Here is a 118,041-nt window from a genome sequence, read left to right as displayed (position 1 = left end):
TAAGCATCCGATGAATTGTATGTCTACACTGTAATGGAGATTACTGGCTCCCTTAAGTAGCCTGCAGGGGACTTTTGTACTTTCTTGAGTAATCAGGATAAATAATTTAGGGTGGCACATGAATAATACACCAAGCAAATATTCTCACCGTTCTGCTTCCCCTTCCATCCTCCTCAGCTTCGCCTATTGGGCTGCTTGAAAGAAGAATAAAAAGGAGCCCATCTCTGGGGGAAGCGCTGTGCGTTTCTAACAAAGACCGCTGTTCCGCCCATCGCTGAATGAAATCGAAAACACATGGTGGCTCTGGGAGGGAGACATTTCTTTTTATAGGCCCTCCTGAAAATGTCACGACGCAGCTTGTTTGTGACGTGTTTACAAAGCCATAGGAATTTTGATCTACGCTGGGCAGGACCAGAGCCAACAAAGACATTTCTGCGCCCATTCACAAGGCCGTGTGGGTTAGAGGTTCCTTTACTCCCCGCTGGTTTTAAAAATAATCTTCGCTAGCATGGCTCAACCAGCTCACACTTTGTATGACTTTGACGCTTCCAAGAAGTCTCTTCCCCGCCAGTGTCAAAGCCTGGCAACCACCTTTTTTCATTAGAACTAAGCTGGTTTCGGGGTTGTTGTTGTTTTATCATCACTCAATATGCTTTTCTCCTCTTAAGCTAGAAGCAAAATTGCAGTTGACATTCCACACTATTAGAGAAAACGTTATTTCTTCTGAGTGTAGCTTGGCCATTTCCATCCACACAAGTGGGCATCACATAGCTCCGTGGAGGGGGAGATCCAGTGCAACTGAGCAGTCATTTTTTTTAAAAAATCAATCATAAAAGTTAAATTTTATGAAACATCAATATGTGGTGCGTGAAGAGCAAACTGATCCAGGACGTTTTGCTGCTGGGGGAAAACCAGAAAATTGTTACAAAATATTTTTTTTGAGTGGGGAGCAAGCACTGAGTGTGGGCGTCTTAAATCCTGGATGTCTTTGATAAAGGGCCCTATCTTGTTTTCTGAGCATCAGATAGCTCCTGAATAAGTTTCACCACACCCAAACCAACTACTCTTTGACTGGTGGTGGGGAACCCTGAGTTTTATCAAGATTAGCAAGGGAAAAGCTTTACTGTGGTACCTGTGGGAACTTGCCAGAATGATTATAAAAAGGAGAGTTAGAGCGAGAGAAGAATAAATAAGGAGATACAGTCACGCTCTGAAATCCCTTCACATCTTAGGAGATAAGCAGCGTAATATGGCACATCATTTACCACACGCACAGCAGAGTGTTAAGCTCGTAAGAGCACCCACACGACCCTCTCATACGATAGCAACTGGCTTAGGGTGCCAGGCATGGCCAGCCATTTTGCAGAAACAAATTGAGCAAGAGATATGAGTGCACTTGTCTCATTTCTCTGCTGTAATAACACGGTGTTGTTCAAAGGTTGTGATTCTAGATAGGTTCTCACAATTTTGCTAGCACATTGCAAATTCTGCACACACACACACACACACACACAACCATGCACACAAACTTTGTTCAGTCTGACTTCACTTGTTAGCAATTAATGGCTGCTTCAAGATGACCTGTTTATTGAGCATTCACCCAGATTGGTTTGATAGGAGATTAGATCATCATAATCATCATCAGACTATTGAATAATTGACTATTTAATGAACGTTCATCTGTTTCTCTATGGGGAGATTAGATGACGTTGCCTCAAGCAAGTGTTGTCCCACACTTTCCAGGGTAATGAATGAATGATTCGTTATGGCCACAGACCAATAATACATTTCCCAGTGCATTTCCCCATCACTTTCCTTACTGCAAAAAGTCATATTTTGGAGAAGCGGGTTTGTCATGCAAGAGCTCCCAGTCAATGATAATCTTGCAACCTGAACTCACCAGGATGTGACTGAATCGCACCGGGAAATAGCAACGGTCTCGAAGCGCCCTTGGTCTCCTTTGCTACTCTGCATCCTCGCAAGTGGTTCCAGGAAAACTTGCACGAAGCCACCTCCCTTGCTTCTTCCAAATCCCTCCTCAAAACCTACCTTTTCCTTGAAGACACAACTCCCTCATTCACACAGCCCATAGCCTTTGGCTTAGCCAAAACACCTGCATTCAAAACAGCCACGTCATGCTTCCCCGTTGACCCCTGCCTCTAGTTCCTCTCTCTCTCTGTGTGTGTGTTGAATTTTAGCTTGCAAGCTCCTCAGGACAGGGACCTATCCATTCTGCAACCATTGCGGCGTAAAACACCATGCGCACCGATGATGTAATAGATATTATTGGCAAAAGCAGTGCAATTTGTATAGTAGTAGGTTCGGCCTATCCAGGCTCTTTCTTCACTTTAGTGAAGGGCCTTCACTTACTACTGTCTTGAATGCAGTAGATGTGAGGTTCATTCCACAGCATCTTCAGGCAGGGCTGGGAAAGACTCTTAGTCTGAAACCCTGGAGAGCCAGTGCCAATCAATCAGTGTCAGAGGCGCCAAGTTGTGCCCAATACTGAGGGGATCCGGCGTGTGTCACACATGTGTGATGTCACATGAGCGTGACGTCACACATGTGACCACATGATTCACAGGAGGCCGCAGTCATGCCCAGCCTGAGGAGAAGGCGCCCCTGCCACCACACATGCACCTCTGTCTTCCTTGCTGCTCCTTTGCTGACTTTGCCAGTGTCTCTTCACTTCCTTCCTTCCTTCCTTCCTTCCTTTGGAGCTGCCCCTTCCTGCAGCCATGTGTGGAGAATGTGGGCTGCCTCAGATCCATTCAACCTCCCCACCTCCCAGGGGGGCAATTCAGGCAGCGGAGGCCCCACAGCCCTGGCTGACGATCCTCGGCAGCGGCGTCTCCCCGTCCCTCCGGCAACCTGAGAGGCTCCCTCTGCAAACCCTCAACCTGCCTCCTGCTGCTCTTTGTTCACCGAGAGCCACCTCCACCTCTTCCTCCCCGTGCTCAGCTCCCTCCGTCCCCTCAATATTGAGGTGGCCCAGCCCCCTGCTAACAAATACTGAGGGGGTCGGAGCCACCTCAGCCCTATAAAGTTGGCATGCCTGATCAATGCTGGGGTGGAGGAAAGCGGGTGCGGTGGGGTTGGTCCGCCCCGGGTGTCACCACTGAGGAGGGGTGACAAAATCCCAGGCGGCACTCACCACAGGGCCTGCAGCGTGCCAGAGCCACGCATCTCTCCTAGGAGTGACGCGGTGGCTTGGGCGCCCGCAGACTCCACGCTGCCCCAGACGGTCCGCCCGCTGCCTCCCCCTCAGCTGTAGGGCGGCTGAGTGGGAGGAGGCAAGCAGACTCTTCAGAGGCCCCACGGAGTGCCCTGCCCTGGCTGGCCCCACCCCTGCAGGCGGCTGGCCCCGCCCCTGGACGCAGGGCATGCACGGTGCCCCTGGCGCCCGATCAGCTTGCTCCGCCGCTGGATCAATGTAAACACAGAACTAAATGGACCAATGGGTCTGATTCAGGATAAGGCAGCTTCCTACGTTTCCTATCAATTTTCTTTGGACATGAAGAAGCGAATGCGCAGGAGAGGCCAATTTAAGAAAAAGGTGGAGCCCACTAAGCTGGAAGAGGTGCGAATTTACCAAACCCTCTGGGCTTTCTTGCAAAAGCTAGATTCCGAAAAGTAGATAAATCTTGGATAGACTTGAAAGCCACCTCTGCAAAGCCTCTAAACCACCGTGGAGTGCGATTGCAGTCATTATGTGTTGGAAAGGAAATGGTTATAATCTTCAGTATGTCATCCTATGTTCCTTTCCCGTTGAATTTTGCTGCAAACGGCTGTTCACTTCAAAAGGTGCCGAACGAGGCCCATTATGTCGTTCAGCTATACGCAACCAAAGAAAAGAAGCTTTGAATTAGATAAAATTGTTTTAATTTCCCCTTAATTGTTCACACACACACACACCTCTGCCAGCTGGAAAACACTGAGGTGTGGGGTTATTGCAAATCGCTGAAAACAATCCCCATTTGGCGTATACTGTGGGTGCTCCCAGGTGGGTATTTTTGGTGGGATTCCAATGCATGCATTTTTTAAATTTATTTTTTTGCAATGCCCGAATTATGCTGCTGGCCTCAGAATGCTAGCCTGTATTCCCCACCCTATTTGATCTGGCTTTATCCTCTCTGGGAAATATCTTATCTATCATCTATCTATCTATCTATCTATCTATCTATCTATCTATCTATCTATCTTGAAAACGCACTCCAAGGAGGGGTGTATGTTGGAACAGGCTCCCCTGAGATGGTCTACAACAAGCACGCCATCTCCTAGGATCCAAGGCAGTTTCAGCACACCCAAAGTATTTTTTGAGGGGGCTGAGCCCCTTCAACATTCAGGGGGATTTCTGCTCTGCTCCCTGGCTCCTTACAGCATCGCATGTGTGGCATCAGGGAGTTGTGCAATGCCACATGCTTGATGTCATGAAGTTGCGCGGTGTCACACACGAACCCCCTCAATCCTCTTAACAAGATGGTGCCTCTGGTCTACGTCCTGCCCTTCTCCTCTTGGTATTTACAAAGCTATTGGCAATTTTGCTTGATGCAGACTATCTGATGCGTTCACATGAATGTCTTGGACACTGTGTAGGAGAGAGATTATTTGGTACACATTCAAGCAAAGAGTTGTTCTGGTTGTGTGTGTGTGTGTGTGTGTGTTCTGAAGACAAACACATGAAATCTGATCCATTTGTGTTCCAAAACGACTGTGACATCCTTTTGGACTTCCTATTACCTCAGCTTGAATTAAAAACAGCCTGCTCAAAGGTACAAGGGTGGCAGAAATCACAGAAAGAAGAGAAGTAGCTAAAACATGTGGATTTAACTGTGATGGTGATTTCAGTCTGACATAAACTTTTTTGTGTGTATATATATTTATATATTTTCACATATTCTTTGAGTACGCACTCTTTTTTGGACAAAATGGTACCGAACAAGAGTGGAGTATGACCAGGCTTGGGGATACCCCAAGGTTTGCAGAAGACTCCCCCCGACAAAGGATTCTGTGCCAGGCAGCACTTCCAGTAGAAATTCAGTTCAGTTTGTATTCAAACACGTATCCATCTAATTCACACTTTCTGAAACAGTCTGCAAACGGAAACACTCTGTGTCGGTTCTTGCATTGTTTTGGAAAATGAAAATTAGATAAATTTGCTTTTAAATGAAAATTTATAATCCAGAATACAGGCTCACACTTAATATAAGATAGAGCTTATATTCAGAAACCAGCACACACTTAACCGGTGCTATTCTATGTAAACAAACAAGCACCACTATAAGAGAAAAAAAATTACATTTTTGCATTTTTGTCTTGGGCTGAGGCCTAATTTCCTTGTTCTGCTGGCATGGTCAGGTCTTGTCTGGATGTTTGTGAATGTACTGCATTGTGTGCTCTGTCTGTGTATGGGGAAACTTGTTTAGACTACAAATACAGGTATTTCTTAGAAAGCAAGTCAAACATATTCTTCGTTGGATTTTAGGGCACCATTTTGAAGGTCAGAGGAAGCCATGAGACTTTTAGCAGGTCTGGGAAGACTACCTTACACAGGGAGGCATTCACCACCCCATAGAGCCCATTGCCCAGCTTTTATGAGCCAGGATGGGCAAGGATCAAGGAGACAGGTGGTCGGTTTCACTCTTCCAGGCACCCTGTCCACATCCTCGGAGGCAACAGGTTGGAACTGATCCCATACAACTTGACTAGACAGGACTCTAGCACTCTCCTGCCCCAGCCCTGCTACCACAGCTCTTTCCAAATCTGAGCAGAGCACTCTTCCCAGAAGAGACTGAGAGGAGATATGATAGCCATCTTCAAATATCTCAAGGGCTGTCACATGGAAGATGGAGCAAGCTTGTTTTTTTCCTGCTCTGGAGGGTAGGACCCGAACCAATGGCTTCAAGTTACCAGAAAGGAGGTTCTAACTAAACATCAGGAAGAACTTTCTGACAGTAAGAGCTGTTCGACGGTGGAACGGACTCCCTCAGAAAGTGGCGGTCACTCCTTCCTTGGTGGTTTTTAAGCAGAGGTTGGATGGCCATCTGTAATGGATGCTTTGGTTGAGCTTATTGCATTGCAAGGGGTTCGACTAGATGACAATCGGGGTACCTTCAAACTCCATGATTCTATGATCCCCCATTCACAGGGAGCTATAAGAATTGTAGCTCTTTGAGGGGAGTTGGGGCTATTTTATAGTCTATTATTGCAGCCCATTATTTTATAGTATTCTCTCAGCCTAACCTACCTCAAAAGGTTGCTGTGAGGATGGAGGCAGGGGAAGCATGTGACCATATTGAGAACCTTGGGAGGAAAGTATATATAAATGGAACGATACAATTTCGTTGCCCGACAAGAAATCATAGCTCAAGAGGGAAGCCATCCCTCTCAAAGCATAAATTATTGAGAACTTCACAAGAGCTACAGTGCTGCAATCATGAGCAGAAAATGTAACTGGCCAGGAAAACAAGCATATTCGATACACTACTCATTTCAAGGGACTACTGTACATGATTAATGCCCTCCAGCAAGGATGCAACTGTTTCTTCAACTTATACACCAGAGAAGCATTCTTTAAAAAAAAAACAGTTAATAATTGCTTATTATTGCAACCTCCAACCTTTTCTTTCTTTCCATATACGTCTCTGGGAGTTTTCTTTCTTGTTGATTGGTGCCTTTGTTCAGCTTATTTTCTTTTCCACGACTTCCTCCTTTATGGATCTGATGTGCGTTCTTCACAGCATCACGCTGAGAAACTCAGGATGTTGTTGTGCTCCAGTACATCGAGCAACACCCGGCTGGCAGATTCCTTTTGCTGGTTGTTGTGTAACTTTTGAACCAACATGCAATGATCAGGTGTCAGGTCACAAAGAGTTGGATTCATGTGACTTTTCAACTGGCAGCCAAGGATGGGCAAATATGGATTCTCTCTGTTTCTCATTTCTCCAGTCTTTAGCTTCCGTTCTCCACACGTGCATTTATATATGCATGCTTTACCCTAGTATATGGGACGCGGGTGGTGCTGTGGGTTAAACCACAGAGCCTAGGGCTTGTTGATCAGAAGGTCGGCGGTTTGAATCCCCGCAACAGGCTGAGCTCCCGTTGCTTGGTCCCAGCTCCTGCCCACCTAGCAGTTTGAAAGCACGTCAAAGTACAAGTAGATAAATAGGTACTGCTCTGGTGGGAAGGTAAACGGTGTTTCTGTGCGCTGCTCTGGTTCTCCAGTGGGAAGGTAAACGGTGTTTCTGTGCGCTGCTCTGGTGCTCCAGAAGCGACTTTGTCATGCTGGCCACATGACCCGGAAGCTGTACGCCGGCTCCCTCAGCCATTAACGCGAGATGAGCGCCGCAACCCCAGAGTCAGACACGACTGGACCTAATGGTCAGGGGCCCCTTTACCTTTTTACCCTAGTATATGCATTCATGTACATATTCCTTGGACAATGAATTGCATTGCAAAATTAATTCAGTTTCATGTTTCCACATCAGTTTACAAAAAAAAAAAAAAAAACAGTCCTCCTGAAAGCTCATCAGCATTTCAGTGCCAATTTCTCCTAATAAACACATTTCTGTATGCAATTTTGCATAATATGCCCATTTTTGCACACAATTTCTTCTAATACAATGCATTTTTGTAAGTTGTTCTTGCTAATATACACAAATGATTACTCAGGTAAATGCACTTCTGTACACTTTTTGGTGGAGAAGTACACTGCGAAATTCAGAAAAGTATTTGGGATTCCATATTGTTTTTGAAAGTGTGAATTAGGTACGTTCGTCTTTAAATGCAAGCTAAATCTAATTTATCCCCCACCCCTAGTGCTGAGAGTTGTCTTATCAGCTGTCTACACCGGTGAACATGCCACATCTGGATTGCTGGGGCAAAAGCTGGAAAAAAGCATATCCAATTCCCTTTTTAAAAAACATCACTCTGAACATGCTATTACTAAATGGGTTCAACTTGTACAATGAGTTGTACCAATATTTCATAATTTTGCCAGATCACGAATCTGCAAAGTGAAACAACTGCTTTCAGAAAATCAAAAGAAGTAACTCTCTTTGGAGCTCTTTCTAACAGTGCACAATTTCAAAGAAGGAAAATCATATAGGGAAACCAGTATTTAGGTGATGGGAATGCCAGGAAGGACAGTGTCTCACAGTAATAGATGAGGCCGTAAAACTGAATTACTGTTCAGACTAGTAGGGGAGTTATACAAGGAGACAAGCTGGTTGTAAAGTTTAACAGCATCATCTAGCAAAGCAAGAAAAGGGCCACAGACTCCACTTGAAAAAAATTATTTTTAAGAGGCCTTGCTGACACCAGATGAGTAATAGAGTTAAATAGCACCTTGTGCAACATGGGACTTAACATGGGCAGCCAGACCCAATATGGGCATTTATTGGGGGGGGGATGGGTGGTTTCAAAAGAATATTTGTGCAGTTCAAAAATTCAAGTCATGCAAAGGTTGTATTATGTAGGTGATGTAAAAAGTGACTGGCATCAATGTGAAAAGTAATTAAGAAGAGCTTCCTGGATCAGGCCAATGGCCCATCTAGTCCAGCATCCTGTTCTCACAGTGGCCACCCAGATGCTTGTAGGAAACCTACAAGTAAGACCTGAGCACAACAGCACATTTCCCTTCTGTGGTTTCCAGCAATTAGTATTGAGAATCATTATTGCCTCCGACCATGGAGGCAGAACATAGCCATCATAGCAAGTGCTAATTGGTTGTGAGTTTCTCTTTTTAAAGCCGTCTAAGTTGGTGGCTGATTTGAGTAGTCCAGGTTCTGCTAAAAACCCAGACCCTGATCAGGCATGGCCTACTGTTCCTCCCCCTGCCGAAGACGCTCCTCACAGACTTCACTGCCAATGTCCATGATGCTTCTTGGGTGAAAGTGGACTGTAATGTTTCTCCTACTCTACGTAGACTTAGACATGACTCTAAGTAGGAAATTCTGCATGCACACATGAGGAAAAACGCACAAGCATTTGGTGCAGTAATTACAATTGCATACCACTGGGCAGTTCTGTATTTTCCTTCGAAAAAGCACTTTTAAAACAGTCTGCACAAACATCATCTGTATAGCGAATAAGAGTGTAACAGAACCTCCAAGTGTCCCTATTTTCCACGGACAGTCCCAGATTTATAGAAGCTGTTGCAGTTTCTGATTTGATCCCAACATGCCCCGCTTTTCCTTAGGAAGTCCCTATTTGCATTGGATACGTGTTGCAGGATATGGTGTAATACTGTTCCTCATTGTCTGGCACCAGTCATCTTCTCTTACTTGTTTCCTAAGAAAGAGATTTTGTCAACCTCTGCCCAACATGTTTTAAGTATGTCTCAACATACTCTTCACTTCTCTTTCCAGTCTATTTCTGAAATTTCTTTGTATTAAGACAGCTACTTTGAGATCTTTTATAGTTGAGTTTTGGGCGCTGGGAATCTCCTTTGAACTGTAAACATACTTGTTGCTGTTGGGATAACCAGTTGCTGGAGAAGCCTGCTCCAACTGGTCATGAGGGTCTTGAAGGTCGTGAGGATTTGGAGGAATTGAAGAGGGCTGAAGAAGCGATAGGCAGCAAGAAAAGCAAAAGGGCGGCCGAAGAAGCAGAAGGAGGCCGAAACATGCAGTCAGAGCTTGTAGTGCACTCACTGATAGCGAGTGAGCTCTCCGTCACCTCAAACTGAGGCAGGGGCTATTTATTAGCATTTTGTACATCGTCATCAGCATTGTTGTTGTTGTTCAGTCGTTCAGTCGTGTCCGACTCTTCGTGACCCCATGGACCAGAGTACGCCAGGCACGCCTATCCTTCACTGCCTCTCGCAGTTTGGCCAAACTCATGTTAGTAGCTTCAAGAACACTGTCCAACCATCTCATCCTCTGTCGTCCCCTTCTCCTTGTGCCCTCCATCTTTCCCAACATCAGGGTCTTTTCTAGGGATTCTTCTCTTCTCATGAGGTGGCGAAAGTACTGGAGCCTCAACTTCAGGATCTGTCCTTCTAGTGAGTACTCAGGGCTGATTTCTTTGAGAATGGATAGGTTTGATCTTCTTGCAGTCCACGGGACTCTCAAGAGTCTCCTCCAGCACCATAATTCAAAAGCATCAATTCTACGGCGATCAGCCTTCTTTATGGTCCAGCTCTCACTTCCGTACATTACTACTGGGAAAACCATAGCTTTAACTATACGGACTTTTGTCGGCAAGGTGATGTCTTTGCTTTTTAAGATGCTGTCTAGGTTTGTCATTGCTTTTCTCCCAAGAAGCAGGCGTGTTCTGATTTCGTGACTGCTGTCACCATCTGCAGTGATCATGGAACCCAAGAAAGTGAAATCTCTCACTGCCTCCATTTCTTCCCCTTCTATTTGCCAGGAGGTGATGGGACCAGTGGCCATGATCTTAGTTTTTTTGATGTTGAGCTTCAGACCATATTTTGCGCTCTCTTCTTTCACCCTCATTAAAAGGTTCTTCAATTCTTCCTCACTTTCTGCCATCAAGGTAGTATCATCAGCATATCTGAGGTTGTTGATATTTTTTCCGGCAATCTTAATTCCGGTTGGGGATTCATCCAGTCCAGCCTTTCGCATGATGTATTCTGCATATAAGTTAAATAAGCAGGGAGACAATATACAGCCTTGTCGTACTCCTTTCCCAATTTTGAACCAATCAGTTGTTCCATATCCAGTTCTAACTGTAGCTTCTTGTCCCACATAGAGATTTCTCAGAAGGCAAATGAGGTGATCCGGCACTCCCATTTCTTTAAGAACTTGCCATAGTTTGCTGTGGTCGACACAGTCAAATGCTTTTGCATAATCAATGAAGCAGAAGTAGATGTTTTTCTGGAACTCTCTGGCTTTCTCCATAATCCAGCGCATGTTTGCAATTTGGTCTCTGGTTCCTCTGCCCCTTCGAAATCCAGCTTGAACTTCTGGGAGTTCTCGGTCCACATACTGCTTAAGCCTGCCTTGTAGAATTTTAAGCATAACCTTGCTAGCGTGTGAAATGAGTGCAATTGTGCGGTAGTTGGAGCATTCTTTGGCACTGCCCTTCTTTGGGATTGGGATGTAGACTGATCTTCTCCAATCCTCTGGCCACTGCTGAGTTTTCCAAACTTGCTGGCATATTGAGTGCAGCACCTTAACAGCATCCTCTTTTAAAATTTTAAATAGTTCAGCTGGAATATCATCACTTCCACTGGCCTTGTTGTTAGCAAGGCTTTCTAAGGCCCATTTGACTTCACTCTCCAGGATGTCTGGCTCAAGGTCAGCAACCACATTTCCTGGGGTGTATGAGACCTCCATATCTTTCTGGTATAATTCCTCTGTGTATTCTTGCCACCTCTTCTTGATGTCTTCTGCTTCTGTTAGGTCCTTTCCACTTTTGTCCTTAATTGTGGTAATCTTTGTACGAAATGTTCCTTTCATATCTCCAATTTTCTTGAATAAATCTCTGGTTTTTCCCATTCTGTTATTTTCCTCTATTTCTTTGCATTGCTCGTTTAGAAAGGCCCTCTTGTCTCTCCTTGCTATTCTTTGGAAATCTGCATTCAATTTCCTGTATCTTTCACGATCTCCTTCGCATTTTGCTTGTCTTCTCTCCCCCGCTATTTGTAAGGCCTCATTGGTCAGCCACTTTGCTTTCTTGCATTTCTTTTTCATTGGGATGGTTTTCGTTGCTGTCTCCTGTATAATGTTACGAGCCTCCATCCACAGTTCTTCAGGTACTCTATCCACCAAATCTAAATCCTTGAACCTGTTCTTCACTTCAACTGTGTATTCATAAGGAATTTGATTTAGATTGAATCTTACTGGCCCAGTAGTTTTTCCTACTTTCTTCAGTTTAAGCTGGAATTTTGCTATAAGAAGCTGATGATCTGAGCCACAGTCAGCTCCAGGTCTTGTTTTTGCTGAGTATATAGAGCTTCTCCATCTTTGGCTGCAGAGAATATAATCAATCTGATTTCGATGTTGCCCATCTGGTGATGTCCATGTGTAGAGTCGTCTCTTGTGTTGTTGGAAAAGAGTGTTTGTGATGACCAGCTTGTTCTCTTGACAGAACTCTATTAGCCTTTGCCCTGCTTCATTTTGATCTCCAAGGCCAAACTTGCCAGTTGTTCCTTTTATCTCTTGACTTCCTACTTTAGCATTCCAATCCCCTATAATGAGAAGAACATCCTTCTTTGGTGTCATTTCTATAAGGTGTTGTAAGTCTTCATAGAATTGATCAATTTCGGTTTCTTCAGCACTGGTAGTTGGTGCATAAACTTGGATTACTGTGATGTTAAAAGGACTGCCTTGGATTCGTATCGAGATCATTCTATCATTTTTGAAGTTGCATCCCAGTACAGCTTTCGCCACTCTTTTGTTGACTATGAGGGCCACTCCATTTCTTTTACGGGATTCCTGCCCACAGTAGTAGATATGATAGTCATCCGAACTGAATTTGCCCATTCCTGTCCATTTTAGTTCACTGATGCCTAGGATGTCAATGTTTATTCTTGCCATCTCATTTTTTACCACATCCAGCTTACCAAGGTTCATGGTTCTTACATTCCAGGTTCCTATGCAATACTTTTCTTTACAGCATTGGACTTTCCTTTCGCTTCCAGGCATATCCGCAACTGAGCGTCCTTTCGGCTTTGGCCCAGCCGCTTCATCAGCTCTGGATCTACTTGTACTTGTCCTCCGCTCTTCCCCAGTAGCAAGTTGGACGCCTTCCGACCTGAGGGGCTCATCTTCCAGCGTCATATCTTTTATATGCCTGTTGTCTTTGTCCATGGAGTTTTCTTGGCAGGGATACTGGAGCGGCTTGCCAGTTCCTTCTCCAGGTGGATCACGTTTGGTCCAAACTCTCCGCTATGACCTGTCCATCTTGACCTGTCCATAGCTTGCCTGAGTAATTCAAGCCCCTTCGCCACGACAAGGCAGTGATCCATGAAGGGGGTCATCAGCATAACACCAACCAATTGCAACTCAGCATTAACAAGCCCTTCTGGGCAGGAAACACCCTTAACAGCTGTTAACTAGAGGCTTCCTGGCGCGCTTTTGGAGGAGCGGAGGGATCCTGACTCCAATTCTGGCCGGATCTTCTTTTTCCTTCTGCGCGGTAGCGCGGAAGGATCAGTGCAGCGGCTGTCACGCGTGGGAGACGCTAAAGTGTATTCTCACATGCTGCTGACTGAGGACCAAAGGAAGCTGCCTTTTATCTTGTTAGACTGATAGTCCATCTAGCTATGATTTGTCCACTCTGACTGGCAGTGGCTCTCTTGGCTGTCTTTCCCATCAGATGGTACCCAGAGCCGTCTCATCCATTGGGGCTGGTGGCGCGGCGCACCAGGGCGCAATGGCCTGGAGGGCGCCTCCGCCCTCCAGCCCCGCTGGCAGCGCCTGCCGGCAGCGCCCTCTGACTCCCGGCAAGGGAGCTGGCCGGCCACGCCACGCCCTCTGGCCGCCCAGCAGAGCACAGGAGCTCTGCGCGCCCTTCCAGCGCTTCCGGGACGGGAGGCGAGGGCGGTCGGCTCGCGCTCCCGCGCGCAGCCGGATGGCGCGGCGCAGCCGGGCAGCTTGCGCTCTGCGCGCAGCCGGCCGCCCGCCCGATGCAGCGCGAGCTGCCCAGCCGCGCTGCGCCGTCCGGCTGCGCGTGGAGCGCGAGCTGCCCGGCTGCGCGCGGGAGCGCGAGCCGGCCGCCCTCGCCTCCCATCCCGGAAGCGCTGGAAGGGCGCACAGAGCCCCGTGCCGCTCCAGCGCCACGCCCCTCATCCCCCGCTCGCCCACCCCCCTCCCAAGGGGCGGCAAGCGCGGGAGGGAGGCGGCGGAGAGGCGGCATGGCGGGGGCGCCGGAGGGATAGCCGCGCCAGGGCGGCAGATCCCCTTAAGACGGCTCTGATGGTACCTGATCTTTTTTTAAAAAAAAAAAATCTAGAAATGCCAGCAATCAAACCTGAGACATTTTAAATGCAAAACATGTGGTGTGGGCTGGCCCTCCCATTTTGACCAAGGGATGCAACTACCGCAGCTGATGTGGGGTCTTGTGAACTCTCAGTGAATTGTCAAGGACAGGAAGATGTGCTTGTGGTGCGATTTTTCTGCCTCAGGTGCCAAAATAACTTGATCGGGCTTGGATACTATGTACTTGGGTATTTGACTCGGTTGGTGGTGGGGTGGTTCTGGCACAGTTTGCTACCTAAACTCAGGCAGCAAAATGCCTCAAGCCATCCTTGCACAGCAAACAAACAAACAAACAAACAAACAGGCCAGACAGGTTTCTCTGTCCCTCGCCCTCCTCTTTTTCCTTCTGTGCATGCAATTAATTAACCACAAGTCTCCACCACATTTACTGTGAGGTTCACTAGTATAAACCTCTTTACATTCCTCAATTCTGATCTGCTAATCCCCAATAAATCACCCTTGATTTTCTCAACCAACTCGAGCTAGAGTGAAGATTTATGCCTAAAGGATTTATCATTTCCCACAAGCCTTAATCCTGAAGTGTGTGTGTTTGTGTGTATGTGTGTGCGTTGAAGGAACTGAGAGGGGAGGGAGAGGCCCTGTTCTCTACACATCTTTAAAGACAATCTGGACTCCCAAATAAAAACAACAACTCTGAACCACAACTTAAGTCTTCTGTGTCTTCAGCGTTGAGTTATAGAGAAGCATCTGATAGGCTATTGAGGGAACAATTTCTGGTTTTGGCAGAGGGCAGAAACAATAAGATTTGGGTGGGTGGGTGGGGTGAAAATTTGAAGACCCACTCTTGGATATATGTATTCAACAACAGTAGCCACAAACTCAGTGGGTTCTTAAGTATAACATGCTATGGGGTTTTTTAAAACTGAAAAGCAAGAAGCTCATAATAACTACATCAGCATCGTTTATCAAAATGTTTGTATCCCAGCCTTTCAGCCTCACAAAGGCCCCCCAAGACAGCTAACAAATATCAATTATAAGAAAAGACACAATTGTATTATAGACTCCTGCAGTGGTGCTGGTACCTATTATGACTGGTAGGGCAGAATCCAAGATCACCGGTAGGTGGAGCCACAGCCAATCATAGGCAGACCTTTCTCCTGATTGGTGGTACATAAGAAGGCAGACTGAGATTGGTGGGGCCGTGCCCCTTTGCTTTAATGAACCCGCCTCCACTGGAATCCTGTGAACTGTAGTCAGACCCTCCAAATGTCTCTGTTTTCCAGAAACATCCCTGATTTAGAGAAGCCATACCGTTTTTTTTTTAATTTGATCCTGGAATGTCCTGCTTTTCCTTAGGATTGTGGGATGTAAAAAGGACAGGAGCAGTCAAACACAACTTTTGCTAGAAGGTTGTCTCAGTCCTCCAGCCGGAACTTCCTGCCTTCCTGGACTGAGACAAAACTCCCTTGTATGTAACTTGAGATGGGTGCGGCCTCTCCTTGAAGAACCACAGGCCGGGCCGCCATTTTGTCTCTTCAGTCTTCTCTCTCTCATTGCCATCTTAACAGCAGCATTACTAAGATGCACCCTTGGCTCTAGGCCAAGAGAAGAAAAGGGGGACTTTCTCCCATAAGGAGATAGTCACCACATGTATACTGTTTAGTAACTTTTAAGTCTGCCTCTGGGATCCTTTGTGTGAACAGATGGTTTCTTGTGAGTAAACGTTTTATACTTTACTGAAGACTGTGTAGTGTCTTATTAAAAGAGGGATTAAAAGGGGAAGACACCAGGATAATATTTCTAATGACTCTAGCGAGTCTGTGCAAGCTATCCGCTGTGTGTGTGTGCTAAAAAGGGAATGTTAACTCTGCAGATATTATAGAACTTGTAAACACAAGTTGGGACAGGATATCTTAAACAATATATCCTCCCCCACATCCCTTAACATTCCCACAAGGATGTCCCTATTTTCATTGGAGAAAAGTTGGAGGGTATGGAGTTATCTGACCCCCCGAGCCATCTGAAGGCAATCCTGTGTAGGGAAGTTTTTTAATGTTTAATGTATTATTGTGTTTTTATATATGTTGGAAGTTACCCAGAGCGGCTAGGGCAACCCAGTAAGATGTGTGGGGTATAAATAGTAAAATTTCCATTATGGAATGGGACGTTCCTATTTTCATCGGATAAATGTTGGAGGGGTTGCTGTAGTATGAAACAACAAAGACCTGTCTTATGTTGTTACTAGCTGGCCCGGCCACGCGTTGCTGTGGGGTTTTTTTTTTTTTTTTTTGGTTTTTAAAATTCTCCTGACCCCGAGAGTATTCTGGAAGCTCCTGTTTTCATTCTTCCCTGTCCCTTTAGAGCAGGGGTCAGCAACCTTTTTCAGCTGTGTGACGGTCCACTTTCCCTCAGACCATGTCGTAGGCCGGACTATATTTTTTTGGGGGGGGATGAACTAATTCCTATGCCCCACAAATAAAACCAGAGATGCATTTTACATGCGAAGCTGTGGCAGCCATTTTAGGTGAGGGCACTGGGGACCTTAAAGAGCATTCTCCCCCACCCCAGTCCCAAAATTACCCAGTCCCAAAATCACGCACCCCAGCGACACAATCCCCTCAGAGCTGGTCTTACTCAGTGCGACCTCTCAGGCATGCCTCCTGCTCTGTGTTTTTTTTTTCCCCTCGGCACATGCGAAGCTGCAGTGGCCATTTTAGGTGAGGGCACAGGCATTGTTGCTCTGGCTAGGTCTGATGATGTTGATGGGCGATCCGCCCGTCTTGGAGTCTTAATTCCTTTTGCTGGTGAGGTATAATAGGCGCACCACTTTTTTTGCCTTTATTCTATTTGATGCTGTTTGGTGCAGCGATTACAGAGAACATAGGTTTCCGGCGTACACACAATGGGAACATTTTTATATATATAGATAACTGAGAGAAGAAGATAGGTTGCAGAAGGAAGGCGAAGGAACCCACAAAATGAGCTGAAAGGGGGGTTGGGGCCTGTCCACTGATGTGTTGAGCTGCCTGCTGAGAGAGAGAGAACATAGTTTTTAATAGGGAACTACCCAACCGAGAACAACATAGACACGCCAAATGATTCCAACTCAATGCAACTCAGTCCATTGCCATCTAGTGACTAAACTACATAATGACACTATCCACGCAAATCCCATCAGGGCCACGAGGGTGTGTGGATCATAGCTGTCAACCTTTCCCTTTTTTGTGGGAAATTCCCTTATTATAGCATTGTGAAACAGCAGGGAGGGTTGACAGCTATGTATATAGCAGTGGGGAACAGCAGGGAGCGTTGACCGCTATGTATATAGCAGTGGGGAACAGCAGGGAGGGTTGACAGCTATGGTGGATGCTCAGTACAGGAGAGCATGGATTTTGATTGGGCCCACAGGGAGAGAGGGAGAAGCAAAGGATGAGCAACAATTTCACTGGCACGGTCAAACTGAAAATGGCCTCCGATTTCAGCATCAGTACCAGCTATAACTGAGAGCCAGGACTAAATGCTCTATGTTTCATAATCCTAATGACTCATAGCCCAAGGGGGAAGAACGAGCCTAGACAGTCAAACCTATTGTTCTACAAGCATCAAAATAAACAAGGTCATTTTTCAACATGACCATAAAAATGTCAACAAATTAGAATCTGTTTTGCATGTTAAGAAAAGGCAGAGATGTGCAAATCATTGGGAACTGGGAGTCCCTTGGATAGAAGAAAAATATTGAGTCATGTTTTATCACCTAAGCTCAGCAAAAAAAATGCAGGCCTGTTTCTTTGGCTATTACCCCACCACACGTATCATGCATTTTAACACGCAAATGGTTGGACAGTCTTAATTTTCATCTTCACAATGACATTTTGAGACTCTGCTGGTTCCAGGATTTTTGGGTGATGGCTTTCAGTTTTTTTTCAGCACCTCCTAGCCATCGTTACTACAACCCTCCCACCCACTTCCTCTAGGCCCAATCTGCAACGCCTACCAGAAGGTAGCGGCAAGGTGGCAGAAGTTACGGCTCCTGCTCCTCTCCCTGGTTGCTCACTCGGAGAGGGCGGATGAACAGGCAGCAACAGCGAGGAGCAAAGCTAAGCAGTGGGCCCTTTCCAGGGGGGTGGGCCTTGGCAAGTGCCTGATTCTGGAGCCAGGTCTGATTTGAGGTCAGTCAACAGTATGACGTCAGATATTGGCATCCACATGGTGCCCTTCAGAAAGGTATTGGACTCCAGCTCCCATCAGCCCAACAGTCCAGAAAAACTCTATGAGGAAAGCTTGCAGAACTTTTTGTGCCCTCCAACATTCCTCAGATGAAAATAGGGATGCTGGCCTTGGCTTTGAGGCGCAGCTTCTTCTCCCGATGCAGGTGCCCAGATCCACCTCCAGCAAAACCACTTCCTCCTGCAAGGTCACCACCTCAGCGCCAGGGAATTCAGGACTCTGCGTGACAAAGTGAGATGGCTTAAGGGTTTCTATGGCAATACCATCATTTTCAGGGCAGTTGGAGACTATGGTGTTTTTCTTCAGAGTTTGCCCAGCAAAACGAATCAAAAATGCAGGGGTCTTTAGAGGACAGCAACAATTAAACCTCTTTTGTCACTCTTAAAACACTTCACCAGTTTTACCCAGTGTGATACAACCAACCCTCTAGGAAACCCTGTTTGTATCCAAGGCATGGTGCAGAAATACTAGGGAATCAGAGGAAAAAGAGGTAGATCCAATCCGCCCATCCCACTCCTTGTATTTTGTGTTGTTCTTGCCACAGCCTGCTTGGCTAGTTATTTCCTTCTCGTGCACTTTTTAATTAAAGCCAATTGCTGAACTTTCACAAAATACACAATCACTGTTCTGATGAATGCAGAGAGATGTACGGCCCTGTTGGGGTTTTTTTTTCTGCACGATGAAAGAAGTTCCACCAAATACTGCAGCGTCTGGTCTCGTTTTTGTTCTTTGCATTTTGATACAGGCCTTTGTAAGGTCAATGACTCTTTTAAAAGTAAGGAAAACATGGATACATGCCCAGCTTATATCCTGCTGACAATGCAGTTCTCTGAAGCATGTACAGGACATTGCTGAAAAAAAGAAACCAAGTCCTGCAATCTATTATGCTGTATTTAATGGTACATTTGAACCTATAAGCCTGATCCAAACTATATTTTTTTTTAAAAAATGCTGGAAGCTGCTATACAGCAATCATCTTCTTCAACAACATCATAAACTACATAAGCATGGGTCTGGTGCCTATGCTAATGAAGGTCTCCCATTTCCTCAAGCTGGCCACAATCTTCAAACCACTTTCTCCTATGTAACCCCATTCATGTTATTCGGAGAGAGGCAAATCTACTATCCCATTGCACAGCTCCAAGTTTATCAAAGTGGTCCCTAACTAGCTGAGTAATGTGGATTCCCTGTTTTTCAAAAGCCAAGCCATGGGCTCCCTACTTTTGAAAATTGTGAAATATCTATGGTAGTTTTTTGTTATGTGAATGGTGCCATGGACCCCCTGGGTGGCTGGGAACCACTGTTCTAGGGCAAAGCATGGGGCCCACGTCAAACCGTTGCAATGTTCCGTTCTCACTTGTTCTAAAACAGAACGTGTTTCTAGTCCTCGTGGAAATTAAGGTTACTAGTTATCAAAATGCACCACACTTTTCATATTGTGCTAATGGTTAGTCAGTGTGATGCTCGTGAATTATTATTTCTCACCATTCTAATTTGTTCCATTCTAAGATCCAGCCTCCTTCTCCTCTTCGCTATTCATTAACAATAAGTCTGCCCCCAGAGCCACGTGGATCTGACTACCCAGTCCAGAAGCTAAATTAGTACACCATGTGTGTGTGCACATCAGTACATCTCATAGCTGCACATCAGTTACATCACATACCAAAAAACCACACCTTTGTTTTTTGTTTAATTCATCCATTGGGCTTAATTAATCCATATAGTCACTTCCACTTGGTTCCCTACTTCCCATAATACAGTGGTACCTCTGGTTGTGAACAGGATCCATTCTGGAGCCACGTTCACAGCCTGAAAGGTCCGCAACCTGAAGCACCGCGTCTGTGCATGTGCGCAACGTGATTCGGCGCTTCTGCGCATGTGCATGACGTCATGTGCATGCGCGAATTGCAGAACCCGAAAGTAACCTGTTCTTGTACTTCCTGGTTCGGCGCGTTCGTATCCCATGACGAACGCAACCTGAAGCAATGGTAACCAGAGGTACGACTGTAATACATTGCAACAGTAAACCTGTAAACAGTAAACATCAAACAGCAAACCTGCTTCCTTGGAGGTTTTTAAGCAAAGGTTGGGTGGCCACCTGTCATGGATGTTTTAGCTGAGATTCCTGCATTGCAGAGGGTTGGACTAAATGATCCTTGGGTTTCTTCCAACTATAGGACTCACTGTTTCAAGTACAGTACTCTTTAACCAGTAAGTACAGCAAGGGGCAAATTTATCAGCTTGAAGGTTGCAATCTTATACTCACCTAGGAACAAGCCTCATTGAACTCAATGAGACATCTGAGTGAACATATAAGAAACTGGCAACAGCAAATTTCAGGCACTCGTGTCCTTTTTATGGCCTTGTTGCCCATTGTGCGTGAGAATAGGGTGCGGGATTGATGGGCATTTGGTCTGATCCTGCAGGACTCTTCTTCTGCTCTTATATAAGGTTTGTGATGGTAATTTATGCAGAAGTGACATTTAATATCGAAAGCATTTTTGTACACAATGCATAGGGTTTCATCCTTATAATACCCCCCCAGCCAAAACTCAAGCAAAAAATAAGTGTTATGGCAAAGTGCTTTCGTGGGTGCGAAGTGCATACTGACAAATAACAGACGATCTCTGAAAACAAGGAATCAGAGTGATGAAATCTTGCATATGGTCTCAACTATTAGATGCCTGTGTTGCGGGGAACGAGAGCCAGGTTTGAGACAGCTGAGAGGCGGGGATCTTGCACAGGCATATGCCCAAAATGGCTTGGATGACAATAATACGTATTTTTTAAAGACACAAATCCCAGCAAAGGGAGTGCTAGGGAAAGTACCTGTAAGCACCAAAGGGTTGTCTGCCCCCGTGTCTAGTTTTTGCCTCTGAACTGTGCAGAATGGAGAAAATTCTCATGTCATGGAATGTTCCTGCCTGCCCCACAACAACCCCCCCAAGGAAAGATTCCCACACGGGGGGGGGGGGGAGACAGCATCTCCAAGAGAAAGATAGGCTGAATCAGGGTTGAAAACCACAGCAAATACAACAGGAAATGGGAACAGAAGATACGGTACTGGGTGCAAATCAATGAATACATAGGTAATAAGAACTGTGGAATATTATTTTGATATATGATGACAGAGGAAAGACTCTTGTGTGGACAAAGATGGAAAGACTTATTATTGTTTAAGGTGCAGGAATGTTTTTGAAGTTATTGGAGACAAAGCTGATACATGAAATAAAGCTGACTCACACAGGGATTCTTCCCCATTCTAGTTCCATTTACAGATGTGCATAATGTCAGCTTCTCATACTGGACTCAAGTAAGACATGTCATCATACTGAGGTCAATATTATATCTTGTTACTGGTGCCAAAATCTCTTAACAAACCTGTGTATGGCCGTATGTTTTTATATCTATGCAGTTTGTTTCATCTCGGACTCTCACACAAGTGCCTATGTTGGTAATATGCAAATGTATCCCCATGTAATCAGGTAATCAATTAGTTGTTTGAATGCCAGATAATGAATCCAGTGGCGGACCTACATTTTGGGGGCCCTGGAGCCCAAATTGTTACAGGGGGCCCTTCACAACCAGCAACGAGGACTGGGTAACCACGGTTATCTTCTTCAGTTATGTTGTTCCATGACAGATCACCACATTTTATTTCATTTTTTAATTAACTACTACAACTCAGGTTTTGATTGAAATTGCTAATACTGGATTATCTCACCATTCAAAGTCACTGCTGTGAATAAATAGTTCCTATGCCTTATTATAGTTTTCAAGTTATGGAGGGGATGAAAATTAGGGAAATGTAATAATAATAATAATAATAATAATAATAATAATAATAATAATAATAATAATAATAAATTATTTATACCCCGCCCATCCGGCTGGGGTTCCCCAGCCACTCTGGGCGGCTTCCAACAAAATATTAAAATACAATAGTCTGTCAAACATTAAAAGCTTCCCTAAACAGGGCTGCCTTCAGATGTCTTCTAAAAGTCTGGTAGTTGCTTTTCTCTTTGACATCTGGTGGAAGGGCATTCCACAGGGCAGGTACCACTACCGAGAAGGCCCTCTGCCTGGTTCCCTGTAACTTGGCTTCTCACAGCGAGGGAACCGTCAGAAGGCCCTCGGCACTGGACCTCAGTGTCCTGGCTGAACTATGGGGGTGGAGATGCTCCTTCACGTATAGGCTACTGGACCTAGGCCGTTTAGGGCTTTAAAGGTCAGCACCAACACTTTGAATTGTGCTCGGAAACGTACTAAAGTCGCTTCTGGTGCCCCTCAGGGATTAGGGCCCCCGAAATTTAAGCTTCTTTAGTTTCACAGTAGATGTGCTCCTGGATGAATCAACTTAAAGCTCTTTAGTTGGTTGGCAGCCATGGCGATAACTTGTTTAAGAGGTATGCCACACAGAAAAAGAAGTAACAATATCTCTTTTGGAAGCCTTATTGATATTCTCCTAGGTCAGCCTGCAAGTTCTATCCTGAAAGTGATTTGCAGTCTGTTAAAAGTCAAGGGCAGTTTTACTGCTGACATTCCCCATCTGCCCAAATTCATGGAGGATTGCTCAAGCTAATGAGGTCTGATTTATTTATTCACTGTTGCACTGGCAGATTTGCCACGGAGATCTCTCTCTCCCCACCCCCCTTCCTCCATTTATATTTTTAGCTCTTTGTGCCACTCACTGCTGCCTGGTTATCAGAAGCCTGATCTGTAAAACAAGCCCCTGTTTTGCTAACTGTGAAAAACGAATTTCCAGTAACCCAGCAAAAGGGTTACATTTCCAGCATTGGTGCCGTCAATATATAAGCTTCCAATCTCAAGCAGTTCTCTCAAGGGCTAATCATGCTTTTCTACAGTCAATATGGTTTTTATAAAACCACAATTCTTCCTTCAGCTTTGTGGAGAGGAGGCCTGTGGGGATAGCCAGCAGATGGGACGACCAGTAATCCCCGGAGTTCGTGCTCCCACTGGCCGTGAAAGGGTCCGCTGGCTATGATATGAAGGTAGTTGTCGTGAGTTCTGGAGGTTACTGAAGGTTTCCGAAAGTTAGTTGTCGTGAGTTCTGAAGGCACCGGAGATTCCGGATAGGAAAGATAGGCTAAGCTAAGTAGTGGCCAAAACTTAGAAGGCCAAATAAACGTTTTTGAAATAAAATGAAATAAATACTAAGAGACTGCAGTCAATGGTGAAGAAGCTCTCAACTGCTCTGTGCGGCTTGGTTTCTCTTTCGGTTTTTCTCTGGCTTGTCTCTCACTGATGTTCTCTCTAGCTTGTCTCGCGCGTTCTCCACGCACGCTACAGAGAGCGGAGGCTATTTATTAGGAAGTTAAACATCGTCACAACATTAACAACAACCAATCACAACGTTGTTTCTATGCTAGTTTCTGGGCGGGAAACTTTTAAATGACCATTACATTGGCTAAATTGGCACGCTTTGCCCCCAGCGCAGAGGGATCCATGCAGCAAACCTCTGCTGGAACCTTTGCCTTCCTTGCGATGCGCGGAAGGTTAACTTAAAGTAAACATAAAGCAAACAGGTGCAGGAGCAGAGCCGTCTCATCCATTGGGGCTGGTGGCGCGCCGCGCCAGGGCGCAATGGCCTGGAGGGCGCCTCCGTCCTCCAACCCGGTTGCAGCGCCTGCCGGCAGCGCCCTCTGACTCCCGGCAAGGGAGCTGGCCGGCCACGCCCTCTGGCTGCCCAGCAGAGCACAAGAGCACAGCTCTGCGTGCCCTTCCAGCGCTTCCGGGACGGGAGGCGAGGGCGGCCGGCTCGCGCTCCCGCGCACAGCCGGGTGGCGCGGCGCAGCCGGGCAGCTCGCGCTCCGCGCGCAGCCGGCCACCCACCCGATGGAGCACAAGCTGCCCAGCCGCGCCGCCCGGCTGCGCCGCGCCATCCGGATGCGCGCGGGAGCGCGAGCCGGCCGCCCTCGCTTCCCGTCCCGGAAGCGCTGGAAGGGCACGCAGAGCCCCGCGCCGCTCCAGCGCCACGCCCCTCATCCCCCGCTCGCCCACCCCCCTCCCAAGGGGCGGCAAGCGCGGGAGGGAAGCGGCGGAGAGGCGGCATGGCGGGGGCGCTGGAGGGATAGCCGCGCCAGGGCGGCAGATCCCCTTAAGACGGCTCTGTGCAGGAGCACCTTAAAACATATTCCCACAGAGGCCTAATTGGGAGTGGGGGGAGGAATCGTTGCAGGACAGTCAGTACATAAATGCAGATAGCCCAATACAGGTACATTTAAAGTTTGTTAAAGTCCTAAAGCTACTTTGTAAGACAGGGGTTTTCAACCTTTTTGGGTCCACGGCTCCCTTGACCAACCACATTCTTTGTGTGGCACCCCTGTGGGGCTCAGGAGCCCAGTTATGTCACCCCTTGCCTGCAGAGCTGGCAGCCCCTCACCGTTTTTCGAACACCCTCCCTTGTGGAGTGTTCCCTCAGCCTCCGGACCCCTCTCCCTTGGGAGTCCTCTGCTGCCTTGGTCTCTGAGCTGCTCCCCGCCCCAAAGAGAGGTGCCTCCTCACACTGCCCTACAGGGACCTGGGAAGCACACCCTGGCCAGCCCCAGAGGCACCATTCGCATGCAGAGCTTGTAGCCAGGGTTGCTGCAACAAACAGCTGTGCAAGCCTTTGGGACGCAGAGACGTGAGAGGGCATCAGAGGAGGGAGGGAAGGAAAGACGGACAGAGACCAGTGTTGCCCACGGCACCCCTGACCATCATTCAAGGCACCCCAGGGTGCCACGGCATACTGGTTGAAAACCACTGTTGTAAAGCATTGGCCCCACTGAGCTCAAAGGAAAGATTTACAGGATTGCACTATTTTGTGTTTTGCTCCTTGATGACTAGTTGAACAGCAGTTCCGGCCCCAACCTTCCAAAACAAGTTCCCAAGCCTGGCATGTAGGAGAGAAACCCCTCTTCTGTTTTCTGCCCTGGCATCAGATTACCATGTGACCGAGAGATTTGCACAGCTCCCTGGTGCTTGTTGGTTGTCGCTTTAGCTTTGATTCTTCCCATCGAAGTCCAGCCTCCCACCTTGCACAACAGAGAAAACCGTTGGGACCTCTTTGTGTAGCAGGAAAACCCCAAGGTCATTTCAGTATCTTTGCTCTTAGACCAGACAGCAAACACAAGGCCCCAGAGCGTCAGTGTTGCAATCTGTTGCAAATGGACTAAATTATGCCTCATTTGCATACCGTTGCCATTGGTGTTGTCTCTTTTTCTTTTTCCCCTAGAAGAGAATTCGCATTGAGTGTGCACAGAGCATAACAGGCCCGGCTGCAGCTTCGGAGAGCCGACTCTCTTCCTAGGGAATTAATTAATGTTTGACTTGTGCTTCAAACAAAGCGAAGCACTCGTTCCTAACACTTTTGATAACCTGTTGAGATTGCTGAATACTGTTATTAAATTCCTGCTAAACCGGAGTATAATTCATACCAATGCTTGAGGAGTATAGCCAAACAGGCTGGACTCAATGTAAGGTTTTTGCTTTCGCTTTCTCTCTCTCTCTTTTTTAAAGCAGATATCTGATGTCTCAGTTCTGCTTTGAGCATCATATCCTTTGGGACTTTTGAAAAGAAAACAAAACAGAAAAAGGCAGGAGAAATGGTCACAGCAAGAAATTCTTCTGCTTCTCTTAAAATCCCCTGAGCAAAGAACTAGGCAGAAAACGTTATTTCCTACACTAGTACACGAGAGAAATTATTGTACAACAAGCAGTATTCGCCAAGTTATTTTCTGCTTTTTTATATATATTCCCCCTCCATAAAAGATGCATTGAAATGAATTAGATAATTCATTATGTCACTTTTTGCAATAGCGGATAGTGAGACAAATAACATAGGTTTTTACAGAGGCAAAACTGCAGCAGAACGGAAACAACGCTGGTTGCAGTGAGCATGAGATGGAAATTGCTACCTCCTTGCATCCTTACCCACTGGTGTTTGTGGGGGACCAGACTACCAGAGGAAACCTAGAGCACCCTTGAGCTAATCCTGGAAATGGGGTGGGGGCAGGGAAGAAGGTTACCACCCTGTTAGCATCTGTGTCTGACAAAGGGGGAAACACACAGGCAAGTAAATGATAGTTGGATGGAATAATATGTACCATTCATGCACACCAAAGGGTTTTTCAATTACACAGGAGGAAGATTTAGGTGTTGTGGTGGACAGTTTTACAGAGCAGTATTGCTGGTACTCTGTGACAATCGTACGAAGCAAGAAAGGAGCAGCTAGGGTGATGGGTGGCAGACGGTTATATTGTTTGACCTTGCCTTGGAATCTGTATTCACAGGCCTTTGGAGAGGACATAGAAAAGAGGTCTCATCATTTGATGGTGTGAACTGGTCTGCACTGAAATATATAGTTTACATGTGAAATATGAAGTACATGTGAAAAGGATCTAGGAGTCTTAGTACACCACAAGCTGAACATGAGTCAACAGTATGATGCAGTATTAATTCAATTCTAGGCTGCATCAACAGAAGTCTAGCATCCAGATCAAGGGAATAAATCGTCGCTGTTCAGTCGTGTCCGACTCTTCGTGACCCCATGGACCAGAGCACGCCAGGCACGCCTATCTTTCACTGCCTCCCTCAGTTTGGCCAAACTCATGCTAGTAGGGAATAAATAGGGCTGCCCTATTCTGCCGTGGTCAGACCACACCTGGAATACTGTGTCCAGTTCTGGGTGCCACAATTTAAGAAGGATATTGACAAGCTGGAACATGTGCACAGGAGGGCAACCAAGGTGATGAAGGGAACTGTTGAAGGAGCTGGGTATGTTCAGCCTGGAAAAGAATAGGAGATATGAGAGCCACCTTCAAATATCTAAAGGGTTGTCACATGGAAGATGGTGCAAGCTTGTTTTCTCCTTCTCCAAAGGGTAGGACCTGAACCAATGCCCTGTCTTTGACTATTTACGCTTGGACTGCTGCTTCAAGCTTGGATAGCCTTGCCCTTCCTGTCACCTAGCCTCAGCATAGTGACTCACTACCTGTTTTTGAGCCTTGTACCTATTCTCTCCTCAATAAAGATATCTTCCTTGGTCTTAGGTAAATGCCCCTGTTGTTGTGGTCTGAGTGGGAGCCAGGACAAATAAACAGGTTGTCTGGAAGTGACCCATGTGTGCTTTGGCCCCGAGTGGAAGAAACTGTCAGCATTATTGCAGGAAAAGCAGATGATAAACAGCAGCCTTGAAAACATAGCTGTCAACTTTTCCCTTTTTTAAGGGAAATCCCCTTATTCTGAATAAGATTCCTCGCAAGAAAAGGGAAAAGTTGACAGCTATGCTTGAAAAATGTTTTTAACGGTCCTCCACCTACTAGGAATGTCAAGAGAATTCTGGCAGAAATTGAAATTGTTTGTTTATTCATCCCCTCTCTGGAACAAAAATACCGGTAATTCCAGCAAATACTTTTCGGTATTCACTCTTGTCGCCGCTGCAAACGACACAGAACTGATTATGTTTCCTCCCCAATTGCACCGTATTTCCTTTTTTGCTGAAATGGACAGGGTGGAACAATGTGATCACAATGTAACTTGCACAGTTCATTGCATACGTTACATAATTTCGCCACAGTGTACAGCAAGATGAATAATGTAGCTTTTGGTGGAAGATGAACTGCAGCAGAATGGAAACACTGCTGCATGCAACAGGTACAGGGCAGAATGGAAAATGGTAGCTTCTTAGACTCCTACCTGAACTTCTTATAGTCATTATCAACGTCCTCACTTGTATTCTGGCTATTTTCTAGTCACACCACCATCTTGGCTCGCAAGATATTTACTCTTGGAGCCTTATTTGCCCCTACGGGTTCCCATGGTTGCGCCTGGTGAGAAAACATGGAAGCAGAAAAGACATCTGAGGCTGCTGGCTTCAGAGAGAGAAAGATTTATTTTCTGCATGCAGAGGTACCTGCGGTGTTCAGATAGCCAAGCAAGTACAAAACTAGTCAATTTTCAGACAGTTCTTATAGACAGTTCTCTGGCTCTCCCCACCCCAGAATCTGCCTCTTGTACATCCTTGTCCATTTAAGGAACATTTCCTGTTGTACATTTCCTGTTGTACATATAAGGCAAAAGGACATTTAGCCCTGAGTTGGTTCATGCGCACTCCAGGAAGGCCATCCTATCTGTGACCTAGACAATTCCTCTCTGTGCATGGACAGTTACTCTCTGTGCAAGGTCTACTACTGTTATCTCCAGACTCTTAGTCATAGCTTGCCAGAAAGAAGTACAATGCAGATCAAAGTTCACAGCTTTACAGAGAGGTTTCATAAAGAAAAGCTTAACAGAGGCACTTTTATACTTCTGGACTAACAATACATTCAGGTAAATATATACAGGTTAGCTAATTAACCCTTTCATTCTTGGTGATAAAGCTGCAATAGCCACCCTTGATAACTTTATGAGATTTGTCCTTCCTCTCCAGAGCATGCAAAGCATGTTTGTATTTATTTCCTTCATTCCCTTTCCTTTTTGCATATACTCTGGAACACAGGAAGCTGCCTTATACCAAGTTGGACCATTTATCATAAGAACATAAGAAGAACGTGCTGGAGCAGGCCAGTGGCCCATCTAGTCCAATACCCTATTCTCACAGTGGCCAACCAGATGCAGAACTTCTGCACTAGAGCACTCTGACCCTCCCTTGGTTTCTGGCAACTGGTATTCAGAAGCAAAGTGCCTTCAACCATGGAGAAACAGCATAGCTGTCACCAGTGGCAGATTAATGGGCATGCACAGGAGGCACAGAATTAAGCCTTCCACCCCTGCTGTAGCTGAGAAGCCCTCAAGCAATTAGTATACATTGCTAACTGATAAGATGCCTTTGAAACATAGCAACAAAGAATTGCCATTGATGAATTCTAGTACAGTGCTACCTCTGGTTACAAACTTAATTCATTCCGGAGGTCCGTTCTTAACCTGAGGTACCACTTTAGCTAATGGGGCCTCCCGCTGCCGCTGCGCCGCCAGCACGCGATTTCTGTTCTCATCCTGAGGTAAAGTTCTTAACCCGAGGTACTATTTCTGGGTTAGCAGAGTCTGTAACCCAAAGTGTTTGTAACCCGAGGTACCACTGTATTCTAGTTGTGTTGTTTCCACTCCTCAGTTCTCCTACCTACACCTCAGTTAAAGTCAGTGGAGCCTGGGCAATTGTTGTGGGACAAAGCTGGAGAGCTCTGCAAGTACTTAATTCGTTCCGGAGGTCCGTTCTTAACCTGAAACTGTTCTTAACCTGAAGCACCACTTTAGCTAATGGGGCCTCCCGCTGCCGCTGCTCCACCAGAGCACGATTTCTGTTCTTATCCTGAAGCAAAGTTCTTAACCTGAAGCGTTATTTCTGGGTTAGCAGAGTCTGTAACCTGAAGCATATGTAACCTGAAGCGTATGTAACCCAAGGTACCACTGTACATTGTGAGCCTAGTCACTGGATTATTTTTCCACGTCTTCTGAAGCCATTCAGTATTGGAAAGATTCCAGATCTGATTAGCCAGAGAAACCTTGGGCCCATCAACTGCAGTTTGTCTTTCTACATCTGTTTTTGGTAGTGCCGTCCGCTTGTTGTGGTGAATAGCATTTTGCTATTCCCCAGCCAGTCAATTTGCCAGTCCCTAGCAGCTTGAAAAAAGTTTGCTTTGTTTTGTTTTTTTGAAAAAGACAACCCCAGTTGGAAGGGTGGATCCCCCTTCCCCAATTTAAAAAACAAACAAACAATTTTTAACACACATGCACGCACTTTCTTCATCATCTCCATTTCTATGATCACGTTGTTGGTTGTTGCATGTTGCTGCTGATCCTTCAGGTTCTGGCAGATTGGGGCTGGGGGTTTATTTTATGAAAACACCATGCTTTCAAAACACACACACACACACACACACACAGAGAGAGAGAGAGAGAGAGAGAGAGAGAGAGAGAGAGAGAGAGAGAGAGGCTGAAGGATAGGAGGGAGGAAGTGAGATGTTAAGGTTGCAGGGATCAAAGGGACAACCAAAGTTGTTAACCTTTTTTTAGGATTGAAGTTGTTGAGCGTTTCAAGTTTGAAATTGTTGAGGATTTTACCTCAGGAAATAAACTGCCACAGGGGCCGGATTAAACCGACCGGTGGAAACGGACTTTGGACATGCCTGCCGTAGGCAGTTCAGGCTTTCCGACTGCTCTTCCTTGGAAAAAAAATGAAGACGGGTCTGCAGTTCTGCTTCAAGCAGCTGCTTCCTTCTCATGCATGTGTATTGCTCTGAGGGGTCCTGCAGTTTTGCAGCCTTTGGAGGTAATCAGACAGAGAGAAAGAGAAAGAGAGATGCATGCACACACATACATGGAGCCTGGAGACACTGGCTAAGCAGGTCCATGGAAAGGCCCTGCCGGAAAAATTAAGGGGACTAAGCAAGTCCCACTACTCCATGGACCGCATGCCACTGATCTAAAGGGGCCCCTGACCATTAGGTCCAGTCGCAGACGACTCTGGGGTTGCGGTGATCATCTCACTTTACTGGCCGAGGAAGCTGGCGTACAGCTTCCGGGTCATGTGGCCAGCATGACTAAGCCGCTTCTGGCGAAACCAGACTAGCACATGGCAATGCCGTTTACCTTCCCGCTGGAGTGGTACCTATTTATCTACTTGTACTTAATCTGCTTTCAAACTGCTAGGTGGGCAGGAGCAGGGACCGAGTAACGGGAGTTCACCCCGTAACAGGGATTCGAACTGCCGAACTTCTGATTGGCAAGTCCTGGGTTCTGTGGTTTAACCCACAGCGCCACCCGCGTCCTGATCTACAGATGTTCAGTTAATTTCTCCTGACTTCTTCCTCTCATTTCTTTCTGCTTCTCTCTGAGCATCTTCCACACACAGCCCATCTCTTGCCAGGTCCTTAGGTATATAGCTGTGTTTTGACAGCGGTCATAAAGCTCTTGGTGCACCACCACTCGTTTCCTTTATATGGCCAAGCAAGCTCGTAGCGCTGAAACAGTTGCAGCAGGAATAAGTACCATGGTCTCTGTAGGATTGCCAGCTCGTTGGTTTTAACCCAGCTCGAGTCCTCCTGACCTAGATCGGTTGGCTCCCAAGGGGTTTTATTTTTAGTTCAGGATCTGTGCAAGTCGATGAGGGATTTAAAATAGTGAGCGCCCCTGTGCGTACGTATCACAGAGTAACATTCAAAAAACTTCTGATTAATTAACGGCGCAATCCTAGGCGGGTTTATTCGGAAGTAGGAGAAAATTGATGCCGTTCTCATTGAAAGGCAAACCTATCTAAACTGTGCTTTCTGAACCACAATGTGACCCAAAATGCAGCCATCCTTGGAAATTTGCACTTTGCCGAATTCCAAATTTCACAGTGCAGCTCTTCTAAGTGGTGTGTGTGTGTGTGTGTGTGTGTGTGTGTGTGTGTGTTTTAAGGCCTATTGTTACAAAGGTTGGGTGCCTCCCCCACCCCTGTGTGTGTGTGTGTGTGTGTGTGTTAAGGGTCTGTGACACTTGGGAGAATAGGAGACAGGGTGGAGACTGTCATTCTTTAAGAAATATGGTTTATTCACTTATTTACACCTTCAGTCTGCATGGTCAGTGTAGTAGCGTCAGTTCAAGAGGCAGTAGCAGAGGAATCCTTGTGCCTCCCTCACCAAGATGGATCTCTCCCCCTCTTCTTCCTCCTCCTTCCTCCCAGAAAACCCCTTGCCCTCCCCCTGGGAACCTCCCAAATCCCCAGTCTCTGATCATAACTGGGGCAAAAGGGAAGTTCCCTTGTATTGTTAATGGCCTCTGTTGTTCTCTTGGTAGCCATAGCTTGTAGCTTGGTCAGGTTAGTTTTGCATAAGCCAGCCCAGGAATTCCCTGTCTGGCGCAGTTCTGCAGTTTATGTTTTTAATCCCTATCCCAATTAATAAAAATCATAGCATTTATTAATTGCTAGGGTTTGGGGGGATCCCCCTCTCAGTCTATAACAATATACTGTGTAAAATGTGCCTAAAATGCATATGTTAGTGGAAACTAACATACAAAATTGCATTGCATATGGGGAAATTGCTTTCAAAAAATGTGTACGCTATAGCATACTGGGAGAAACTCTTGCTGAAATATTGATGGGTTTTCTGGAGGGCTTTTAATAAGGAAATAAATGCAAAGTGATTGTGGAAATATGGAGAACTTAACTCAAGACTGGGGGGGGAGTGAAAGAAGTCAAAATTGACATATTTACTCTGTGTTCAATTATGCATAGGAGCATAGGGTTGCAGCCTTCAAATGTGAAGCTTATACATACATATCCCTGGTTCTATTTCCTTATCATTAGTGGCATTTGATAATGATAATGACACCAGTGGCATTTGATAATGACAAAGGTCTCAATGCTACCAGTCAGATATCTTTGACCTGCGAGTCAACCAAATATTTAAAGTGAACTCTGAATCAGATGAGGTGCTGGATATATTTGCATGACGGATTTTTCAGTGATATGTCTGTCACTTCACATTTTTTTTAAATGCATCTGAAAGTGCTCACGAATTTGTCATTTGCTATTTAGCATGTATTTATTCGGGGTTATGCAACTTGTTTTGGTGTCTTGCGGTTGGTTCGCTGAATGGTTCCATGTGACTGTCAGTCATGGTGGAACCAAAGGGATCTGCTGCAGGTCGATGTGGAACCTTAACTGATCAGAAAGACTGGAGTTCAGTGGAGCTTATCAACATTTAGCATGGCAGCCATAATAGAGTCAGCTCCAGAAGGTCTCAGATTCAACACCCAGTGCCCCCAATTGCACATTGCAGGGGGTGGAAAGTCTTCTGCTGGAGACTCTGGACAGCTGCTGTCACTCAGAGTATTCAGTACTGGGCTAGCTGGCCAAATATTTCAAGACAGGGGTAAGGAACTGGCTCCAGCCAGCAGGCCGGATCCTTATGTCTCCACCCTCTGTGGCCAAACTTTGACAGGTGGGCAGGACCACTTACCTGTCCATCAGTGGATATCTAAGTTATAGTTTTATAGGGGCAAGGAGAACCAATCAGGATAAGGACAGTCATCTTCCACCTTCAGAGTGGGGCTTCATGCCCAACCCACCCTTGCCATCTGTTCTGGGGGTTTCCCAGTCCTCCAGAGCAGAGTTAAGGGGGAACATGGGGCGAGGAGAAGCCTTGCTGCTCAGGTGGAAGGTCCTTGTGCTAATGGGCCAACTTCATTAGACGCAGCCCTGCGTGTGTTAGAGATGTGTGGATCTGTCAGTTCCTTATTTTTCATCAGAAAAGAGGAGGAGGAGGAGGAGGAGGAGGAGGAGGAGGAGGAGGAGGAGGAGGAGGAGTTTGGATTTGATATCCTGCATTATCACTATCCTAAGGAGTCTCAAAGCAGCTAACAATCTCCTTTCCCTTCCTCCCCCACAACAAACACTCTGTGAGGTGAGTGAGGCTGAGAGACTTCAAAGAAGTGTGACTAGCCCAAGGTCACCCAGCAGCTGCATGTGGAGGAGCGGGGGCGCGAACCCGGTTCACCAGGTTACGAGTCTACCGCTCTTAACCACTACACCACACTGTCAGAAGAGCCTACCAGATCTGGCCAATGGCTCATCTAGTCCAGCTTCCTGTTCTCACAGGGGCCAACTAGATTCCTGTGGGAAGCCCAAAAGCAAGACCTGAGCAGAAGACCACTCTCCCCTCCTGCATACCCTCCAACATTTTTCCACTGAAAATCGGGACATCCCATTCCATAATGGCAATTTTGCTATTTATACCCGACACATCTTATTGGGGTGCCCCAGCCACTCTGGGCAGCTTCCAACATATATTAAAACATAATAAAACATGAAACATTAAAAAACAAAAAACGTGCCTATACAGGATTGCCTTCAGACAGCTTGGGGGTTGGATAGTTCCATGCCCTCCAACATTTTTGCAATGAAAATAGGGACATCCTAAGGAAAAAAGGGACATTCTAGGATCAAATCAGAAACCGGGATGGCTTCTCTAAATCTGGGACTGTCCCTGGAAAATAAGGACATTTGGAGGGCTTGCTCCAGTGGTTTCTAGGAATTGGTGGTCTGAAGCATTACCGCCTCCAACTTTGAAGGTGGAGCAGAGCCATCAGGGATAGTCATCATTTTTAAATTCCGTTCACCACATTTCCACACCAGTTTGTCATTTGTTTGTTGGTTTGTTAATGAATATGAATATTCACCAGCAAATATATCCTAAAATGTTCCCCAGTATATGCGTTTTCGTAAAGCGTATGTCCCCCTAATGTTTACAGTTTCCCTAATATAATGCATTTTGTATGTCATTTTCATCAATACCTGCATTTTAGTGTGTGCAAATTTTTGCAAACATTATGGGACTGGAGAGCAAAATGTAGAGAAGTGTTAATTTCTAGAGGTGGTTGTGCTACAATTCACATATTGTTTCGCGAACTGCAAATTAGGCAAGTCTGCCTTTCGAAGCGAACGAGATCAAATTCCTCCCCCGTCGCTGGTGTGCGAGTGTTTGCGTTTCAGAGAGGGTGAGTTTTAATGCACCTCCTAATGTGAAAGGATTTGTATCCTGAAAGACAGGCTATAAATAACTGCAATCAACAAACAAAGGAACCCGGGAGAGAAATAAGGTGTGTTTGGACTGAACATAACAGGAACAGCTGTTCTAAAAATGTTATGTGCGCCTCAACTAGCTTAGTGACGCTTTCTCCACGGCGGCTGTGACAAGGCACGGGACAGGTGTTGCTGATGGGCAAAGGTGGACTTAAGAGGATATGCAGGCTGCCTGGGCCTACAGGATCGGTGTCGGTCGCTGGCTGTTAAGAGGAGAGATTGGTACAAAGACCCTTCGCTTGCAAGCCCATTGCGATAAACACACTATGAGCATTGGCTGCAGCTCAGTGGTAGAACATCTGCTTTGCATGCATGTGGGAATACGTTTTCAGGTGCTCCTGCACCTTGACACAGTTTAGTAACCTTCCGTGCTATGCACGGAAGGCAAAGAGATCCGGCAGAGGTTTGCTGCCTGGATCCCTCCACGCTAGCAGCACAGCGCGCCAAAACAACGGTCAGAAAGAAGTTTCCCACCCGGAAACTCACCCAGATACAGTGTTGTGATTGGTTAATGATATGTTATGACGTTGTTCAGTTTACTAATAAATGGCCCCTGCCCTCTGTAGCGGTGTGTAGAGTGCGCGAGACAAGCCAAGAGAGAACAACTGTGGGAGACAAGCCTAGAGAGAAAGAAAGCGAAAGAGAAACCAAGCCACACAGAGTGGTAGTTGGGAGAGCGCAACTCCACCATTGACTGCAATCTCTTATTTTATTTCATTTCTAAGTTTTATTTGGTCGCTTAGTTTTGGCCAGCTCTTTTATCCTTTTCTTTTTGGAACCTCAAGCCTTCGTAACTCCAGAGGAGCCTTCGTGACTCTAAAGAAACCTTCAGAAACCTTCAGAACTCCAAACAACAATCTCACGACCTTCAGCATCATAACCAACATAAATTACCCGTTCACGGCCAGTGGGAGCAGGCACTCCGGGAATTACTGGCTGTCCCAGACGTTGGTTATCCCCACACATGCAAGAGGTCCAGATTCAACCCCCATTATGTCCAGGTGTTAGAGACTGGACTGAGGAGGAATGGTGGGGACCGCCCTGCCCCCTGTCCTGCACCTTCCCAAGAAGAGGACAGTATAGATTTAGAACAGTGGTTTGCAGAAGGTCAGAATTCAGAGGCTGCAGAGGGGAGAAGCTGGGAAATAGTGGGAGAGCAGCAGGAAGAAGAAGGACCAGGGGAGAGACAGCTAACAGACTCAGTGTCTTTAGAAAGCATTCTTGACCCACCCCGCTGTCCCAGGATCAGGCATGCCTTGAGTATGGTAGAACAGAAAACTCAAAGGGAGAAAGCACAGGTCAGTCGGCACAGGGGTGGTGTAGAATAGGAGAGACTGACGGGTGGGACTTTACTCGGAGCCAGTGCCGGATTTATGTATAAGCTAAACAAGCTATAGCTTGGGGGCCCCCAAAAAAGTTAAAGGGGAAAAAACTGGATGTACATTTCCAAAATATAAGATAAAAAATAAATAAAATAAAAACTACATATAGCAACAGCGTTTTGTGTAATAAAATACATACAGTGGTACCTCTTGTTACGAACAGGATCTGTTCCGGAGCCCCGTTCACAACCTGAAAGGTCCGTATCCTAAAGCGCTGTTTCTGCGTGTGACGTCATTTTGCATGTCTGCGCATGCGTAAATTACCGAACCCATAAGTAACCTGTTCCAGTACTTCCGGGTTCGGCGTGTTCATATCCCGTGACAGACACAACACGCAGCGTTCGTAACACAAGGTACGACTGTATTTTGTTATATACAAATGGCTTTAGATACCTATTAGGTCCATAAATTACCATATAGTATATATTCAACACAAAAAATAGCGACAATTTGTTGTTGACAAAGGACAGCTGGACATATAAAGGGCCCCATTACCTTCAGTAGCTTAGGGCAGGGGTCAGCAAACTTTTTCAGGAGGGGGCTGGTCCACTGTCCCTCAGACCTCATCAAACATAAATCCGGACCTGCTCAGAGCAACACCATTATCTAAGAGAGACCGCATTCCTTCATCTCTCTCTGTGAATATTGAATAAACTACTTGGTAAGAACTCTTCTTGTTTATCTGCTTCTTGGCATCCCACCGTGGGAGGGATAGGATTCCCTGAAGCCACCGAGTTGTATGATAACCTTGGAAATTAGCAGTAGATTTGTTGGGTATCCAATGAAGCTGAATGTTGTAGGATTCAGACACATAAAAGAGAGTACTTATTTACAAATATGTGCTCCCCCAAGCCCACATTCCTAGCACGTTCACGCTCCTGTCTCAGCAACGTCTACGCTGGCTTGGTCCTGTGCACAGAATGGAAGGTGGCAGGTTCCCCAAAGACGTGCTCCACGGGGAGCTGTCTTCAGGCACCAGGCCAACTCTGTGTTACAAAGATGTCTGCAGACGAGTCACGAAGGCTGGCAACGTCAACGCAGCCGTGTGGGAATACCTTGCAGACGACCGCAGTGCCTGGAGACAGTCACGTTGTAGCAGCGACCAGAGGAGGAATGGCTGTTGGGAGGAGCACAGAGAGAAGAAAGCTTATGGTGCTTCTGCAGCAGCTCAAACCAGACACCTTCATCTTCCCCAGCTGCAACAAAACATGTCTCTTCTGTATCGGTCTCTACAGCCACAGCTGGCACTGTAACTCTCCATTGGTTTGACTTCACCCCCAAAGCCACGCTCCTCCATTGTCTCCTGAGAGAGATACGTTGCCAGCAACGTAATTAAACTGTGCAACGTGTCCCCACGGGGGGCAGTGATGGTCACCAACTTAGATGGCTTTAAAAGTAGATGGGTCATTGGCCTGGTCCAGCAGAGGTTTTTTTTTTTTAATGCTCTTAACAGCAAAAATAACCATGACTGAAGGGAAGCAGCTTCGTCAATATTTTTCAAGAGCCTGGGAATAAGATTAATTTGCCAGGAGTTACATCATATGGTTGCTGAGGGTTTGTTTACAGAACAAAAGCATTTAGAAGAAGCAACTGTTCAGAGCCGATGTTCATAAGTTTCTATATCACTGTGGTCTTTGGAAGCTTGGTATTTCCAGGAAAGCTTTCAATATTTATCTGAGGAGCACAAACTCATGTGCACATATGTGTATACACACACACACACACACAGAGAGAGAGAGAGAGAGAGAGAGAGAGAGAGAGAGAGAGAGACTTGTTTCTTTGACTTCATGCAAATGCTATCAAACAGTGGCTGGAGACATCCTGTCTGTGCAGCAAGTGCAGAGGAAGTGCAGAGATCTCCCCCCCCCCCCCCGCTTTGCACTTTGCAAGCAGCTCCGACTTTGCTAGGAAACAGCCTGGGTGAAATCTCAGCAGTTATCTGATTCATTCTCCCTGCTGATTGGTCACTTTCCTTTACCACTGACATCATCTTGTTACCAGGCTAAAAACATCTGAGGCACAGCCCTTGATGTTGTCTTCGGTGAGCGGGTTCGGAAAATGACTCTGTTGAGCTGATTGTTTTTGCAGTGGGGGGAAAGAAATAGAAAAATTAGACGGTCGCCTAGCAAACAGCTTAGGAAGTTAATTGGCAACCTGCACTTTCTAAAACAGTGGGTTGTGTATGTGTTTTTTTTTAATGAATACATTAGCCAAATTCTTGTTTCAATTGTTAGCAACACCTTAGACCACCATCTGTGGTTATAGCATTGCAACACTTAAACTTAACTCAGGTTGCGTACATTTTAAAGCACTAAAAAAAGAATCATGAGAACTGTAGTTTGTTTAGGGTACTGGGAATTGTAGCTTTGTGAGAGGTAAACTGCCGCTCCAAGGATTCTTTGAGTGGGGTGCTTTATATATATGGTGTGCGTGAAGAATGGGATAGCACAGTTGGAAAAGCATGAGACTCTTCATCTCGGTGGGTTTGAGCCCTACATTGGGCAAAACATTCTTGCACTGCAGGGAGTTGGACTAGATGATCCTCATGGTCCCTTCCAACTTTGCAATTCTATAATGCTATGATTCAAACCCCAGACTCTGATTTATTTTCATGGTGAACGGAGTGAGTGAATTCTGAAAAGTACAATCAGTGCTATAGCTGCATGGTAGAGATTCGCTTTGAGCTAATTTGCATGATCCAAAAACAGTCCAAGGCCTATGCTTGGATTACAGAGATCTTGCCTAACCTCTTAATTTTTTTCCTGATAGCCCCCTTTCGGTACTGTTTTACAGGAGGGAATTCTTTAAAAAAATCTCCCCTACCTCTTTTCAGTGACCCCTAGTATCCCCCACCCCAGCCCAAGCCTGAACCTCTTCACCATTTATTTCTGTGGCTGGATAAGTCTGATCTCTCCAGCTCTGCATTGCTTTGTTTACTTGGGCTGCTGATCCAGAACCAACCATGGTCTTTTTCCAGGCCAGGATTTCTCTTTTGTTAGTTGGCTTTCTTTCTGAGAGTTGTTAGGAGGCCCCTATTGAACTACAACTCCCAGAGTGGTTTAAGAGTCATTCCCTCTTCACAAGGGAACTCTGGGAATTGTAGCTGTGCAAAAGGGACAAGGGTCTCCTAACAACTCGCAGCTCAGTTCCATGGGGGAAGCTGTGACGGTTTAAAGTGGTATCACAGCGCTTTAACTGAATAGTGTGAATGTGGTTTGTTTCCTGCAGCAGTCCAGGAGCCCAGCCATCACAGAGCCTACGTCAGAGAAGGAGGAGCTTCTTTTTCCACCTTGAGGGTCACATCCGTTCTGGGCTGGCAGTGATGGGCAAAAGCAGGCAAAGCAACGAATGCAAACGTTACCTTTGTACAGTGTGCTAGTTCCTTCATGCATTCGTACACCTCTCTCTGTGTTCTCCCTCCCCGGCAACCACCGCCAGAGTCCAAGGACACATTCCAGGAAGGCATATATATATAATTTTTTAAAAAAATCCACTCGAGGGCATGAAATAGGATTGGCAAGGGGTGTACCCTGAGGAGAGGGTGTGTGGCTGATGAGAATATGTTGGCCGGGGAGAGTCCCAGGAATGGAACCAGACAGGAAGATTGCATTTGCCATCTCCCTGGGCCTGAGTTTCCTCTATGGCTGAATGAACTTTCAACCCTAGTGGAATTAACTTTAAAAACGTACCTTATTCATCTAAGGCAATATCAAGATTCAAAGATTCCAGGCTCGAAGCAAGACAGGGAGCAGCTGGGGACTGGGGAAGTCAGTCCCAAATGGCAACAAGGAACTGCACAGAGGAGGGCTGGATTTTGTGACTTGCTGAGGTGGGGTTATTGCATACTAAGTGTCCCTATTTCCCAGGGACAGTCCCAGAAATGAAAGCCAATCCAGCTTCTGATTTGATCCTTTTTGTTGTTGTTCAGTCGTTTAGTCGTGTCTGACTCTTTGTGACCCCATGGACTAGAGCAAGCCAGGCACTCCTGTAGCTTCAAGAACACTGCCCAACCATCTCGTCTTCTGTTGTCCCCTTCTCCTTGTGCCCTCCATCTTTCCCAACATCAGGGTCTTTTCCAGGGCGACTTATCAGTTCCACTGCTGCTGAGTTTTCAAAGGGATTTGGGTTTAATGGTTTGGTTTATAACGAGTGTTTTTCCTGTACTCCAAAGGAGGACAAAGGTGCATTATGTGATAGTAGCAGGATTTGTGCTTCCCTCCAGCAGTGCTTAGTACTAGATTCACATGTGGGATGTTTCAAAGTGGGGTAGATCAGTGGTTCCCAATTAGGTAAGTACTGCTAGTTTTTCTTATGTGAATGGTGCCGCCGTAGCCTCCCAACAACATGTCCCAGCACAAAACTGGGATGCACAGTTTTGGCCGCTGCGATCTCATGCGTTTTTGGGTGCTGTGCTCTCATGCAAAAACATGGCCCCTCAAAACAGGATGTCCCGGACAGCTGATGGGTATGTGCCACAGACCCTCTGGGTGGGTTATGTGGATCCCCTGGGGTCTGCGGCCCACCAACTTGGAACCACTGGTATAGATCTCTAGTCTTAATGGGTACTGGTAAGTCTCCTCAGTCCTCTTGCACTCAGGCCCTTCTTGTGAGCTTCCTGGAGGTATCTGGTGAGAACAGGATGCTGGGTTCGGTGGGTGTTTGGCCCGATCCAGCAGGCTCTTCTAATGTTCTCATAATGCATGGATGGTATTGTTCCAACAGCTGGCTTTGCGGGGCTTCTTGTATGGTGCACGATTCCTCTATGTCCAGGATAGGGAACTTGTAGTCCTTTAATTGTTCTTCAGACTATAACTCTCATCATCCCCGACTACTCACCATGCTAGCTGGTGCTGATGGGAATGGGCCCCCCATAACTCTTGCTTGGCAGGCTCTAAAAAAGCCAATTAAAACTGTGACCTGGGTGAGGCTTCGATTGGACGGGAACCAGGTAGTGAGCAGGATGTGTACACATTCCAGAGGCCCCATGTCTGATGCGAAAAGGGTGGGGACAATTCTGCTGTGGCTTTCATTGAGGAGCCTTGCTCTGCATTTGGATTTTGTCCCGTGCGGCTAAATCCTCCCTAGCCTTCCTTTACAAGCAAAATAAAACGCAAACAGAAGGTGCTGGGGGAACACTCCAAATAGCGGAGGAATCTGCTAACCTGGCGACATTCCTTTCCGTAATCCTTAACCGACTTCCCCTGCACTCAGGCTCCATGGATACCATGTATTTAAAGCTCATTTGAAGCATATGACATTCCCCACAAAGAATTGTGGGAAATGAAGTCTACCCCCTAATAGAGCTATAATTCCCAGCACCCTTAACAAATTACAGTCTCCATGATTCTTTGGGGGAAGTCATGTGTTTTAATGGTATAGTGCGTGTGCGGTCTCAGAGTCGAGGGCCATCCGCAGTGGGCCCTTTGAACGACCTCAATCTGGACCTGTTCATCTGGGTGCTGGTGGTGCCACAGTCCCAGTAGATGAAAAAGCTGGGAGTTACAGGAGGCCTGGATTTGGTTCTTTGCGGTGCCACTGCTCAACCTTCTGGCCTTTGGCAAATCGCTTTCACCTCTAATTACCCTACCTGTAAAATGGGGATGGTGTCCTGCATGCTCACTAATGTCAACATTGCACGTGACACTGTCTCTTGGCGTGAGAACTGGTGCTTGTCATGACAGGTGTTGAAATACAAATGCAGACAGACAGTCCCTCCTTTAAATTGCTTCCTACCACAATTATCACCCACATCAGGAGTGCAAAAAATCCACGTGACCTAGTCAAGTTCCTTCTTTTAAAAAGCTTTTTATAATCTTCTTTTCTAATCTTCTTTTCATTTCATTTTGTGTTTTGTGTTTTTCCCCATCTCCCTCTACTTCCCTATGCTTTTCTCTGCCCTTCTGCCCTTCCTGTTGTGTCATACAGTTTTAGACTGAGACAAAAGCTCTACTTTCTTTGCTTTTCTGCAGGTTCACTGGTTTAGGTTTCATTTCGTTTTTGCAGTTTTGAACATTACGATTTCGTACAGCCTGGTAATTCCACACTGCCATTTAAATGCACTGCACATTTAAATGCACTGCACATCTGAAGCAGTATGATACAACTTTAAACAGCTTCACCCCCCAAAGGATCTTGGGAACTGTAGTCTGTTAAGGTGCTAAGAACTGTAAGGTTCCCATCACAGAGCCACGATTTGCAGAGTTGTTTAACAATCAGTCTCTCTTCTCATGGAACTCTAAAAGAAGTAGCTCGGTGTGGGAAATAGAGGTCTCGTAGCAACTCTCAGCACCCTTAACAAACTACATTTCCCAGGATTCTTTGGGGGAAGCCATCACTCTTAAAGTGGTATAAGAGGTTTTTAAATGGATAGTCTCAGCCTCTATGATAATAATTTTATTATTCATACCCTGCCCATCTGGTTCTAGATCATTCCATACAAATAAACAGATTTGTTCATAAGTTTATTATTTCCACTAAAGGCCATGACAAACTTGTAGCAATAGTATTAATAAAATAAGACAGAACATCCATCCATAATATAAGACAACATCCATGATGTAAGAGAGGGAAGATTCCAGAGACACCAACAAGATTAAATCTACCTTGACTTCGGATTAAAGCTCTGAATCACAATAACACAATTTATAGTGATTTCACCAAACTCCCTTTTCCTGATTGTTGTTGTTGTTGCAGCGGCGAGTGCATAGAGGGCTACTTTGTGTGTTATGAAGCTGTTATTAACACCCAAAAGAAACTAAACCTGAGGTTGATCACAAATACAAAGTCTGTATGCGTGCAGGACCTTGTTGTAGCATCCATCCAAGACTGCAGTGGGCATCACTTGGAAACACAGCTCAAAAAAGGCATTTCTTAAGGAAACTGATGAGAAACATGATATACAAAGGTGAAGTCAGAATCAAAAGTTAGCAAGGCATTTGTCTAGAATTGTGATGAATAGCAAATACTCTTGTGGGGTTAGCTCTGGAATATGACTTTTCAGGCCCTAATATTAACCTGCAACAGCATGGTTTTACAGATAACCGACAATATTATTATTATTATTATTATTATTATTATTATTATTATTTCAATTTATTAGTCGCTTGACACATATGTACGGTAGTCTCCAAACAACTTACAAAATTTAAAAGTATAAAGGATGGCATAACATCAGAAAAAAACAATGCATTAAAACCATACAATTATTTGTGAAACAAACACAAAACAGCAGCTTAAACACACAATCAACAGACAGTATAGTAATCACTGCCACCTGTGAAATGCCTGGAAGAAGAGATCATTTTCTACTTGGATGTTAATGGTGGTGCCAAGCGGGCCTCATTGGGGAGAGCATTCCACAAGCAAAGAGCCACAATTGAAAAGGCCCTTTCCCAGATAATGGGCCGCTGGCATCTGTACAGAGGAGATAATTCAAAATGCTACGTCCCTCCTGCAGTTTGAATTTGTACAGTCCAGGTAGGACACAGCCACACATGAATCACCTCTCAGCAAAGTTCTTGGGCTAGACTTGGGCCTTAAAAATCCTACTGCTGATAACGGAGAGTGGGGGGAGAGGGAGAAAGAGGGAGGGAGAGGGAAGGGAGGCGGCCTGGAAGGGGAAAGGTGAGCCGTGGGTAAAATTTATTTTGCAGGACACTATTTACAGTATATGTTGCAGGCTATGTGCAACATTTAAAAGGGGGAAAGGTTGAAATGGGCTTCAGTAATAGGAATCCTTAGAATAGTAAGAAGTTGCTTCTCATTTTATTCTGAGTTGGAATATCTGATAATGCTCCCCGGATTAGTCTGTATGCTTTTTTTAAAAAAAGAAATATTTCCTGTGCAACAGTAAAGGAACTGCTCAGCTTCGCAAAAGAGAATGAAACAGAAGTACGGGGCTAGCTGGCTTTGCATATCTGTGCAGAAAAGCCAGCTAAACACATTCCACTTCTGGCTAACTCAGCCAATTCTGCATTGGCCCGCTGGAATCCCTCAGTTTCGAGGACTCCTCTGTTTGAAGGGCTATCCACAACCATGTCCAGTTGAAAGATTTATATTAACCCTAAGAAAGGAGAGCAGAGCTTCCAACATACAGTGGACCCTTGGGTTATGTTACCTTTGGGTAATGTAACTTTCGGGTTGCGAACACGGCAAACCTGGAAGTGTATACTTCTGGGTTTCGCCACACGCTCATGCGCAGAAGCATTCTGCGTGATGTGCGAGTGCACAGAAGCACTCAATCGCGCCACGTGCGTACACAGAAGGGTGCCTCTGGTTACGAAGATTTTGGGATACGGCTGGGCCTCCAGAACGGATCCCGTTCGTAACCAGAGGTACCACTGTATATTAAAACATAATAAAACACCACACATTGGGGGGGGGAACAACCCTTCCCTATACAGGGCTGCTTTCACATGTCCTCTAAAGGTTGGATAGTTACTTATCACCTTGGTTCAAGGGTCACATAACTCCATACCCTCCAACGTTTTTCCTTAAGAAAATAGGGACATCCTAAGGAAAAGTGGGACGTTCTGGGATCGAATCAGAAACTGGGATAGCTTTCGTTAATCCGAGACTGTCCCATGAAAAGAGGGACACTCATTTGTAGGTTCTGACATAATGATAGCTTCTATATAGTCTAGTCCACTGATGGGGGGCGGGACGCGGGGGGCGCTGTGGTCTAACTACTGAGCCTAGGGCTTGCCGATCAGCAGGTCGGTGGTTTGAATCGGTCCTAGCTCCTGCCAACTTAGCAGTTCGAAAGCACATCAAAGTGCAAGTAGATAAATAGGTACCGCTCCGGCAGGAAGGTAAACGGCGTTTCCGTGTGCTGCTCTGGTTTCACCAGAAGCAGCTTAGTCATGCTGGCCACATGACCCGGAACAACTGTCTGCAGAGAAACGTTGGCTCCCTTGGCCAGTAAAGCGAGATGAGCTCCGCAACCCCAGAGTCGTCTGTGACTGGACTTAACTGTCAGGGGTCCTTTACCTTTACCTTACTGATGAGGGGCACTGAAGTGGCTCTGTGGATAGCCAACATACTTGCCAGCAAATGTCAACAAATTACACCTCCCATTGTTCCTCCCATTGCTAGTTGGAGCTGGTGGGAGCTGAAGCCCAACAACATTGGGAGGGCACCATGTTGGCCATCCTTGCACTGTAAAACATAAAAATTTGCCTCCGCCTGGCTCTGTGGACTTGAGCTCTGCCTTCGTCCTAATTATATGCTCTGTCTAGCTGTGCATTAGCACAGAGACAAGTAGCCCTGACTCATCATTTTTTCACCATCCTCGCGACCCGAGGCAAACAGACTTCGCTGCGCACTCTCCAAACAGTCCCAACTTCCCCTTGAGCAAATATCTAATCTTGTCCTGCCTTGCAGCACAGCTGTCTTGTTTCTACATGTGCAAGCAAACTATCCCATCGCTGGGGCTATTAATTAATTGTTATTTTTTTTGCTGGGGCAATGACTGTCCTCCTGGAGGAGCACCCCAGCTACAGTCAGCACCGTGTTTTGCAGACGTGTGTACGACTTATTTTCCTTCCACCTTGCAAGGTAATTGGCCTTTTGCAGCTGGATGTGGCGTTGATGACAGAGCCTTGAGTAGGAAGATGAAACATAAGATTGCCTGATCCTATGAGCTACTATAGAGCCTGCTAGGTAGACTACTTAAGCCCTAGAAAGGTTGTGCTACAGCTGTGAGCAGACGACAAAATCTCTCAACCAATGGAAGCAAGGCATGCATGACCCCCTCACCTCGCAAATACCAGAATTTTTGTTTGTTACTAGTAATAAGTGACTAATTATTAATAAATATTATTCATTATTACATTATTATGAAATCTCAAGGAGACTTGGGGTGTCATGGAGAGGTGAAGGGGTAAATCCTCACCACACCCACACCCAAATTGCCTCCAGTTCTGGCCCACCACTAATAATAATACCAGTGACTGCATTACTAATTATCCATTGCACATGCCATTGGTGATGCTGTCATGTGCTATGGGGAGGTGAGAGGGACCAACAGCATCCTGGTAGCCTGGGTTGTATCCAGTTTTAGTTATACTCAGAGTAAACCCATTGAAAGTCAGGGAGGTTATTGGAACTGCAGGAGGCAGTGAAGGATAGGTGTGCCTGGCGTGCTCTGGTCCATGGGGTCACGAAGAGTCGGACACGACTGAACGACTGAACAACAACAACAATTTAGATGAAGGGCAGTATACAGATTTAATAAAGAACAGTAATGTCAATCGATTTATAAAAAATATTTCTGTACCTCCATATCGTAATGTTTCACGGCGCTGTACAAAAACAAAACACCATTCAAACAAGTGATAGTCAAAGTGTCTGGCTGACCAGTTTAAAGAACTGCAAAGGCCTGTCATGGTAAAAAAAAAAAAGGTTTTCAGGAGCCTTCTAGTGGAGGCCAGCCTCATCCCATCTGATTCCAGTGCCAAAGGTGGGTCCTTGTGTTGAGGTTTTAATCATCGCTTGCTAACCTGCATCGCAGATGGCAGATATGGTGGCAGCACTGGCTCTCCAGTCCCACATTGTTCCTGACATTTTTACATGTGACATGAAACAAAAGTACTTCTGAGCTATCTGCAGGCCATGTGTGCAAATGTGTGAATGCAGTTTTAAATTAAGATAGAATGTAGAAGAAGAGCATTTCGAAACCATACACGTATCACACACTTCCTAGACTTGATGCTTTCCTTACAGCTGTGTGTGTGTGAGGGGAGTGACTAAACCCTGTAGCATCATCTGTGAAAATGCCCTTTTGCTTAAGCTCCCACATTTGAACTAGATCTGAAATTTTGAAAACACCCTATTTTATTTGGTTATTTAAACCATTTTCCAGCCCACCCTCCAGCATTTCCGCAGGCATCTGGGTGGCTACTGTGAGAACAGAATGCTGGGCTGGATGGACCATTGAACCCTGATCCAGCACAGCTGTTTTTATGTTCATTGCTGTTCTAGGGGTAGATAATGAAAAGCAGATCATTAAAAATAACAGGCCAACTGATTAAAATCCACAATAAAGGAGTAACAATGGAATCCTATGTGTGCTGTCACTCTCAAGTTTCCCTGTGTTTCAGTGGGGCTGCAGTCCTTCATTCACTTACCTGGGAGTAAGTCCCACGGCACTCAGTCAGACACATCCAAACAGTATGATGATGATGATGATGATGATGATGTGTTAATTGCTTTCTCTTGAGCAGGGCAGGGCAACCCAAAATAAACAAACAAACAACACCCCACATAGCTACATTATAACCAAGGGGGGGAAATAATGAATTTTAAAAATCCCACCCACTTCTAAAAGGCCACATATAGCTAAAGGCAGACCTGGTTATAGAGAAAAGTATTTGTGTCAGGCAAGCCTCCCTGGGGAGAGCATCCCACAAACAAGAGCCACCTCAGAAAAGGCCCATTCTTGTGTTGCCACCCTCTGGACCTCTTGTGGTGTGGGCACACAGAGAAGGGCCACAGACGATGAGCGCAGGGTCTGGTTTGGTAGGCATATAAGGTTGGGCATTGTTGTCTCTGTTCAGGGCCAGAGTCTTATACAGCATATAGCAAACCTAGAGGAAGTAACTTGTTTTTAAATACTGGCTTTCCCTTTTCTGCTGGTTTGTGGAGGGTGTTTGCAGAAGAAGAAATGTAAATGCAAAAGCAGTTAATAGATTAGGGTTGTTTTTTTTTTTGTATGGTTTAGACCAGCATAACTCAGTAGAGCATGAGGCTTTTAATCTCAGGGTCCTGGGTCCAGGCCCCACATTGGGCAAAAATATTCCAGCACTGCAAGGGGGTTGGACTAGATGACCCTCAGTGTCCCTTCCAGCTCTACCATTCTATCATTCTGCCTCCCTTTCCTGAGCCTTCCAAAGCAGCAGCAGTAAGCACTGAGACGGGGGCGTGACCACCTCGTGGGTGCGTTTTCCCCACCTCCAGACCATGGACATGGCCCGTGTCCCATTGGCGGAGGGAAGCCCCGCCTCGCGCCACCTGGCCCCACCTCCTCCGCCCCCTATAGGTTGCTGAGAAGCTCCCCTCTTCTCTCCGCCCCGTTTGCGCGACGGCCCCTCCTCCCACTCGGAGACTGCCCGGAGATGGGGAGCGGGAGAACGCTCGGCCGATTGGCTGGCTCTCGCCGGCGCCTGCGATTGGCCAGCCGGGGGTTGCGGGTAGGCGTGTCCGAGGCGCGGCGATTGGCCGCGGCCGAGGGGTGTGCGCGCGAGGGAGAGCCGCGGTTGGTGGGCGGGGCGGGGATGGAAGCGGCTGTTCCTGAGCGGCTGAAGCCGAAGAGCTTCCAGGGGGGCGGGAGGGGGAAAAAGGAGGAGGGGAGCGGCGGATGGGGGCGGCGGCCGGAGGCGCTGAGCGCAGGCAGCCGCTGCAGCCAGTCGCCTCCCTCTGCCCCCGCTGGCTCCGGCAACCATGAACAGGGGCGCCGCTTCTTGCCCTTCGTCCGTCCCCGGCGGCAGCGGCCACGGAGAGTGCCGGCGGGTCTGTAGCAACTGCCGGAAAGTGCTGAGGCAGGTGGGTGTACGTCGACCCCCATCACGCTCCACACACACACACACACCCCCCTCCGCGCGTGCGCTCGGTGCTGTGGAACGTTGGGGAGCAGCGCGCGCGGAGCCCGATCGGAGGAGGCGACTTCGCTCGGAGCGCTGCCCGAAGGCGCTCGGAGATGCTGCTCGTCGCTCCCGATTGCAGACCGTTGGGCTTCTGCGCTCGGGCCACGCCCCCTCGGCCAACTCTTATAAAGGGGGGGGGGGGGAGGCGCTCGCCCCGCTGAGGGGGGGGGGCTCTTTCACCTTCGCGTAGGGCTGCTTGTGTATGTGTGTCAGTCAGTCAGGGTTATCCCAAAGCAAAGGATGGCATATATAATGAGGCGTTACGTGTGTGTAAGTGTGAAATCTGGTGCGCCTGTGAGGTGCATTGGTAGCTCATGTTCTCCTCAAGAGTAGACCCACTGAAGTCCCATGGGCATGGCTGACTTAGGTCTGCCGGTTTCGGTGGGTCTGCTCTGGGGAGGAGTTAATTGGGATACAAAACTGTAGCCCTCCTCAGAGTAGACCCTCTGAAGTCCCATGGGCATGGCTGACTTGGGTCCCCTTGGTTTCAGTGGCTCTACTTGTGAGTAAGTAGAACTTAGACAGCTGGTGTTGCCTGCAACTAACTTCTAGGACCCTCAGAAAGGAATGTATGCAGGTTAGCCATGCCCATTAATTTCGGCAGGTCTGCTCTGAACAGGACTTAATTTGGATACAACCCTATCTCTAAATACATATGTACTGTATATATCTACTGTATATCTATATCAAGAGAGCAGTTTGTGTGTTTTTCTATCCAGCAGTAAAGTTGTATAAAAATAGGTATGATTTGCATAGTACAGCTGTGTAATAATAACCATATCCAGCTGGATGTAGACTTAACTGCAATCCTAACCGGTTTTTGCTCACAAGTAAGCTGTGCTGGTCCCAGTGGGGCTTGCTCACAGGTAAGTGGGATCGAGACTGCAGCCTTAAGTTAGCCATGCATTAGCCCCATTGCAGTCTATGAGACAACTGACAGTCCTGTCACCACATTTACTTGGGACTAAGCCCTGTTGAGTTCAATAGCACTTACTTCTAAGTAGATGTGATGTGGTTAGGCTTGTGCTGTTAATTACGAATAACCAAAGTCCCATCATTTTTAATGAGGTTAAAGCATGGCTAAATTAGGCTGGAGCCAGCCCATTATTTTTATATTACAAAGTGTATTGGGCTGACTGCTTTTAAGTGCTAGCTATATTAAGGTTATTTGGTTGTTTTAAAAAGTTTTAAAACTGTGTTCTTTTGTTTATATAATTATGTAAGGTTGTTTATAATTGCATAGTAAATTGGGTTAATACTGTACATATTATATGTATATATTGTATATTAAAATTGTATAAAATATGCATATTATCATTTTAATACAATGTATGCATAATTTATTATTTGTTCATGTGTTTTTAGCGTTACTTGTCCATGAAAGGTGCTCATTGTGGTTGCAGTTGGTACTAAACCACTTAAACAAAAGCATAATAATAACAATAATAACAATAATAATAATAATAATAGCAATTGATAAAATTGTATACAGCCTGGCAGCATCAAAAAATAGCAGATCCTGTCAGCAAAAGAAAAGGGTGGTGTGGTGGTGGATTGGTTTCACATACCATCTAAATGAAGATAGTGCAATAAGGTGTGTGTGTTTGTGTATAGAATATGGGTGACATCTGATTTATACAATTGCCCATTGAGTTTTTAATGGGTCTCCTCTAAGTATAACAAATACAAATTTGCATCTTTACTTAAAAATAAAGCTTCACTGAGATCAGTAGGGCTTACTTCCAGATAAGAAAGTATAGAATTCCAGCCCTGGGGAATGTTGTCTTCTGTTTGTAATCATTGTACTGAAGAAGAAGAAAAAGGTTCAGTGGGATATGTCAGAAAATATTTACCAGTAAATCTCAGAGCTAACCTAATTGCCTTAATGCCAAAGTGCCTATATATTTCCATTGTTTAGAAGTAAATGATGTGCTAATGCTAAAAACGCAGGTTAATGACTTGCACATTTCTGACATTTACTGTAATGTGTATACTTTTCTCTCTGTGTGTGAGCCTGTTAAAACAAGTACCTTTAAACAGTATGGTAAAGATAATCACCTTTAAACAGTGTGATACTGGGTGGGCAGGTGGGCAGGGCTGAAAGGAAGGGAACTGAAAGCAGTTCATCTACCTCCTGGGTTCTCCAGTGCCCTGAGAACAGAGGACGGCTCTTGCTCACCTTTGTCCTTTTCTGTTTTTTTCCACATCCCCAAAAACCATTCACCTCCCATGGGAAATAAAGGGAATGAAATTCGCTGTTGTATGTGTGCTCCTGGTTTGGAGGTGTGCCAGGGGACTGAGAAGGCACTGGATCTTTTAAATCCAAGCACACCCTTGGCATGCCCCCCCTTTTTTTGCTCTGCTGAGATTGGTTCTGACAACAATAGGGGAAGGGCTGTGGAAGGTTCCATAGCAATGGGGAGGTGGGATCCAACACTGGCTCTCTCTCTCCAAGGTTGAGGAGTTTTCTTTCTGTCCTTATAAAGGGTGCTCCAATGATTCCTATGGCCCCTGGGATATCCTTCCAGGGGCCATAGGATTGTAGGACCTGTCCTGTTGGTTTCAGTGGGAGAGACTTGGATTGTCTAGTGAAATCAATTAAAGGGGCTTAACTTTGGCAGGGTTGTGCTACTGTACTTGATGTGGTATGTGTATGAAATTTTGTTTTGCTGTACCTTTGCCTTCTGTATCACTACTTCACTTATCCACTGGAATTTTTAAAATATGTTATGTCCCTGAAGTCTCAAGACCTTCAAAAGAATAAGAACAAATACTGTCTAAATTCTATATTTGCTTTGTGCACCCTTTTTCCAAAGGTGATAGGAAGCTAGAATGTGGCTGAAGCTCAGTGGTAGAGCATCTACTTGTCCCAGGTTCAATCCCAGGTGTCTCCAGGTACGGTTAGGAGAGACTCCTGTCTGGAATTCTAGGGAGCCGCTACTGGTCAGTGTTGACAAAACTGAGCTAGATGGATCTGACGGTCTGACTCAGCAAAAGGCAGCTTCCTACGCCCCCTCCCTTTTCTTAGCTTCAGGTTGAGCTTCCTCCTGCCAGCCAGAAGATGCTAAAAAATAAATAAATCCCACTTTAATATCAAGTGCAAGCATGCATGTACTTTAAAGACAAATATTTACGGTATATGTAGGTGTTTTCATGTGTTTCTAGTTTCTCTCCTGCTTTTTGCTTAATCTTAATTGAGAGGTCTTGATTTACTTCTAGAAGAAATTTGGGTTTTGGATGTGGTATAAGTTTGTGGAAGGCTGCAAAACGGATGTGTGACTATTGAGATGATTACTCCTTGCATTACTGCCCGTCAAAATATTTAATGCCTAAGCTTATGATGTTGACTGAGGACTGGAGTAAATTGAAGAAGAGAATAATGGTGGTATAGTTGATGGGTCAGATTGACTGAGTGGTTTATCCTCCTAGGTATTGTTAACTGCGCAAAGCCTATGGGATAGTTTGCAGTATAAATATAAATTATATTTGTGCAATAGACTGACAGTCTAACTGAAATTGCTCCCCTCTCTTTTTATGACAGCTCTGTCCCTTCTAGTTAAAAAAGGGGGGGGGGGAATCTTGCAATTAAATGACCTAACTTAGTCATACTCGTTTTTTCGGTGGGTCTGCTGGGTGTAAAACTTAGCTATCATAGTCTCCCCCCACACACACACCATTGCCATGGAAATAGGATCTTTGCCCCAAGTAATCATTGAGCCAGACTAGAAGCCTTTTTGGGGGGTTGGGGGATAGATTGTAACTAGACACATATATCAGATAGACACTGAATATGCTTCATTCTGTAAGATTGCAGCCAATTCCAATGACGTCACTAAGCAAACCAGGGTTTTCATTGGTTTCAATGTTGTCAGACTAGAATGCAGAGATTACCCTTGCAAGCCTCCAGCCTTAATGTATGATTGAAGGGGAAACCTCCTACCTTCTAACCATTTCTCCCTTTTGTATTGATATTGATTCCTGTTGGTTTTGCCTCTGCAACACTAAGCCTCAGTGCTGCGTATAATATCTTACTGAAGACATCCTGCAGGAGAGAGAGAAAGAGAGATGGACTACATCTCATCTTCCTTATCTCCACCCACATCTGACACACATTTTTGCAAGGAGCACTGCCCTCTTCATAACCTTGACTTCAGTGTGTGGGTCTGCTATGAGGGTGAAGAAAGAGAAGGGGAAGGAAACTTTTACCTTTTGAACTGTATCCTCTCTGTATATGTAGAGTATGTCAAAATAAATGCCCCCCAACTCAATATAATCTCCCTGCTCTTTTTTATGCTTACACTTTCTGTAGCAGCTATATCTGTTTTGTGTGTCTGGTTTTAGATTTTGTCTCCATGACAAATCTCTTATTATTAGATTCCCCTCCCCTTTCCGTATATGAACGTCATGTCTGGGTGTGTTCTCGGGAAATCTGGCTTTCTTGGAAGCTTATTGGGGGTTCCTCAGTAAAATTACTAACAGGGATGCCATTACTACAGTAATGCCAAGCAAAATTCTCTAGAAGATATCTTGCCCACATCTTCTGATGAGTGCTGGGTATGTTTCACTGGCAGGGTTTTTCGGACATGGGATTCCCCTTCTAACTGCTCTGTTCTACCGTAAGTAGGCATCTCTGGTAAATGAATGAATGGGGGCTCCTTGCACACAGCTGCATGCATGCAGTAGACCGGAGCAGTACTCCAACACTGGCATTAGAAGAGGGCATTTCAAGGTTCCTTGTGAATCCAGCCAGCCAGGGTACAAAGCAGGAGTGGGAAGAACACATTTGACTAGAAGCTTCCATGTGCTGCCTGCCTCTCTGCAGCTGCCATACTTAGCAATTTGAGGGCTGCAAGCTAATCCTCTGTTGCTGGGTGTGAAGCATCTTTGGCCCTACTTGCTGCAAGGTTAGCTCCCTGCCTAGAACTTTGCAGTCCTTCCACCTCAGTGTCTATGTCTCTTCCCTTTTGGGAGGGAGGACTGTACTATAGCACAGTGTGCTTCATACTGGCCAAGTGGGACCCAGCAAGGGATAGTGGAGAAATTCTGTTTGCATTTTAATGCAAAACTACTTTATTTGTACTTCTCGCACCCCTCAAAATGTGAATCCAAATGAAGCTATCCTTCAAAATGTGCACTTTTCTGAATTTTTTAATTCAGTTCTCCAACCAGATGATGTGCACAAAAGCATGTGCATAAAATGTATATATTGGTGAAAATAACATAAATATGTTGGGGTGTATTAGGGAACAAAATTGCATGCAGAAATGTATATATTAGGAGAAAAGTACACTAAAATGCTGACAAATTATTGTGATGACTAATTAAGGTGGCTTGGTCAGGATTCCATACATTTCATGTAAGGTCCCAGAATACCAAGTGATGTGTGGAGATTTTGAGATGGATATTATTCAGCAGGTTAATTGATGCAGTAAGGGTTACTAGATAATGGAAAAAGCGGTATGTGAAAGATACAATACCCCAATTCTTTGCAGTTTTAAAATTATGTAATAATGTGCTCAAAAGAGGACCAAATCCTGCTGGTCACATAATCTATTGCTAGAATCATAAATCATTGTCTGTATGTAGGAAGGCTTCCTTGTTAGTGAGAATCTTGATTCCTAGTATGAATTCCTTAAAATGTAGGTTTTTAAAAAATGGTGTATGGATGCTGTTCAGATGTTATAAGTAATATAAACATGGCTGTTTTGCCTCTATAAGGATGTTGCAGAAAGTAATATTTCTAGTGTGAACTCCTACTTCACCTGGGAAGTTGTGTGTTTGGGGTGATGAATGAGTATATTTTCATCCTTGGATCTCTTTTTTTAAAGGAATAGTTTAACTGTTTTGTACTGTTGAGGTGGTTTCTGAATTATTGAGATGTGGGTAAGTAAAGTAACACCTCTCTGTTATTTGATCTCTGTGTCATGTACATTCTGTTTAAAAAGATCAATATTTATAGACTGCCTTTCAGGTGTTAAATCCCCCCCCCAGCTACCGACAACATATTAAAAACATAAAATTCATAATGTGATTATAAACTGTGAAACCACACAATCCGTAAAACACTAAAACAACTAAAAATATTATAGCAACAGCAATAAACAGTATCAATATAAAAAAAACAAGTGGCACAGCATAAAGAGTTTTAAAATAACAACAGCTGCGAAATGCAAAACAGCTAAAATAGCGAGTGAAAGCATTTTGCAACAAAAAAGTCTTCAGGCTGTTTTACAAGCCATCAACACAGGGGCCATATGAATATGCCTAGGGAAGAGGTTCTATAAACATGGGACCACCTCTGAATCAGTGGTGCACCGGAGAATATCATTCCTTTCTTTCTTGAGGTGTGGTTCCTAGCCCTCATGGCTGTGAATAAGAGGTTGAAAATAAACTGGCTGTGTTTGGAAAATAAGCCAAGAATTGAATAGAGCTTCCAGGGTCATGAGGCCAGTTGGCTACCTGTTATTCCCCCTCCCGCTTTTCTGTCTGTCTGTATCCAAACTGAATGATGCCTCCTCCCTTTTCCTACGTGCCTTGCTTCTGCAGTATTCCTTACCACTGTATGAGTAGTCAACAACATGTTCCTTTGCCTAAAAGGGGGGGGGGGGGAGTATTTGAAAACCTTCAAAGCCAATGCAATTGGGCAAATTAAGTTAGTTTCCTTATTTTGATTTGGGGGGGGGGGGGGGCAGAAATGGAGGCTGACTAATGATTTGGGCGCAGGTCACGCACAGCTACTTCTCCTTACCCTTTTGTGGCAAAGTTATCCATGCATCTCCTGTTACAGCTTATTTTATTACATTTTCATCATGCTTTCTACCCCAAGGGAGATTTGAATTGAGCCTAAATGCATATAAAATTCATAAAAAGATGAAAAAAGAGTTTAATGTAAATGCAAGAATCTTAGCAGGAGCATTAATAATGCTAATCTTTTTTGGCATTAAATAATAAAATAATTTAAATGGTTTTCAGAAGGCAGATGAAGACCTTTCCTCATAGGAAAGCTCTTCTGAGAAGAAATGTGCCATACCTTAGAAAGCCCTGCTCCCAGTGGATACTGGCCTTACTTCAGATGGAAGTGTTTCCTGGAACAAGACCCGAGTGACTGAAGAATGGGAAGGGGTCAATATGGGAAAAAGCGTTGCCTGAACTAGTTTTAAGCTTAGGCCATTTAGTTTTCAGTGAAAGAGCCAGCAACATCTATAAAACATGTTTTTCTTAAATTTTCTTTAGACTGTACCTCAAAGTAGAACTACATGTTGCAGTGAAGATGAGGCTGCTGCTGAAGACAGCAGTTGCATGTTGAATTTCCTACCACCTTCCGTAATAAAAGCTAATTCAGTTCTCCATGTGTGCTGACATCCTTATGAAGCAGTGTGTTGCATTGCCCCTGTCAGTAATGGCAAGTGATATGGAGGGGGGGTTAAAACACTTCATAAAAATTGGGACAAATGGTTGAAGGGATCTGGTCCTGGCTTGTTAAATGACACTAAACAAGATTTCCCTGGTTCAGTCAGAATGAGGAATAATGCAAACCATAAAATGATGTACAAGGAGAGGGGAGGCCTTTTAGATACGCATTTGACTGCAACGCTTGTTCACCACGTCAAAACCTTGGTTTATGGAGCCCCAAGCCGAACCAGACACATCTGCCACTATTTCTAACAACACTAGCTATACAGCAAGCCACCCTTCAGGAATATTCTGATTGGTTTGCCTCCACTCTGTACATCTGATTAACTGAGTTGCCTCTTGTTTGTCCAGCGCAAATGAATTAAAACTGCTGAGCTGGGCAAATCTATCAGCTTGGAGCAACTAAAGCAAATGCGCTGTGTATGTGTATGTTTGGCAGCCTCTTTCTAATTATATCTTTGTACCAGGATTTTTCTTGTAAATATGAAGAAAGCATGTAAGTCATTGCGCTCAAATATTTGCACTCTTTGTCCCAAAGCTGTTTTTTTTCTTTTTCTTTTTTTCTTGCTCTGTGGGTCAGACCAAGTGCCAATCAAAGTTGTTTTTCAAGCCATGCAGTGAAATTGTAGAACAGCTCCGCCCCCCCCCCCTCCCGCCCTGCTGTCTTCCAAAGAAGGGTTTGGCTTTTGGAGAACTGGTGTGGGGGAGGGCTGGGCGGGTAGGATAATACACACTTTAAAAAAAAAAAAGTTGCCTGTCTGCTTATAAAAATGTGTTTTGTGCTAACAAATGTGTATGTTTGGTACGTGCATTTATTTATCCCTCTCCTCCCCCTCTTCTAAGCTCTTGGATCATATTAAACATCGTACTTTATGTTTCTTCCTGCTTTCTAATGTGTGAGAAGTTTCATGGATTTGAGAAGCACAGAGCAGTACTGTACCATTGAATTTAACTGTTGCATTTCTGGGCCAGGTGTTCCTGATGGGTGAGTTCTCCCCATCACTAGAGAAGCCTTTCTCAACCTTGTGTCCCCAGGTGTCGTTGGACTACAACTCCCAGCATCCCTAGCTAGCATGACCACTGGTCAAGGATGATGGGAGTTGAGAAAGGCCACTCCAGAGTATTGTGGTTCATATTAGTTCTGCTCCATCCCCAAACATGAGTTTTTGTGAGAGGATGGAAATAAGATGTGAGCCAGGGAAAGCCTTGCATACTAGCTAGATGGTCTTATGAAGGCCCACCCTTATTACAGCTCTGTCCCAAGCTGTAGTTTGGGAAATACAATGCTGCGTTATTTTGCAGGGTGGTTCTACAGATCACAGAGTTAATGGGAACAAAGTGATCTCAAAACTCCCAAGGCAATATATGATTTCTAAACAGTGGTGTTACTTTATGTGATCAAAGGTTAAAAAAAAGGTAAAATTATTTATGTGATCAAACCCGTCCTGGTATGTTGTCATCTATTTTTGTGGGCATTTCTAAGTCATGTCCACACCATGTATTTAAAGCACATGGCTGTCCCCAAATAATCATGGGAACTGTGGTTTGTTAAGGGTGCTGGGAATTGTAGGCCTGTGAGGATTAACTGCAGTTCCCAGGATTCTTTGGGGGAAAGCTCTGACTGTTAAAGGGGTATGAATGCACTTTCATACTGGTTTATAAATGCCACGGTTCCAGATTGAAGACTCCTTGGATGTGGAGTGCTGTGAAGTGTTGAGGCTATTCTTAGCACAGAATTCCCAGAACCTTCACAAAAGCCATAATTCCTCAGGGATCTTTCTGGGAAGTCTTTTTTGTGAAATTGGTTCTAAACTGCTTTAAGATGTGAAGTATAGATGTGGTGGTCCTGTTTGTCAGACTTGGCTGGAAGCCCTGAGTATGTTTGCTTAAGAGTAAACCTCATTAAACTCAGTAGGATTTGCTTCTGTGTAAACATGCATAAGGTAGGTTTGCACATATCGGCCAGCTTTATAGTTGCATAGTGAGAGCTTGCCTTTCATGTTTCATTTCTCAGCTTCTCACTAAGTAACCTGCAGGCTACATTGGGCTTTCTGAAGTCTCTACATCTTTGTCACTCCCTAAGCCATCAGCCCAGTCCGGGCCGTCATGTTTTCTTGGGATGCATTGAAGATCTAGAAAAATCATACATGTATGAATGGGGCAGTAATAGCTAGTGTGAGCATCAGTTGCAGGGAGCGACCGTTTTAGGCACGTCCCATATGTGTGTGACTGTGCTGAATCTGAAAGTGACCCAAAAAGTCACAGAAAGGGGCAGAATGGGGTGTTTGCAGGCATTTTCAATTGTGTTTCAAATATACGTGGAACTTTGGAATGTAACCCCTGTTTAAATTGGGAGTTGCCTCTACATACAAGTTCCATGCCCCATCCCTGCACGTAGAAGGGTTAAAGTCATCTTCCATTGGGTGATGCATTGTGAGTTCAAGTTCCCTTGGGGAACTTGATCCCACAGCTGATCCCTCCAGAAAGCAGCTATGTCAGCCGTATGCTTGGGAGCTGAGAAGTGCTGACCACAGGGCTTGCAAACACTTTGCACAGTGCTTCCCAATTCCCAACAACCAGCTGGTTGCCAGGCGTTTGGGAGGTGCTGAGCAAGGCCAGTGCTCAGAGCTTCTGAAGTGCTGGGCGTAGGACTGTCGAACCCCCTTGCTCTGTGGTTCACAATGTTGTCGGGAGCTTGGGAAGCACTGCTCAAGGGACTTTGACAGGTAGGTGAGGCATCATGTGATTGATGCGTGGGTTGACCCACCCACCTGTCGGAGTTGACCCACAGGAGTAGCCAGAAAGGTTCCCCTACCCTGATCTGAGGAAATCACACATGCATGAACAGGGCACTAGCAACTAGTGTGAATATGGCTTGATTCACAACTCAACATGCCATTGTAAGCCAAATTACGGTTTATTGGGATTGTGTTGGCAAGTGGCTTCCAGAGAGGTTGCTTTGCTCCTCTGTTTTCACTCAGCATATCATGGTAGTAAAGTGGACTGGGGAGGAGGTGGCTAAGGGCTTCTCAGCAGGAGCCGGCGTGTTCACATGGTTCCAGGAAGCCATAATTAGGCCTGGTTCACATGCAACTGTAAACTAATCAGTTGCAGGGGAAAGTGGCAATCTCCAGAACAGCGAGTCAGGAGTCAAGCTGTAGTTAATCTGTGGGGGTTGAGCATTAAGGGCAATTCCCAGCATTGCTGTTGGGAGGGGTGGTAGTGCAAAAGAGGAAGTACCTCAGAGAAGAGGTACCGGTACTTCATAATACTGGGGTATAGAGTTACTGTTGCGGTCTTTAACAAGTACAGTCGTACCTCCGCTTACGTATCCCTACAGTTTCATAAATTTTGGGATACGTAAGTGGCAAACCCGAAAGTATATTTCCGGGTTTTTGCCGCATGTGTGTGCGCAGAAGCGGTCCCTCCGATTGTGAAAACCTCGGGATCCGGCCGGACCTCCGGAACGGATCCTGTCCGCAACTGGAGGTACCAGTGTAGAAGCTTTACCACTCACCTAGCTTGTCCACATGGGCTAGGATGGGGATTAGTGTTGAATATATACAGGTAGATTGTATGTGACTAGGGTTCCTAACTCAAGAGTGCAATACCAAACCAGAGAATACCTGCAGATAACTTTTCGTGACATTAAAGACCAACCCAAAAATTTTTTTGCTCGGAAGCAAATCTCACTGAAATCTTTAGAAATTCTGAGTAAATATGCTTCAGATTGCTCGGTGCTGTATGTCCTGGTGATGTGACCCTGAGCAAGTTGCTGTTGCTTTTGTTGCTCAACTGCAAAATATCAGTAATTGTGACCTGCCTCACAGGGTTATTGTGAGCATAAAGGAGGTGATGACATATTTGTACCCACCCAGTGCCTTGGGGATAAGGCATGCTATAAATCTAATTAGTGAAATATGTTTATTTGCTCCAGAAAAGTAGGTTATAGAGAGTGGGGCAAACATGGGGTGACATGCAAGTTCTAATAAACTGGTGTTTACTCCTGTCCAAAATTAAATTAAATTAATTTTATTTAGATACATTATTGCCTTAATATAATTTGTACAGCACCTAGCACACCATCTGTACTATACTTTAGTAATAGTAACAATAGGAGTGTCTCCACATATAATTTTAGCAGTAGTTTGCTTCTAATTCAGACGATGCTTTGACTTTCCCAGGGACTATTTATGGATTGCTACGCAAATTACTGCTGTTCATGCAAACCATTGGAGGGTTATGATTGCAGGTTGGATTGCAGTGTGCAATGTCTTTTTAGTTACCACATTCCAGGTGACACCATTTGTATAATATGGAAATCCTGTACTGATTATGCAAAGATGTGCTGAATTGGCATCCTGATTTCCATGGTTTCAATATGCAATTCTTCTATAGTTCTGCCAACTTCCAGAAGTAGGGACGACTGTTTTATACATTACCTGGGTTTGCCTCTGACCATACTCTATACCAGAAGCCATAGCCAATCCTGGCTCTCTATAATCATGTGTGTTGGATGCATGTTTTCAGCTGCTGGTTTGTCACATTCACACTTTATGATTGCAGCTGCTGGCATGAGACTTAAGTTTACCCAATTGTGTACCTTAAGCATGTGTGAACAGGCTGAGAGAGAGAGATAAGAGATTGTGGAAGGATTTCTTGTCTAATCTTTGCTGCTGTTGGGAAGAGGGGATTCTTGAGGCCTTGCTGCTCTACTTTAATGGCACAGCAATGTTTGCTGAAGGTGTTGGTTGGTTCAGCTTTTGCCCCTATTTTTTCTTTACTTTCCAACAGTCCAGAGTCCCCCACCCCACCCCAGTCTCTTCTTGGGCATTGAATCTAGCTAAGTATCTCCTCAACAAGCTTTGTTGAAGCAGTAGGGTGGGCTAACAGACTGTTCAGTGTCTGGTGAAAACTGATAGGCTTTTGCAATATTCATAGTGGTGGGAGATCGACACTTGATCTCAATCCCATATAATCTTCTTACACACACACACACACACACACACACACCTGCCTTGAGCGCAATCTAGGAAAGCTTATTTTCAGTTACCAAGGACCTGGCAATTACAAATACTGCTTAAGTAGCATGGTGGGCAGAAACACCGGCATCTCTGTTTTTTCATCTTTGTTTTTCATGAGGCCTTTTGAATGGTTGATAAAAAAAGATAAGAAATTCCGTAAGGATTAACTGATTGAATTTGCCTGTTCAGAGTAGGCTGTGTTTAGGATGGAGAATTAAGAATGCTGCCAAATATTTTACTGTTTGGCCACCACCTCTGTCGTTAAGGGATTACTGTACATGATATACTTTGTTTTAAATGTGCCAGGAATTCAAAGTGCTGCTGAAATCTAATGAAAGCTTAAATAATTAAGTGTTCACCACTAACTTTATTGGTCGTCTTCATGCCGCACACCTGATAAAACACCTATGGCTTCATTGACTGGAAAGTTAGTTGTGAAAGCTTCTAAGATGCTTTTTAAAAAGATATTAAAATAGAACCATGTGCATAGATATATCCTTGAATTGATATGTACATAACTTTAACTGATAGGGTTTCAGTGAAACTGAGGAACTTCCTGGTTCAAGCAAAAGAATGTGTTCTTACTGATAACCCATGGAGTGCTCGTCAGAAAATATAGTTGTGATCAATGGTGCAAATGCAAGATTTCAGGTCTTCCCAATGTATTGAGTATTGGAAAATGGGCAGCATTTGCATCCTACCCCTATTAATGCACCTGGGACTGCCCACTTTTTTGAGACAGGGTCCTAGCAAGATGAACAGCTGATTGGACTCAAGTTGGACATTGCTGAGAGCATCAATCTCGTAGAACAACAGCACAGAGAATTACATAGTTGTTAGAGTACTGTCTCCAAATAGTGTATTATCCTCATGCCCATAGTGAGCCACTTTGAGACTCAGATGTGATGAAAAGTGCAATACAGTCTACCTTTTTAAAATAAATAAAAAAATTAATGACACCAGGCAGCTGCTATTATAAACTGCTTAGAGGTTTTATTTACAAGTAACCAGTACACAAAAGCCCTTGTATCATTGCTTTCAAGAGGACCATGGGATGCAGTAAAAAAGAAAAGAGAAGAAAAGTAATCTGCCGCTTATACAAAGGCATTCTTGACTTCATGGAATATTTGACAGCAGTCAAGTAATAAGCGGTCAGTTGACCAGCATCTCAACTCTATGTTATAAATAGATTTGCAGTTTATTTCAGGCCTTTGGTCAGAATCTATATCTAGCATGGCAGAATTAAAAAAAACTGTTTTCAAGTTTCTTGTTTGAAAAATTTTGAGAAAGTGTACAAGAGTTTCTTACCACTAGGGTCTTAGCTCAGTAGTAGAGTATTCACTTTGGGTGCAGAAGGTCTCAGGGTTCCATTCCAAGCATTTCCAGGTGGGGCTAGGAAATACCCTTTTCTGGAATCTTGAAGAACAGCTGCCTGTTAGCATAAACCGTGTTGAGCTAGATAGACCAATGGCCTGTCTTACAAATTATTTATTCTGAGCATGTCTGTTTGGCACAATATGGCCAAGCTACCATTGTACCATAAAACCCCTTAACATACATATAAAGCACTTTTTTATTTTCTCACTTTCCACTTGATTAAATAAATGAAAATATAATTTAAATATAGTTGATTTAAATCATCCTACCCTTGTAGATTCTCTGCTGCAAACAGTGGCTGGATCCGCCTCATTATATAGATGGGCCATTTCCTGGTTCTCAGGAGTGAAAGAGAGAACTTTGCATAGTTCTCAATGGGGAATTTATAAACAATTTTAGTTTCTTACTACATTTGTGCCCCACATTTCCTCCAGGGAGTCCAAGGCTGTGTTCATGGTTTTCTCTTCCCCCTTCCTTTTTATCCTCTCAACAACCCTGGGATTGGGTGCAAGTATGCCCAATGCCCACCCCCTCAAAGAAGTAAAGAAGAAGAAACAAACTCCAAAGCAGCCGTGAGGATAGAGCATGCACATTGAGCACAGAATGACTGGCGAGGAAGGGAAATGAGGGGGTGGATGAAATCCAGTGGCTAGAAACCTGAGCAAGAAGCACTGCATGCTGCAACATTTTGTTGTCGAGTGATGCTGGTGTCTCTACATGCTGGATACTGGGGACATATAACAGAGGAAGGCTTACCGACTTCATGCCCTGGTTTTAAGCTTCCCAGCAGCATATGGCTGGTCACTGTTCCAAACAGCATGCTGGATTTGAAGAGCCTGTAGTCTGATCCATCTGGGCTCTTGTTATTTCTTAAACCTCCAAACAGCCCTAAAAGACAGAAACAGCTGGAAAGGGCTTGGATTGGGTTGGGCAGTGTATCTCCACTCCACCCGCCACCAGCTACTAATGGTCTCACCCAGGGCTCATGCTGCCATAATTCATCTTTCTCTCTCTGACCACAGACTGAGGTTCCGAAGCCAAGCAACTTGAGCTGAGCACTGGGAGAGCCAAGTTGAAGGCAGAAGAGGGGTAGACACTGCCGTAACCAATCAGCTCCTCCTTTCCCAGCAAAATATCTCTCCCCCCCCCCCCAAAGTTCCTGAGCAAAACAAGCACAAGCCCTGTTGTGGTCTGGAGAAGGTGGGTGTGGGAGTGCTGCCTAACTGATCTGCACCATTCACCAGCCGTTCCCAGATTTTGAATGTCTGGATCAAGACCTGCTCAAAACATAGAGATCTTCCATGCCTACACACCGCCTGGCTAAAGCTAGACAGGTGGGAACACTTTATGGCACCAAGCCTCCTGTCTTCTCAGGCTACAATAGCAGAATAACCTCCCAGTTAGCTGTAGCATTACTGCTTCGCTGTGCTTAAACAACAAAAATTATGATTAGCACACCCAGTTAGCGTTAAATGAATATTAAAAGATTAACTATATCATTCTGTCCCTGCCTTTTGCCGCTCCTTTGTCACACCCTGCCCTCTCCATATAGGTGTTACCCATCGGCATCCATGCTAAGTTAAACCCTAATTTCCCAAGGCAGGCCGAGGTATGGGCAGCAGGCCAGGCCTCTGTGCATCCTCCATTTTCTGCTTTTTTGTTGCCTCCTTTGCCAATTCAGCTACTTAGTTAGACTGAAAAGGAGGAGGAATAATCACACTGTCATTGCTAGGCAACTCAGTGTGTGAGCCCACAACCAGGTTTGGTTTAGATGAGGGATGTTGCAGGGTTCTGGAATCGATGCCAAGAATCTGGCAGAAGCATCAACCCACCCAGAGCAGAAACTCAGTGTGCTAGAATCTGGCAAGGCTCTTCAGTACCTTCAGTGTCTTCTCAAATCTCTGATGCCTTTGGTTCATTGTGGGGCAGATTATTTAGTTGACCCACCCAATGCCACAATGAAAGCTGCTTACATGGACACCAAGGCCTAGCAGGTTTTTGGGTGCACTAGAATTGATATATTTTGGGATCCAACCACATTTACCAAAATGGGATTCCGAATTTCTACCTGGCCATAGAGGTGACTGTTGTGTTACATATTGTGCTTTCTTTTACTGCCAATTTAGGATTAGCCATTTCTCTATTTGGTCCCCGGGGGCCTCATTTGCTTTACCAATCTTAAATCCACTTTACAGAATGTTTGTACAGCCCCTGGGATACTTGGTTGGTCGTAGTCAAACAGTGTTTACTCAGAGTAGACCCATTGACCTAAGTTAGTCATGGCCATTAATTTCAGCGGCTCGGCTCTGAGTAGCAGTTAGTTGAATGCAACCCATTGTCGTTTCTGAATGAAGAAAGGTGATCATTATGTGAGAACAAGAACAAATATTGCTTTGTACCTTTTGTGTTGCGAGGGGTCAGGAGCAATAAAACCCCTGCGTTCAGAAGCCACAAATCACCAAAATGGGTCCGGCAGGCTTCCCGATCGCGCAGTTCCAAAAACACTTTCACCTTCATAGCAGAGTTCAAATGCACAGCGTTCTTGAAGCGAAACCCCCTGCAATATCGTCTTTGTTAATCAGCAGTCTTTAACAAACGTACACTGACTCCTCCACTGTCAGCAAAGCAGATTTATTGCAGCGTAGCATAACTCAAAAGCCCGGAGATGAGGCGTTCATGGCTCCTCTCCGGTACAGGCAAAAACGAAAGCAACCTTCTCACACAGACTTCAGACTCGGTCTGAGAATTACAGCAGTCTCATATTACAAAGCATAACATCACATGTCAGTTCCTGTGTGACGGCGTAGCTAGATCTGTGTGTAACCCTTTCAGATCCTCACACCCCCTCTCGCCGGACACACAGGGCATGGTGCAGGTTGTGGCCTACACCAGATACAAACCATTACAGAATTCCCAATGCAGTTGGAACCCCAAAGGTTTGGTGAACCCATCCGCTAGGTTCTCTTGGCTTGGACAATACTTCAGCTTCACCAAGCCTGTCTGAATACTCTGACAAACATTCCTAAACCGGATGTCCAAGTGTTTGGTTCTGGACTTGAACTGTCCAGTCTCTGCCAGCTTCATACAGGGCTGGTTGTCCTCCCAAACTGTGATGGGTAAACAACACTCCCCGTTGACTTCCTGGACCAAGCACTTGTAGAACTCCATCTCCCTACAGGCTTCAGATAACGCACTGAATTCAGCCTCTGTAGAGGAGAGAGCTAGAAGACTCTGCTTTCTGGATCTCCACCCGACCAGAGCCTCCCCGTACTTGACAACGAGTCCAGACACTGATTTCCTGTCGTCCAGATTGGCCCAGCTGCTGTCAGACCAGCAAGAGAGCTGTGCTCCACCTTCTGCTGACAGCTTGAGGCGCCAATCTCTGGAACCTTGTAGGTATCTCAGTACCCTCTTGATGCCATTCCAGGCATGCACACTGGGTTGTGTTGCTTCCCGGCTGAGCAGATTTACAGCAAAGGCTATATCCGGTCTGCTCCACTGGGAGAGATACAACAGACTTCCAAGTGCTGACTGGAACACCTCGGGGCTCTGGAACGCAGAGTGTTCCCCGGACTGACTGTCCTTTACGTAACAAGTCTCCATTGGTGTTCTGACACTGGCACAGTCAGACATCCTGAACTTCTCCAATAGCTGTTCGATCTTGCTCTCCTGACTTAGCAAGAAACTGCCATCCTCAGTCCTTTCAATTTTGACTCCTAGGTAAACACTCACTGGACCTAGTTCTTTGAGCTTGAAGTGCTTACTAAGCTCTTGTGCAAACTCCTGCACCTGACTCTCTGACTTGGCAAGGCAAATGATGTCATCGACATAACAGAGCACCAGAGTTTGCTCCTGGCCGGAACCTGCCAGGTAAAGACAACTGTCAGCAAGACTCCGCTGGAAACCCATGCTTTCCAGCGCTTGATGGAGACACAAATTCCAGTTCCTGGCGGACTGCCGTAAGCCATAAATGGATTTGTGTAGCTTCCACACGACATTTGGATTATTGCCCTCGAACCCTGGTGGAGGTAGCATGTACAGAACCTCCTCCAAAGACGAGTTCAGATAAGCGACGTCCACATCAAAGTGGTGCACTACAAAGCCTCTCTGAGCAGCTACAGCTAACAAAAAGCGAAGAGTTTCACTCCTAGAAGTCGGCGCATACACCTCCGTGTAATGCAAGCCCTTCTTCTGCGTGAAGCCTCTGGCTACTAGCCTAGCTTTATACTGAGGTTCTCCAGTTGCTGTGGGTTTAAGCCTAAACACCCAGCGACTGCTCACAGCACGCTCGCCCTTGGGCAGCGTCACTGTGGAGAACACCTTCAGTGCCTTCATGGAGTCCATCTCCTTTTGCATTGCCTGGTGCCACTTCTTGGCTTCCGGCTCAGGCAATTTCTGCACTTCCTCAAAGCTCTCTGGCTCACACAGAGCCATACAAGCCCACACGCTAGTGGCTGTGTATCTGTCAGGAGGGATTCCTTTCGTGGTCCTCTGGGACCTCCTCAGTGTGTCATCGGAGTCCCCCTCTGACCCAGACGAGCTGGACTCTGCCTGTGAGTCCCTGGCGTCTGGTGACTGTCCTACTGACCTGCTCCTCTTGAATGGTTCCCCTGGACCAGCCTCTGGAGACGTTCTACTGCGCTTGAACTGTCTTCCAGATCTAGCCTTTGGAGAAACTGGTGCACTCCGCGGCTCTTGCTTCGGAGTAGCTACTGGACGTGGTGCAACCTGGCCTTGGTTGGGTGCTCGGCCCGAACCACCAGAAGTGCCAGGAGTGGCAGCACCACCACCTCTCGGAGCTGGACCAACGGCCGGGGCTGGTCCGCCAGCTGGACCTGGTCCACCAGCCGGACCACCACCCGGACCACCACCACCAGCCGGTGGTGCACCTGCTTGTCCCACATCTTCAGGACCTTCCAGAATGTCAGTGAGAACTTCTGGATTGCCGTGAACACGTTTCCACCCCTCCTGCTCGCAGAACTCAGCACTGCAGCTGAGCACTACCCGAGACTGATCCTTCCCCTCAGGGTAGACGAACCTCCAGGCCTTGGAGGCTGGCTCATACCCGATGAAGATCATCTTTTGGGATCTAGGTCCACCTTTGCGGCGCTTGGCTTTAGGCAGCAGCACATAAGCCTGGCAGCCGAACACTCTCATGAAGTGAACCTTTGGCTTCTTGCCATACAACAGAGCATAGGGCGTGTCACCTACCACCGAATTGTAGGTGCGGTTCAAACAGAAAGAAGCACACTTCCATGCTTCAGCCCAGAACTTCTGAGGCAACTTAGCATCGAAAAGCATGGCTGACACCGCCTCTTGCAGCGTCCTGTTCCTCCTCTCGGCAACTCCGTTCTGGGGAGGAGCATATGGAGCTGACAACCTGTGCTTGATACCTTTCTGGCGGAAAAACCCTTGCAGTGTGGACCCTAAGAATTCCATTCCTCGGTCCGACTGAAAGCTGCGAACTTTGCAGGAAAACTCAAGTTCAACCGCAACGACCCACTCCTTGATCATGCTGGCCGCCTCCCCCTTGTGTTTGAGCGGAATCGACCATCCTGCTCTCGAGTGGTCGTCCGTGAGAGTTAGAATGAATTTGGCTCCGCCCATGCTGGGCGTCGGGAACGGACCACAGAGATCTGCATGAACTAGGGCAAAACACTCCGTGGTGACTCTATCTGATCTAGGAAAATGGCACGTTTTTACCTTGGCCTGTTTGCATGCAGCACAGTCAAGAAACCGTGAGCATGGTGAAAACTCGCACCCTTGCGTGTTACCTGGGGCCTTCTTTACGTACTGCCAATTCCTATGAGAAAAGCGTCGATGCCATAAGTGTAAACAATCACGATGCATCGGCGTATTCGCGCACAGCGCCTGTGCTGTGTCAGAGGTACTGTTACCTGTTTCCAAAACAAAAACTCCATCATCATTACAAGGAACACTGACCAACAGTTTACCCCCTTTAGAGATGGTACAGACATCATTCTCCAAATGAACCACATACCCATCCCTTAAAAGAGAAGACACAGACAATAAACAGCGCTTCATGCCTGGAAGAACAAAGCATTGAAGATCAGCCTGTAAAAAATCAACAAAGACAGTAGCTTCAGTCTGTAGCTTTTTCTTTGAACCATCAGCAAGGGAAACTTGTTTGCCTCCAACAATGTCCTTGCAGTCCCGAGCATGGTCACCAGATGGCACAAAATGGTGAGATGCTGCTGTGTCAATCATGAACTGTAACTTAGCAACAGGAACGTCCTTGACGGTAGCCATAGCAGCAGCAAGATGACGTGGGTTTCCTCCAGACGATGAGCCCCCACCTGTGCCTCTCCTACGTGCGTTTTCAGGCTTGCCGAAACCTCTTATCTGTGTGTTTACATTAGCAGCGCCTCTGGCCTTGCAGTCTCGTTGCAGGTGGCTACTCGAATTACAGAGATAACAGCGACGTGTAGCAGCAAAGGCCTGCACAGTAGATTTATCATGGCTTTTGTTTCTAGCTGCCCCCCCTCTCCTGCTGGGAACAGGGCAGCCTCCAGCATATCCATTGCCGGAGTCACTGTGCCTCCTACTCTCCTCCTCCTGTAAGCGTCCCGCAATCAACCGTAGATTAAGATCTGCAGCAGGCATGGCTTCCAGAGTGAGACAAAGGCTCTCATACTCATCAAAAACAGAAGTGAGCAAGATATACGACTTCTGCTCCTCCGTATACGTGATGCCCAAAAGCCTCAGCTTTTCCAACGTGGCTATCACTTTTTGCACATGTTCTTGGACGCTCTGTCCATGAGCCAGTTTTAAGCCATACAGCTGCATGGTCAAATGGATTTTTGCACCAGCTGTAGGTCTCATATAAATTCCTTCCAGCCCGGCCCAGATAGCGTGGGCACTCTCAAGTCCAGCTATCAGGGGCAATTGGGAACCTTCCAGGGCCATTATGAGCATTCCCCTGGCTCTCTCATCCCTGCGTTGCTCAGCTTGTGCAGCTGCGACCGCTGCAGCTCCAGCGCCAGCAGCAGCTTGGACAGGGGGGTTTCTCAGGCATTCACTAAGCCCTCTGGCAAGAATCCAAGCTTGGGCTTTCACTCTCCATTCCAAATAATTTTCTCCATTCAGTGGAGGAAAGGGGCAGGAAAAGGATTCATTTCCTTCAGCAGCGGCAGCCATTCTCTCCCCCCGGGGCTTTTCTACTTACTGCTGTAGAACTCAAACTCCCGGCTCCGGATTAATGGCGTCGTCCCACCAGCGAATGCTTGCCAGCCCTGGCTGCACTCCAGCTGGGTTTCACTGCCGTGGCACGCAGTCCATTCCTCCCTTTGAAGACGATAGCAGGCAGGCAATTAGCAAAGCCATAACCTTTTGCCCATAACCTTTTGTGTTGCGAGGGGTCAGGAGCAATAAAACCCCTGCGTTCAGAAGCCACAAATCACCAAAATGGGTCCGGCAGGCTTCCCGATCGCGCAGTTCCAAAAACACTTTCACCTTCATAGCAGAGTTCAAATGCACAGCGTTCTTGAAGCGAAACCCCCTGCAATATCGTCTTTGTTAATCAGCAGTCTTTAACAAACGTACACTGACTCCTCCACTGTCAGCAAAGCAGATTTATTGCAGCGTAGCATAACTCAAAAGCCCGGAGATGAGGCGTTCATGGCTCCTCTCCGGTACAGGCAAAAACGAAAGCAACCTTCTCACACAGACTTCAGACTCGGTCTGAGAATTACAGCAGTCTCATATTACAAAGCATAACATCACATGTCAGTTCCTGTGTGACGGCGTAGCTAGATCTGTGTGTAACCCTTTCAGATCCTCACAGTACCCAACATGTTGCTTGGATGAAGGAAGAAGGGATAATTTCATATATTACACAGAAGCAACACTGAGTTTCTCACAGTGTGCGCACTCAATAGGGAGCTGGATTCAGTGGGCAAGTGTATATATGCATGGTATGTACTTGAGAAATTACATAGGGCATTTATATAAGAGGGCCTTTTCAGTAGTGGCTCCCCGTCTGTGGAATGCCCTGTCCAATTAGGCCTGCCTGGCATTGGCATTATTGCCTTTTCAGCACCAGACTGAAAATTTCCACCCAGGCACCTGCCTGTTAATATTTTTTTCTTTCTTCCTATTTGACAGTCTGCTGTTCATGGTGATTGTACAGAAAGCTAGGATTGGGATGTTTGAATTGGTGCATGATCTCTTTTTTTAAGTGTTCTATGTAGTATTTTGTGGTTTTGGTTGCCTTGAGACACTTATAGTACAGTGGTGCCTCGCAAGACGAAATTAATTCGTTCTGCGAGTCGTTTCGTATTGCGAAAAATTCGTCTTGCGAAGCACGACCATAGGAATGCATAGGAATGCATAGGAATTTAATTCCCATAGGAATGCATTGAAATTTTCGTCTTGCGAGGCAAGCCCATAGGGAAATTCGTCTTGCGAGTCACCCTTTCGTTAGTGAATGCCTTTCGTCTAGCGAGTTTTTCGTTGTGCGAGGCATTCGTCTTGCGAGGTACCACTGTATAAGGCGATGCATAAGTAAAGTGGCAAAGATGGTAATATTTCTTGTACTCATCCTTTGGTTCAGAGTTGGGGAACTTTAGGCATGGGGCCAAGTGTGGCTCTCCAAGCCGATCTGGCTGTTAGGATTCTCCCTGCCCCCTACCCCTGCCCTCTAGGCATGCCCCTCACTGCCTCTGCTTTGCACCCTCCTTGAATGCTTTTGCCTGGCTGGAATCAGAGAATTGTAGAGTTGGAAGGAACCATGAGGGTCATCTAGTCCAGCCCTTGCAATGCAGGAAACCTTTGCCCCAATGTGGGGCTTGAACCCACAACCCTAAGTTTAAGAGTCTCATGCTCTACCAACTGTGTCCTTAATTTCTGACAATGTTACTTGCTTGTCAGGATAGAGGAAGAGTGTATGAGTGTATTAGAAACTAACCTACAGAACAAAGGTGACATTTATATTCCTTGTTCCGCCTGCTTTTGCCTCTAAATCCTCCCACCACAAGGGATGCACTCCTTGGACTGAAAAAGGTTCCCTACAAAAAATATGGCGGCCTGGTGATTGGATGCACCGTGGTCTAAGGCACACTGTTTCGTTTTGATGCATACCATGTCTTTTTCAGTTGCAAACCAGTAAGGAAAGGGTGCATACACAGCCTTTGGGTTTTCTTTATCCAAACAAGCTTTGGAGGGGGGTTGGGCTCTGACTTCTGCTTCTAATTTCCACAGAGGATAGGAGTAAACAACTGCAAAGGGATGCTGTTGTCTGACTTGCTGGGCTGAAAATCTGGCTTTGAGTGGGTGGGTCAACATGTCTTGCCTGGAAGCCTGCCAAGCTGAGCACAGCAGCTCACAACCACCGAGTTCCCTTTTCTTCCATCGCGTGCCTGTAGAATTGAGAAGTCAAAGGCAAGCGCCTATAATGCGTCCAAACTTCCCCGTTCTGAAATACCCATGTGTGTATTTTTTATCTCCCCTCTTCTTCTCAATGCAGCAGAACCTCATAGCACACCCCTTGCCCTAGGTTGTGTCATGCTTAAATTTATGACTTACCATTGAATCTATGCTCAACCCTTGAGGCAGTTAAAAGTCCAGCATTGATGGCATGAGAGCGAATAGAAATGCAATCTGAAGGGCCGCACAGAAATAATAGTAAAGAGTTACAGGAAGGATAAGTCAGCATTCTGTCATTCAACCTAAATTATGCCTTGAGAAATGAAAATTTGTTAAATTCAACTTCTCTGGGGAGAGAGTTGTATTGAGAGCCTGCCACAGAAGACAGAGCTTCATTGGGGACCCGAGCAAGCAAAGGTGGTTCATATGAGAATTTTATTGAACCCAGTAGGACTTAAAATCTGAGTAATAGTCTACAATTCAAGTTCATGTGTCAGGATTTATACATCAAAGTTCTGAAAACTGATGGTTGCAGATGTTCCAGTTAGGGATTGGGGAGAAATTTGATTTGGTTTGCATTTAAAGGCTAACCTACCTGATTCAAGCTTTTTGGAACAACATGCGAACCAAATCATTGCCATCCTTCGAATTTTGCACTTCTCCAGATTTTGCAATGCAGTTCTCCAGCCACCTAATGTGTACATAAACGCATAGGGTTCAGCGTGCATAAAAAAATGCATATACAGTCATACCTCATGTTGCGTTCGCTGCGGGTTGCGAATGCGCCAAACCTGGAAGTACCGGAACGTGTTACTTCCGGGTTTGGCGGGTCACGCATGCGCAGACGCGTCAAATGACATCACGTGCAGACGCACCGAATCACGACCCGCGCATGCACAGAAGCAGCGCTGTGGGTTGCGGACTGCTCAGGATGCGAACTGGGCTCCGGAACAGATCCTGTTCGCATCTAGAGGTACCACTGTATTAGTGGAAATGACATACAAGCACGCGCTTTGTTAGAGAAAATTGCTTTGCAAAAATGTGTATATTAGGCAGAAATCAAAAATTAGTATGGAGAGAAATTCATACTAAAATGCTGGCAAATAAGGGCTTGTTTTCCAAGTTGCAAATTCAGGTAGAAATGTGGAGAGCTGAACTTGCCCAGGGAGAATAATAGCAATCTTAGATAGAGAGATCTTTCTGCAATTTACGTACACCTGGTAGAACAACCTGGTAATGTTGCCTCTTTGCCTTCTAATTACACTCTGGATGGATGGATGTCTTGAGATCACAAAGAAATCTAATTTTGTATCTTAAGCAAACACCAAACAAGTAACTCTGCCAAAAGAAACAAATATGCTTATTGAAAAGTGGCTGTCTTAATTATGTGGATTGTGTAATTGTTAGTTTCTGTATCTATGGTGATGGTGTGGTTTTTTTCATGTCTTACCTACCTCAGATTTTCTAAAGCAGATGTTTCTCGCAGGTTTTCAGTGTCCCAGAATGCTGTTGGGGTGTGACACCGGGTGAGTGATCTTTCTGGGGATATAAACTACCACTAGATCCATCAATTGTATTATATGACTATGTAAAAGACCTAGTCCTATCTGAAGAAATGATAATAACCTCTTGAGAGCAGCAGGTATGACAATTTTTGTAAATGGGGAAGCAGGGGAATTAACATTAGAAGAGTGGATTTTAAGGATCTGGGACAAAGTTTATATGGTGAAATTAACTAATACGTTAGGAGAGAGGGCAGGCAACTAAGCAACCTTTTTATTGAAAATTGGAGCATGTTTGTCACATTGATGCAACAGAATTCAAGAAATTATAGTAGCATAAGCATTTTGGGGTCCACTGTAATAGGAGAAAAATGTTATCTCATACTATTATGTTATATTGTATACATCTGCCACGTAAAGTAAAAATAATTTAAAAAGCAGTTTAACCTCTGTGTAGGCTTTGTGCAAGCAAATCAGGGTGATCACTCAATAAATAGGTTGTCAGGAGGCCCCTATAGAGAGGTGGTGTTAAATGAGAATGAATTGGCACCTTGTAGAGAAAAAGACGGGCTGCACTTTCTGTAGCCTGCCTCTTTGAATTAGGGTATAGTTTATGGATTAAGGGTTCAGTTCCCAAGCACTGCAACAACATGCTGTTCTATGCTGAGCATGTTGGCATACCTATTTTTTTTTCTATGGTGGTCCAACATTCCCAACCCACAGGACCAAAGAACCACAACAAAGGGCATTGTCTAGAAGTTGTGGATGCCTGGGCATGGGGCATCTTCTGGGAGTCGTAAAAAGGGCACAGAGACTTGGGGCAATGCTGCCAAGTGTACTAACCATTTCAAAAACACTTGGTTTCAAACCTTGTGTGGTTAGCATTGCTGCTGACACACTGCTTAACCACAGGCAAGACCAGCTGCAGGAAGGAGAGAGGTGGGAGGGTGCAATCCTGCAACTTTAACCTAGGCCTAGCTACTTGTGATGTTTGCTCGCATGAATGTTTCCACAAGTGTGGCCTTGGTTATGTTTTTCTCTTAAGCTGGAAGCTGCAGTCGGGAATGCTCGCTGGGTGAATAGAAGCACTTCCATTGCTGCTTGTTGGTCATTTTTCTTAGCTGCTTTTTGCCATCATGGGAAAATGCAATTTTTGAAGAGTTTTTTTTAAAAGTGAAGAACAATGTGGTTGGAGAGTTGTAGCCTATCACCTGTCTGCTTGACCATTGCCCATCTTGGCTGGTGAAATCAAGCTACATGAGAATAGCTAGTTGGGCCCAGAAGGCTTTGACTGAGGGAGGGGGATGTTCTGGCCGCCTTGAAGGAGGGAGTGGTGAGGCCTTCTCTGGACCTGTTGATTCAGCCAGCTATAAACCAGTAGTTAATCTTTTCTTGGTTTTTGGGTGATACAACATTTCAGCAGCTTGTGGCTGTTCAGCTGAAGGCATTGCTGGATGGTACAGATTTGTTTAGACCCATTTCATTGCAGCTCCCAGCCTGATTTGGGGGCAGCAATGGCTTGGGTCAGCCTAGTGAATGACCTTTGCTGGGAGGGCAGCAGGAAAAAGTGCATCCTTGCTGGTTCTCTTGGACCCTTCAGTACTGTTCAGTAGCATCAGCCAATGGTATCCTTCTGGTTTGCCTGCCCTAGATAAGGTTGGAGACGCTGTCTAAAAGCAGTTACACTCCTGTCTGATAGGTCTGTTCCAGAAAGTGGGATTGGTGTGCTGGTTCAGCACAATGACTATTAATCCTGTGATGTACCACAAAGTTCTGTGTTTCTATGAAACCACTGGGGAGATTTGGACATGAGTGTTGCCAATATACTGATGAAATAAGGTTCTGCATCTCAGCATTAGATCCTGGTGTGTTCACATGGACTGGGTGAGGGCTAATCCTAATAAGCAGATGTGCTCTTGGTGAACAGTCCATCAATACAAGGGACTGGATTGTGCTAGAGTCTTGTTCCCTGTTCTCAGCAATTTACAGTTGTAAGTTACCGTAATGTATTGTGTGTGCCACACAGTTCAGGCCCTCATCTATTCCCTCACTGTAGGCCACCTTTCCCTCTCATTCCAACCTTATTCACTTCACGCACTTTATTGGCATTGAGGTGGATTTGAGGCTTGTGGTAGTGTGGTCAGATGTGTGGGATTCAGTGATAGAAACTGTTTGCAAGAGAGTAAATGGCCACAGAATGATCTGCAGATAGTTGCTTTGATATAAAGTAGGGGTGGTGAAACTCAGGGCTGGGGGCCAAAATTCAGCTCTTCAAAACTCTCTGGACCTCAGGAGTCTTCTTCAGGCCATCTACCCTACTACCCCTGCTCCACACCTTTTGAGGAGTTGTGCCTGCCCAGAAAGTTTCCTTCAACTGTAATGATGCCTCTTGCTTGCTTGCATGAAAGATGGAGGGGTTTTGTGTGTGTCAATGTAAACCTCTGACTTTTTTGTGTCTAGAATATAGCCTACAGTACAAACATAAGAGTCATATTCATTGCTTTGCCCACTTTTCCAATCCACCACTGGTGTGTGGCCCCCAGAAGGTTGCCTCTGAGGGAATATGGCCCTCAGGCTTAAAAAAATAGTTCTCCCTTCTCTCGTATAAAGCCATCACTGTTTTATCCCTTTATCCCTTTTATTGGGGATACGGTACAGTTCTTGAGTTTCGGTTTGCTCATATTTAAGCTTCATTTTTTTCCTGTATTTGTTACTCTTGAAAGAATTAGGGTGGTGATCCTGCTATTGGTGGACTTGTGCCATCAGACATCAAGGAAGCAAAGAGAAGAGGGAGCTATTTTCACTGCAAGCACTCAAGACTTGTCTCGTACTCTTTAATACTGTTTTAATTAAAATGCTTGAAAATGGCAAGTAGAGAAACATTGCATGTTATGAACTTGGCCCTCAAGGTAAGGCTGAATATAGGTGCATGTTGTGGAGTCACTCAACCAGTCCATACACCTAGCTTTAATATAGCAAATGAAGAAAATGAGCGCAAAAAAATTAATGCTTGGGGGCTCTCCCTTTTTTAAAGCAAAGCAGGAAGAAAAGTTTAAACACTGCAGTGGCGCAAGGAGAACAGCATTGCCATTCTCTCTGTGTGACGATTTTTACAGCAAAAATGTTCTGTTAAATATATTTGTTTTTTAAAATGCTTTCAATTCATTGTTTTTCACTGTTTGTATTGATAACTCTAATTGGAGGTTCTTAAGCAGAGGTTGGATGGCCATCAGCCATGGATGCTTTAGTTGAGATTCCTGTATTGCAGGGGCTTGGACTAGATGACCCTTGGGGTCCCTTCCAACTCTGTGATTCTATGAAGCTTGGAGGCTTTGCTACAATCAAGCGGAATATATGTTTTGTTAAACAGAGAAATAAATGCAGCAAAGGTGGAGCATCAGTTCATACCCCCAGCCCGTTTTGAGGGGACAAAATAGGTTCCCTGTGAATATGAAGGGATGGCTAGTGGGAGAGCATCATCAACCCAGGATACCACTATGAGTGGTACTTCATGATGGCATCATGGGAGGGAATGGCGGTAATTGAGGATCAAATGTAACTGCTGCGTATTTATAACCCACCCACCCCAAAATGCCTCTCACCATTTCACCACTGATAGAAGACAGAAGTTCCATATTGGCACAGCCCTACCTTCTGAGACAACCGCTCCACACTATGCTCTTCATACACTCTGTGACAAACCAGGTGCTGTTGTGTTTGCTGTGAAATGGTCCTTAATTACGGTTCAGAAAATATAATTGTGGTATTTTGCAGTGGAATAGCTGGCTAGTTTATCTTTTGGATTTGACATCGGTTTTAGCAGAAGATGCAGAAAGCAAAGAGAGCTGTTGTAGCAAAGCTGAAACGATCTGTTGCCGTTTATAGGGGATTATGTGGATTATGTCGTCTTTATGATCTTTCCCGTTGAGTTTTACTGCTGCGATTGTTTTGTTTTTGTTGACTTTTTTGTTGCTAGCTGCTGTTGGGTTTTTTTAAGGATCCATGTGGTGGGTTACACATTTTAAGTTCAAATTTCACATTTTTCAAATTAGAACCATTCTGTTCATTGCACAGCAACAAGCCAAGGGTTGCAGCTCTGTGTGTGTGTGTGTGTGTGTGTGTGTGTGTGTTCGGCAGTGAGATGTAATAAATCTTGGCACCTGTATGATGATGAGTGTACCTGTATGATGAATGCACCTGTATGATGATGCACGTTTTCAGTGTGTATGTCATGCTTGCATTACATGTGCTAGATCTTTGCTTGTTCAATGTTGAGACATAATTCCATCTCCCTTTCCTGTATTGAAGGCAGGGGAGCCATTGGAATCCTACCTTTTTGAATGAGACACGGCATGTTTGCACATAATGAAGGGCCCAATTACTGTTTCCTTCCAAATGATTATTTGTTTGTTTGTTTATTAGTGGCTTTCACTAACCCACCTAACTTCAATGCCATGGCACCAACTGGTGTTTCAGAATAGAAATTGGCTTTACGCAGGAAGCAGCAAATGGGTACAGTTTTGCCCTTTCTTCAGCAGCCAGCTAGACAGTTTGCAGCAGAGAATGTGACGGCGTTTCCTTGCTCTGTAAAAGTTGGCTCTGCAGCTGTGGCTATGGGGAAACTGGTTTTCCTTGGGGTGGGGAATACTGGCCAGCATCCAAAACGCAGGCAGTCTTCAGATGTGGCTGTAACATGTGTTCTTACTCTTGACACTGGCTTGAAAACAAGAAGCCGTTTGTCTTGAACAGCATTTTGGATCTCTGGTATCTTTTTGATTAAAAGCCGAGAAACGAAAAAAAAGTAGACTTATAATATAGGACTAAAGAAACGGCAATTAGAGGATCCTTTTTCAGAGGAGACTTGCAGGATTTGTTTATCAAATGCTGTGATCAGCTTTCTCAGTGCCATTTCACACATGGTTTTCCCAGGAAGTGTGCACTACAAAAATTTAATACAGTCGTACCTTGTTTTGTGACTGAGATCCGTTCTGGAGCCCCGGCTGCTAGCCGAAAAGGACGCAGGGCAAAGTGCCACGTCTGCGCACGCACGCGGAATGGTTTGCGCTTCTGCACATGCGTGAGCAGCAAACCTGGAAGCAGTTCCGGTACTTCCAGGTTCCGGTACTTCCAGGTTTGTTGCAGACGTTCGCCGGAATGGACGCTAGACGAGGCGGACATTTGCAGAGGTATTACTGTAAACAAACAAAACTCTCTCTCTCCAGGGAGCAGCAGCAAACTGGGGCTTCCTTATAGGGTGCTCAAGTTTAGAAACACATGTTTGTAGAAATTACGATTTACATTTTTAGGTTTGTATTTTAGGTGTAAGATGAGTGTTTAAATCTAGGGAAGGACATTTCCCACCCAGGTGACCTTCCAGGGGCCGGTAGGGGTTGAGGCCAGAGCCAAAAGCGGATGGAGCAATTTTACCTTTGTGCAAAGACGTAACTTTCTACCCTTGCACACACTTTATCCTCCATGTAGGCAAGCAAAGAGTCACTATCCAAGTTCAAGGACACATTCCAGCCAGGCAAGAACACTTGAGCAGGATTCAGGGCAGAGCTGTTGTGGGCCGAGGTGAGAGAGCTAAGTGACAAGATAGTGAGGCCCTTGAGCTTCAGGTTCCCTGTCCCTAGCCTTAACGTTCGGCTGCCAAAGTGATTTGCGGCAAGTAGGGGAGAGATGTGCAACTTGTACCCCCATCCTAAGCATGTTTCCTTGAAAATCGCATTAATTTCAATGAGGTTTCCCCCAGGTAAGCTTGTTAGGGGTGCAGCCTTAGGATGGGGCTACTTTGAAACAAAAAACAAGACTACTGAGGCCATGGTTAGGAGTTGAAGCCTGCCTGGCCCATTGTCCTGCTGAATATTTATGCCATTGTCCTGCTGAATATTTCCCTGCTCCAAGATGCTTTTGCACACACCTTTCGCCGTCACCCAGGAAAAGGATACATATCCTTCTGCCCCACACTGCTGCTTCTGTGGTTACATTGTCTACATTTTTTTCTTTTAAGCATTAGAAAAGAATTCTGAAATTACCTGCAATGTGAAGTTCAGCCCTTCCTGTGACAAATGAGCCAGGTTTCTACTGGCAGAGACAAAAATAGGCTGAGTGTGTTGGGGGTGGACTTAAATGTCCCTGCTCTAAAGTCAACTTCCAAAATACTGAGCAGTCTACACTCTTAAAACTTTTTGTATGTGTTTCCTGAAGAGCTGCGTAAGCATTCTGTGCAGTGTTGGTAGTTGTTGAAACAGCTTTAAAATAATGAGTCTTCTGAGTCGACCCAGAAGCGCTTGACTATGGCTGTCATACAGCATAACTCTTTCTCTTCACAGTGTGCTTGTTGCATCAGTTTTGTGCTGTGTGTTTTGTTTTGTTTTGTTTTTTGCAAGACGTGCCTACGAATAAGGCTCTGGTAATCCTGAGCAATGTGTTGGGTTGGTTGGGTATGCAGCCAGCACCTTATCTGATCTTTTGAGCTGTCCAGTTAGAAACTGTGCAATAGGACAGAATTGTCCTGGGTTTTATTTCAAATAACCAGATCATTAAGGTAGGTTGCGCCCAAGGGCCTGGACATACTACAGTTTTTATTGGTATTCCATTAGTCCCTTTCACAGCTTCTTCCAAAGAATTGTAGGAATTCTGGTTGATGACTTTGTTTTGATGGGGAAGGATGATTTTCTAAAGCTCTTGTCACATTAAAATCAACTCCCTGCACATAGAAAGCTGACACATCAAAGAGAGGTTGTAGCCCATCTTCCATGCTCTGCTAGTTTTCTGCTTGCAAGAAGATTTTTTTTTAATGTGGAGAAGCATTAACATTGTGTCATTTTCCTCTGCTGCCATTGATGCAGTCCATTCTGACATTTCATTTTTCTGCATCTGTAGTTGCAGCCATGCCGAAGGATTGAGCCCCCTATCTAAATCTCCTTCCTCGCTTTTACTCACTGTTGTCTTTGTTTTGCTTTTTCATACCCTCCAACATTTCTCCAATGAAAATAGGAACGTCCCGTTCCATAGTGATAATTTTACTATTTATACCCCACACACCACTCTGGGCACCTTCCAACATATATAAGAACATAATAAAACATTTTTTTAAAAAAAACCTTTCCTATATAGGATGCCTTCAGACAGCTCAGGGGGTGGATAAGTCCATACCCTCCAACATTTCTCCAATGAAAATAGGGACACCATAAGGAAAAGTAGGACATTCTGGGATCAAATCAGAAACCAGGATGTCTTCTCTAAATCAGGCGTGTCCCTGGAATATAGGGACACTTGGAGGGTCTGCTTTTTGATTGTGTTGACAAAAACAACAGTGAAAGTGAGTTAAAGGATACCTTGGGATAACTGCATGGATGAGCCCTAATGGAAAGAACGTAATATATTCGGAAATAAGTTCCTGATGACTGTTCCGATTCTAGAGGGAAGATTGGCTGGTTGGGGGATGTATTGCCTTTTTAAAAATAGCTTGCAGGGTGAGTAGATCTGGCACAGTATCGAGATGCACATTCAATCTGTACTCTGTTATAAAAAGCAAGAATTCTGAACTTTGACCTACTTTTTTTTTTTTTTAAGATCCTCATGTGTTCGCTGCCCTCTAGCCAGCCTTGTATAAGTTGGCATGGATCTCGGTCTGTGGTGCTCAGGACTCGCACTGAGAAAAATATTGACTATTGAGTGACTTGCTCTTCTGTGTAGAGAACCTTAAGGACACAAGAAACGCCTACTCCACTTCCTGGTGTAGTTAATTTAAAAGCTGTTAAGATGGTAACAGGTCTCTTCATTCCTCCAGCTGCTTTATTACATAGGAAATGCCAAACCAAGAGGCGGCAAATAGCTTTGATGGGTTACCATGCATTCTGTGGCTTAGTAGTTGGAGAGACTTGTTGCCAGCAAGGGGAGCTTGCCTAGAGGCTAGGAAGCATTTTTTCTTCCTTGGCTAATGGTTACGATTACAGTTGTACCTTGGAAGTCAAACAGAATTATGTTCCGGAAGTCCATTTGACTTCCAAAACGTTCAAAAACCAAAGTACAGCTTCTGATTGGCTGCAGGAAGTTCCTGCAGCCAATCGGAAGCCCTGCCGGATGTTTGGCTTCCAAAAGAATGTTCGAAATCTGGAACACTCACTTCCAGGTTTCGATCGTTTGGGAGCCAATTTGTTTGGGAGCCAATTTGTTCATGATCCAAGGTATGACTGTACTGGCCCTTTCTGTGGTTTCTAGAACTCAAGGGCACCATCTTTTAACTGATCCAGAATACTTATAAAACCTCTCCAGGACATTTATCTGGTGCTGTTTCAATGCACACTTGGTCCCTCACATTTGAACTCAGGACAGGAGTGTCACCCTGTCTTCCCACCTGTCCACTTAGGTGCAAATTGGAGTTCAATTCATGGTTTGGCTGTAAGGAAATGAGACACCTGCACCCATGCATGGCTCTTGCACAAGTGTGGTTCTGCAGCTTTCCTGAAAAATCAGGATTCCCTTTCATCTCACACCTTGGTCTTGTTTGCACATAACATGTAAAGTCATAGCTTACAAATCAAGGTTTGATTTGATCACCCGAACCTTCCCTAGTGTCTTAACCATAGTTTATCCACAAATAAACCATGCTTGTGAATCAAGCATTACATGCAAGCTCAGCTCTTGTTGACCTAGATTTGAAGCATTAGTAAAATCATATAAGAGCAAAGGAGGTTCTTAGAACTGAGTAAATGTTCCTGCTTCTGCATTCTGCAGTGAAGCAAGGCAATCTTCTTTTTAAGGTGTATATGTCCATGTTGCTGCATTTGGCACCTTGTTTAATCTCTCTCTTTGAAAATAGTTGAAATGATGTGCTGGTTAGATTTAAAACTTTGAGGCTCTGAAAGAACATAAAGCAGATTTTTGTTTTCAGCTCAACTAATAGAGTCTTGCTATGAGCAAGGTGATTAGAAATCAAGAAAAATCAATTTAATGCTTTTCTAAATGCGCAAGCACTGTTTCATAGTTGGAAGTAACCTAGCAATTTCCTACATGTTATTGAAGGATTATCGTATTTACTTGAATCTAATGCTCACCTTTTTTGGCCACATTATGTTGTGAAAATTAAGGTGCGCATTCGATTCAATGGCACATTTACATTCAGCAGCAATTTTGTTTTGTTTTATTTCAAGGTTCTGAAAATTTGAGGTGCTTGTTAGATTTGCATTAGACTCAAATAAACACAGCATTTGAAGCCGTTTTGGCTTGGAATAAGCTGGATGCCTTACAGACTGCTTTCATGATCAAAAATGCTGATTCCTATAGAAATTTACAGTTCATCAATGAATGTATGGTATGAGTTGCAGGTCAGGTTTCTGTTTCAGTTGTTAAATGATTTCTCCCTGCTGAGTTCTCTCCTTCTCTCTCTCCCTCCCTCCCTCTTCCCCCTAACACCCTGTGAAGAATATCATCTCCCACACCCACCAAGCTCTGCCAAATTCAAAGTTGGACAGGCAAAATAACCTTCCAACATAATTGAATGCACGGAGGCTAAAGGAAAAATGCTCCTTCCAGTCTATCATTTATTTTTATTATTTGAAAAAAGCTATTTTTCAAACGCCTTCAGGGTGCCTAACTGAACATTTCACAATTTAAAAAGGAAACAAAAATATTCATGGATTGCAAGATAAAGTATAGATATATTTACTTTGGTTGTTTACCATTAGTGTAATGCAGTTTAGCTCTTCTAGCCCCCCCCCCAAAAAAACCCCAAACCTGATATATAAAATATTTTCACAGGCTTAGAAACATGTACATGTATAGAACTGCAGCAGTAAAACAGTTTGGGGTCGAAGAAAGAGGGCCTCTAAAATGTCATTTCTAGAGCACAACAGTTAGACAAGGATTGCATCACAGGATGTCATCAACTCCCATCCCTATTTATAGTGTTGCTTTTAAATTAACCCAGAATGAACAACCATATAGTTCTGGGTCCGGAGAACCGATCTATAAATAATCTCTTCCTTTTTTAAAAGAGCAGCTTCTGTTGTAAGTTGAGTCACCTACCCAGGGATTCTCCCAACATTCAGAGGAAAATGCAGAATTGGGGGCACTTCTTGTGCCCCTGGATGAATCTCAGAGATATTTTCCTGCGCTTTATACAGACTGAGGGAGACAGAATTCTGGGCTGTGCCACTTCAGACTAGAGATGGACACGAGGGTTGCGTTTCTGAATGCTCATAAAGTAGCACATCAGGGAAAGAGCCTCCTTGCTCTTTGAGTTGCCAGTTTAGTGTGTCCAGTAAACTTTTATGTTACCGAAAGAATTCAGTAGTTCTCTGCTCCACTGCTGTCTAAGGCAGAGGTCCCCAAACTAAGGCCCGTGGGCCGGATAAGGCTCGAGGGACTTGCTTATCCGGCCCGCGGTGACCCCCGCCGCCCGCTCTTGCTGCGCTGCGTGGCTGCCCACTTCTGGGTCGGAGGAGCGCCGGAAATAGCTTGTGCGCATGCGCAAGCGTTATTTCCGGTGCACTTCCGGGTCAGAGGAGGCCTGTGCACTTGCGCACAAGCTATTTCTGGTGCTCCCCTCCCTACAGCCTACCGCGCGATCGGCGCTGGAGACAACGGCCCGAGGCGCAGTAAGTTTGCTGACCCCTGGTCTAAGGTGCAGGGAAGCATCCCAGAAGGTGCAACCCAAAATCTTGTCAGTTTAGTCCAGGGGTCCCCAAACTAAGGCCCGGGGGCCGGATGCGGCCCAGTCGCCTTCTAAATGCGGCCCGTGGACGGCCCAGGAATCAGCATGTTTTTACATGAGTAAAATGTGTCCTTTTATTAAAAATGTATCTCTGGTTTATTTGTGGTGTTTTTACATGAGTAGAATGTGTGCTTTTTCTCTGGGTTATTTGTGGGGCATAGAAATTCGTTCATATTTTTTTCCAAATTATAGTCAGGCCCTCCCCCCACAAGGTCTGAGGGACAGTGGACCGGCCCCCTGCTGAAAAAGTTTGCTGACCCCTGGTTTAGTCCATACAACGTCTAGAACTGTTCTCTGTGTCTCCCTTCTTACTTTAGCAGAGTGATGCTGGTAAGTGGGTGTACTGTAATACCCCAAAAGTAATGAGAGACTAGGCATACAGAAGGAGACTATCTTACAGCGCCTCCTCATGATGGTTTCATTCCTGGAAGCTTGGGCAACCCTAGTGTGGGAGTTGAAGTAGCCTCCCGTTGCTCCTTAAGGTATTTGAGCATGGCAGGTAGGAGATGCGTCTGCCAGTAGTGGAAGTAGTGGACCTGAACCAGTGAAAACTCAGCTACCAAGCTCACCAGGTAGGCTTGGGCCCATCTCTTGGTTTCCCCAACATGGGTCTCCATCCGTTTTTGAATGATGGTTCCCATCATCCCTGACCACACTGGTCCTGCTAGCTAGGAGTGTTGGGAGTTGTAGTCCACAAACAGCTGGAGACCCAAGTTTGGGAAACCCTGGTCTAACCTCACCTCACGGGTGTGGTATTGTAGATAAAATGAGGTGGGAAAGAACCAAGTGCACTGCTTTGAACTCTGAGGAAGGGTGAGATGTGTATGTACAGTAATCCCACAATTTACGCAGATTTAACTTGCGCACATCAGCTTGCATGCATTCAGCTTTACGTGTTTGGCAAAAAAAAAAAAAATGTTTAAAATTGAAAGGGGGCTGAAAGGGGGTGGGCATCAGGAAAAAAAATACGTTTGCATTCCCACTTGCCAATGTGTTTTGACTATTTTGGCTTCAGATGCAACCCCCAAAATGTAAACCTGCATAAGTTGCAAGCTTACTGTATTAAAATACAGGTAGGTAGCCGTGTTGGTCTGCCATAGTCAGGTATCTGAAGAAGTGTGCATGCACACGAAAGCTCATACCAAGAACAAACTTAGTTGGTCTCTAAGGTGCTACTGGAAGGAATTTTTTTTTATTTTTTTGTGTGTTTTGTATTAAAATAAACTGCTAGGAGCCACAGGTACATCACTGCCCTGATTGTCTTTAAAAGCATGAAAAAGCATCTGGGCGGACGGATGTTAAATGAATCAGCAGTTCAGATTGATCTTTACTCCAAAGAAACCTGGCACATCATGGCTGGAGCAGGTTCCTTTTAAAGCATGCTCAAGCAAAGGCCATCAAAGCAGATGGTGATTATTGAAGTAAAATAATTGCAGGAGAGCTTCATTTGGGGGAAAAACAGATAAAGCAAAATGAGGTGGGTGTTACGGGAGCTAAACGGAATAATTTGCAAACATGCTTGGATTTGTTGGCTGTAATATCAGTCTGAAGGGATTGACTAGTTTTTTTAAGTTTATAGAACTGAAGATTCTTGGGACAAAGTCCTCCGTCTGAACTTATGCATAGCTTGGATGACACACAGTCCTTTTGGCAAACAGCACAGTCACGTTTCAGAGTTGCTTCTCTTGAGTGGTACGGTATGAAATTTTAATGCTGAATTGTCTCACTGAGATTGTGGAAGTTTCCACAGCAAGAAAAGATTTCTTTTTCTGTTGCAACCAGATATCTCCCCTTTTCAAGCTGCTGAACAGAGGCAATAAAAACAGCAGAAGTCAACAAAATAAATTTGACTGTATTTTTTGCAATTGCTCCCGAGCTGTGTACAGTGGTACCTCTGGTTAAGTACTTAATTCGTTCCGGAGGTCCGTTCTTAACCTGAAACTGTTCTTAACCTGAAGCACCACTTTAGCTAATGGGGCCTCCCGCTGCTGCTGTTGCACTGCCAGAGCACAATTTCTGTTCTTATCCTGAAGCAAAGTTCTTAACCTGAAGCGTTATTTCTGGGTTAGCAGAGTCTGTAACCTGAAGTGTATGTAACCTGAAGCGCATGTAACCCGAGGTACCACTGTATTACTGTATAGGCTGACTTGCAAATGTCTCTATTGTGCCAAGGTGGTTTGTGCATGGAGAAAAGTCCTGATTACTGCAAGGACTCTTAGAGGTGGGTGCAGTTTATATCCAGCTCTGCCCCAAGTTGGCACTGCTCTGCTGGATTCTAGTCTGTGAGGGCTGGAGTGCTTGTGTCAGGATTGGATAGTAAGGTGCTATAGGGTTTTGGGGTTGTGTCTCTTGTCCCTACTGCAGCACTATCCCAAAGGGCAGCAGTTGACTTTTCCCCATGTGAGCAAATGGCAATCCTTCATTTACGTGGCAGGAAGGAAAGGGATGCATTTAGGACACTTGGAATGAGGACCAAACCTGTTCTCTGGCCCAAATAAACGCCAACCAATGAGAGTCAAGCACTTTCTCCCCACCCCGAAAAGCTCTATCCATGGTTTTCGTTGGCTACCCTACAGCATGGTAGAGAGTTGCAAACAGGCCTTTAGATTATTTCAAGTGGGACCAGAAGCAAATTGCTGGAGTGTAGAATGCTCCTTCTTAGGGTGCCATCCAGCTATGTCTTCTTTCAGGGTATTTCATTCCATTCTTCCACCCCCTGATTTTCCTCTCCTTTCCTCCTCTTCCCCCCCCCCCAAAAAAAACCATTTAATGTGCTCAGACCTCATTCATCTGTTTTGTACTCTTCCCCCACTTTTCTGTTACAATTTTCAGAACTTCTGCAAGCTTAGAATTCCTCCACACCTGCTGAGACCTCCTTTGTGTGTGGATGATGCCATTTGGACTACACAAAGACCCGTGCTCTTATTCCTCCCAAGTGCTCCTCTTTTATTGCACCTCTTGGTTGTCCCTATTTTGTCGCTGCTTTGACAAAATGCTGCCTCTTGGTTTTTTGTTTATGAAACCATGTTGGGAATAGTGATCCCGCAACCTCAAGTCACATGGCTAGAGTGGTGGTGCCATTGTAGCCCGTCTGCTTTGGTTATGTAGTGATGCCATGAAATCAATTCAAAGTTGAAGACCATGTTTCCTGAAGTCCCTCTGAATGGGTGGCTGCCTTTGCCCATGTGTGCAGTATCCTTTGGGGGGGGGGAGCGGGGTGCTTTTTGTTGGGGAGGGAGTTTGTGGTAAGTACCCAATATCAGTTTCTCCTCAGCTTTTTAAAAAAAGAAAGGCAGCAGTAAAGACAAAAACACAACAATGTTTAAATTTCGCAAGTTAATGCACTCAGTACTCCATGTCAGGATGGTGGGTGGGAAGGTAAAAATGATTTCTGGACTTGAGTCTGGCAGTATCAGGCCTTCTTATAACTTTGGTTGACACATGGATTCAGCTGGCCCAGGAGAAGACTCATCAATGCCAGGAATTACATTTTGAAAGTGGATATGTGCTGCAGAAAGCATAGCCAAAAGGCAGATGGCTCTAATCCACCATATACACGCAAACGTTGGAAGAGTTGCTCTTAATTATGCACATTAAAACTTTCAAATTAACTTCAGCTTATATGTTTCCAGTGCAGTTCTTTTGAGCAAGACAGCGTGCCTATGTCTACTAAAGAGCCAGCATAGTTTGGTACAGTGGTTTGAAACTTATTGGGCCGGGGGGCAAATTGGAATTTTTAAAGAATTTTGTGGGCACCAGTCACAAAATGGCTACCACAAGATGGCGTGGCTTGACACAAAATGGCTGCTGTGAGGGTGTGGTTGACACAGAATTGGGAGTACTAGTATTCCTATATAGCAGGCATGTCCAACCCCCCCCCCCCAAAAAAGGGGGTAAGATCACTGCCAGTTTTTAACTCTGTGAGTAGATTGCAGACTCTTGGGAGTTGGCCACCCCTGCTATTTAGCAAAGCATCAACTCATTGGGATGAAGTTCATGGGGCAATTTTGGGGCAGAATTGAGAGTACTAGTATTTCTATATAGCAAAGCATCAACTGATTGGGATGAAGTTCATGGGACAATTTTCAGTCATTCACTCTATTTCAGCCTAACCTACCTCATAGGACAGGCATGGCCAAACTTGGCCCTCCAGCTGTTTTGGGACTACAACTCCCATCATCCCTAGCTAACAGGACCAGTGGTCAGGGATGATGGGAATTGTAGTCCCAAAACAGCTGGAGATACTGTTGGCATGCATACATCGAGAGACAGTGGAATGCGCCTCTGGGGGTGAAGTAAAACCACTGCGTTAGCAGCAGTGAAGTGACCTCCCCAGGGCACAAGCCTGGGTAGTGTTGTGTGAACAGCCCTGAGACCTACAGGTATACAGTGGTACCTTGGTTTAAGAACAGCTTAGTTTATGAACAACTTGGATTAAGAACACTGCAAACCTGGAATTAGGTGTTTTGGTTTGTGAACTTTGCCTTGGAATAAGAACATGTTCCGCTTCCTGTTGAGTGTGTTCCATTTGTAAATTGAGTCCCCCGCTGCTATGGAAAATAACGTTTTGGTTTAAGAACGGACTTCCGGAACGGATTAAGTTCGTAAACCAAGATACCACTGTATATGGTAGTGTAAAAATGTAATTAATAATAATAACTTGTTTCTGTCAAAATGTGCAAGTACCCTTGAGCAGCAGTAGATTTAACCCTTCCTGTTCACTCTGCCATCCCCTGACAGCCGCACCCCCTCCCGACTGTAACTTGCCCTAGGAGGGACGGTGCTATTTGGCTTCCTTTTCAGGATGAATAGCAGCTTGGAGCCGGGAAAGATTAGTCCCCCTCTCTGTGCGCTCGGGTTCCAGTCCTAATCGGGGGTGGGGTGGGGTGGGGGTGCTCTGTGACTGCTACTTAAGTGTTTTTGTTGTTTAAAAAATTACCCTGAACTTATCATCATTATCATTAATGATAATTATTCGCACGTTTTATGCATCATCTCGTTTGGCCCATAGGCCGTCTCTCTGCCCTTGAAAGGTGTTTCAGGATGGGCAGTTTCCTTTACTTTTAGTTCAACATGGAAAAGGGGGGGAACATATGGATATTGTAATTACTCTGGCCCTGCAATTGTGGTCTATGGAACAGACTGGCAAGGGCGGGCAGGGCGGGAGTTGCAGCTTCGTTCACGCTAAAGGGGTTGGGGGTGGCCTGGGGCACCGATCCATCTTCCTCCTGCACTGCTGTGTGGATGACCCTTACCCAGACAGGAATGCCAGATCCCTGTGGTTAAAATAATAACAATGTGAATGGGACACGAAGGGCCCATTTTCTTCTAGGTTAAATGTGGATGTTTATGATGATCTGTGGAGCATTTGCGCAGATACATTTGCACGTATCTGAAATAGCTTTCTCGAGCAATAGCTTGTTTAGTGCTGCCATCTAATGAGCTCCCTTCAGTCGACATGGCTGCAGAATGGCTGATTCTCTTCTGTGCTGCCTGCCTGGCAGTCCTCTGTTTCTTGCCTAAACCTGCCTGAAGGCAATGTCGTTCTAATGCTCTGAAATGTCATGTGCCTTGTAGAAAAGCATCCCAACCAAGTTTGTGGTTCTGTTTCTGCCAAGGTGCCATTTGCCTTCGGCTTGCATAAAGGCAGGGAGTCCTAGAGTCTGCAGATGGTGCCTTATAGATTATTTATTTAAAAACAGGATGGCACAAGGACTCTAAGAGATCACACCTTGGCTCCCCCCCCCTTTTTCATAAAATGTCTTGGGATATTATATTGTGCACAGCACAATGTTTCTCATGGAAGAAGTCTGTATATGCCCCTTAAGAATAATAGAATTGTAGAGTTGGAAGGAACCCCAAGGGTCATCTAGTCCAATCCCCAGCAATTCAGGAATCTCAGCTAAAGCATCCATGACAGGTAGGTAGCCGTGTTGGTCTGCCATAGTCAAAACAAAATAAAATAAAAAATTCCTTCCAGTAGCACCTTAGAGACCAACTAAGTTTGTTCTTGGTATGACCTTTCGTGTGCATGCACACTTCTTCAGATACACTGAAACGGAAGTCACCAGACTCTTACTATATTTATATCACTATATTTAAGGGTCTGGTGACCTCCATTTCAGTGTATCTGAAGAAGTGTGCATGCACACGAAAGCTCATACCAAGAACAAACTTAGTTGGTCTCTAAGGTGCATCCATGACAGATCGACAGAGTACTGGTCACTATCACAATCCCTTGATGCCAGCCCAATAGTGGGGAGGCACTAATGCCTGTGGCAAACGGGATGTCCTAGTAGCCCATTGGGGTGCGGCTGGACTACCATCATTTATGCGCTCCTCATGTGCATGTGGTCCTCTGCCTCCCATAAAACTAGTTGTAAGTCCTTCTTTGCAGACTAGTAAGGCACCAGGTTAATCACCTGATTTCTCAGTCCCCCCTCCCCGCAATCCAGATACTTTTTGTCCATTAGCTTAGACCAGGGGTCAGCAAACTTTCTCAGGAGGGGACTGGTCCACTGTCCCTCAGACCTTGTGGGGGGCCGGACCCACCCTCTCCCGAAAGCACCCCCTCCCGAAAAGCCGCGCTGCCACCGCCTCATCTTCAGCAGCAGCAGTGGCGTCCTTTGTCTCAGCGGGGCGCAGAGCCCATGCCTCTGGCTCAGGCAGTGGAGGCAGCCTCTGCACCGCCACTGCTTCCCCCCGCTCAGCTGCCTCAGCGGGAAGGAAGCGGTGGCACCCAGAGGTGTCCGCAGCTTCTGATTGGCTGCAGGAGCTTCCTGCAGCCAATCAAAAGCTGCACTGGCGCCGCTGAAGTCAGTCCCTGTGCGGCGAGGCCTCTGCGTTGTACCAGTTTAGTGCAGGGACTGACCGAGCAGGCAGCAGGGTCCGCAAGGTTCGCGGGCCGGATTAACAAGCCTGGTGGGCCGCATCCTGCCCACGGACCTTAGTTTGCCGACCCCTGGCTTTAGACCATTAGCTGAATAAGTGTTGGCATTTCATGCAGCAGAAAGCTGCAGCTCCTACAGCTCTGTGATGTTTTTCCACTATTTCATTCAGCTCTCTAAATAATAAACACTCTCAAAAAGCTGTATTTCATTAGAAAAAAAACTATTCCTACCTCTTTTCCCCAACCACGACTCTTAAACGTAATTCATAGGAATGGCACCAATTCATATTTTCCTGGAACAATAGCAATCAGAGAATGGCTCAAGCCCTGAGATTGTATCTGGAGTTGTCTGGTGTAGTTCCATTTCTGAAGATATGCAGGTCTGAGCCTGGCTAGTACCTGAGCAGGAGACTGTCTGGAGGAAAGGTGGGATTTAAAAGAAGAAGAAGAAGAATAGTTTGGATTTTATATCCTGCTTTATCACTACCCGAAGGAGTCTCAAAGCGGCTAACATTGTCCTTTCCCTTCCTCCCCCACAACAAACACTCTGTGAGGTGAGTGGGGCTGGGAGACACACAGCAATTAGTAGCCAAGCACCTACTTTTTGATCAAGTCAATAGTTTTACTGGAAGGTTGCTTCTAAGAAGTGGGGCTTTGAAGGACTGCTGTCCTGCCTCTAAATCGACCCTTATCAAAGCAAAGTTAGGAACAGGAGAATGGAGGAGATAAGGTAGCACTCATTTAGAGGCTAGATTTTGCACATAGGTTGCCAGTTGCTGCTAACCCCAAACATGGATGAAAGTTGCACCTCCGTAAGTAAACTTCCGTCTGTAGTTGAAATTTTATTTTTACATGTGTTATGTTCCAGTCCCTTCTCAAGGGCACATAGGCAATGTTTCAATTAAACCAAGCCTCAGATATACAGTATTATTGCATGGCACTCCTTTTTCCCCAAAATCTGACAAGTCGCGGGGGGGGGGGAGCCCTTATTGTCTTGACCCAGGGAGCTCAACAGAAATCTCCACCTCCCACCACATGTCTTCAGTTTCTGACCACTGGCTCCTCTTGTCTTCTCATTTGCAGAGTGGAGGCTGCGAGGGGGGGGGATTTTCAGTGGAGAAGTGGAACTGTGAGAGAGCAGGATATGTCATAGACATAGAATCATAGAATCTTACGAGTTGGAAGGGGTACCAAGGTTCATCTAGTCCAGCCCCCTACAATGCAAGAATGTCAACTAAAGCATCCATGGCAGACGGGCCATCCAGCCTCTGCTTAAAAACCTCCAAGGAAGGAGAGTCCACCACCTCTCAAGGGAGAGGTGCTTTTGTTTTGTTTTAAAAGTAGATTTGCTGTGCTACAGCAGCAGAGCATTATAATAATAATAACCATTAAGAAATTATATACCACCCTTCTTCAAAAGGCCACCTTTTTTTTTACAGCATAGCAACAAAAACCACCTAACGCAAATACACAGCATAATCTTCATTAAATACAAAAAGCATAATATAATTATATAAACACGGTTCATAATAATAATTAGCAATGTATAATAATGCATAATGCCGAAAGAATACTTAATAGTACATAATAAGCATCAGGGTCAATTTTTTCACCCTGTCTACTTTCTTTGGGAGGAATTGGTGGTGTTTAATAAATAAGTCTGCCCAGCAGCAAACCCTAGAACTCTTTCCCCCCCTACAAACAGAAGAGCCTAATAACACTGTAGGTTATTATCTACTCATCTCAGGTACAACTAATTCACTTTAATTGCCCAGATCTACCAGTAAGTTTCTTGTATGCGCTTGAATCCCTCCCACAAAATACTGGCAGTCTGAGGTTGATCATGTGGAGGCAGCGGAACACAACATGAGGTCCCCAGCTCTTGGAAACCCATGAAGGTGTGGTTGGTGAAGGGTTAAGAAGGACGACAGAGTTAGTTCCCTGTGCAGTGAGATGAGGAGACATCTACTTGAACAGCCAGGGTAGCGTATTACTGCTGAGAGTCTCAACGTGTTAATTAAATTAAACAAGACCTTGTTTTGAATTGAGTGGGAAAGTATCAGGCGAAGAGAACTCGAGTCATTCCTGGCTCAGTTGTTGCTAAAAGAAGCTATATAAACGGGTGGCCAGCCTACAACTTGCTTTTTTCCCATGCAGAAAGCATTCGGTTGTGCTTTTCTGTATGTTTCCTCGTCCAAAATCTTCACCAGTTGGAAACAATTTGCATTAGTTCTTCATGCGTTTCTGCCTTTTCTGTCCAAGAAGCTTGACATAATGTGTGTGTGTGTGTGTGTGTGTGTGTGTGTTTTGTTTTTTTTTAAACTTGGCAGGGCTTCACTTCCTTCTTTTTGGAACTTGCTCCAATATATTTTTCTGATAACTTTCCAAGAACTGCAGCGTTGTTAATGACTCTCAGAGCCCTTAAACAAATTGCTTATGTGTGTAGAATGTGCTTCTCTGCCCATATGTGAAAAAAACAAAAATCCTTTGGGTTATTTTGTCCAGTCTTACAGCAGGCTTGCAGATGGCTTGGTCACCTGTGGCGAGTAGAATTGCTTTCAGGCAGGGGTGCTTTATAAACATACTGTTTTGCGGAAATACTAAGTTAGGCGAAATTGCGTACAAATAACTATTAGGGGAAATTTGCACTAAAATGTTGGTGAATTTTCATGGGGGCTTTTTTTAAAAAAGCTACAAGCTGATGTGGAAATAGAGTTAAGTCGATTTAAGATTTGGAAAAATGAGAAACTGAAGCAAAGCTAAATGGACGGATTCACCCATCTCTTAATTAACACAGTGTGGTTTTGTATTAATGGTGTACGATTATCACATCTCTGTGTAAATTGCATTGGAGTAAACATTTTCCTCGGAAAAAGGGAAAAAAAGCGTATAAAAACAGATATTTAAAAGTGAGTGGCTTCTTGTTGGGATCATTATTTTGACCGTGCTGCGAGCTACATAGTAGGGAGCTTGCTTGGCAAGCTGAACTGGTTCCCAGCATCCTAGGAATTCACAGTCCAGTTGTTGCTCCTCCTCTTGATATTTCCCGAGCTCTGTCCTTTTCTGTTCTATTCAGTATGCCATCCCTGATGCTTTGAGGTAGTGTCATTTGAAATTGACGTGCTATGGATGTTCTTAGAGGTACTGCATGGTAGATGAATCTTTGCCCCAACCCCCACAACAGGAGGAGGGGCCGAGGCCATACAGGTCAGAATCATAGAATCTTGGAAGGGATCCAAGGGTCATCTAGTCCAACCCCCTGCAATGCAGGAATCTCCATGACAGATGACCATCCAACCTCTGCTTTGAAACCTCAAAGGAGGACAGTCCACAACCGTTCCATTGTCAAAAAGCTTTTACCGTCAGAAGGTTTTTCCGTAGGTTTAGTTGGAATCTCCTTTCTTGTGGCTTGAAGCCATTGGTTCGACTCCTACCTTCTAGAGCAGGAGAAAAGAAGCTTGCTCTATCTTCCATGTGACAGCCGTTGAGATATTTGATCTGAGCAGGGGCGTAGCAAGGGGGGAGTAGGGGGCGGGCCGCCCCAGGTTCCATAATGGAGGGGGTGACAAATTATCAAGGAACAATTACTGCCCTACTAGGGCGGTTCATAAAAAAACTTTTTTTAAAATGCCTGCTCTTACTATACTAGGGATTATATAGCTATATATGAAATTTCATGCATATCGGTTAATATCTTGACCCTCCTCCACCAAAATAGCTGTTTACTTGGCTGTTTTCCTATGTCGTGAAGGCTGAAATTTCAGTTCAGTGGAGCACTTACTGTTCCCAACCCTAACCCTGTGGAAAGCCATCTAACTAGACTTTAATTTGATTTTGAGATGTTTTTAGGAGGTAATTTAATTATTGTTTGATTTTTATACCAATGTTATGTATCTGATGTTAGCCACCCTGAGCCCGACTTTGGCCAGGGAGGGCGGGATATAAATAAAAGTTATTATTATTATTTGTTATTATTCCTTTGTAAGAAAATATGAAATAAGGTAAAACCATTTTTGCAGGGGGGGAATCAATGGGGGGGTGACAAGAAATGTTCTGTACCAGGTACCACCTGACCCTCCTACACCTCTGGATCTGAGAGATATCGTACCTTCTCTCAGTCTCCTCTTTTCCAGGCTAAACGTACCCAGCTCCTTCAACCGTTCCTAATAAGGCTTGGCTTCTAGAAGTGTTCCATCTCTTCATACAGAATTCATTGAACACACAACCTTGCCCATTTTGCCTGGGAAGGGCTGTAGCATCTGCTTTGCATGCATAGGGTCCCAGGTTTGATCCCTGGCGCCTCCAAATAGGGCAGGAAATGTTCCCCGCCTGAAACCCTGGAGAGATCCACTGTCAGTCAGTGGAGACAGTACTGAGCTAGATGGACCAATGGTCTGACTTTCTACAGGTAGGCCTAATATTTTGAAAGCATGGTAATTCTTGCATCTGCTATTTTCTTTTGCAGGAAAAGAAAATCAGAGTGTCTCTGCCTTTGACAAGAGGACCAAGTGCCTTTATACCAGAAAAGGAAGTAAGTTTATTTTCCCCACCTTAAATGTGCAGTAATGATGACGGGACAGATTCCTGTTGAATGATGTTCCCCCCTGCACCCTGTGTTTCTTCCTGAGTGTCTAAACAGCTTTGACCCCAGGTTTATATCAGGCAGGTGACTGCTTGGCTTAAATTTCTTGGATAAGAATTCCAGAAGGGTAACTCACCTAGGGGGTCATCTTGTGTCAAGATTCACTGGGATGAGCAGCTTAGAATGCAGCGCATCTCTGGATCAACCAGCTGGTTCTCAGGTCCACTGGTGTTCATTTTCCTGCCCTGGCTCAGCCAAAGATACGGCAGTGTAACTGTCTCAGCCAGTTGAGCTGAAGCTGGCTGAACCCAAAAGGGGCGTTCCAAGGGGTGGAGCTAGAGAGGGGAACTTAGGCAGGTTCCTAAGCCTGTTCAGCTTGGTTGCATGACCTGGCAACCTGGCATAGAACACTGATTTAAAGGCTTTTCCCCCTTCTGCCAGGCTTAGGCAGAGCAGTAGCCCCTGCCCTGCTGCTAAACATACGCCGGCTTCACTTACACCTGCGTTCTTTATGCCAGCTTCTTGGGCATGCAAGGATGCATTCTGTTGTGTGTTTCTGCAGGCTTTTTTTTTTCTACATTTGCTAAAAAGATTTCTGGATGCATGGAATTGTTAAAAACCCTTTAATAAAGTAGGCTGTGATTATAGAAGTTTGTGCAACGGTAGATATGCTGTAGAGTCTATCTCACCAACGAGTTCTACATTTGAACTTAGTTTGTGGTTGTTATGGTTGTTGCAGTTGCTTGTTTTTGAAATGGTCATAGCTCCTCGAGTGTCTCATAAAACAAGGTGATGAATACAGTACATAGAGGTAAATATAAGTATCCTCCCTAGCTAGGTTGTTTTGCTTATGCTCCCTGTAGGTTATCCAAGCCAACAGTTTGAATGAACGCATGCACCTGCTTGTGGAAGAATATTCTACATCCGGCCGCCTAGACAACATCACCCAGGTCATGAGTTTACACACTCAATACCTGGAGTCTTTCCTTCGCAGCCAGTTTTATATGTTGCGTATGGACGGGCCTCTTCCTCTGCCCTACCGGCACTACATTGCAATCATGGTATGTACTCAGAAACTCTACCTCTTATTGTTTCCTTCCCGGTTGTAGTTGACATTTGTATCCTTTCCAGAGCTTCTGTAAATCAAACCAACATTTATTTGTTTCACTCTACGAGGGTGTAAAAAGAAAAGAAAAGGGTGATATCTCACAAGTCTGGCATTTTAAAGAGCTTTAAATTCCAGCAGCTGGACTTGAGGAAGGATCGAGCCTGGCTTCAGAAGAAACGCACCAATCCCAGAGTATTAAGGGATTTATACCAGAGCTTGCACCCCAAGGTGATTGACATGCAGCCATAAATGAAATTGCTTCCCTGCGATCAATTACATGGACTATACTATTATAAAATATATATTTCACGCAAAGGAACACTCAGTGCTGCACTCTGAATAAATTATATGGATTTAGTTATTCAGTAAATAAATTTTACTTACTTACAGAATAAATTTATAAATTCTCAGCAGTGATTTGACTGTTTGACCTCCCCTCAGAGCCCTCCCCTCATTGGCCTTGCTTTCCACACCAGGTGTCTTTGTGTTCTTGCCTGGCTAGAATATGTCATTACTCAGTAAGGATCTGAACTTGAATTTCTCCAGTCCAGGCCCAGCAGTTGAGCCACCACATATCACCTGCTCCTCTTTAAATTTCCATTAAAATAAATAAAATGCAAAGCATAGTGCTTAAATAGCCAGATACTGCAAGTAGTCAAAATATATTACTTGGCATTCAAATGTTCAAAGTGTTTCACATATATTAATCTGTCAACAACAATCTATGAAGTCCTGTAAAATGAATCAATATTATTATCCCCATAGTGCAGATGGGAGGACTGAGACTGAAAGGTGGTGGCTTTCCCAAGGCCACGTTTTGAATTCACGGCGAGATTTGAACTAGGGATTTGGCTGGAAGTGTCCTGGCTGCTCTGTTAGGGCATACTTGTAGACGTTCAGTATGCACATTTATTGCTTGCTTGATTTTTAAAAAATCATGCTTTTCAAAACAGGTTTCTTGTTCTGTCATCTGCCTTTCTGTCAGAGAAAATGAACTGGAATTTCTTGCACATGTGTTTATGACGATGCATTTTTCTCTTTTGTGCCTGTACTCTCCTCCTTTCCTCAAGGAGAGTAGGCAGGTTTCGATCAGCTTCCTTTCATCTTTGTTTCCAACTCCAGGCTGCTGCCAGGCACCAGTGTTCCTACCTTATAAACATGCATGTGGATGAGTTCCTGAAGACTGGAGGGATCCCAGAATGGCTGAATGGCTTGGAATACGTTCCACAAAGACTGAAAAACCTGAATGAAATCAATAAGCTTCTTGCACATCGACCCTGGCTAGTTTCAAAAGAGCACATTCAGGTATTTATTACAAATGAGAAACGCTCCAGTATTTGCGTATGTGTAAATTACTACAGTGTCTATGTGTGTGTTGTTGTTTTTTTAAAAGGAATTCGATCTGGGAAGGAGGGGATCTCATTCAAACGTCGTCTTTTTTAACCGGGTGAACTTGGCTTGGGTTTGTTTGCTTGAGTTCCTTGGAGTCAATTTCTTTGTAGGGACTTTCTTCTGCAGTGGGCCTGCCTAGGAATCCTGTTTAAGCTTTTTTCAGAAGAGTGGTGTAATGACTGTCATTTTTGCTCAAGCAATATCAGGCGGGGGGGGGGTGGAGAGAGGGAGGGAGGGAGGGAGGGAGAGAGAGAATGAGAGAGAGAGAAGACAGTGGGTTTTTTTTTTTTTTTTTTTTTTAAAGAGCATCCAGGATTCAGAAACGGCCACATGCAATCCTGGTTAAAGGCACAAGAGCCCATAGGAGCATAGAAAATTGCCTTAGGCCAATGGTCCACCTTGGTATATCTAGCTCAGTAATGTCTACACTGGCTGGCAGTGGCTCTGCAGGGTGTCAGGCAGGGGACATTCCCAGTCCTACATGGATTTGGTACGGATTGACCTTGGGATAATGTGTATACAAAGCAGACCCTCTGTCACTGAGCTGTGGCCCTTCCCATCTGTTGCCCAGAAGAAGGCAGGGGTTGAGAAAGGCTGGTAGTGCCTAAATAGTGCTTATTTGTGACTTTTATTTATACTTTTCAGATAAATACATTTCACTGATTTTACAATCATTTTGACATTTTAAAACTTGACTTCTTTCCCCCTCTTTCTGCAGTTCCTTAATATTTTTTTCAATATCTTCTGCATATCCAAATTAACTTAACTTACTCATTTATTTATCTTCTTCATATATATACTCTTATGTAGCTGCAGGTTGTTACAATAATCCTGCCAGTGTTTCTATCTGTTTACAAAATATATGTAAATATTCAATAAGCCATTTCCATTCTTTTATCAAAAGTTTGTTATTTTGATTTATTATTCTTCTGGTAGGTTTCACCATTTCTGGATATTCCATTAGTTTTTGTATCAGTTCTTCCTTTGCTGTGACGACTTCTTTCCATTTTGGGGCGAGTAACATTCTTGCTGCTGTAGTCAAATACATGAATAAATATCTATACAATTTAGGTAGTTCTATCCCTATAATTCCCAAGAGAAAGGTTTCTGGTGTTTTTTTTTACAAACATTATTTTAAACATCCCTTTCATTTCATTGAGAGCCAGTGTGGTGTAGTGGTTAAGAGCGGTAGACTCATAATCTGGTGAACCAGGTTCGCGTCCCCGCTCCTCCACATTCAGCTGCTGGGTGACCTTAGGCTAGTCACACTTCTCTGAAGTCTCTCAGCCCCATTCACCTCACAGAGTGTTTGTTGTGGGGGAGGAAGGGAAAGGAGAATGTTAGCCGCTTTGAGAGTCCTTAGGGTAGTGATAAAGCAGGATATCAAATCCAAACTCCTCCTCCTCCTCCTCCTCTTCTTCTTCTTCTTCTTCTTCTTCTTCTTCTTCTTCTTCTTCTTCTATATTATTTCCCAGTAACCCTTAACCTTCCTTCAGGACCACCACCATATGATAAAAAGAATCTTCTTTCTCTTTACATTTCCAGCACTCATTTGATTTAGTTGTATACATTTTGGTCAGTTTACTTGGTGTTAGATGCCATCGATATATCATTTTCATATAATTTTCTCTTAAACCACAGCATGCTGTAAATTTTATATCCCTTGTGATTTGGCAGCCTTCTGGCATCATTTGATACTGAAGCTCACAACTTAGCCCTATCGAAATGGAAACTTGGAAGTGACCAGATAACTGTTGCCTTCCTGCCACTGGAATATTCCGTCTCCTTCCTGTGTCTGCATCTAACATATATGCATATGTCTTCCTTTTCTCGTTCGTTTCAGAAACTTGTCAAGACGGGGGAAAATAATTGGTCTCTTCCGGAACTGGTGCATGCTGTGGTCCTCTTGGCACACTACCATGCCTTGGCAAGCTTTGTCTTTGGTAGTGGCATCAATCCAGAGAGAGATCTCGATACCTCGAACGGCTACAGGCTCATATCAGTTAACAATTTCTGTGTCTGCGACCTTGCCAACGACAACAACATCGAAAACGCTTCCCTCATAAGTAACAACTTTGGGGTTAGTGTTGCCAGATTTTTTTCTTTAATTCCCATTTTGCTTGTCCCACTTTTTTTTTTTTTTTTTTTGGAAGGGGTTTGCAGGGTGGAGAGGAGGTGCGTTTCCTGCTTGCGGTTGAGAGATCAGCTTTTTCCTGTGTTTGTCAGGGCTGGGAAATAGGGAGCTGAAAGACAAACCCCAGAAGAATTGGGATCCGAGTTGGGTGGGGTGTTGCGGGCAGATCCAAAAGGGAGGTCAGTTGAGAGGCAAGCTAGCTCTGCAGGACAGAATCGAGATGTCCGTTTCAGGGGAGGGGAAGCAACACTGGACTGCAAACGCTACAAAGAGATCTTGGGTTCTTCCAGACGACTAAAAATTGCCTTTTCTAAGATGGCTTTCGCATTCCTTACCAAGGATTCTGCTGGCCGTATAAATCATGCAATTACGTTTATGAAACGTCAGTAGGCAGAGGTAGGGAATGGTTTTCATGCTGTAATAGTGACTTACTTATGAAAAGAAAAGTGGCTTTCTCAAATGATGTGTCACAACCTCTTTGGGATACTAAAAAGGGGGGATCAGATATCATTGATTGACTGGCTCAGAGTAAAGTGATACAGGTAGATTGAGGGCAAAAAGTCACAGCGTGTGGACTCATAGGGGCTGAACTGGCAAATGCACAGCAGCATATCGGATTGGAATTTGCAAAGAAGAGCCTGGCACAAAAGAACTAAAGGAACAGACTGGGTATGGTCAGAGCTTGTGGGTTCTGCAGCTGCATTGCAAACACAGAAAGTGATTCTATTAGACCCAAAAACAAGCTTCCGGAGGTTCTCTGCTTTCATTTTAAAACAGAAAGGAAGTTTCTTTCTCTTAACTGCTTTTAAAATACACTTAAACATCTGTGGGCAATACCTGCTGAAATTCCGTTAGCCAGAGGAGTGGCTGGATCAGATTGGCAGGATTCTTTAATGGGCCCCAGGAACGTTTGCATGATTTAGGCAGGCCACAAAACTTGCTCGGCACAATTTTAAATCTGTTAGCGCATGCAGTGCACAGACCCGAGCGTTTCCCCAAAAATGTTGAGTATGGAACTGGGGGCCGGAGAGGCAATGATCTGTATTCGATCCTGAAGGATGTGATGTGTTTATAGATCTCAGATTCTTTAAGTGAGCTGGAGGCCCTGATGGACAGAATGAAAAGGCTGCAGGAGGAGAAGGAGGACGAGGAGGCCTCTCAGGAAGAAATGGATACTCGCTTTGAAAAGGAAAAGACTGAGAGCCTCCTGGTTGTCACTGAAGGTACTGCTTCCTTTCATTTTAGTTGCTTTCGTTTAATCCAGTTTTCAGAGGTTTTGCTGAAGAGCAAAAAACAAAACCCAAGTTAAATAAAAACAGCTGAAAAGGAAAACAAGCATTCCACTTTCTGATGTTTGATTGGAGCCAAGTTATACATGCAGAGGAATCCATTTTCTCTGGAATACAGCTATATCCCACGCTAGGTCAGAGGCTGCCTGTTTCATAGTATCGTAGAATTGTAGCATTGGAAGGGACCTCCTGGATTATCCTGTAGTCCAACCCCCTGCAATGCCCAGTGTGGGGCTTGAACCCACCACCCTGAGATTGTAAGAGTCTCATGCTCTACCAACAGAGCTATGATTGCTCCCCTGTTTAAGAACAACAACCTGCCCATAGAAAAGTAGCTTGACAGCCTCTAGCTTAGCCTTCTTTCTGACATGTTACCGTTAAAAAACAAAATAAACTTGTGGAGAGTTTTGGAACATTCTTCAGGCTGATTAACCACCTGTGGCTGAAGCAACGCAATATCTAGAAGGCTGATCCACAGGGCCTTCTTCTACAGGTAAAGAATCCTTAGGACAGAGGTTTATTGGGGACCTTGAGAAGAATGGCCTTTACACACTTGACATGAATAACTTAACCATCTTTGGTGACATGTATGCCTGCTTTAACAGCAATAATATTTGCTTTGGATGCCCCAAGAGCTTATAGGCATATGTGCATATAGAAAATACCTTTCCTTATTGCATTCATGCTATAATTGTTTAGAGAAAGAGAACTTGTCAGAGCTGCAGGCGAAATGCCCATAATTGTTCAGATGTTAGTGTCTGAAGCAGAATGGTGGTTTTGACATCTGGTTCAGATGGAGTTGACATTTATTAGCGAAACATTTGCTGGGTGGAGAGTTTGGTCTTGAATTTCACACCTTAGAGCACTTTCTCCCACACTGGGAGAGCCGGTGTGGTGTAGTGGTTAAGAGTGGTAGACTCATAATCTGGGGAACCGGGTTTGTGTCTCCACTCCTCCACATGCAGCTGCTGGGTGGCCTTGAGCTAGTCACACTTCTCTGAAGTCTCTCAGCCCCACTCACCTCACAGAGTGTTTGTTGTGGGGGAGGAAGGGAAAGGAGAATGTTAGCCACTCTGAGACTCCTTCGGGTAGGGAAAAGTGGGATATCAAATCCAAACTCTTCTTCTTCATCATACTTCTGTGCTGTTTGAGTCCTGTGTTTCCAGGTGAGTCCCAGTTCAGCCTAACACGGAGCCAGTTGAGTGATGCATTAAATGCTATAGCCATAGAGAAAGGTAGCAATCTTGGGGAAACCAAAAAGTTTGGCAGGCAATTGTTGAAGACCAAAATGGCACATCAGCTCCAGACAATCTTATGTTGGAGCCAATCCATGCACACATGATGCTTGAAGAGTTAATTTAATGATATCACAAAAGATTTTAGATTTCGAAAGTGACTGGTGGCTAACACAGCCTAAGAAGCTCAGTTAGAAAGTGCTCCTTTTTATTTTGTGAACTAAAAATCTCCTTGTGCCTCTTAGAATGGAAGAGTTCAAAAGCAAGCAAGGAACTTTAAGGTGGAAATTATTTCACCCCTGACAGTCAGCGTCTAATAGCCTAGTAGTCATTAAAAGAAGAAGAAGCAGGCATGGACCTCCTTCTGCATTAGTTCAAAACAGATTGCAGGAACCAGGAAACAAAGGATAAGCTCAGGCTCAATTGCTCATTTCCCCCCCAACTGCACTGAGGACCTATTTGGATGGTTGCCAAGCTGATTTCTTCCCACACAGATTTATGTTTTGATTGGCTAATGAGCCAGAATGAGGATAAAGGCAGCCTTGTGATTCTTGGATCAACTGATTCTCACCCCCGCCCAGGGGTAGTGATTTTTCTAGCGGTAGACACAGGGCACTTCCCCCACCCAAGCTCATTAGGGCTCCTGAAAGTGAGCCAAGCTGGACCATCAAGGTCAACTGCAGTAACTTTGCAGCAGTCAGCTCTCCAGAAGTTTGATTAATGCGCTCAAGCCGCTTGGCAGGCAGGAGGCAACGAGGTGGAGATCATCTCTGGATGGGAGCAATTGGCCTTCCTTAGTACTGGTGTTGCTGAAGTTCTTCCATGGTGCTTGGTTACATAGCCATAAATCAACTTGCTGAACGCTTCCGCTCTAGCCAAGTGGCTCTAATTTAAAGGGTTGGGTCGCCTGGATTTCTTTTTTCAGTGCATCTGATATCCCACAGTACATGAGGCCAGGGTGGTTCATGATTGTCCCTTACTGATTCAACAGGGCTAACAATGATTACTGCCAGACATGCTCAGGCTGTGACATCTCTTGTCATGTGCATAGCTGGCAATCTTGAAACCCAGGATTGGCATCATGAGAAAGGACCTCTGTCCTGCAGGGGCTTTTTCCCTTCTAAAAGTGAGCCCCAGGGCTTATGCGAACACCCCACTACGATACACAACCATTACTGTGATTTGAGGCATATGGTTGTATTTGCCTGTTCAAGTAGCCTCTGCTTAGCTGGTCCCCATCCACCCCCTTTTCTGGACGTAGGTCTGTTTATTAATTATTAAATGTATATTCCAGCTTTCCTCCAAGGAGCTCAAGCTTGCATGCATTTCTCTCTCCCTCCTTATTTTATTCTTGCAACAAACCCGGTGAGGTAGATTAGACTTAGACACTGTGACTCACCCAAAGTCACCCAGTGAGATTCATACCTGAGTGAGGATTTGAACCCTGATCTCCGAGGTCCTTTCTAATCATCAAGGAGCAGGGCTTCCTTGCCCAGGCATTGTGTGCATAAGGTCCTATTCAACTCTAAGGTTCTGTGTGCAGTGTGGGAGAGCACAAGACCCCCAAGCCTTGTTCCCATACCATTGCATGTGTATACTGCACAGTGTTCCTACTAACCAAGTATAATATTTATGATCACCTGGTTCTTAAATTTGACTCCTCTGTTAGAGCAATTTTAAAACAACGTCTCTTAGAATAATAGAATTCTAAAGTTGGAAGGGACCCGTGGCTCATCTAGTCCAGCCCCCTGTAATTCAGGAATTTTGCCCACAGCCATCCCTGGGTGGGCTAGAACCGCCAGCCTTTGGGTTGATAGCCAGACAAACTGACCCATTGCGCCACAGGAGGGCTCTTCCACCCTTGATTACTTTGGACATCACCAGTCTGTTTCCTATCGGCTCCTTTGCATTGCCTCAGAGTTAGTTAGTTAGTCATTAATCTCACTCCTCAGATGTCTCAACGCGATGTACAAAATGCAATGGAAATGCCAAAAAAAGAGAAAGTTTAAAACAACATAGCACAATAGGTAGGTTTAAAAGCAATACAAAGTAGACACTCATGGCAGAAGCCACCTTGCTGGGAAAACTTGTTGGAACAAAAATGTCTTTGATTGTTTCCAGAAGATGCAGCAAGTGGGTGTCTATCGTGGTTTTACAGAAATGTTATTGCTCAGAACGGGGCAGCCACACTATCCAGTTCCGGCCCTGTTCATAGTAGAGCCATTGAAATTAATGCACATAAGTTAGTCATATTAATTTCAACGAGTGAGTAGGACTAGCATTGGATTCAGCCCTCAGTCACTATTATGTGTATTCAGTGGGGAACAAATCTTCAGCGGTCTCTGTTGTTGTTGTTGTTGTTTTGCCTGGCACTGACCTTTAAAAGGTCAAGCGGCTAACACAAATCAGAGCCATTGCTTTTACTTCCGTATGTAGAAATAGTGCCAGGAAGAATAAAATGGAAAGCCACTCCAGAGAATACTTCCCATTAAGTACCTTGTTGTTTATTTTTAATCAGCAAAATTTATATACTGCTTAATTGACAAAAGAAGCTTCTAAGTGGTTTACATCTTGGAGGAGGAATGAGAAGTGTACACTTAATTGGCTTCAATATTTTCCTTTGCCAGCATTTGACGATGAAATAGTTTCCACAGCCGACGTATCGCGCTATGTTGAAGATCCTGGCTTTGGGTACAAAGACTTTGCCAGGCGGGGTGAGGAGCATCTTCCAACTTTTCGAGCCCAGGTGCGTTTGGCATGGTGTGGTTTACATTTGTAACCCTCTGAAAAACCAGTTGGTTTATTGCATGAATGCAAAGTTTCCAGATAGCACACTCACTGCAGGAGAAATCACAGTGGCTCGGATCTAGAGATAAGTGAATTTAGGGAAGTTTGTGGGACTTCTTCCCACCTGCAGCCATGCATGTCCCCCCAAAAGCCTCAGGGGCATGGGGACATTCCCTGAACCATGTGGAATGGGGCATGGGGGGCTGCTGAGGGTGTGGAGAATTCATCCCAAATCAGGCAGATATCCACCCAGTTTGGGGCCACCCATGACCTAATTGAGATCAGTTAAATATCAGCTTGGAAGCATCAGAAGTCCCTGGCTGTCTTGCGATGCCTTGTTCATGGTGCAATCTGACTTGGAAAAACATAAGGGCCTTTCCCCAAATTACCCTGATTTGCTTTGTAATTCAAGATACAAACAAAGCCAGCGCACACCCCTATTATCTACGTGGGCTTAATGTGACAGGTATCTTATTATACCTGTCACAGTTACCACAGCTGAAAAGTCATTTCCCAAAATTAAGCTGCTCAAAACTTCCACGTAATGGTCAGTGCAACTGAAAGTTGATTCAAGACAGGCTTTCATGACTCGCTGTTCTTTCAGTAGAGAATAAACGAGTACATCAGTCGGGTATTCCCAAAATCACAGCAGGTTTGCTCATCTCAGAGCAAGAAAGAGAAGGTTTTGCATTTGAATTGAAAAGTTACTGGGGTTTTTTAAAAAAACAAACAAACAATAAATTGGTTTTCATATTCTAACATAACTTCATTGTGTCAATTATTATTATGTATAAATTTGCACTTACAGTTTATATACATTCTGATGATGCACGCTTCATACTTAATTCGATTTCTTCTCTTCAGAATGCTTCACCTCCGATCAGAAGTATGCATTTGGATACAGGTGCATAATCAGACTAAATTGGGACCCCCTTGCCCAGTGCATTTCACACAAGGGCACACAACAAATTGTGACCTCCACTTGCCTCAGCAGTAGAACGGCATTGTGTGTCTTCAAAACCATTCTGCAGTACTGCTCAAACATGCCATGTACAAATTGGTAGTCTTCATGCTTTTTTGCAGGACTATACCTGGGAAAACCATGGATTCTCCCTTGTGAACAGGCTTTATTCCGACATTGGGCATCTCCTGGATGAGAAGTTCCGAATGGTCTATAGCCTCACGTACAACACTATGGCCACGCATGAAGATGTTGACACAACCATGTTAAGAAGAGCTTTATTTAATTATGTTCACTGTATGTTTGGAATCAGGTATGTCACCAGCTGATCTGGCTAAATAAGTGCACTTCCGGAGGTATTCTGTAGCTGGGGTGCTTCAGGTTCAGAATGCAGCTACGGCTTACATTAAAGAGGCTTGCATGTCCTTGGTTTCAGGAATGAAGTTGAGGGCTAGGATTGGATCAGTGGTTGCATTTTGCTTAGCGCAGGCCTAAGCATTCACAAAAGCATGTTTCAAGTGGAAGGGAGAAAGAGTGGATAAAAGGGTAAAATCATTTGTCTTACCTCCACCCTTCCTCGATAGTAAGGTGTTTGCAGTATTTATCAGCATAAATACGGGGACAACATGGGTGATGTTGGGGTGGGCGAAGTATTCTTACACCAAGCAGAACAGTAAATTTAGACTCACTCGTGCAACATGTGTTCTGGAATCAAAGACCCTCGAGTGATTTCTCTAGGGTGCATATGAAAATCTGTCAACCAGTGATTTGGAAATTAATTGAACAGTAATCCTCTGGGTTGCCCTTAGCTGTTCAAAACGACTTCCAGGAAGCCAAAGGGCTGTGCAATCCATTTCCACCATAGAAATGTGTGTGTGTGTTCAGGATGGGAGTCATGGATGTCATCATCTGAAGCCCGTCAAAGGGTGTAAATTATATTCAAATCAATTTAACGCATTATTCTTTGTGGCCTCTGTGCAGTTCCAAACATGGGTTCTGCCGGCTACTGGAAGAGCTCTACAGGTCAGCCACCTGTCTTGCCCGCCCCCCCCCCCTTTTGAAAATCTAGTTGAACAATACCAGCCTGGCTTTAGGAGACTTACCACCTGTTCTTCAGGCAGATTTACCCCAGTATATGCTTTTTAAAAACAATTGTGCAGTAGAAAGGTGTTCTTTTTAAAGATGCCCATGCTCAGAAAAGAGAGATTCAGGCCAGCTTAATCTTGCTTAGGTATGATGACTACGATTATGGAGAAGTTAATCAGTTACTTGAACGGAGCCTGAAGGTTTACATTAAGACAGTGACCTGCTACCCAGAGCGAACTACCAAGCGCATGTACGATAGCTACTGGCGCCAGTTCAAGCACTCGGAGAAGGTGAGTGTCTCATGGATGGATGCATGAACAAGTGTTCATGTGTAAACGGGGGAATTGGCATTGTTAAGAAGGGAAGCTTCCATATCCATAAATCCAAAGTTCATATTGCATTATTGTGAAGTTCTGCGCTGCACAGCCACCAAGAGCGAAACTTTGGGGTTGCCACATCACACTACTATGAAACACCTGGGGCATTGGAGGGTGCTCTTTAAAAAGAATAAAAATAAGTGAACACACTGGATTCTGTTGAATACTGACCTCCCCCCCCCCCCCCGCATGACAAGGTAGTACAAAAGATCGTCTCTGCGATGGCTTGTTCACATGTGCAAGTCGCCACTGGATGCTGCAGTCCGACTAGTGGCAAACCCATTTATCGCAATCTCAACGTGGGAACGATAAAGCTGAAAGAAATATAAATGCCCTTCGGTCGACCTCAGGTTGAGCTACGGCATTTTATGTATTTTTAAAAGATGCCATTCTCATTTTTTGTTTGAATCTTTCCTGCAGGTCCACGTGAACCTTCTCCTGATGGAGGCGCGCATGCAGGCGGAACTCCTTTACGCCCTTCGTGCCATCACGCGCCACTTGACCTGAAGCGCCGCTGCAAGCGTGTGAAGAAAGCTTCCAAACAGATGTGCAGAAACACCTGCCTGTGGTGTAGCATCAGGTTATTGGATTCTCTAGTGTCAAAAGCTGAAGCCGCCTTCCTAGCGGTGGTTAACGTGCAATGATCTATATATCCCCCCCCCCCGCCGCCCCCCGTTTTCTTGATGCTTAACATTACTAACGATAGCAAAAACAGCACTGAGGAACACTACTTCCTAAGTTGTTTCCGGTTGGAGTATTGGTCACAAACCCTAAAATGGTTTGTTATATTTGATTCTTTTGCTATTTCTTCTCACACCCAGAAGAAAAACACTTGTTGGTTCGCCTTCTGAGGTTCTGTTTCTACCCACTTTTCCCTGCAAATGGAATCCAGAGCGAAGGGTTTTATTTTATTTTCTCCTTTTAGATCTTTCTAGAATATTAATGCAGCTTTCCTGAATCCAGTATGTGCTGTGTTTAAACTGAAGTGCTCAACTGGCTTATTCTTAGAGTTTTCTTAGAATTTTAGTACTTTGGCAGTAGTTTGGAGGCTGTGTGAAAGCTGATGCAACTATTGTCTGCCTTTTTTTTAAATGTGAAAAAGAACTGCTGCGAATCCTGCAGCATGCTACTGAGACACAGCATTCAAATGCTTTTTTTTCTGAACGAAGAGGGTTTTCTACCATATCCATTTCAACTGTACATAATCAGTTCAGGGATTGCATTCTTCTGTGTTGCCTACAATTGCTCTTTTTTCTGACCCTAATGATGCTTGAATAGTACTTACTGCCCAGCCACAGCAAGCCAGTTTAACTTGGAATATCTGAACTTGTAGAAGAGGTTTTTTAAAAAGTTTTGAAATCCAGGTTCGTCCTTAACTGGTTCGTTGATCTGGTGGCAGTGTGATGCGTGCAAATCCAGCACACACGCACGCACATGCTGCCTGATCAAAGAAACAAACAAAAAAAAGCAATCTGCAAGAGCACATTCTCTTAAAACTATAAAGAGCTGCCTTGTGCTGAATCAGGCCACTGGTCTTGTCTGTTCTGGTCCTCCAGAGTGGTGGGGAGAAGTCTTTCCCAGCCCTCTTAACTGGAGATGGCAGGGATTGAACCCAGGACCTTCGCATGCAGAGCATGTCTTGGTCGCTTAGCTAGATTCCCCTCCCCTGAAAGCTTTGCTTGTACGACACTGTCTTTTACTGAGTCAGGCTTGTCTGTTCTGACCAGCAGTGATTCCTTGAGGTCTTGGGTTAAGATCGTCCCTAACCTTTAACTCAAAGTCTCGGAGACTGCACCTGGGACCCTTCTACAAACAATGTGCTTTTGCCCCTGAGTTGCAGACTCTTTTGCTCCACTGTCACCCCCCCACACACACCCCACTTTTTAATTCAAGGGTAATTATATCAGTGTTCAGCTTAAGCTTTGGGGAAATCGATTCCCGTCAAATATTTTTTCCTGAACTTCAGAACGCTCTGCAATATTTCAAAGCTAAGAATCATGTTTCTGTGTGTTGGCATGAGTGAACAAAAGAAGTGCAATATTGAGCAGAAGAGTGAGCCTTTCCTTAATGAAGTCGCTGCTGAAATGTCCCATTCAACATGGCTGTGGTGAAAAATGGCTTCTCCTTCCCAAACTTTGGCAGTGTTTTCTGTGAACAGTCGGCTCTTACTTGAGCACCAAAGCGTTTGTTTAATTGGATGTCCCCAAGCTCTTCTACACCTTCCTTTTAGCGGGGGAGAGCCCATGCAAGCTCCATAGAAATGAATGGAGGAGGTGCCAGAGCAGTACCGGGCAGATTGGCTTGTGCCCATGGGCCGATGTCATTGTTGGGAAAGAGAAGTGAGCAGCCAAGAGAGGCCTGCCTTTGCATTGCTTGACTACACTGATTACTTTTTCCCTTGAGGGCACAAAATGTCTTGGTTTTTAGAGCTTTACCTTCTTACATTAATGATCCAGTGAAGTGCCTAAAGAGAGGCCAGAAAGACAAGACATGATAAGAGATTTTCACGTTACTGGCTTGCTTCGGGAAAAGCTAGTCTCAACTGAGTCCCCTTGAAATCAACACTGCTTAGGCCCAGCAGGGCTTGGAGACCACCCATTTGTGTCCATTGCCAGTATCTGGGATCCAGGAAAGGAACCTTAACTTGCCCTCAAGCCTTTTGGGTAGCCTATAAAGTGATTTAAGCCCCCGTCTTTCCCTCTCTTTTGATTTTTACAAGACTCAGTTGTGACTAACTTCTGCTGAATTGTGATTGATGTCAGATTTTGTGTCCCCCTTAATATTTATTTTTACCTTCATTCCAGTAGGCTGTAGAAAGCAATACTGTATAGAATAAGCTTGTACATTGAAGACTTCCACAGTGGTTACTTTCATGAGAGCAATTTTGGAAAGTAAAAAAGAGGGGGTAGAGGAACTGAAGTTTGGATGTGGTTATTTTGTTGGGTTTATTTTAATTTTTAATTTTTTTTTACTTGATCCTTCTCTCTTCCCCTGTCCTGATAACGGCTGTGACTTTGTGTGATTGTCCTGCGACACACACACACACACACACACACACACACACACACACCCCTTGGCTGCTGAAAAAAATTGTTTGTTGCTTTGAAGAGATGTAACCACCTGTGCTTGGAATAGCAGGCTGTTGTGACATGGAAACTCTCCTGGACAATATTGACACTACAGATTCATATTGGTTGCATCAGTTTCTCCTCCTAAAGAAGTCTGGGAATTGCAGTTTGGAAATAGTGCTGAGGGCTTTGTCTTAAAAGACACCCCCTCACACACACATACACTTCCCAAACCAGTTCAGCTTCCCAGGAAACTGTTGGAACCTGTTGGAGTCAGTAGTGTGTCTATATGTCCTTGGAAGGAAATGACTACATTGATGACAAGTTATTGAATGAGCGACGCATTGCTGCCGAGGATGAATGGTAGCTCACTGCTCTGTCTGTGCATGTGAGAAACCGGGAGGGGTGTGTGTGTGTGTGTGTGTGTTTTTAAAAAAGCCGAAGCAAAATCCAGCCAAAGCTAAGCATTTTCAAGGATGGCGTTGGATTTAACGAGCCCATTCAGCCATCTGCATCTGCGGTCTGCCAAGGGGGTGGGTTGTGCAAACGCTGCCTGCAACTTACCTTTATGGGTTGTGTTTGGCGTGACGCCGTTGCAGAAGCTGGAAGTGCACTGCCCTGACACCTAGAGGTATGTCCTGTCCAAAGCCGGGTTGATTTCGGTGGAAGAGTTTGAGGGCTCCCTTGGAGACTCCCTGGGACTTTTAAGACTCTTATCCCTGGCTGGATTTGAATTGCAGCGAGGTGCTGACAGGTCTCTACCAAACACCTCCCTGGTGATTGTGGGAGGGGGAAGGAGCAACTTCTGCCAGGGGAAAGAAAGGCACCCCTTTCTTTCTCTTTCTTTCTTTCTTTCTTTCTTTCTTTCTTTCTTTCTTTCTCCCTTTGCTGTTGTTCCAGGCACTTGTTTGCATGTTGCAGAGAAAAGCCAGGCAGGGCGTGGATGCAGGGAAATCGGCTGGGGAAGGACCCGAGCCCTCTGGCCCCACGGCTCTTCAGATATAACATCTGTCTTCACATTTAGAGGCAGAGACATAAACAGACTTTGTATGTAACTGTAAGAGCTTAGAATGTTTTCTTCAGAGCAGTCGTGGCTCTTCTTCTTGACAGGGAGGCTGGCGTTCCAATCACAGAAGCATTAGTGCCTTTTCTTGTAGACTTTTTATTGTTCGAACTGAATATAGTCATCTCAGTGAGAGGCAATTAGATTTTAAATCAATAAGACTGTTGGTTTCTCTCTCTCTCTCTCTCTCTCTCTCTCTCTCTTGTGAAATATATATAAAGTGAATCCATTAACAGGAGCGTAAACTTGATTTCACATGATTTCAGACCTACATGTGGTATCCAAGGTTGGGACCTGCTGTTTTGAAAACCAGTTTGTGTTTTTTTCCTTAGAAATAGAATGGCAAACTTGAATGTTAACAAAATGTTTCAAGGTGATGATGTTTGATTCAGAGTAGACATTTTATGTGGTCATGATCTGGTGCATAGCTTTATATACTCAAATGTGATGGGGTTGTGTGTGTGTATGTGTGTGTGTGTGTGTGTGTGTGTGTGTGTGTTTTTAAATGCTGACGTTCAGAGTAGGCATCCAAGTGAATATGATTGTACTTCTTTGCTTGACATATATATACCCCTTAAGCTCACAGATGTGCCAAATTAAAAAATGTGCAAAATCTTATTTTTTTATAAAATAGCACATGTGAATGAATCGTCAAACTTCATGGATGTCAAAAATGTATATCATTCTTTCGCAGTGTAGGCATAGTTGGGGGGGGGGGTTGTTTTCGTTTTTGTTTTGCTTTTTCTAGTATGGCTTTGGATTACGTGTCAGCAACTGGCACCCTTGGGACAAAATCTGTCCTAGTTGTCAACCAAGGGGCAAAAGACTGTCATAGCTAGGCTGCAGCCATTAGCAGCAGGACTCTGCGGCAAGGAAGTCCTCCAGCAGGCTCTGTGGATTATATGGCAGGATATAAATCCCCAAAGTGAGGGTGGTGGGAGGTGGGACTCAGGCTGCCACTTAGCACATAAGAAGGCCCCTCAGGTGCTTGTTCATTCCCTCTGCTATTTTTGTTGTGGTGGTTGCAAAAATAAAATATGGCTGCTTCAAGGTCTTGTGTTAAGACCTCTCCCCACCCCTCCTTTTTTTGGTGTGTGTGGGGAAACTGCATCAAATTTATTTGGGGTGGGAGACAGATGGGCTCACAGGTGGAATTGCACATACTTGGTAGAGAGAGAGAAGTTTCAAACATGAGTCTGCAAGCGCAGATGCAGGAAATAGGTATGTGTGGGGAAATTCCAGATTCTAGCCCCAGTAAACAAACAAACAAACAAACAAACAAACAAACAAACAAACAAATAAAGGCATATTGGTCAGGGGCAGGGGATCAGGTCATTACTGCCTAGTTCCAGGTTATGTTTACTCTGAAGTAAGTCCCACTGTGTTCAGATGCCCTAATCAATTCACAGAACTGGCTTGCTTAAATAGTTTGGCGTTTGGTGTGCAGAGGGCTTCTGATTTGCAGCAGCTGCCAGGCTCAAAACCAAATGGCCTGTTATGTGATTTGATGTTAACCAAACAGGTTTCTAGGTTCCCTGCATATTCGGCCTTCCCTCTGCAAGCACAGACACACATAGCATGTTTACTACTTGAAATTTTGCCCAAGGCTGATTTGAGGGTCTGATAGGTCATCAGAACTCCCCCCACCCATCCCATCTTTGTTTGCCCTGCACTGAGGTGCAGCTGTTCATCTGTGTCTTAAATGTTGTTGGAAGGCGGTTGAATGATACCTTTCTTGGCTACTAGTGCCAATCCACCCTTCTCAACTGAGTCTGCTGCAGTCGGTCATTGCTAAGTAGCTGGTGCCACTGTGTGAACAGGATGCTGGACTAGATGGGCATTGGACTGATGCAGCAGGGCCCTTTGTACACTGCCCAGCTAGTGTGTGAAATCCCTTAAACCATGATGGGGTACACACTTAACACTCCCTGTGTTGAGGAAGGCATGTACAAACCTCCTGACCAGATTTTCCAAATGAGTATGGTACCTTGCGTCGTTGGCTTCTTTGGCGATCACTCATAGCTGATTGCCTCGGGGGTAACATACTATTGGAAATTTGCTTGTTTAAACTGGCCTTCCCGAACTGGCCCGTCTTAGTTAAGAGGTTGAAATTCCAATTGGCTTTGAACCTTTTTGCCCCCGCCCCCCTCAAAAGAACCATTCGGTTTTTTGATACCCCTTTTTCAAAATTGCTGACATTTCAAAAGAGTGCTTCTTTTGTTAGTAAGCGAAGCGTTCTTTGCACAAATAAAACAGAAAATTGGGCCTGCATTTGAAAAGGGGCACAGAGTCCCATCATACGAAGAGAGATTCCAACACAAACATTTGCTGAACGGCACGGGCCATTTTTAATGGAGATTTCTGTCAGAATGCTGTTGTTTGAGTTGGGAAGTTGGTTCTGCGGTATTTTGGGCTCTGCTTTCTACAGCGCCAAATAAATTTTAAAAGTTTCACATTTCCCCCACAAACCTATTCTAGATTTGTATGCTCTCAGGTCTATGCGAGCATGGTCAGCAGGTGCACATCTTATGAGATCAGAATAATAGAAATCAGAATTGGCATGTGAGGTTCTTGGACAACTAAGGATTTCCCACCTCTGTGGAGTGTAGATTTTCCTCTGTAATTGGGGTGGCAGGACTAAATGAAGAGGGTGACGGACACCTGCCACAGGTGTTTGTTACAAAGCAAGGAAAACCACAAGTGGACATGGGTGTTTTTTTTTGTATGTTTGTTTTAGGCACAAGCTCCACAACCCTTAAGGCGCTTCCAGGCAGCCTCTTTGTTGAGCACTCATCCAGAATTGTCTGCAGAGATCAGACGACGTGTGCCGTTTGTTGAGCATTCATTCTGATTTATCTGCAGGGAGGTTAGATGACGATTGTGTCACAGCAAGAGTTATCCCATGCTTACCAGTGCATTTCTGTGCCCCTTCAGTTATTGCAAAAAAAATAATAAATAATAATCTGATCCTTTTGAGAAGCGGGTTTGTTGGACAAGAGCTCTCGGTAAACTTCATGAATTTGCCAGCTTGTGATTGAATCCCACTTGAAAATAACAGCAGTCTTGAAATGCCTCTCCTCTGGCTTCCCTGAAATAAACACCTTCTGGATTGAGGCCTTCATTTTCTTAAATAACGACCCTCTGTATAAATTTGATCACAAATGGGGATCTTCCAGAGGAAGGCATATGTACTTACCTAAAATTCTTTTTAGATCTTTTATTCTGCTGTTATTCTGCTCCCAACAGCCTCCCATCCAAAGGAATGACCAGCTCCACATCTGCTTAGCTTCAGCAGTTCAGCAGCCTCCCAGGCAACATCCAGGAGCCCTTGCCTTTTAAATTATTGTGGAGCTTGGGAAATAAATGAATAAAACTTGCAGAGGCAGTAGAAACCTCAGCTGTATCAGTATTCTGCTCCACACTATTTTGTCTGAAATGCCTTCCTTTCCCCTTAATTCTCGCTTCTGAGCTCACAGTAGAAAGGAGCTCTCTGTTTAAAGAGGTACTCAATTTAACTGAGGGTACAGTAGGCTGAGATACCAAAGCTATGGGCTGACCAGCCAAGCATACAAGGGTAGGATCCAGCCCCCAAAGCACCTTTTTCTGCCCCCTCTCTCTTGGTAGCCCTATCAAATACATTCTGGGTGTCAGATGTTTCTCCGTAGTTTCGCTTACAGGGCAGCGAAGCAATTGAGTGTCCACCTAGCATTCTGCATATATTCTCTTGGACTTGTTGCTTGCACATTCCATCCGCAGCCTGAAGGACCATCTCGGCACACATGGGACATTTCAAAATATTTTGTTCAGCTTGGTCATCCATGGGGTGGCAGCGGTACTGAGTGTTCCGGCTCCCAGTTAATGCCTGCAGAATATAGTGACCCACAAGCTGGCCACCCCCTGGTTTACATAATCCTTTAGTCCATGCACGGGGTTCTCTAGAGTAAAAACCAAAATGGTACCTGAACAAATGCAGGGTAGCCAAGCGAATTGACCTTTTTTTCTTTCTTTTCTTAGTTTGAAGTCCTATATGTAGCATGCAGTGAACGTCTTACCTGGTCTCTGCAAAATAATCAGTATTGATGTTGCTTTAATTCTTTCGGCTTCTTCTTTTTTTTTTACACCCCCACCCTCCTTTTAAACGTAGTGTCTTTCTAGAAGCTGTGATAGGCCTTTGTGGTCCTTGACTTTGTTACTGTAACTTCTTTTTAAAGAAAAAAAAAGTTTGTGAAATGTAGGGCTAACCTGAGTTGGATGGTCCAATCCTCCAAGGTTGCCCATTTTCAGTTTGTTCGTTCTACATTATGGCTGTATGTAGAATAAGCTTATCAATGATGCAATTTAGGATTCGCACAGCTTTTTTTTTTTTTTACGCCCACGTGTATGCATTTTGTACATGTGTACTGCGGGAGTGGGGAGAGAAAGGTGATGTGTTTTATATAGGCTTAAGCTTTTCCGGTTTATTTCTTTTCCCTTTTTTCCCTTTTGTAAAGTAACTGACTCGGTAAAATCCATAGCCACTTAGGACTGTCCATGGTGAACAGACCTTGCTGTAGAGGCAAGATCACGTTCTTTGTAAGTTTCGAATAGTGACACTTTCCCCTCCCCCCAACATACCTGGGGAAAGGAGCTCATTTTGCACCACACTGAATTCCTCGAGGGGGAAGGTTGTTTCGAAACTAAGTGAGTAAAGTGCTAGCTCTTGAGTGGGATGTGTTAAGGGGGAATGCAAGAGTCTTTGTGAATGGAGGCGATGGCCTCCCATCACATCACCCAGGAAGAACCACCATAGAGGTCTGAAACTAGACGGGCCAACAAGCCAGTCCTAACTAAGGCTGAACTCCGTAAGAAGGCACCAGGCCCATTTCCCTTGCCATCAAGGGATGCTGTTAGCCAAAGCCTATCCCAGGAGGGAAAAGGAGTAGGTCAGAAACTCCAATGGCAGCAGCAACGGACCCGACATGTTTGTGAGAGCTTTCCTTGTGCAGAGAAGCTGACTAAATCAAATACACTCTTTCCTTAAGAGTGTATGCAACTCATTCAGCTGACGGTTGCCTTGCCAAGCGGCTATTGGTTGCCTATGGCTGGGCTGGGCCATCTTGGCGACAAGGAGTTTAATGGCACTGGAGGGTGGTGGGGTGAGAAGAGGCTAACAGTGAATCTTTACTACAGCGTATGTGTCTAGGAGACCTTTTCCTCTGTTATCTCAGGACAAGTGCAGGATAAAGCTCCGCTGGAGCAACAAAGCATTTCCTGCACCCCAGAAATATTTAACTCCAGGAATAGCTGGAGCACTTGGGTGAACCCTAGATGCTGCCCACCCTAAAATCACCACACCCTCGGGGTGCAAACCCATACCCAACATGGGAGTAATCCCCATTGAGCTCACTGGGGACTTAGCTATGAGTAGGCAAGCCTAGAGTTGCACTGTGTGTGTGTCTCTTGCTGCAGTCGTGTTGATTTAGGACTTCTTGCGGACAGAACCGAGAGTTCAGCTAGCATTTTTCTGACATACGTGGTTATTGGACAAGCCTATCCAACTGGATCTGTTTGTGTGACTCTTTTTCTTTCTGTTAAGCTTTTAGTTAACGCAACTTGAATTGTATCTGAACAGATGCGGAAGGAACTTTTTAGCGAGCTGAGACAAAAAGAAAGAAAACACACACCGTATTTTTCAATAAAGGAATTTGTGTGTGCATATTATTAACCTGTTAACAGCAATTCATAAAATCTGCACTTTTTATGAGGTTTTGAAAAATTCTATTTATAGGTACGGAACAATGGGGTTTGTTTAAAAACTGTATAGCGTTTATACTTGCTGAAATTTCTTTCATTGTTATCAGTAGGAATTTTATTGGTTCAATAAAAACTGGCGAGAAACCCCACCCCTGTAATGTGTTGTGTCTTTCTTTCTCCAGTTCAGTGGCTC

General features: G+C 45.0%; 1 protein-coding gene across 1 annotated transcript; it reads left to right on the top strand.

The window, feature by feature from the left end:
* The first annotated feature begins 48,451 nt into the window (after positions 1 to 48,451).
* On the top strand, positions 48,452 to 109,314 carry SESN3 (sestrin 3). Its single transcript, XM_033146151.1, has 10 exons — positions 48,452 to 48,623; positions 95,499 to 95,564; positions 96,479 to 96,676; positions 97,846 to 98,028; positions 99,959 to 100,195; positions 101,325 to 101,472; positions 105,401 to 105,519; positions 106,644 to 106,834; positions 107,753 to 107,897; positions 108,405 to 109,314. Exons 1-10 carry the CDS (start codon positions 48,522 to 48,524, stop codon positions 108,489 to 108,491), a joined length of 1,476 nt encoding a protein of 491 aa, XP_033002042.1. The 5' UTR covers positions 48,452 to 48,521; the 3' UTR covers positions 108,492 to 109,314.
* The last annotated feature ends 8,727 nt before the right edge of the window (positions 109,315 to 118,041 follow it).

Source organism: Lacerta agilis, chromosome 4 (genome assembly GCF_009819535.1).
Source record: "Lacerta agilis isolate rLacAgi1 chromosome 4, rLacAgi1.pri, whole genome shotgun sequence".
Taxonomy (NCBI): Eukaryota; Metazoa; Chordata; class Lepidosauria; order Squamata; family Lacertidae; genus Lacerta; species Lacerta agilis.
The sequence above is the reverse complement of the archived record's forward strand: the minus strand, read 5'-3'. Positions and strand labels throughout refer to the sequence as shown.

What these genes read in the sequence shown, in the direction of transcription:
- SESN3 (XM_033146151.1), top strand. Translation starts at nt 48,522, where the DNA reads ATGAACAGGGGCGCCGCTTCTTGCCCTTCGTCCGTCCCCGGCGGCAGC. An exon ending in TTCCAACTTTTCGAGCCCAG is followed by an intron (nt 105,520 to 106,643) that starts GTGCGTTTGGCA and finishes GCTTTTTTGCAG; the next exon opens with GACTATACCTGGGAAAACCA. An exon ending in CACTGTATGTTTGGAATCAG is followed by an intron (nt 106,835 to 107,752) that starts GTATGTCACCAG and finishes AATCTTGCTTAG; the next exon opens with GTATGATGACTACGATTATG.